Source organism: Aquarana catesbeiana, linkage group LG01 (genome assembly GCF_042186555.1).
Source record: "Aquarana catesbeiana isolate 2022-GZ linkage group LG01, ASM4218655v1, whole genome shotgun sequence".
In the NCBI taxonomy this organism is placed as follows: domain Eukaryota; kingdom Metazoa; phylum Chordata; class Amphibia; order Anura; family Ranidae; genus Aquarana; species Aquarana catesbeiana.
Genome location: NC_133324.1, coordinates 280,862,409 through 281,006,587, shown reverse-complemented (window position 1 = coordinate 281,006,587; position 144,179 = coordinate 280,862,409). Strand labels below are relative to the sequence as shown.

The 144,179-nt window shown below is 38.7% G+C and overlaps 1 protein-coding gene and 3 long non-coding RNA genes across 7 annotated transcripts; all 4 read left to right on the top strand.

Annotated features, from left to right (window-relative positions):
• Positions 1 to 33,268: 33,268 nt before the first annotated feature.
• LOC141107641 (immunoglobulin gamma-1 heavy chain-like) lies at positions 33,269 to 98,187 on the top strand. The gene is made up of 8 exons (XM_073598558.1): positions 33,269 to 33,388; positions 33,493 to 33,821; positions 68,899 to 68,932; positions 70,394 to 70,711; positions 75,098 to 75,373; positions 79,779 to 79,961; positions 95,804 to 95,857; positions 97,654 to 98,187. Exons 1-8 carry the CDS (start codon positions 33,343 to 33,345, stop codon positions 97,971 to 97,973), a joined length of 1,560 nt encoding a protein of 519 aa, XP_073454659.1. The 5' UTR covers positions 33,269 to 33,342; the 3' UTR covers positions 97,974 to 98,187.
• Positions 98,188 to 102,168: 3,981 nt separating this feature from the next.
• On the top strand, positions 102,169 to 106,921 carry LOC141141620 (uncharacterized). 2 transcript variants are annotated; one of them, XR_012244174.1, is made up of 2 exons: positions 102,169 to 102,231; positions 106,388 to 106,921. It is a non-coding gene; the product is annotated as an uncharacterized lncRNA (long non-coding RNA). The 2 variants fall into 2 exon arrangements; XR_012244172.1 differs by lacking the exon at positions 102,169 to 102,231 and adding an exon at positions 102,314 to 103,557.
• Positions 106,922 to 107,980: 1,059 nt separating this feature from the next.
• LOC141141606 (uncharacterized) lies at positions 107,981 to 111,908 on the top strand. Of its 2 annotated transcripts, none has more exons than XR_012244166.1 (2): positions 107,981 to 108,070; positions 111,375 to 111,908. It is a non-coding gene; the product is annotated as an uncharacterized lncRNA (long non-coding RNA). The 2 variants fall into 2 exon arrangements; XR_012244161.1 differs by lacking the exon at positions 107,981 to 108,070 and adding an exon at positions 108,139 to 108,542.
• Positions 111,909 to 113,069: 1,161 nt separating this feature from the next.
• On the top strand, positions 113,070 to 116,856 carry LOC141141595 (uncharacterized). Of its 2 annotated transcripts, none has more exons than XR_012244155.1 (2): positions 113,070 to 113,530; positions 116,323 to 116,856. It is a non-coding gene; the product is annotated as an uncharacterized lncRNA (long non-coding RNA). The 2 variants fall into 2 exon arrangements; XR_012244152.1 differs by lacking the exon at positions 113,070 to 113,530 and adding an exon at positions 113,542 to 114,292.
• The last annotated feature ends 27,323 nt before the right edge of the window (positions 116,857 to 144,179 follow it).

Sequence of the window (144,179 nt, the reverse complement as noted above, 5' to 3'; positions counted from 1 at the left end):
TATGTGTTTACTAAAAAGTCCGCCGATAAATACCTTATTTTATAGCGCCGCTCGGCAGTCACAGGACCGGCCGTCTCTCTCCAACTCTCCACCTCCCTGCTGACATCAGCGGGGGTTTCTCGGCTCCGCCCGCTTTCCTGTCAGCTCAAGAGAGGAGACAGACTGCCGGTCACATGAGTGCCGATCGGTGCTATAAAAACAGTGGGGCACAGCGTTTATTATAACAGAGAGGATTGTAAAAACAACAATATGTGGGTTAACAACCACTTTAATTTACAGCTCCTGGTAGTTAACTAAAGCTGGCCATAGACAAGTAGAAAACCCAAACATTTTTTCAATCAAAAAAGAAAATGGACCATACAATGGTGCCATAATTTGTTTAGTTTTTCCAGCATAGTGGGTCAGGCACTATCTGCAAGTGTTACGTGCTGCATTTTGCCAGTCACTCCTGATATGTAATCTATCGTAATTCCTTGTTGTCATTTTGACAAGTGGTCATTTCTGGTAAACACATCAGGAGATTTACAACAGAGTTAGAGTAGCATACTTCCTCTGTAAAGGTTTCCTTTAAAGTGATTCTAAAGTCTTGTTTTTTTACATTTAAAATAACAAACATATACTTACCTGCTCTGTAGAGAAAAAGAGGGGTTCCCCTTGGGGTAGGACTTTAACGGCACTTATATAGAGTCACAAAATAATATAGTAGAAAAAGGTCAAAATTTATTGAAAATACATAAGTAAAAACATGAATCATGGAGTGTACATGTCAACCATAACTGATACTGCAAGAAGTAGAGGTAGACGGTAGTACAATTGATCCTTCACCCAATGCGTTTCGGAGTCTACAAGAGACACTCCTTCCTCAGGGGTAACTAGGATACAATAGCTAATTGCAGCAATCAGGCGCTTGCGGCACACTCCATATAATTAAAAACAGTAACAAATGCAGAATTTTGGCCACCAGAGATCGGCATTATCCTGGGCATATGTATAAGTATTAGGGGGGCTGTTGCACAAGGTTTTTTATCTTAATGCAGAGAATGCATTAAGATAAAAAAAAACCTTCACCCATTCATTTTTGTCTTTGTGACTATTGTCATCATGACAGAAAGTTAGTGGGAATCCTAATTTTTAGATTGGTAATGAAAGCAAGAGGTGATGGGGAGATGTTTGTAAAAAAATTCACAAGAACAGCCTAGATTGACAATGCTGCTACTCCAGCCTGGAGTAATAATGTTGCTCCTCCATAGGTACAATATAGTGAGTGTTGTCACCCTAGGGCAGGCAGTATGTTATGGACGGGTTCACCAGGTGAAAATAAACAAAAAAGCCTAGAAAAAAAACGAATGCAGCCACCATATCTAAGGACCGGTAAATCTTCTGGTCTGGGATCATTGGTGTGTGCAACCTATTGCATTAGGATGTGCACACCAAAGCACAAACACACATGTGTGTATATGAGCAGAGCAGTGGACGGTGTCAGTAGAGCAGAGATTGGTGTCAGTAGGGCAGTGGATGATGTCAGTAGTTTTTACATTTTTTTATTTTTGCACTATTATTCTTTATTATTTTATTTACAATTTTTTTAGCAGCCCTGTTGGGGGCTTTGGTGAAATATCAAAAGCCTAAAGAGACCCCTGATGTCTCACTTTTGAGACAGAGAAAGGGACTGAGAACAGAGATTTCCTAGTTCCTTTCTCTGCAGCCTCAGCTGCACTGGACAGTGAATGAATGGTAAGTGTTGTACTGAGCGATTCCGCTTCATTCACAAACTGAAGCATAGTAAACACATAGTTGCCAACAGTCCCGATTTTCCCGGGACAATCCCGATTTTGGGACCTTGTCCCGAATTGGAGAGTGTCCCGAATCGGGATTTTCCATAAGGAAAATCGGGAATGTTGTTTTTTTTTTTTTTTTTTTTTTTTTTTGGAGCAGCGGGCTCCAGAAAAATGGCGGCCGGCGCCGCCGCTCTAGCTGCCTCTAGTGTTGAGTGGAGAGGGGAAGGGGGCTCGATCCGTGCAGCCAATGAAGCGGCTTCTTTGGCTGCACGGCCCCTCCTCTCTCCACTGAAGCGAGCGGCGCCGTGTCTTCCTGAAAGTTCCCCAGCCCCGTACTGCGCAAGCGCTGCGCCTGCGCAGTACAGGGGGTCCACCATTGCCGAGGGGAACTTTCTCGGCAGAACACCGGCCGCTCCTCCACTGAGCGGGGGCCGGGCTGCATTGAGGGGGGGAGGCTGCACTAACTGAGGGGGGGGCTGCACTGAGGGGGGGGGGGGAGGCTGCACTAACTGAGGGGGGGGAGGCTGCACTGAGGGGGGGGGCTGCACTAACTGAGGGGGGGGAGCTGCACTAACTGAGGGGGGGAGGCTGCACTAACTGAGGTGGGGAGGCTGCACTAACTGGGGGGAGGCTGCACTAACTGAGGGGGCTGCACTGAGGGGAGGCTGCACTAACTGAAGGGGGGCTGCACTGAGGGGGGGGCTGCACTAACTGAGGGGGGGGCTGCAATAACTGAGGGGGGGCTGCACTAACTGAGGGGGGGCTGCACTAACTGAAGGGGGGCTGCACTGAGGGGGGGGCTGCACTAACTGAGGGGGGGGCTGCACTAACTGAGGGGGGGCTGCACTAACTGAGGGGGGGCTGCACTAACTGAAGGGGGGCTGCATTAACTGAGGGGGGGGGCTGCACTAACTGAGGGGGGGCTGCACTAACTGAAGGGGGGCTGCATTAACTGAGGGGGGCTGCACTGAGGGGGGCTGCACTAACTGAGGGGGGGCTGCACTGAGGGGGGGCTGCACTAACTGAGGGGGGGCTGCACTAACTGAGGGGGGGCTGCACTGAGGGGGGGCTGCACTAACTGAGGGGGGGCTGCACTGGCGGGGGCACCTGATGCAAGGACAGACTCTGCTGGTGGCAGGCGACGTGGCTAGTGACACGCTCAGGGATCCCACTGATTCGGCATTATGGTGAGTTGAATGATTTAATTTTATATTACAATGTAATAATAGAAATAATGCGCTTCAATCATCCTGACACCATAACAATCATGGTGCCGGGATGATTGAAGCGTTAACACCAGGTGTTTGGAGTATCTTTATCTGCTGATTGTTAAACTTTCTAGAATACACATATTTCTATTGTTGTGTAGGACCTGGGGCTGCTGTCCCGTCATTCCTCTCTCCCCCTTTCCCTCTCCCTCTCCATCCCTCATTCATCTCAGACTTTAACCACACCCTCTTGAGCCACGCCAATTTAAGCCACGCCCACTTTCCACGCAAGACACGCCCACTTTCCACGCAAGACACGCCCACTTTCCACGTAAGACACGCCCATTTTTCGCCGCGGGCCGCAGCTATTAATTTTTGCTAGGCCACGCCCACAAACGAATGCCCCGCCTCCTAATTATTGATCGGCTCCGCCTACAGCCAAAAAAGTGTCCCACATATTTTTTTTTCAATGTTGGCAACTATGTAAACATAGTTTACTATGCTTCAGTTAAGAATGAACACCAGAGCAATTAATACAGATCACTCACTGTATTTACTCAAAAAAGGAAGAGGATGATAAATTAAATATTTACTGGGCCCTTTCCCCGCTCGCTATCCTCCATCCCCCGCAGCCGCCGAAAGAGAAGAGGAGGGAAGTTGGTAGCACTGCAGGGAGGAGACAGGGGGCGCCAGGAAGTGGACCCGCATGGGGTGATTAGGGTGTGCGCAGGCCTATGTCTGGGGTATTCTTGTTGGCTTTAGCTCAGGGCTCAGTAACATTGGTAGAGCTAGGCATCTGACAGCTCACAGGTAGCTAGAGGTTCAGTTACATGGCAGATCAGAAGACTGTTAGGGACTGAGATGCTGACATAGAGTGCCAGTGTCACACCACTGACTTTGTCAGTAAGAAACTGCAATCTTGGCTGGTCCAGTGCTGGTTGGAGGATCCTGGCATCACCACTGACCCAGTATTTAGCTTTTCAGAACCAGAACAGGTTGCACCTGAGATCTTCCACAGCGGCCCTACAACTGGACTTTGCTGCAGCTTTCATCCAGAAGTATCTTTGCTAAACTGTATATGCTGTACCTAGGTATATGTGATGTGCACAACTTCACCACGACTCCTGTTGGGTTCATGTGGTCATGTTATTATTTGATTTTATAATATAAAGTTTGCATTATTTCTTTACTGGTCTATCTATATACTTATAGTAATTATTTTATATTGGGTACAGTAATTCCCAATTACTTTGCTTACATTACTGGTTTATTTCCCCAAAAAATAATCCCATTTGCTGAGAAGGCCCTGCCCTGGGTAGAGGCATTGACAAATTTACTATCAAACCCAATCTTCCACTTGGCAGAGGCTCTGGTTCCTTTAGTTATCTACAGGCTTGACCTGACAGCAATGATTGGCAAAGGGTGTAAACATTGCCTAATTTACCATTAGATACAGAAGGCCAATAGGTGACATAGCCAAAGGAGCAGCTTTTTCTATAACCAGAGGGCAGTATAAATATAATTATCTTTTATCAGGTCAAATGTACAATGTCACCACATAATAGGTCAGGTTAGGTCTAGTAAAATAGATAATGTTCTGTGTAAGGCTTAAGTGTTACTAAACCCACAACAGTAAAATCTGTATATGCAGCATAGCATGCTTGTTATACTCACTGTGGAACTTAAGGGGTTAATCCTCTGCATTGTGTAAAAAGCCTGTTTTATCCTGTATGCACAGATCCTTCCCTCCTACACTGTCTATCTGGGGAAGGCCAGCTAACACAGGCAGGGTAGCCAACCTGCACATGCTCAGTTGTGTCTTTTATGCTGGAGAAAACAGTTCCTTATTCTCAGAGATAGCCAGGTCACATGATATTGACATCACACATGTGGGCGTGTATACAGGCTGAAGTGGAAATCTCCTCCTTCCTGAACCCTCAGCACTGGAGAAACTGTGCAGTTTATCAGGTGGCCGTGGCATACAGATCATCCAAAAAGGTATATACTGGCAATATTTTAATGTAAAAAGAAGATTTATAAGCTGTGGGCACTGTGGGAGGGCATATGAACTCTTTTCATATTACTGGGTTAAGTAACACCTTAATGTACACTGGACATTTTAAAACCTCTCCTGAATGATTTAACGTGACAGATAGTAACCGACGTTTAACCACTTCAGCCCCGGAAGGATTTACCCCCTTCCTGACCAGAGCACTTTTTGCGATTCGGCACTGCGTCGCTTTAACTGACAATTGCGTGGTCGTGCGACGTGGCTCCAAAACAAAATAGACGTCCTTTTTTTCCCACAAATAGAGCTTTCTTTTGGTGGTATTTGTTCATCTCTGCAATTCTTATTTTTTGTGCTATAAACAAAATAAGAGCGACAATTTTGAAAAAAATGCACTATTTTTTTACATTTTGCTATAATAAATATCCCCCAAAAAAATATAAACATTTTTTTTTTTCCTCAGTGTAGGCTGATACATATTCTTCTACATATTTTTGGTAAAAAAAAAAATCGCAATAAGCGTTTATTGATTTGTTTGCGCAAAAGTTATAGCGTTTACAAAATAGGGGATAGTTCTATGGCATTTTTATTAATAATTTTTTTTTACTAGTAATGGCGGCGATCAGCGATTTTTATTGTGACTGCAACGTTATGGCGGACATGTCGGACATTTTTGACACATTTTGGGACCATTGTCATTTATACAGCAATCAGTGCTATAAAAATGCATTGATTCCTGTATAAATGACACTGGCAGTGAAGGGGTTAACCACTAGGGGGCGGGGAAGGGTTAAATCAGTACTAGGGAGTGATTACTAACTGTAGGGAGGATGGGCTGTGTGTGTGACGTCACTGATCTCTGCTCCTTGAGGCGATTCAGTTCGCATTTGCTGCGCTTTACAAAGCATTCATTCATTCATTCACACTGTCACTAGGCATAACGGGCGGATGCTGTTTACATCCTCTTCGTTCGTCCTCTCCGTGAGGTGATCGCGGGTATGCCCGCGGAGATCGAGTCCGAGGGACCCGCAACCCGACTCACGAAGCTCGCGGCAGGCGCGCGCTGCCACAGACGCGCGCGCACACGGCGGCAAATTCAAAGTAACGTACGGTACGTTACTTTGCGCAGCCGTGCCATTCTGCCGACGTAAATGTACAGGAGCCAGTAGGGAACCGGTTAAAAGCGCATTTTTTGCCATATTTACATGCCGCGACCCATGTTTGCGTTTAAAAGCGTTGTTTTTTATTTTGCAAATTGTCAAAAATGAAAAACGCCGTAAACGAAACGCAGCTAAATGTGAGTTACCGTGTTTACACACGTTTACAAGCTGTTATAGGCATTTGGCGTTTCAAATGCCTCTGAACATTCGTCCTGAATGCATATTTTTGCTTTCCAAAAAATGCTTCTAATCTCAACTTCCTAGAAATGACTATAAACAAACCTGTGTAAATGTACTGATAAGATAACATAGAGGAGAGTTGAAAAAAATGTCCAACTGCTCTGTCTGTTTACCAGCAGCAGTGTACATGAGCACTAAAAGTAATGATCCCAGCAGAGGGGTTTTGCTTGGGACACTAAAAGTTGTGTGTAATGAAGTAAACTGTGATAAACTCTGACTATGGGTATAAATGACATGATATCTGTTCACTTAGGATTTGTTTTATGCTTAATAATACAGAAAGGAGTAGAGGAGGAACCTGCATTGTCCAATCAGATCTGATCACATTTACATTGATGTCTGCTCTCTGTATTTAATACACAGGGGAGATAGAATACAATCCAGAGATCTGTGGCTGAGTCACCTGCACCATGTCGTGGTCTGTCCTATTCATCACCTCTCTATTATTCTACACAAGTAAGAGGGGAATGGGTTTAGTAATGTATAAACTATACTATAAAATCTGATATTTTGTACAAATGTTACATGATCCTCACTGACATTTATTTCTGTATTTCAGATTGTTCTGCTCAGTACTCTGTGACCCAGCCAGCCGCTCAATCCGTCTCTCCTGGGAACACGGTGACATTGTCTTGTACAGTTACTGGGTTCAGTGTAGGTGATCGCTCGGTGCACTGGTATCAGCAGAAAACAGGGGACAGACCCCGATATCTGTTATGGTATAACAGAGACAGCAGCAAAAACCAAGGAGCCGGGGTCCCTGATCGGTTCTCTGGATCCAAAGACACCCCAAAGAACACAGGATATTTAACCATTAAGTCAGTGATGTTAGAAGATGAAGCAGATTATTATTGTGGTATGTGGCATCCTACTATTAGCAATCTGTTCCACACTGATACACTGCTAGGAGGAACTAACACATAATACTTTGCAATGCAGGAGAGGCTGAGTTTCCAGTTTCATAAGAAAGTTTGTGCATGACGGTCATATGACTTTGAGTTCATTTTTCTGGAATAAAAAAATCATGATTTTTTTTTACTTTTTTATCATTTTGGAGGTGAAGTGTGGAAAGAACCACAGCACCACAGCGCAAACATCGAGCATACGGGCATATATCATAAAAGCATAAAAGCACACTTACATATGGGTAAGCGAAGGGTTACAAAACTGTGCAGATGGTGAAAAGCAGCACAGCCGGCCGGCACAAACAGCTGTCATGCACAGACTCAGGACCACCAGAGGGGGGCAGCGTCTGATACTTAAAAAAGGAGGCAGGTCCTCTGAAACGCATTGTACACACCCCCTTTCACCCTCAATGGTTGGCACTTTGATCCAGTTAGTCTGCAGACGCTGCCTACCCCCTCTGTGATGCACCACAATCTGAGAAGTCATCCATCCCCACTCACATCTTCTCCTGTGATATATTCCACATTGACTTTCACTAAGGCTGCTGATTAATATATTCCACCCTGATCCATCCCACAGGAACCAAGACTCCATAGGTACTGGACTTGGAGCCCCTCTGGTATATCTTAACCACATGCCGACCGGGCCATAGCCGAAAGACGGCCACAGCGCGGTCGGCTTATCCTGGGAGGGCGTCCATGGACGTCCTCCCAGAATACTGCTCTCGCGCGCCCCCTGGGGCGTGCACCCGAGAACTTCCGTGACCGCCGGCTAATCGCGGCCGTTTACCATGTGATCGCTCCGTCAAATGACGGAGCGATCACATGTAAACAAACCGGCGTCATGTCATGACGCCGGTTCCTCCCTCCCCTCTGTGTACCGATCGGTACAGAGGGGGAGGAGCGGGGGAGGGATCGGATGGTAGCAGCGTTGTGGGCTGCATCTGTAGTGCCCACAACGCTGCTCTGTGACAAATACAGTCACATCCAGCCATCCATCTCTCCATGCTCAGCCATCCCTCCATACTATAATACCCCGTAATACTCTGCACTACTCCGCAACACCCCACAATGCTCTGCAATACCCCACAATGCTCTGCAATACTCTGCACTACTCCGCAATACCCCGCAATACCCTGCACTACTCTGCAACACCTCACAATACCCCGCAATACCCCACAATACTCCGCAACACCCCACAATACCCCGCACTACTCTGCAAAACCCCACAATACCCCGCAATACCCCACAATACCCCACAATACTCCGCAACACCCCACAATACCCAGCAATACCCCACAATACCCTGCAATACTCTGCACTACTCTGCAACACCCCACAATACCCCGCAATACCCCACAATACCCCACAATACCACACACTACTCTGCACTACTCTGCAACACCCCACAATACTCTGCAATACCCCACAATACTCCGCAACACCCCACAATACTCCGCAACACCCCACAATACTCTGCAACACCCCACAATACTCCGCAACACCCTGCAATACCCCGCAATACTCTTCAATACTCTGCACTACTCCGCAACACCCCGCAATACTCTGCACTACTCCGCAACACCCCACAATACTCTGCAACACCCCACAATACTCCGCAACACCCTGCAATACCCCGCAATACTCTTCAATACTCTGTACTACTCCGCAACACCCCGCAATACTCTGCAACACCCCGCAATACTCTGCAACACCCCGCAATACTCTGCAACACCCCGCAATACTCTGTCATACTCTGCAATACCCAGCCATACCCAGTCATACTCGGCGATACCCTGCCATGCGCAGCCATACCCAGCCATGCGCAGCCATACCCAGCCATGCGCAGCCATACCCTGCCATGCGCAGCCATACCCTGCCATGCGCAGCCATACCCTGCCATGCGCAGCCATGCTTAGCCATGCTCGGCCATATTCAGTTGTACTCAGCCTCTGTATGTGGCCAGGCTGTGGAAGTCTCACACATGAGGTATCGCCGTACTCAGGAGGAGCAGGAGAATCTATTTTGGGGTGTCATTTTAGGTATGTACATGCTATGTGTTAGAAATATTGTATAAATGGACAACTTTGTGTTAAAAATAAAATGTGTTTTAACCACCGCCCGCCGGCCATTATACGACGTTTTAACGCCCGCCGGCCATCATACTACGTCCTTGACTTTGTGCGGGGATATCTGAATGATGCCTGCAGCTACAGGCATCATTCAGATATCAGCTTTTTCAGCCGGCGATTCCCTACACCATAGGAATGATCATAGCGGCTGTTCCACTGCTTGATCGTTCTTATGGGAGGCGAGAGGGGACCTCCCCCCCTTCCCGCCGCCCTCCGGTGCTTCTACCGTCTCACAGCTTCGATCGAAGCCAGGATCGTTTTTTTTTTTTATTTATTTCAGGCTTCCCAGCCTAGAGGTGAGATGTGGGGTCTTATTGACCCCATATCTCACTGTAAAGAGGACCTGTCATGCCATATTCCTATTACAAGGGATGTTTACATTCCTTGTAATAGGAATAAAAGTGATCAAAAAATTTTTTTTTGGAAAAAAGTGTCAAACCAAAATAAATAAAGTAAAATGAACAATAAAAAAAAAAAAAAAAAAATTTAAGCGCCCCTGTGTGTGTGCTTGCATGCAGAAGCGAACGCATATGTAAGTCCCGCCCACATATGAAAACGGTGTTCAAACCACACATGTGAGGTATCGGTGCGAACGTTAGAGCGAGAGAAATCATTTTGGCCCTAGACCTCCTCTGTAACTCAAAACATGTAACCAGTAAAAAATGTTAAAGCGTCGCCTATAGGGATTTTTAAGTAGCAAAGTTTGGCGCCATTCCACGAGCGTATGCGATTTTGAAGGGTGACATGTTAGGTATCTATTTACTCGGTGTAACTTCACATTATGCAAAAACATTGGGCCAACTTTACTGTTTTTGTTTTTTTTTTTTAAAAAGCGTTCAAAAAAAAGCGTTCAAAAAATTGCTGCGCAAATACCGTGCAAGATAAAAAGTTGCAACAACCGCCATTGTATTCTCTAGGGTCTTTGCTAAAAAAAAACATATATAATGTTTTGGGGTTCTGTGTAAACTTCTAGCAAATAAGTGATGATTTTTACATGTAGGAGAGAAATGTCAGAATTGGCCTGGGTGCTCCAGAACGCCTGGAGGTGCTCCGTGCATGTTGGGCCTCTGTATGTGGCCACGCTGTGTAAAAGTCTCACACATGTGGTATCCCCATACTTGGGAGTAATAGCAGAATGTGTTTTGGGGTGTAATTTGTGGTATGCATATGCAGTGTGTGAGAAATAACCTGCTAATATGACATTTTTTTGGAAAAAAAAAAAAGAAAAAAAATCTTGATTCTGCAAAGAATCGTGGGAAAAAATGACAACTTCAAAAAACTCACCATGCCTCTTACTAAATACCTTTGAATGTCTTCTTTCCAGAAAGGGGTCATTTGGGGGGTATTTGTACTTTTCTGGCATGTTAGGGTCTCAAGAATATAGATAGGCCCTCAGTAATTTAGGTATGATCAATTTTCAAATTACTAAATTTGCTAAATTTTATAACAGAAACAAAGAAAATTTCATTTTTTTACCGAATTTTCAGTCTTTTTTCTTTTATAGCGCAAAAAATAATAAACCCAACGGTGATTAAATACCACCAAAAGAAAGCTCTATTTGTGTGAAAAAATGGACAAAAATTTCATATGGGTACAGTGTTGCATGACTGAGTAATTGTCATTCAAAATGTGAGAGCACTGAAAGCTGAAAATTGGTCTGGTTAGGAAGGGGGTTTAAGTGCCCAGTGGTCAAGTGGTTAAAGTCCCTTCTGGCCATGGATCCCTATTCCCGGATTTGATGGGCACAATGAGACTCTTTTTTTTTTCTTTTTAGCATTTGAATAATCATACTTCATTTTTTTCTAGACATGTGCATGACAAAAAAATTAGTTTTGTATCAATTCGTTAATCTAGTTATTTCGTTTTATTAAATTTGGTTGATTCATTTAATTCGTATTCAGGATTCGTATTCAGGATTTGTATTCGGAATTCAGATTCGGAATTCATATTCGGAATTTCTTCAATTTTCTTCGAATTTACAGATTTTTTTGGGTTCGAAACGTTCAAATCAATAAATTTTGAATCGGTCAAAATCGAAAACTTTTTTTTTTATTAATTCAAATGTGGCAAAGTGAACAAACAAAAGAAAAATCTTCATCAAATGATTACAATGAATCTTTAAATCACCTTGGGCTGAACAAAAACAGCATTATTTAAAAATGGTATTCTAATAACACACACAGTCTTTGATTTCAGCAATATGTGTACAGTTAGAATTCGACTGGACTTCGATGTAAAATTTGATTCTAATTTCAGTCCAAATTCCCGAAATTTGGGCAAATTTTGTTTCGTTATTCGGAGCATTCTGTGAAATTTGTTTATATTGTAATTTGGTTATTCGGATATATCCGACTCTCCGAATAATGAAAAATTTGTCCGAATATTAATTGGGACTGAAACAAATCACACATATCTAATTTTTTCCTTCCTACCCTCACTATCTAATTTTTGGTAGTGAACAGCAGTGTATGGAAAAGGTCCTTCATAAGGTGAGGAAGCCAAAGTATGACCTCCCATTGAGCTGAGACAGAGGGAGCTTGTACATCCAGTGACCGGCGGTGGGACAGAAATAACAGCAGCAGTACAGCCAACTTAAAGTGGATGTAAACCTGACTCATGAAATTTGAGCTGGGCACATATACCTGTAATGTTTTGTTATCTCTGTCCAAAGCCCTGTGTCTGGTGGATTTCTCCTGCTCGTTCTTCTGTAATCAGCCTGAAAACTTCTGTTCTGAAAAATTTTTTGACACATGAGATAAAAGCAGCCAGAGTTTTGTGTTGGGGAGGGAGCTATAAATAGATTAGCAGGCAGCTTGCCGTGTCACAGAACATCTCTGAGAGTCTTTGCCTATGAGGAGAGGAGGTGTGTGCCTTTCCTCCAATCAGCTGTCTTGGCTGTATGCTCAGACTTCACACTTCGTGTTAAACAGGAAGAGAAAATCTCCTTATACAAGCTGAACATTCTAAACAGTATATAAAGCGGAAGACAGCAGATATGGATGTAAAATTTATGTAGGGAGATTTGTTTCATCTCTGTGTATCATCTGAGGATGTTCACTTCACCGGGTAGAGGAGAGGGTTTACATCCACTTTAAAGATTGACTCTAGACACAATTAAAAGATACAATTGAATGCAGCTCTGTATTCATCAATACATCATCAATACATCCATGAGTGTTATTAACCCCTTAGATTTGGCGCTTGCTGGCCCTTTAAGGGGTTTAGTATGCTGGGAGGAGAGGCTTATGGTCATGTGACCGCTGTGATTGGCTGTCACGGTGGTCACATGATTGGAAAGCTCCAGATCACAAGCTGCAAACGGGAGCTTTCAGTTAGCCGCCGGTAACTGTTGCGGGAGTACACAGGGCGTAGACTCTCGCATCAGCTCTATTGGCGCTATTGGACGCAAAAATGTGGGCGCTTTGTGTAAAAGCCCAGACACCAAGAGGCCACATATTTGCGTACGCTCGGCATCAAGGAGTTAGGCTACATTTTTTCAATTAGTTATCACATAGCCACACTTACATGTTCTCTTGTCTCTTCATTTTATTTTTGTACGCCCTGAATTTTGTTTCTGCAGTGGCTCCTATCACTAGCTGGCTCTTTTTGGAGCCACTGCAGTGTCAGCGCACCCAGTCCTGGAAATACATGGATGCTTGCAGACACTCAGTTCACCATCACACATAGCCCTCCTCCCTGCCCATTTGCCTTTAATGGAGCACTCAGAAAAGCTAGCTGTATAAACATAAAGAATTTTTGAAAAGTAATGGGATTATTGAGGATATTATATGTATTTAAAGTGATTGTGAAGGAAAAATAAAAACAAAACAAAAAAAAACAACTTGTTATACTTACCTGCTCTGTGTAATGGTTTTGCACAGAGCAGCCCAGATGTTCCGCCCAGTACCCCACCGGTACTCTGGGCTCCTATCCCTTGCCGAGTGCCCCCATAGCAAGCTGCTTGCCAAGGGACCTCTCGTGCATGCTCGCTCCTGAACCAGCTCTCTGTGTCCATAAGACTGGTAAATCTGAAGACAAAAATAAGCAGAAAATCTGATAGTGTGTATGGGGCTTACACATACACAAAAGTGGTATGTACCAGTATGTCCCATGTATGATGCAAGAGACATGTATGGAAACAACAACAAAATGACTGTACCAAGCCTTACTTCAAGTGGTATTAAACTGAAAGCCAAAAATGTAAAATATTGCAGCTTACCAATCATATGTGGTGGCTGCATTTTTTTATTTTTAGGCTTTTTTCCTCTGCTTTCACCTGGTAATCTGACCAGTAACACACCTCCTGTATTAGAGTGCCTCCAATATGGATTCAGGAGCACAGCGATAGCTTTGGACAGCAGCATTGTCAGTCTGGGGGGAGGGAAGTGTTAGATGTACTAGAAGATTTAAATACACTAACAGATTAAAGCCAAGCACCAGCTCATACTGCAGTTTCACAAGCTGTTACAGCAACGTTTTTTCTCTTTTGGGATAAGGGTTTTACATGAATAAGACTGCATTCACACCTGAGCGTATCGTTTTTAGTGCATTTTTCTGGCGTTTTTTCTGGCTTTTTTTGGTCCAAAGGACACCAAAACGCTTCAGGCATTTTGCTTCCGGGGACAGAACACTCAGATGTGAACAGGGCTATTTAAATTAATGGGATTTTGCTTGTTGGGTGTTTTGGAACTTTTGACATGAGCGTTTTACGAGCTGAAAACGCTCAGGTGTGAATGCAGCCAAAATTAAAGCTGATCATTGTAAATGATTTGTCTCAACACTCTTAACCACTTGATTACCGGAAGGATTTACCCCCTTAATGACCAGGCCATTCTTTGCGATACGGCACTGCGTTATTTTAACTGACAATTGCGCAGGCATGCGACGCTGCACCCAACTACAAATTAGCAAAAAAATGTATTTCACCATGTCAGATCAGTGTGTTGTTGCCACATCCCTAGTTTGCAGGGATTTCGTCTCACTTCCTGTTTGGCTATGGGACAGGAAGTGAAGGGAAATCTCTGCAATGGGACACAGAAGGCAAAAACATATGACAGGGGTTATAACCTTCCTTTTATCTATCCAAAAAATAAAAAGTTTTGCCTATAGTTCTACTTTAAGGATAGATTAAAAATACCCTTATCCTTGAAAAATCAGTACACAGGGGCGGTTATAGGCACCGTGGCTGGACACTCCTATACTTAGCCCGTGTGAACTTGTTCAGTTGCGGCTCGTGCAGTGTCCAAGCAGAACAGATTAGGCCAAACTAAGTGTGCTAAAAAAACACATTGGAGGCTGTGTATATGTAATATGGTTTCATGAGGTACATTTTATATATGAGCATCTGGAATGTATATATATATATATGTGCTGTAATTCTGTGAGTTTACAAATGCATCGTTTTCCTTGTGATATATACAGGTTGTTATCTATGGATGACTGCCACTGACATATATCTGTATCTGTTATTGGTTGTTTTCAGTTCAATTAAGAACTTGTTTGATACAAAAAAAGGATAGATCAATAAATACAAAACTGCATTAATTTGCATTTTTAAGATGAAATGCTGGTAAAAAGCATTGCATAGATATTTGCTAATTAAAAAAAGGCTTTTTGTTGCCTAGTTTTCATATTTATTATGTGACACTGAAAAACGAATGAAAACAAAAAAAAAACCATTAATGGTAAAAAATAATTAATAAAATAGAAATTAAAAATTGCCAGCAGAAAAATAAAAGCTAGGTAGAGAAGGAACAGATGGTGTTAAAGTGTTTGTTAACCTAAAAAAAAAAAAAATGGATCTTGTTCCTTTAAAGCATGTTATACAGCACAGTGCTTGTGCTGTGTAATTTGGCCCCCTGTATCACCTGAAAAACCTGGCTGATCCTGCCTGGCTATACCCTCCCCCCCTGTAAACTGACCACGGTTCATCATGGCTGCTGAGTCCTGACACCGTGGTCAGTTTACATGCCTCCGTCATCCGCAACCCTGCTCTCTGCTTTCCCCTGTGCTCCTGTATCCTCCTCCCCCTCCCCTCCCTGCCTGTCACCTCATACCAGCCCCCCCCCTGCTGGTATCATAAGATAGTGTTGTTTTTACAATCCCCTCTGTTATAATAAATGCTGTGCCCCACTGTATGTGTTTACTAAAAAGTCCACCGATAAATACCTTATTTTATAGCGCCGCTCGGCAGTCACAGGACCGGCCGTCTCTCTCCATCTCTCTCCTCCCTGCTGACATCAGCGGGGGTTTCTCGGCTCCGCCCGCTTTCCTGTCAGCTCAAGAGAGGAGACAGACTGTCGGTCACATGAGCGCCGATCGGTGCTATAAAATAAGGTATTTATGGGCTGATTGTACAAAACACATACAGTGGGGCACAGCGTTTATTATAACAGAGAGGATTGTAAAAACAACAATATGTGGGTTAACAACCACTTTAATTTACAGCTCCTGGTAGTTAACTAAAGCTGGCAATAGACAAGTAGAAAACCCAAACATTTTTTCAATCAAAAAAGAAAATGGACCATACAATGGTGCCATAATTTGTTTAGTTTTTCCAGCATAGTGGGTCAGGCACTATCTGCAAGTGTTACGTGCTGCATTTTGCCAGTCACTCCTGATATGTAATCCATCGTAATTCCTTGCTGTCATTTTGACAAGTGGTCATTTCTGGTAAACACATCAGGAGATTTATAAGAGTTAGAGTAGCATACTTCCTCTGTAAAGGTTTCCTTTAAAGTGATTCTAAAGTCTTGTTTTTTTACATTTAAAATAACAAACATGTCATACTTACCTGCTCTGTAGAGAAAAAGAGGGGTTCCACTTGGGGTAGGACTTTAATTTAACGGCACTTATATAGAGTCACAAAATAATATAGTAGAAAAAGGTCAAAATTTATTGAAAATACATAAGTAAAAACATGAATCATGGAGTGTAAATGTCAACCATAACTGATACTGCAAGAAGTAGAGGTAGACGGTAGTACAATTGATCCTTCACCCAATGCGTTTCGGAGTCTACAAGAGACACTCCTTCCTCAGGGGTAACTAGGATACAATAGCTAATTGCAGCAATCAGGCGCTTGCGGCACACTCCATATAATTAAAAACAGCATCAAATTCAGAATTTTGGCCACCAGAGATCGGCATTATCCTGGGCATATGTACAGGGATAGGCTCAGAGGTTGATGTCTTTCATCCAATTGGTATACAAGGGGACACTTAAACGTAGATGTATTCAGCGTGTGTCACTCTCCTGATGGTCTCCTGTGAACACGGAGCCACGGCCAGGCCCCGCTCCCTCTCTCCCCTCATTGGCTCACGGACTTTGATTGACATCAGCTTTAGCCAATGGTGCTCCGCTGCTGTCTCAGCCAATCAGGAGGGAGAGTTTGGGCAGCTGAGTCTCTCCTGTAACATCACTGATTAGACATGGGCACAGGAAAGTATTGGGGGGGCTGATGCACACAGAAGGTTTTTTTATCTTAATGCAGAAAATGCATTAAGATAAAAAAACCTTTTGCCTTTACAACTACTTTAATGTGTTTGTAAAGGCAAAAATTTTTGCTGGAGAAAGCATGAAAGGAGTAGGCATTCTGTCAAGTTTTTATTGCGGTTTGTGTCCTCAACAAGGAGCTTCACCCATTCATTTTTGTCTTTGTGACTATTGTCATCATGACAGAAAGTTAGTGGGAATCCTAATTTTTAGATTGGTAATGAAAGCAAGAGGTGATGGGGAGATGTTTGTAAAAAAATTCACAAGAACAGCCTAGATTGACAATGCTGCTACTCCAGCCTGGAGTAATAATGTTGCTCCTCCATAGGTACAATACAGTGAGTGTTGTCACCCTAGGGCAGGCAGTATGTTATGGACGGGTTCACCAGGTGAAAATAAACAAAAAAAGCCTAGAAAAAAAACGAATGCAGCCACCATATCTAAGGACCGGTAAATCTTCTGGTCTGGGATCCTTGGTGTGTGCAACCTATTGCATTAGGGTGTGCACCCCAAAGCACAAATACACATGTGTGTATATGAGCAGAGCAGTGGACGGTGTCAGTAGAGCAGAGATTGGTGTCAGTAGGGCAGTGGATGATGTCAGTAGTTTTTACATTTTTTTATTTTTTGCACTATTATTCTTTATTATTTTATTTACAATTTTTATAGCAGCCCTGTTGGGGGCTTTGGTGAAATATCAAAAGTCTAAAGAGACCCCTGACTGAGAACAGAGATTTCCCAGTTCCTTTCTCTGCAGCCTCAGCTGCACTGGACAGTGAATGAATGGTAAGTGTTGTACTGAGCGATTCCGCTTCATTCACAAACTGAAGCATAGTAAACATAGTTTACTATGCTTCAGTTAAGAATGAACACCAGAGCAATTAATACAGATCACTCACTGTATTTACTCAAAAAAGGAAGAGGATGATAAATTAAATATTTACTGGGCCCTTTCCCCGCTCGCTATCCTCCATCCCCTGCAGCCGCCGAAAGAGAAGAGGAGGGAAGTTGGTAGCACTGCAGGGAGGAGACAGGGGGCGCCAGGAAGTGGACCCGCATGGGGTGATTAGGGTGTGCCCAGGCCTATGTCTGGGGTATTCTTGTTGGCTTTAGCTCAGGGCTCAGTAACATTGGTAGAGCTAGGCATCTGACAGCTCACAGGTAGCTAGAGGTTCAGTTACATGGCAGATCAGAAGACTGTTAGGGACTGAGATGCTGACATAGAGTGCCAGTGTCACACCACTGACTTTGTCAGTAAGAAACTGCAATCTTGGCTGGTCCAGTGCTGGTTGGAGGATCCTGGCATCACCACTGACCCAGTATTTAGCTTTTCAGAACCAGAACAGGTTGCACCTGAGATCTTCCACAGCGGCCCTACAACTGGACTTTGCTGCAGCTTTCATCCAGAGGTATCTATGCTAAACTGTATATGCTGTACCTAGGTATATGTGATGAGCACAACTTCACCACGACTCCTGTTGGGTTCATGTGGTCATGTTATTATATGATTTTATAATATAAAGTTTGCATTATTTCTTTACTGGTCTATCTATTTACTTATAGTAATTATTTTATATTGGGTACCAATTACTTTACTTACATGACTGGTTTATTTCCCCAAAAAATAATCCCATTTGCTGAGAAGGCCCTGCCCTGGGTAGAGACATTGACAAATTTACTATCAAACCCAATCTTCCACTTGGCAGAGGCTCTGGTTCCTTTAGTTATCTACAGGCTTGACCTGACAGCAATGATTGACAAAGGGTGTAAACATTGCCTAATTTACCATTAGATACAGAAGGCCTATAGGTGACTTAGCCAAAGGGGCAGCTTTTTCTATAACCAGAGGGCAGTATAAATATAGTTATCTTTTATCAGGTCAAATGTACAATGTCACCACATAATAGGTCAGGTTAGGTCTAGTAAAATAGATAATGTTCTGTGTAAGGCTTAAGTGTTACTAAACCCACAACAGTAAAATCAGTCTGTATATGCAGTAAAGCATGCTTGTTATACTCACTGTGGAACTTAAGGGGTTAATCCTCTGCATTGTGTAAAAAGGTTGTTTTATCCTGTATGCACAGATCCTTCCCTCCTACACTGTCTATCTGGGGAAGGCCAGCTAACACAGGCAGGGTAGCCAACCTGCACATGCTCAGTTGTGTCTTTTATGCTGGAGAAAACAGTTCCTTATTCTCAGAGCTAGCCAGGTCACATGATATTGACATCACACATGTGGGCGTGTATACAGGCTGAAGTGGAAATCTCCTCCTTTCTGAACCCTCAACACTGGAGAAACTGTGCAGTTTATCAGGTGGCCGTGGCATACAGATCATCCAAAAAGGTATATAGTGGCAATATTTTAATGTAAAAAGAAGATTTATAAGCTGTGGGCTCTGTGGGAGGGCATATGAACTCTTTTCATATTACTGGGTTAAGTAACACCTTAATGTACACTGGACGTTTTAAAACCTCTCCTGAATGATTTAACGTGACAGATAGTAACCGACGTTTAACCACTTCAGCCCCGGAAGGATTTACCCCCTTCCTGACCAGAGCACTTTTTGCGATTCGGCACTGTGTCGCTTTAACTGACAATTGCGTGGTCGTGCGACGTGGCTCCGGAACAAAATTGACGTCCTTTTTTTCCCACAAATAGAGCTTTCTTTTGGTGGTATTTGATCATCTCTGCGATTTTTATTTTTTGTGCTATTAACAAAATAAGAGCCACAATTTTGAAAAAAATGCACTATTTAAATATCCCCCAAAAAAATATAAAAAATTTTTTTTTTCCTCAGTGTAGGCTGATACATATTCTTCTACATATTTTTGGTAAAAAAAAAAATCGCAATAAGCGTTTATTGATTTGTTTGCGCAAAAGTTATAGCTTTTACAAAATAGGGGATAGTTCTATGGCATTTTTATTAATAATTTTTTTTTACTAGTAATGGCGGCGATCAGCGATTTTTATTGTGACTGCAACGTTATGGCGGACATGTCGGACATTTTTGACACATTTTGGGACCATTGTCATTTATACAGCAATCAGTGCTATAAAAATGCATTGATTCCTGTATAAATGACACTGGCAGTGAAGGGTTAAATCAGTACTAGGGAGTGATTACTAACTGTAGGGAGGATGGGCTGTGTGTGTGACGTCACTGATCTCTGCTCCTTGAGGCGATTCAGTTCGCATTTGCTGCGCTTTACAAATCATTCATTCATTCATTCACACTGTCACTAGGCATAACGGGCGGATGCTGTTTACATCCTCTTCGTTCGTCCTCTCCGTGAGGTGATCGCGGGTATGCCCGCGGAGATCGAGTCCGAGGGACCCGCGACCCGATTCACGAAGCTCGCGGCAGGCGCGCGCTGCCACAGACGCGCGCGCACACGGCGGCAAATTCAAAGTAACGTACGGTACGTTACTTTGCGCAGCCGTGCCATTCTGCTGACGTAAATGTACAGGAGCCGGTAGGGAACCGGTTAAAAGCGCATTTTTTGCCATATTTACATGCCGCGACCCATGTTTGCGTTTAAAAGCGTTTTTTTTTATTTTGCAAATTGTCAAAAATGAAAAACGCCGTAAACGAAACGCAGCTAAATGTGAGTTACCGTGTTTACACGCGTTTACAAGCTGTTATAGGCATTTGGCGTTTCAAATGCCTCTGAACATTCGTCCTGAATGCATTTTTTTGCTTTCCAAAAAATGCTTCTAATCTCAACTTCCTAGAAATGACTATAAACAAACCTGTGTAAATGTACTGATAAGATAACATAGAGGAGAGTTGAAAAAAATGCCCAACTGCTCTGTCCGTTTACCAGCAGCAGTGTACATGAGCACTAAAAGTAATGATCCCAGCAGAGGGGTTTTGCTTGGGACACTAAAAGTTGTGTGTAATGAAGAAAACTGTGATAAACTCTGACTATGGGTATAAATGACATGATATCTGTTCACTTAGGATTTGTTTTATGCTTAATAATATAGAAAAGAGTGGAGGAGGAACCTGCATTGTCCAATCAGATCTCATCACATTTACATGTCTGCTCTCTGTATTTAATACACAGGGGAGATAGAATACAATCCAGAGATCTGTGGCTGAGTCACCTGCACCATGTTGTGGTCTGTCCTATTCATCACCTCTCTATTATTCTACACAAGTAAGAGGGGAATGGGGTTTAATGTATAAACTATATTATAAAATCTGATATTTTATACAAATGTTACATGATCTTCACTGACATTTATTTCTGTATTTCAGATTGTTCTGCTCAGTACTCTGTGACCCAGCCAGCCGCTCAATCCGTCTCTCCTGGGAACACGGTGACATTGTCTTGTACAGTTACTGGGTTCAGTATAGGTGATCGCTGGGTGTACTGGTATCAGCAGAAAACAGGGGACACACCCCGATATCTGTTAGCGTATTATAGTGACAGCAGCAAAAACCAAGGAGCCGGGGTCCCTGATCGGTTCTCTGGATCCAAAGACACCCCAAAGAACACAGGATATTTAACCATTAAGTCAGTAATGTTAGAAGATGAAGCAGATTATTATTGTGGTGTGTATCATGGTACTATTAGCGGTCTGTTCCACACTGATACACTGCTAGGAGGAACTAACACATAATACTTTGCAATGCAGGAGAGGCTGAGTTTCCAGTTTCATAAGAAAGTTTGTGCATGACGGTCATATGACTTTGAGTTCATTTTTCTGGAATAAAAAAATCATGATTTTTTTTTACTTTTTTATCATTTTAGAGGTGAAGTGTGGAAAGAACCACAGCACCACAGCGCAAACATCGAGCATACAGGCATATATCATAAAAGCACACTTACATATGGGTAAGCGAAGGGTTACAAAACTGTGCAGATGGTGAAAAGCAGCACTGCCGGCCGGCACAAACAGCTGTCATGCACAGACTCCAGGACCACCAGAGGGGGGCAGCGTCTGATACTTAAAAAAGGAGGCAGGTCCTCTGAAACGCATTGTACACACCCCCTTTCACCCTCAATGGTTGGCACTTTGATCCAGTTAGCGTGCAGACGCTGCCTACCCCCTCTGTGATGCACCACAATTTGAGAAGTCATCCATCCCCACTCACATCTTCTCCTGTGATATATTCCACATTGACTTTCACTAAGGCTGCTGATTAATGTATTCCACCCTGATCCATCCCACAGGAACCAAGACTCCATAGGTACTGGACTTGGAGCCCCTCTGTTATATCTTAAAGTCCCTTCTGGCCATGGATCCCTATTCCCGGATTTGATGGGCACAATGAGGCTCTTTTTTTTTTTCTTTTTAGCATTTGAATAATCATACTTCATTTTTTTCTAGACATGTGCATGACAAAAAAATTAGTTTTGTTTCAATGTTTTAATCTAGTTATTTCGTTTTATTAAATTTGGTTGATTCATTTAATTCGTATTCAGGATTCAGATTCGGAATTCATATTCGGAATTCAAATTCGGAATTTCTTCAATTTTCTTCGAATTTACAGATTTTTTTGGGGTTCGAAACGTTCAAATCAATAAATTTTGAATCGGTCTAAATCGAAAACTTTTTTTTTTTATTTGAATGTGGCAAAGTGAACAAACAAAAGAAAAATCTTCATCAAATGATTACAATGAATCTTTAAATCACCTTGGGCTGAACAAAAACAGCATTATTTAAAAATGGTACTCTAATAACACACACAGTCTTTGATTTCAGCAATATGTGTACAGTTAGAATTCGACTGGACTTCGATGTAAAATTTGATTCTAATTTCAGTCCGAATTCCCGAAATTTTAGCAAATTTTGTTTCATTATTCGGAGCATTCTGTGAAATTTGTTTATATTGTAATTTGGTTATTCGGATATATCCGACTCTCCGAATAACGAAAAATTTGTCCGAATATTAATTGGGACTGAAACAAATCACACATATCTAATTTTTTCCTTCCTACCTTCACTATCTAATTTTTGGTAGTGAACAGCAGTGTATGGAAAAGGTCCTTCATAAGGTGAGGAAGCCAAAGTATGACCTCCCATTGAGCTGAGACAGAGGGAGCTTGTACATCCAGTGACCGGCGGTGGGACAGAAATAACAGCAGCATTACAGCCAACTTAAAGTGGTTGTAAACCCAACTCATGTAATTTCAGCTGGGCACATATACCTGTAGTGTTTTGTTATCTCTGTCCAAAGCCCTGTGTCTGGTGGATTTCTCCTGCTCGTTCTTCTGTTATCAGCCTGATAACTTCAGTTCTGACAAATTCTCTCACACATGAGATAAAAGCAGCCAGAGTTTTGTGTCGGGGAGGGAGCTATAAATAGATTAGCAGGCAGCTTGCCATGTCACAGAACATCTCTGAGAGTCTTTGCCTATGAGGAGAGGGGGTGTGTGCCTTTCCTCCAATCAGCTGTCTTGGCTGTATGCCCAGACTTCACACTTCGTGTTAAACAGGAAGAGAAAATCTCCTTATACAAGCTGAACTTTCTAAACAGTATATAAAGCTGAAGACAGCAGATATGGATGTAAAATTTATGTAGGGAGATTTGTTTCATCTCTGTGTATCATCTGAGGATGTTCACTTCACTGGGTAGAGGAGAGGGTTTACATCCACTTTAAAGATTTACTCTAGACAGAATTAAAAGATACAAATGAATGCAGCTCTGTCTTCATCAATACATCATCAATACATCCATGAGTGTTATTAACCCCTTAGATTTGGCGCTTGCTGGCCCTTTAAGGGGTTTAGTATGCTGGGAGGCGAGGCTTATGGTCATGTGACCGCTGTTATTGGCTGTTACGGTGGTCACATGATTGGAAAGCTCCAGATCACAAGCTGCAAACGGGAGCTTTCAGTTAGCCGCCGGTAACTGTTGCGGGAGTACACAGGGCGTAGACTCTCGGATCAGTTCTATTGGCGCTATTGGATGCAAAAATGTGGGCGCTTTGTGCCAAGGCCCAGCCACCAAGAGGCCACATATTTGCGTACAGTCGGCATCAAGGAGTTAAGCTACATTTTTTCAATTAGTTATCACATAGCCACACTTACATGTTCTCGTCTCTTCCTCTTATTTTTGTACGCCCTGAAATTGTTTCTGCAGTGGCTCCTATCACTAGCTGGCTCTTTTTGGAGCCACTGCAGTGTCAGCGCACCCAGTCCTGGAAATACATGGATGCTTGCAGACACTCAGTTCACCATCACACATAGGCATCACAGAGGGGCTGGAGATGGATGGAATTTGTGATCAGCCCTCCTCCCTGCCCATTTGCCTTTAATGGAGCACTCAGAAAAGCTAGCTGTATAAACATAAAGAATTTTTGAAAAGTAATGGGATTATTGAGGATATTATATGTATTTAAAGTAATAGTGAAGAAAAAATAAAAACAAAACAAAAAAAAACAACCTGTTATACTTACCTGCTCTGTGTAATGGTTTTGCACAGAGCAGCCCAGATGTTCCGCCCAGTACCCCACCGATGCTCTGGGCTCCTACCCCTTGGCGAGTGCCCCCATAGCAAGCTGCTTGCCAAGGGGCCTCTCGTGCATGCTCGCTCCTGAACCAGCTCTCTGTGTCCATAAGACTGGTAAATCTGAAGACAAAAATCAGCAGAAAATCTGATAGTGTGTATGGGGCTTACACATACACAAAAGTGGTATGTACCAGTATGTCCCATGTATGATGCAAGAGACATGTATGGAAACAACAACAAAATGAATGTACCAAGCCTTACTTCAAGTGGTATTAAACTGAAAGCCAAAAATGTAAAATATTGCAGCTTACCAATCATATGTGGTGGCTGCAATTTTTTATTTTTAGGCTTTTTTCCTCTGCTTTCACCTGGTGATCTGACCAGTAACACACCTCCTGTATTAGAGTGCCTCCAATATGGATTCAGGAGCACAGCGATAGCTTTGGACAGCAGCATTGTCAGTCTGGGGGGAGGGAAGTGTTAGATGTACTAGAAGATTTAAATACACTAACAGATTAAAGCCAAGCACCAGCTCATACTGTAGTTTCACAAGCTGTTACAGCAACGTTTTTTCTCTTTTGGGATAAGGGTTTTACATGAATAAGACTGCATTCACACCTGAGCGTATCGTTTTTAGTGCATTTTTCTGGCGTTTTTTCTGGCTTTTTTTGGTCCAAAGGACACCAAAACGCTTCAGGCATTTTGCTTCAGGCGACAGAACACTCAGTTGTGAACAGGGGCTATTTAAATGAATGGGATTTTGCTTGTTGGGTGTTTTGGAACTTTTGACATGAGCGTTTTACGAGCTGAAAACGCTCAGGTGTGAATGCAGCAAAAATTAAAGCTGATCATTGTAAATGATTTGTTTCAACACTCTTAACCACTTGAGGACCGGAAGGATTTACCCCCTTAATAACCAGGCCATTCTTTGCGATACGGCACTGCGTTATTTTAACTGACAATTGCGCAGGCATGCGATGCTGCACCCAACTACAAATTAGCAAAAAAGTGGATTTCACCATGTCAGATCAGTGTGTTGTTGCCACATCCCTAGTTTGCAGGGATTTACTCTCACTTCCTGTTTGGCTATGGGACAGGAAGTGAAGGGAAATCTCTGCAATGGGACACAGAAGGCAAAAAAATATGACAGGGGTTATAACCTTCCTTTTATCTATCCAAAAAATAAAAAGTTTTGCCTATAGTTCTACTTTAAGGATAGATTAAAAATACCCTTATTCTTGAAAAATCAGTACACAGGGGAGGTTATGGGCACCGTGGCTGGACACTCCTAGACTTAGCCCATGTGAACTTGTTCAGTTGCGGCTCGTGCAGTGTCCAAGCAGGACAGATTAGGCCAAACTAAGTGTGCTAAAAAAACACATTGGAGGCTGTATATATGTAATATGGTTTCATGAGGTACATTTTATATATGAGCATCTGGAATGTATATATATATATATGTGCTGTAATTCTGTGAGTTTACAAATGCATCGTTTTCCTTGTGATATATACAGGTTGTTATCTATGGATGACTGCCACTGACATATATCTGTATCTGTTATTGGTTGTTTTCAGTTTAATTAAGAACTTGTTTGATACAAAAAAAGGATAGATCAATAAATACAAAACTGCATTAATTTGCATTTTTAAGATGAAATGCTGGTAAAAAGCATTGCATAGATATTTGCTAATTAAAAAAAGGCTTTTTGTTGCCTAGTTTTCATATTTATTATGTGACACTGAAAAATGAATGAAAACAAAAAAAAAACATTAATGGTAAAAAATAATTAATAAAATAGAAATTAAAAATTGTCAGCAGAAAAATAAAAGCTAGGTAGAGAAGGGACAGATGGTGTTAAAGTGTTTGTTAACCTAAAAAAAAAAAATGGATCTTGTTCCTTTAAAGCATGTTATACGGCACAGTGCTTGTGCTGTGTAATTTGGCCCCCTGTATCACCTGAAAAACCTGGCTGATCCTGCCTGGCTATACCCTCCCACCCTGTAAACTGACCATGGTTTATCATGGCTGCTGAGTCCTGACACTGTGGTCAGTTTACATGCCTTCGTCATCCGCAACCCTGCTCTCTGCTTTCCCCTGTGCTCTTGTATCCTCCTCCTCCCTCCCCTCCCTGCCTGTCACCTCATACCAGCCCCCCCCCCTGCTGGTATCATAAGATAGTGTTGTTTTTACAATCCCCTCTGTTATAATAAATGCTGTGCCCCACTGTATGTGTTTACTAAAAAGTCCGCCGATAAATACCTTATTTTATAGCGCCGCTCGGCAGTCACAGGACCGGCCGTCTCTCTCCAACTCTCCACCTCCCTGCTGACATCAGCGGGGGTTTCTCGGCTCCGCCCGCTTTCCTGTCAGCTCAAGAGAGGAGACAGACTGCCAGTCACATGAGTGCCGATCGGTGCTATAAAATAAGGTATTTATGGGCTGATTGTACAAAACACTTACAGTGGGGCACAGCGTTAATTATAACAGAGAGGATTGTAAAAACAACAATATGTGGGTTAACAACCACTTTAATTTACAGCTCCTGGTAGTTAACTAAAACTGGCCATAGACAAGTAGAAACCCAAACATTTTTACAATCAAAAAAGAAAATGGACCATACAATGGTGCCATAATTTGTTTAGTTTTTCCAGCATAGTGGGTCAGGCACTATCTGCAAGTGTTACGTGCTGCATTTTGCCAGTCACTCCTGATATGTAATCTATCGTAATTCCTTGCTGTCATTTTGACAAGTGGTCATTTCTGGTAAACACATCAAGAGATTTACAACAGAGTTAGAGTAGCATACTTCCTCTGTAAAGGTTTCCTTTAAAGTGATTCTAAAGTCTTGTTTTTTTTCATTTAAAATAACAAACATGTCATACTTACCTGCTCTGTAGAGAAAAAGAGGGGTTCCCCTTGGGGTAGGACTTTAACGGCACTTATATAGAGTCACAAAATAATATAGTAGAAAAAGGTCAAAATTTATTGAAAATACATAAGTAAAAACATGAATCATGGAGTGTAAATGTCAACCATAACTGATACTGCAAGAAGTAGAGGTAGACGGTAGTACAATTGATCCTTCACCCAATGCGTTTCCTTTTTGTCCTCAAGAAGGAGCTTCACCCATTCATTTTTGTCTTTGTGACTATTGTCATCATGACAGAAAGTTAGTGGGAATCCTAATTTTTAGATTAGTAATGAAAGCAAGAGGTGATGGGGAGATGTTTGTAAAAAAATTCACAAGAACAGCCTAGATTGACAATGCTGCTACTCCAGCCTGGAGTAATAATGTTGCTCCTCCATAGGTACAATACAGTGAGTGTTGTCACCCTAGGGCAGGCAGTATGTTATGGACGGGTTCACCAGGTGAAAATAAACAAAAAAAGCCTAGAAAAAAAACCGAATGCAGCCACCATATCTAAGGACCGGTAAATCTTCTGGTCTGGGATCCTTGGTGTGTGCAACCTATTGCATTAGGGTGTGCACCCCAAAGCACAAATACACATGTGTGTATATGAGCAGAGCAGTGGACGGTGTCAGTAGAGCAGAGATTGGTGTCAGTAGGGCAGTGGATGATGTCAGTAGTTTTTACATTTTTTTATTTTTTGCACTATTATTCTTTATTATTTTATTTACAATTTTTTTAGCAGCCCTGTTGGGGGCTTTGGTGAAATATCAAAAGTCTAAAGAGACCCCTGATGTCTCACTTTTGAGACAGAGAAAGGTACTGAGAACAGATATTTCCCAGTTCCTTTCTCTGCAGCCTCAACTGCACTGGACAGTGAATGAATGGTAAGTGTTGTACTGAGCGATTCCGCTTCATTCACAAACTGAAGCATAGTTAACATAGTTTACTATGCTTCAGTTAAGAATGAACACCCGAGCAATTAATACAGATCACTCACTGTATTTACTCAAAAAAGGAAGAGGATGATAAATTAAATATTTACTGGGCACTTTCCCCGCTCGCTATCCTCCATCCCCCGCAGCCGCCGAAATAGAAGAGAAGGGAAGTTGGTAGCACTGCAGGGAGGAGACAGGGGGCGCCAGGAAGTGGACCCGCATGGGGTAATTAGGGTGTGCGCAGGCCTATGTCTGGGGTATTCTTGTTGGCTTTAGCTCAGGGCTCAGTAACATTGGTAGAGCTAGGCATCTGACAGCTCACAGGTAGCTAGGGGTTCAGTTACATGGCAGATCAGAAGACTGTTAGGGACTGAGATGCTGACATAGAGTGCCAGTGTCACACCACTGACTTTGTCAGTAAGAAACTGCAATCTTGGCTGGTCCAGTGCTGATTGGAGGATCCTGGCATCACCACTGACCCAGTATTTAGCTTTTCAGAACCAGAACAGGTTGCACCTGAGATCTTCCACAGCGGCCCTACAACTGGACTTTGCTGCAGCTTTCATAAAGAAGTATCTTTGCTAAACTGTATATGCTGTACCTAGGTATATGTGATGTGCACAACTTCACCACGACTCCTGCTGGGTTCATGTGGTCATGTTATTATATGATTTTATAATATAAAGTTTGCATTATTTCTTTACTAGTCTATCTATTTACTTAATTATTTTATATTGGGTACAGTAATTCCCAATTACTTTGCTTACATTACTGGTTTATTTCCCCCAAACATAATCCCCTTTGCTGAGAAGGCCCTGCCCTGGGTAGAGGCATTGCATAGTTGCCAATAGTCCCCAATTTCCCGGGACATTCACAAATTTTGGAGCCTCGTCCCGATTTTAATTGTTTCCCGCTATTTGTCCCGAATTTTGCCGCTTGTCCCGAGCATCGGAAAAAAAAATTGGGCAATAAAGAGTTAATTATTATTCAGCCACAGCCTCGTATCCTCCCCTACTCCAGAGCGTCCCCCCTTGCCTCATTTTGTCCTCCTTGTCTTCTATTGGACAAGGAGGACACATGCTCTTTCTGCCTGCCTTGATTTGCCAAGTATGGCATGCAGGGGTGTGGCTACTTTGCAGTCGGAGCACATGGATGGATGGGGGAGGAGGTGCGCACCGCTGTGTTGACTGCTGCTGCTGTGTCAGTGCCAGGACGCCAGGACTCTCACTCGGAGGAGGAAGTTTGCCTCCTCCTGTTTACACAGCACCTGAGGTTCAGCCTGGGAGGGACCCCAAGGAGGAGAACGTGAAAGGTCCGGGGGAGCCCGAGGCTGGGACCACCAGGGAACAGTCGGCGCCACGTGGGGGGAGCTAGTCTGTGTCACTCGGTAAGTCAAAGTGCTCCCAGCTTCTGTTTGAGGGGGGAAAAAAATTCTCCCTCCCCTCCGCTGTAATGTCTGATGTAAGGGGGGCTTTGCTGGCAATGTCTGCTGTAAGGGGGGACTCCGCCGCAATGTCTGATGTAAGGGGGGACTCTGCCGCAATGTCTGCTGTAAGGGGAGACTCCCCTGCAATGTCTGATGTAAGGGGGGACTCCGCCGCAATGTCTGATGTAAGGGGGGACTCCGCCGCAATGTCTGATGTAAGGGGGGACTCCGCTGCAATGTCTGATGTAAGGGGGGACTCCGCTGCAATGTCTGATGTAAGGGGGGACTCCGCTGCAATGTCTGATGTAAGGGGGGACTCCGCCGCAATGTCTGATGTAAGGGGGGACTCCGCAGCAATGTCTGATGTAAGGGGGGACTCCGCCGCAATGTCTGATGTAAGGGGGGACTCCGCTGCAATGTCTGATGTAAGGGGGGGCTCCACTGCAATGTCTGATGTAAGGGGGGACTCCGCTGCAATGTCTGATGTAAGGGGGGACTCCGTTGCAATGTTTGATGTAAGGGGGGACTCCGCTGCAATGTCTGCTGTAAGGGGGGACTCCGCTGCAATGTCTAATGTAAGGGGGGACTCTGCTGGCAATGTCTGATGTAAGGGGGAACTCCGCTGCAATGTCTGATGTAAGGGGGGACTCCGCTGCAATGTCTAATGTAAGGGGGGACTCCGCTGCAATGTCTAATGTAAGGGGGGACTCCGCTGCAATGTCTGCTGTAAGGGGGGACTCCGCTGCAATGTCTGATGTAAGGGGGGACTCTGCTGGCAATGTCTGATGTAAGGGGACACTCCGCTGCAATGTCTGATGTAAGGGGGGACTCTGCTGGCAATGTCTAATGTAAGGGGGGACTCCTCTGCAATGTCTGATGTAAGAGGGGACTCTGCTGCAATGTCTGATGTAAGGGGGGACTCCGCTGCAATGTCTGATGTAAGAGGGGACTCTGCTGCAATGTCTGATGTAAGGGGGGACTCTGCTGGCAATGTCTGATGTAAGGGGGGACTCCGCTGCAACATCTGATGTAAGGGGGACTCCGCTGCAATGTCTGATGTAAGGGGGGACTCCGCTGCAATGTCTGATGTAAGGGGGGACTTTGCTGCAATATCTGCTGTAAGGGGGGACTCCGCTGCAATGTCTGAAGTAAGGGGGGACTCCGCTGCAATGTCTGATGTAAGGGGGGGACTCCGCTGCAATGTCTGATGTAAGGGGGGACTTTGCTGCAATATCTGCTGTAAGGGGGGACTCCGCTGCAATGTCTGAAGTAAGGGGGGACTCCGCTGCAATGTCTGATGTAAGGGGGGACTCCGCTGCAATGTCTGATGTAAGGGGGGACTCCGCCGCAATGTCTGATGTAAGGGGGGACTCCGTCGCAATGTCTGATGTAAGGGGGGACTCCGCTGCAATGTCTGATGTAAGGGGGGGCTCCACTGCAATGTCTGATGTAAGGGGGGACTCTGCCGCAATGTCTGATGTAAGGGGGGACTCCGCAGCAATGTCTGATGTAAGGGGGGACTCCGTCGCAATGTCTGATGTAAGGGGGGACTCCGCTGCAATGTCTGATGTAAGGGGGGACTCCGCTGCAATGTCTGATGTAAGGGGGGGGCTCCACTGCAATGTCTGATGTAAGGGAGGACTCAACTGGGGACACCTGATGGCATCTGGTGGTAAGCGACGTGGCAGGTGACACGCTCAGGGATCCCACTGATTCTGCATTATGGTGAGTTAAATAATTTCATTTTATATTACAATGTAATAATAGAAATAATGCACTTCAATCATCCTGACACCATAACAACCATGGTGCCGGGATGATTGAAGTGCTAACACCATGTGTTTGGAGTATCTTTATCTGCTGATTGTTAAACTTTCTAGAATACACATATTTTTATTGTGTAGGATCTGGGGCTGCTGTTCTGTCATTCCTCTCTCCCCCTTTCCCCCTCTCCCCCTTTCCCTCTCCATCCCTCATTCATCTCAGACTCTAACCACACCCTCTTGAGCCACGCCCATTTAAGCCACGCCCACTATTCCGCTAAACTACGCCCATTTTTGGCGCGGCACGCATTGCGCACCGCACTTGTATTTTTTCTAAACCACGCCTACAAATGAATGCCCCCCCTAATTATTGTACGGCTCCGCCCACAGCCAGAAAAGTGTCCCACTTTTTTTTTGCAATGTTGGCAACTATGGCATTGACAAATTTACTATCAAACCCAATCTTCCACTTGGCAGAGGCTCTGGTTCCTTTAGTTATCTACAGGCTTGACCAGACAGCAATGATTGACAAAGGGTGTAAACATTGCCTAATTTACCATTAGATACAGAAGGCCAATAGGTGACATAGCCAAAGGGGCAGCTTTTTCTATAACCAGAGGGCAGTATAAATATAATTATCTTTTATCAGGTCAAATGTACAATGTCACCACATAATAGGTCAGGTTAGGTCTAGTAAAATAGATAATGTTCTGTGTAAGGCTTACGTGTTACTAAATCTACAACAGTAAAATCAGTCTGTATATGCAGCATAGCATGCTTGTTATACTCACTGTGGAACTTAAGGGGTTAATCCTCTGCATTGTGTAAAAAGGTTGTTTTATCCTGTATGCACAGATCCTTCCCTCCTACACTGTCTATCTGGGGAAGGCCAGCTAACACAGGCAGGGTAGCCAACCTGCACATGCTCAGTTGTGTCTTTTATGCTGGAGAAAACAGTTCCTTATTCTCAGAGATAGCCAGGTCACATGATATTGACATCACTCATGTGGGCGTGTATACAGGCTGAAGTGGAAATCTCCTCCTTCCTGAACCCTCAGCACTGGAGAAACTGTGCAGTTTATCAGGTGACCGTGGCATACAGATCATCCAAAAAGGTATATAGTGGCAATATTTTAATGTAAAAAGAAGATTTATAAGCTGTGGGCACTGTGGGGGGCATATGAACTCTTTTCATATTACTGGGTTAAGTAACACCTTAATGTACACTGGACGTTTTAAAACCTCTCCTGAACGATTTAACGTGACAGATAGTAACCGACGTTTAAAAACGCATTCTTTGCCATATTTACATGCTGCGATTATTCGTGTTTGCGTTTAAAAGCGTTTGTTTTTTTTTGCAAATTGTCAAAAATAAAAAACGCCGTAATTGAAATGCAGCTAAATGCGAGTTACCGCGTTTACACACGTTTACAAGCTGTTATAGGCATTTGACGTTTCAAATGCCTCTGAACATTCGTCCTGAATGCATTTTTTTGCTTTCCAAAAAATGCTTCTAATCTCAACTTCCTAGAAATGACCATAAACAAACCTGTGTAAATGTACTGATAAGATAACATAGAGGAGAGTTGAAAAAAATGCCCAACTGCTCTGTCTGTTTACCAGCAGCAGTGTACATGAGGCCTAAAAGTAATGATCCCAGCAGAGGGGTTTTGCTTGGGACACTAAAAGTTGTGTGTAATGAAGAAAACTGTAAAAAAACACTGACTATGGGTATAAATGACATGATATCTGTTCACTTAGGATTTGTTTTATGCTTAATATTACAGAAAGGAGTAGAGGAGGAACCTGCATTGTCCAATCAGATCTGATCACATTTACATTGATGTCTGCTCTCTGTATTTAATACACTGGGGAGATAGAATACAATCCAGAGATCTCTGGCTGAGTCACCTGCACCATGTCGTGGTCTGTCCTATTCATCACCTCTCTATTATTCTACACAAGTAAGAGGGGGATGGGGTTTAGTAATGTATAAACTATATTATAAAATCTGATATTTTGTACAAATGTTACATGATCTTCACTGACATTTATTTCTGTATTTCAGATTGTTCTGCTCAGTACTCTGTGACCCAGCCAGCCGCTCAATCCGTCTCTCCTGGGAACACGGTGACATTGACTTGTACAGTTACTGGGTTCAGTGTAGGTGATCGCTATGTGTACTGGTATCAGCAGAAAACAGGGGACAGACCCCGGTATCTGTTACGGTATAAGAGTGACAGTGACAAACACCAAGGAGCCGGGGTCCCTGATCGGTTCTCTGGATCCAAAGACACCCCAAAGAACACAGGATATTTAACCATTAAGTCAGTGATGTTAGAAGATGAAGCAGATTATTATTGTGGTGTGTGGCATCCTACTATTAGCGGTCTGTTCCACACTGATACACTGCTAGGAGGAACTAACACATAATACTTTGCAATGCAGAACAGGCTGATTTTCCAGTTTTATAAGAAAGTTTGTGCATGACGGTCATATGACTTTGAGTTCATATTTCTGGGGAAAAAAAAATCATGATTTTTTTTTTTACTATCATTTTAAAGGTGAAGTGTGGAAAGAACTCCAAATTTCATCTAGTATTTGAATAATCATGTAGAAAACAAAAGTAGCCACAGGGCAAACATCGGGCATACAGGCATACTGTATATCATTTATTAATAGCATTATAGCACACTTACATATGGGTAAGCGAAGGGTTACAAAACTGTGCAGATGGTGAAAAGCAGCACCGCCGGCCGGCACAAACAGCTGTCATGCACAGACTCCAGGACCACCAGAGGGGGGCAGCGTCTGATACTTAAAAAAGGAGGCAGGTCCTCTGAAACGCATTGTACACACCCCCTTTCACCCTCAATGGTTGGCACTTTGATCCAGTTAGCCTGCAGACGCTGCCTACCCCCTCTGTGATGCACCACAATCTGAGAAGTCATCCATCCCCACTCACATCTTCTCCTGTGATATATTCCACATTGACTTTCACTAAGGCTGCTGATTAATGTATTCCACCCTGATCTATCCCACAGGAACCAAGACTCCATAGGTACTGGACTTGGAGCCCCTCTGTTATATCTTAAAGTCCTTTCTGACCATGGATCCCTATTCCCGGATTTGATGGGCACAATGAGACTCTTTGTTTTTCTTTTTAGCATTTGAATAATCATACATTTTTTTCTAGACATGTGCATGATGAAAAAAATTTGTTTTGTTTCAATTCGTTAATCTAGTTATTTTGTTTTATTAACCTCCCTGGCAGTATGATTATTTCGGATTTTAGGTGCTGAAAGCAGTACAATTATTTTGCATGGAAATTTGGCGTTTTATATTGTAGGTCTGTAATTCTTAACAATAACTCACTTAAATCTGTCCAAACAAGAGTCTAGTAGATATCCCGGGTATGATAAAGTTTGAAACACAAAAACATAAATTATAATATAATAAATAAATATAAATAATTAAAAAAAATAATAATATAATAATAATAAAAAAATAAATTTCCCCACGATTCACTATCGCTCAATTCTGCAAGTGTTCTAATTTACTATCGCTGTTTTCTAGTTGGTCTAAAGCCACTTTTGACATAAAGGGACACTTTTTGGTTGCTATGGACAAGTTCCAGTTTCCAGGCAGAAAGAACAGTATATATAATCTAAAACTGCATGCAGGGCACTGGGCAAAGCACTGGGGACAAAAGAGATGTGAAATAATTTCATACAGTACTGTAATCTGTAAGATTACAGTACTGTATGTGTTATGATTTTTACTATTTTTTGAATTTGCCGCCATGCTCCGCCCCCGTGCGTCGCAATGCTCGCAGGGAATGGAGCCTGGCACGGAGAGGCTTCGGAGGAGACAGAGCCCGCAGACACAGCGGGGGACATCACAGGATCCTGGGGACAAGGTAAGTAACGCTGCACCAGGATCCTGCAATGTAATCCGAGTGTGGCTCAGGGTTACCGCTGATGGGACTGAATTTTAACCCCAAGCCACACTCGGGAATACCGTCAGGGAGGCTACATTTGGTTGATTCATTCAATTCGTATTCAGGATTCATATTCGGAATTCGCATTCGGAATTCATATTCGGAAATTTTTTGAATTTTCTTCAAATTTACAGATTTTTTTGGGTTCGAAACGTTCAAAACAAAAACTTTTTTTTTAATTTGAGTGTGGCAAAGTGAAGAAACAAAAGATAAATCTTCATCAAATTATTAAAATGACTCTTTAAATCACCTTGGGCTTAAGAAAAACAGCATTATTTGAAAATGGTACTCTAATAACACACACAGTCTTTGATTTCAGCAATATGTTTACAGTTAGAATTCGACTGGACTTCGATGTAAAATTTGATTCTAATTTCAGTCCAAATTCCTGAAATTTGGGCAAATTTTGTTTCGTTATTCGGAGCATTCTGTAAAATTTGTTTATATTGTAATTCTGGTATTCGGATATATCCGACTCTCCGAATAACGAAAAATTTGTCCGAATATTAATTGGGAAAGAAACAAATCACACATATCTAATTTTTTCCTTCCTACCTTCACTATCTAATTTTTGGTAGTGAACAGCAGTGTATGGAAAAGGTCCTTCATAAGGTGAGGAAGCCAAAGTATGACCTCCCATTGAGCTGAGACAGAGGGAGCTTGTACATCCAGTGACCGGCGGTGGGACAGAAATGACAGCAGCAGTACAGCCAACTTAAAGTGGTTGTAAACCCGACTAATGAAATTTGAGCTGGGCACATATATCTGTAGTGTTTTGTTATCTCTGTCCAAAGCCCTGCTTCTGGTGGATTTCTCCTGCTCCGTTCTTCTGTTACCAGCCTGATAACTTCTGACAAATTCTCTCACACATGGGATAAAAGCAGCCATAGTTTTGTGTCGGGGAGGGAGCTATAAATAGATTAGCAGGCAGCTTGCTATGTCACAGAACACCTCTGAGAGTCTTTGCCTATAAGGAGAGGGGGTGTGTGCCTTTCCTCCAATCAGCTGTCTTGGCTATATGCCCAGACTTCACACTCCGTGTTAAACAGGAAGAGAAAATCTCCTTACACGAGCTGAACTTTCTAAACAGTATATAAAGCTGAAGACAGCAGATATGGATGTAAAACTTATGTAGGGAGATTTGTTTCATCTGGGGCTGTTCACTTCACTGGGTAGAGGAGAGGGTTTACATCCACTTTAACCATTTCAGCCCCGGAAGGATTTACCCCCTTCCTGACCAGAGCACTTTTTGCGATTCGGCACTGCGTCGCTTTAACTGACAATTGTGCGGTCGTGCGACGTGGCTCCGAAACAAAATTGACGTCCTTTTTTTCCCACAAATAGAGCTTTCTTTTGGTGGTATTTGATCATCTCTGCGATTTTTATTTTTTGCGCTATAAACAAAATAAGAGCGACAACTTAAAAAAAACGCATTATTTTTTTACATTTTGCTACAATAAATATCCCCCAAAAATATATAAAAAAACATTTTTTTCCTCAGTTTAGGCCAATACGTATTCTTCTACATATTTTTGGTAAAAGAAATCGCAATAAGCGTTTATTGATTTGTTTGCGCAAAAGTTATAGCGTTTACAAAATAGGGGATAGTTTTATGACATTTTTATTAATAATTTTTTTTTACAAGTAATGGCGGCGATCAGCGATTTTTATTGTGACTGCGACGTTATGGCAGACATGTTGGACATTTTTGACACATTTTTGAGACCATTGTCATTTACACAGCAATCAGTGCTATAAAAATGCATTGATTCCTGTATAAATGACACTGGCAGTGACGGGGTTAACCACTAGGAGGCGGGGAGGGGTTAAATCAGTACTAGGGAGTGTTTTCTAACTGTAGGGGGGAGGAGCTGTGTGTGTCACTACACTGATCTCTGCTCGGATGACAGGGAGCAGAGATCCAATGACACTGTCACTAGGCAAAACGGGGAGATGCTGTTTACATCAGCATCTCCCCGTTCGTCCTCTCCGTGAGGTGAACGCGGATATCCCCGCGGCGATCGAGTCCGCGGGACCCGCGACCCGACTCAAGGAGCTTGTGGCAGGCGCGCGCGCACACAGCGGCAAATTCAAAGTAACGTGCGGGTACGTTACTTTGCGCAGCCGTGCCATTCTGCCGACGTTAATGTACAGGACCCGGTCGGGAACCGGTTAAAGATTGACTCTAGACAGAGTTAAAAGATACAAATGAATGCAGCTCTATATTCAATAATACATCCATAGAGTTTTATTAACACCGGCGCTTGCTGGCCCTTTAAGGGGTTTAGTATGCTGGGAGGCGGGGTTTATGGTCATGTGACCGCTGTGATTGGCTGTCACAGTGGTCACATGATTGGAAAGCTCCAGATCACAGGCTGCAAACGGGAGCTTTCAGTTAGCCGCCGGTAACTGTTGTGGGAGCACACAGGGCGTAGACTCTCGGATCAGCTCTATTGGCGCTATTGCACGCAAAAATGTGGGCGCTCTGTGCCAAGGCCCAGCCACCAAGAGGCCACATATTTGCGTACGCTCTGCATCAAGGAGTTAAGCTACATTTTTGCAATTAGTTATCACATAGCCACACTTACATGTTCTCTTGTCTCTTCCTTTTATTTTTGTACCCCCTGAATTTTGTTTTTATGGGTGTAAAACTTATGTAGGGAGATTTGTTTCATCTCTGTGTATCATCTGAGGCTGTTCACTTCACTTGGTATATGTGAGGGTTTACATCCACTTTAAAGATTGACTCTAGACATATATAAAAGATACAAATAAATACAGCTCTGTATTCATTAATACATCCATAGAGTGTTATTAACCCTTTAGAGCCGGCGCTTGCTGGCCCTGTAAGGGGTTTAGTATGCTGGAAGGCGGGGCTTATGGTCATGTGACCGCTGTGATTTGCTGTCATAGTGGTCACATGATTGAAAAGCTCCAGATCGCAAGCTGCGAATGGGAGCTTTCAGTTAGCCACTGGTAACTGTGCCAGGAGCGTGCAGAGCAAAATATTACAGCGCACACATGCAAAACAGACATTTACCTCCAGCAGGGCTAGTTTAAAACACCTAGACATTTTAAAGAAAATATTATCAAAAAATTTGGGGATTTGGTCACACCATATTGCTATATGGTGCTAAGCCCACTTACTGCGACAAAGTACCCCATGATTAGTGGGTCCTACACTATCCATGGTTTGGGAGATCCTGCTTCTCTGAACCATGAGAGCAATACACTCTTCTATATGGGAGAACTTTGAGGTCTCCACCCATGACACAAGTGGACACTAATGAGAAGTACCTACTGAAAGGTACAGAACAGCTCTGTGCCAAGGCCCAGCCACTGAGAGGCCACATATTTGTGTACGCTCGGCATCAAGGAGTTAAGCTACATTTTTTCAATTAGTTATCACATAGCCACACTTACATGTTCTCTTGTCTCTTCCTTTTATTTTTGTACCCCCTGACTTTTGTTTCTGCAGTGGCTCCTATGCCTAGCTGGCTCTTTTTGGAGCCACTGCAGTGTCAGCGCACCCAGTCCTGGAAATACATGGATGTTTGCAGACACTTAGTTCACCATCACACATAGGCATCACAGAGGGGCTGGAGATGGATGGAATTTGTGATCAGCACTCCTCCCTGCCCATTTGCCTTTAATGGACAGTTCACGAACAGCAAAACTCTCTGAAAAATTCATCACGCAAGAGTGCTCATGGCACATATAGTTCTGCCGTTGGGCATGGAGGAGACACAGCGTGCACCAGAATTTAGGGAGCACTGCACTCAGAAAAGCTAGCTGTATAAATATAAAGAATTTTTGAAAAGTAATGGGATTATTGAGGATATTATATTTATTTAAAGTGATTGTGAAGGAAAAATAAAAACAAAACAAAAAACCAACCTGTTATACTTATTTGCTCTGTGTAATGGTTTTGCACAGAGCAGCCCAGATGTTAGACCCAGCCCCCCTGTTTTCAGGTCCCCCACTGGTGCTCTGCACTCCTACTCCTTGCCGAGTGCCCCCATAGCAAGCCACTTGCCAAGGGGCCTCTCGTGCATGCTCGCTCCCGAACCAGCTCTCTGTGTCCATAAAACACAGAGAGTGTCGCTCCGACCTGCCCCCCGTTCCCGCCTTACAGGCTGTGATTGATAGCAGTGAAGCCAGTGGCTTCTTCTTCTGCATCTCAGTCAATGAGGAGGGAGAGACCCGGGAGAGCCTCGGCTCTCGTGCAGATCGTTGGATCGAGATTGGACTTAGGTAAGTGTTAAGAGGGGCTGAGGGGGCAGCTGCACCCTGGAGGTTTTTTACCTTCATGCATAGAGTGCATGAAGGTAAAAAACCTTCAGCCTTTACAACAATTTTAAATTGAAATTCTTTAAATGCAAAAAGTGTAAGACTGTAAGTACTGTTAATAAAGAACTTACCCTCACCTCCTGTCCCAGTGACTTCTATGAAAAACACTGGGGGTTATTTAAGAAAGAAAAATCCACTTTGCACCACAAGTGCAAAGTGCATTTGAAATTGCACTGAAAGTGCACTTGGAAGTGCAGTCGCTGTAGATCCGAGGGGGACATGCAAGGAAAACAAAAAACGGCATTTTGGTTTGCACATGATTGGATAATAAAATCAGCAGAGCTTCCCCTCATTTCAGATCTACTTCCAAGTGCACTTTTAGTGCAATTTCAAGTGCACTTTGCACTTGTAGTTCAAAGTGGATTTGCCTTTTGTAAAGAAGCCCCATTATGTCTTACTGCTGTCTGTGTTCCTGTTTCGTAGAGACTTACTCACACCTCCTGTTTCAGTCACCACAGACACTTGGAGAAGGTGTAATAAAAACTCACAGTGAGGAAAAAAAACACTAATTTTAAAACATATAATACACAACACTTTACACATAAACAAAAGTGGTATGTACCAGTATGTCCCATGTATGATGCAAGAGACATGTATGGAAACAACAACAAAATGATTGTACCAAGCCTTACTTCAAGTGGTATTAAACTGGAAGTCAAAAATGTAAAACATTGCAGCTTACCAATCATATGTGGTGGCTGCAATTTTTTTTCTTTTTTTTAGGCTTTTTTCCTCTGCTTTTACCTGGTGATCTGACCAGTAACACACCTCTTGTATTAGAGTGCCTCCAATATGGATTCAGGAGCACAGCGATAGCTTTGGACAGCAGCATTGTCAGTCTGGGGGGAGGGAAGTAATAAACGCAAACACCGTTAAAGTCTATGGAACACGAACATGAAAAATCAAAAGCTAATTTTAAAGGCTTATATGCATGGTATTGTCTTAAAAAGTGTTTTCGTGGACCTGGGTCCTGCCCCAGGGGACATGTATCAATGCAAAAAAAGTTTTAAAAACTGACGTTTTTTCAGGAGCAGTGATTTTAATAATGCTTAAAGTGAAACAATAAAAGTTTAATATTTTTTTAAATTTCGTACCTGGGGGGTGTCTATAGTGTGCCTGTAAAGTGGTGCATATTTCCCGTGTTTAGAACAGTCTGACAGCAAAATGATATTTCTAAAAGAAAAAAAGTAATTTAAAACTACTCGTGGCTATATTCTTCTTTGCCCGCTTCTTCTTTCATCTTCTTCTGGTCTTCCTTCGGTGTTCTTATTCTTCCTCCATCTTGTTCTTCCCCCGCTTCTTCCTCTATCTTCCTCCACTTCTTCCTCCGTTCTTCTCGTCCGGCATCTTCCTCCGGCTCCTTCTTCTCCGCTTAATCCACCGATCCGCCTCAATAGGAGTCTCCCGCTGTGTGATGCTTCTGCTCAGGTGACAGCAGCCCCCCTCTGATGCACGGGGACTTCCCTATGGCTTTCCCTGTGCGCCAGAGGGGGGCGTCACACAGCGGGAGACTCCCATTGAGGCAGATCGGGGGACGAAGCGGAGAAGAAGGAGCTGGAGGAAGATGCCAGACAAGAAGACCAGAGGAAGAATCGGAGGAAGATAGAGGAAGAAGCGGGGGAAGAACAACATGGAGGAAGAAGAAGAACACCAAAGGAAGACCAGAAGAGGATGGAAGAAGAAGCTGGGAAAGGAGAAGACATTAATAAAGGAATAGTCAAAACCCGTCTATTGTCTTTTTTTTAACATTTTTGACACTTTTTTTGTGAAATGGTAGGGGTACGTTTGTACCCCATTACCAATTCATACAGGGGGGGCCGGGATCTGGGGGTCCCCTTGTTGAAGGGGGCTTCCGGATTCTGATAAGCCCCCCGCCTGCAGACCCCCACAACCACCGGGCAAGGGTTGTGGGGATAAGGCCCTACTCCCCATCAACATGGGGACAAGGTGCTTTGGGGGGGCTACCCCAAAGCACCCTCCCAATGTTGAGGGCATGTGGCCTGGTACGGTTCAGGGGGGCACTCTCTTGTCCCCCTCTTTTCCTGTGGCCTGCCAGGTTGCGTGCTCAGATAAGGGTCTGGTATGGATTTTTGGGGGGACCCCAAGCCATTTTTTCTTAAATTTTGGCGCAGGGTTCCACTTAAAATCCATACCAGACCTGAAGGGTCTGGTATGGATTTTGAGGGGGACCCCCACGCCATTTCTTTTTAAAATTTTGGCGTGGGGTTCCCCTTAATATCCATACCAGACCTGAAGGGCCTGGTATGGAATTTGGGGGGACCCCACACATTTTTTTTTTTTATTTTGGTTCGGGGTTCCCCTGTGGGGGAATCCCATGCCATTATTATCAATGAACTTTTATGTGTATTGCCGGACCGACAATTCATTATAGCCGCGAGTAGTTTTAAATGACTTTTTTTCCTTTAGAAATGTCATTTTGTGATCTGCGATTTTTATCGGGACTGCGACCATGCAGTGGACAAATCTGACCCCAAATGACACTTTTTGGGGACCAGTTATTACATTGATCAGTACTTAAAAAATCACTGATCAGTGTATAAATGACACTGGCAGGGAAGGGGTTAACACGGAAGGGGTTAACACTAGGGGGCGATCAAGGGGTTAAATGTGTTTCCTCAGCGTGTTCTAACTGTGGGGGGGGGCTGCCTGGGACATGACAGAGATAGCTGTTCCCGATCACTGGGAACAGTAGATCTCTGAGCTGTCCCCTGTCAGAACAGGGATCCGCCTTGTTTACAATGGCGGATCCCCGTTCTGCCTCTGTGCACAGCGGTCGCGGGCGGCCGGCAGGTATCGAGTCCGCCGGACCCGCGGGCACCCTCAATCTCACATGCACGGACCGATGTACGGGTACATCGGTTCGTGCAGGAGTGCCGACCTGCCGCAGTATAAGTGCGGCTGCTGGTTGGCAAGTGGTTAACTGACTTACAGACTTACTAGCTGGATAATCAGATGAAAATAGAAGAAAGCAAGCCTAAAAAAGAAAACGAATGTAGCCATCACATCTAAGAATTGGTAAGCTGCAATATAATAAATGTTTGCTTTTGTGTTTAATACAGAGATGCCGACATGTCAATCCAGCCTAATGCCCCGTACACACGAGCGAAAATTGCGCCGGTAAAAGTCCGATGAGAGCTTTTGTCCAAAAATGCGACCGTGTGTATGCTCCATCGGACTTTTGCTAGCGGAATTCCAGCCAGCAAAAGATTGAGAGCATGTTCTCAATTTTTGGGTCAGAAAAAGTTCAGATCGGAAATTCTGATCGTCTGTACCAATTCCGGCACGCAAAATTCCTACGCATGCTCGGAAACAATTCGACGCATGCTCGGAAGCATTGAACTTCATTTTCTCGGCTCGTCGTAGTGTTGTAGGTAACCGTGTTCTTGACGGTCGAAAGGTCAGCGAACTTTTGTGTGACCGCATGTATGCAAGCCAAGCTTGAGCGGAATTTCCGTCGGAAAAATCTTGGATGGTTTTTCTGACGGAAATTTCGCTCGTGTGTACGCGGCATTAGGCTCCTTGCACTAGACATTCCTGTTAAAGCATCTACTTTATCAGACTTTTTTTATGTATTTGCCCGTATTTTTATGCGTTCACGCAATTTCACGCGAATACGCGCAATTGTGTGCATTTTCGTGCTAACTTATTTTCACGTTCTTTTTCTGCTGATTGAAGATAATGGCAATTGGAGCACATTTGTGTGCATTTGCCCGTATATAGAAGTAATTTACTGACCAAAAGTGCAGATTTTTCTACTTTTTTTTTATTTTAACTGAAGAATACACAGCACTTGTTTACACGCCTGTGTGCATAGGCACATTACAATGAATGGGCTATATTTTAACTCAGTAAAAAAATAAGCTGTACTGAGCTTTTTCAAGCTGCAGTGTGCAAGAGGCCTAATTGTTAATGACACCCCAGTAGCGGTTAGCATGCCATAATGGCAACACAAACAGGATGCGCGTTTGCAGTTCATTTCCAAAACCCACGACAAAGTGCACTTTTTCTGTGCAGCTTGTTGCTCATTCAGAAACACTCAGTTGTGAATGCAGCTAACACCAAATCGCCATCATAGTTCAGGCAACATGATGTTTGACTTTATGCATATATGAAACATTCACATAAATGCAGCTCTATATTCATTCATACATCCATAGAGGGGACGTACTAAACTGCATATTGGGATGATGGGATGATTGGATTATTGGCTGCAATACTGAGAACTCTCACTAGATGTCAGTGTACCATATACACATATATATGGTAATGACTCTGTTGTTTCTCAAAATATGTTATTCTTTACTGCAGTGCTTGATACAATGTTGCAAGAAGCAGTTGCTAATGTTTAACTCTTCACTTGCTGATATATATGCAGCTGTACAACAGTTGCTGATATATATGCAGCTGTACAACAGGATACAGAAGTAATATAAAAATTACATTTGACCTGTTTTTAATGGGAATATGGGTAGAATTATTATTGCTCATGGGGATTATTGGAGGAACATCATGTTAACACCCGACAATGAACACAATTAACAATAATAATATGCATATACTTTTTCTACATAGGTATTATGGGTGAAATATTGTAGTTAGACATACATAGGAATATATTAAACCTATTTCTGATATAAATATGTATATAATTATTTTTCTACATGGGGATTATTGGTGGAATATTGTTAATAAATATACATAGCAACATATTAAACCCATTTCTGATGAGAAAATGAATATAATTATTTTTCTACATGGTGATTATTGGTGGAATATTGTTTAAAAATATACATAGCAACATATTAAACCCATTTCTGATGAGAATATGCATATAATTATATTTCTACATGTGGATTATTGGTGGAATATTGTTTATAAATATACATAGCAAAATATTAAACCCATTTCTGATGAGAAAATGCTTATAATTATTTTTCTACATGGGGATTATTGGTGGAATATTGTTTAAAAATATACATAACAACATATTACACCCATTTCGAATGAGAATATGCATATAATTATATTTCTACATGTGGATTATTGGTGGAATATTGTTTATAAATATACATAGCAACATATTAAACCCATTTCTGATGAGAATATGCATATAATTATTTTTCTACATGGGGATTATTGGTGGAATATTGTTTAAAAATATACATAGAAACATATTAAACCCATTTCCAATGAGAATATGCATATAATTATATTTCTACATGTGGATTATTGGTGGAATATTGCTTATAAATATACATAGCAACATATTAAACCCATTTCTGATGAGAATATGCATATAATGATTTTTCTACATGGGGATTATTGGTGGAATATTGTTTATAAATATACATAGCAACATATTAACCACTAGGCGTCCGCGCTATAGCCGAAAGACGGCTACAGCGCGGACTCCAATTGCCGGGAGGGCGTCCCTGGACGTCCTCCTGTTTACTTCCGCATTGCGCGCTCCCACGAGCGCGCATCGCGGAAGTTTTGTGCTGGCCGTGTCCCTCGGACACAACCAGTCACAGATCACCGTAAACGGCCAATGACAGCGGCCGTTTACGGTGCGATCGACGGTGCCAATGAGAGAGGATCTCATATGTAAACATATGAGATCCTCTCTCATCGCCGGCTCTCCCTCCTCACACAGAGACAGCGTGTGAGGAGGGAGAGCGAACCGCTGCGGCGGTAAGTGTAAAAAAAAAAAAAAAAAGGTGTCCCGCTGTTAACAGTCCCTGCCATCTGCCCTGCTATCTGCCCTGTCATCTGCCCTGTCATCTGCCCTGTCATCTGCCCTGTCATCTGCCCCTGCCATCTGCCCCTGCCATCTGCCCTGTCATCTGCCCCTGCCATCTGCCCCTGCCATCTGTCCCCACTGCCACGTATAAGTGCCATCTGTCATCAGTGCCACATAGTGCCATCTGTCATCAGTGCCACATAGTGCCATCTGTCATCAGTGCCACATAGTGCCATCTGTCATCAGTGCCATCTGTCATCAGTGCCACCTGTCAGTGTCACGTGCCATCTGTCATCAGTGTCACGTGTCATCAGTGCCACGTATTAGTGCCACCTGTCATCAGTGTCATCAGTGCCACGTATCAGTGCCACCTGTCATCAGTGTCATCAGTGCCACGTATTAGTGCCATCTGTCATCAGTGCCACGTATTAGTGCCATCTGTCATCAGTGCCATGTATTAGTGCCATCTGTCATCAGTGCCATGTATTAGTGCCATCTTTCATCAGTGCCACATGTCATCAGTGCCACATATCAGTGCCATTTGTCATCAGCGCCACATGTCGTCAGTGCCACATATTAGTGCCATGTGTCATCAGTGCCACGTATTAGTGCCATCTGTCAGTGCCACGTATTAGTGCCATCTGTCAGTGCCACATATTAGTGCCATCTGTCATCAGTGCCATGTATTAGTGCCATCTGTCATCAGTGCCACGTCAGTGCCACGTATCAGTGCCATCTGTCATCAGTGCCACGTATCAGTGCCATTTGTCATCAGTGCCACGTCAGTGTCACGTGTCATTGTCCTGGTGCTCCAGGGCCTTCAAAAGTGTAATAGGTAGTCAACAAATTAGATGTGTAATTTTTGCTCCTAGAACACGTGATGGTGCTCCATGCATGTTGGGCCTCTCTATGTGGCCAGGCTGTGAAAAAGTCCCACACATGTGGTATCGTAATACTCAGGAGGAGTAGCAGAATGTATTTTGGGGTGTCATTTGTGGTATATACATGCCATGTGAGAGAAATAACCTATTACAATGACAATTTTGTGGGGGGAAAAAAAAAAATCTTCATTTTGCAAAGAATTGTGGGAAAAAATGACAACATCAAAAACCTCACCATGCATCTTACTAAATACCTTGGAATGTCTACTTTCAAAAAAGGGGTCATTTGGGGGGTATTTGTACTGTCCTGACTTGTTCGGGTCACAAGAAATGAGATAGGCCGTCAGTGCATCAGATGTGATCAATTTTTATGATTTGCACCATAACTTGTAGACTCTCTAACTTTCAGAAAGACCAAATAATATCCACTAATTTGGGTTATTTTTACCAAAGATATGTAGCAGTATAAATTGTGGCCAAAATTTATGAAGAAAAATTACTAATTTGAAAAATTTTATCACAGAAACTAAGAAAAATGCGTTTTTTTTCAAAATTTGCGGTCTTTTTTCATTTATAGCGCAAAAAATAAAAAACCCAGAGGTGATCAAATACCACCAAAAGAAAGCTCTATTTGTATGAAAAAAAGGACAAAAAATTCATTTGGGTACAGTATTGCATGACTGAGTAATTGTCATTCAAAGTGTGAGAGCACTGAAAGCTGAAAATTGGTCTGGTCACGAAGGGGGTTTAAGTGCCCAGTTGTCAGGTGGTTAAACCAATTTCTGATGAGAATATGCATATAATTATAATTCTACATGGGGATTATTGGTGGAATATTGCTTATAAATATACATAGCAACATATTAAACCCATTTCTGATGAGAATATGCATATAATGATTTTTCTACATGGGGATTATTGGTGGAATATTGTTTATAAATATACATAGCAACATATTAAACCAATTTCTGATGAGAATATGCATATAATTATAATTCTACATGGGGATTATTGGTGGAATATTGCTTATAAATATACATAGCAACATATTAAACCCATTTCTGATGAGAATATGCATATAATGATTTTTCTACATGGGGATTATTGGTGGAATATTGTTTAAAAATATACATAGCAACATATTAAACCCATTTCTGATGAGAATATGCATATAATTATATTTCTACATGGGGATTATTGGTGGAATATTGTTTATAAATATACATAGCAACATATTAAACCCATTTCTAAAGAGAATATGCATATAATTATTTTTCTACATGGGGATTATTGGTGGAATATTGTTTGAAAATATACATAGCAACATATTAAACCCATTTCTAAAGAGAATATGCATATAATGATTTTTCTACATGGGGATTATTGATGGAATATTGTTTATAAATATACATAGCAACATATTAAACCCATTTCTGATGAGAATATGCATATAATTATAATTCTACATGGGGATTATTGGTGGAATATTGCTTATAAATATACATAGCAACATATTAAACCCATTTCTGATGAGAAAATGCATATAATTATTTTTCTACATGGATATTATTGGTGGAATATTGTTTATAAGTATACATAGCAACATATTAAACCCATTTCTGATGAGAAGATGCATATAATTATATTTCTACATGGGGATTATTGGTGGAATATTGTTCATAAATTTACATATCAACATATTAAACCCATTTCTAATGAGAATATGCATATAATTATAATTCTACATGGGGATTATTGGTGGAATATTGCTTATAAATATAGATAACAACATATTAAACCCATTTCTGATGAGAATATGCATATAATGATTTTTCTACATGGGGATTATTGGTGGAATATTGTTTATAAATATACATAGCAACATATTAAACCAATTTCTGATGAGAATATGCATATAATTATAATTCTACATGGGGATTATTGGTGGAATATTGCTTATAAATATACATAGCAACATATTAAACCCATTTCTGATGAGAATATGCATATAATTATTTTTCTACATGGGGATTATTGGTGGAATATTGTTTAAAAATATACATAGCAACATATTAAACCCATTTCCAATGAGAATATGCATATAATTATATTTCTACATGGGGATTATTGGTGGAATATTGTTTATAAATATACATAGCAACATATTAAACCCATTTCTAAAGAGAATATGCATATAATTATTTTTCTACATGGGGATTATTGGTGGAATATTGTTTGAAAATATACATAGCAACATATTAAACCCATTTCTAAAGAGAATATGCATATAATGATTTTTCTACATGGGGATTATTGATGGAATATTGTTTATAAATATACAAAGCAACATATTAAACCCATTTCTGATGAGAATATGCATATAATTATAATTCTACATGGGGATTATTGGTGGAATATTGTTTATAAATATACATAGCAACATATTAAACCCATTTCTGATGAGAAAATGCATATAATTATTTTTCTACATGGATATTATTGGTGGAATATTGTTTATAAGTATACATAGCAACATATTAAACCCATTTCTGATGAGAATATGCATATAATTATATTTCTACATGGGGATTATTGGTGGAATATTGTTCATAAATTTACATAGCAACATATTAAACCCATTTCTAATGAGAATATGCATATAATTATAATTCTACATGGGGATTATTGGTGGAATATTGCTTATAAATATAGATAACAACATATTTAACCCATTTATGATATGAAGATGCATGTAATTATTTTTCTACATGGGGATTATTGGTGGAATATTGTTTATAAATATACATAGCAACATATTAAACCCATTTCTAAAGAGAATATGCATATAATTATTTTTCTACATGGGGATTATTGGTGGAATATTGTTTAAAAATATACATAGCAACATATTAAACCCATTTCCAATGAGAATATGCATGTAATTATATTTCTACATGTGGATTATTGGTGGAATATTGTTTATAAATATACATAGCAACATATTAAACCCATTTCTAAAGAGAATATGCATATAATGATTTTTCTACATGGGGATTATTGGTGGAATATTGTTTAAAAATATACATAGCAACATATTAAACCCATTTCCAATGAGAATATGCATATAATTATATTTCTACATGTGGATTATTGGTGGAATATTGCTTATAAATATACATAGCAACATATTAAACCCATTTCTGATGAGAATATGCATATAATGATTTTTCTACATGGGGATTATTGGTGGAATATTGTTTATAAATATACATAGCAACATATTAAACCAATTTCTGATGAGAATATGCATATAATTATAATTCTACATGGGGATTATTGGTGGAATATTGCTTATAAATATACATAGCAACATATTAAACCCATTTCTGATGAGAATATGCATATAATTATTTTTCTACATGGGGATTATTGGTGGAATATTGTTTAAAAATATACATAGCAACATATTAAACCCATTTCCAATGAGAATATGCATATAATTATATTTCTACATGGGGATTATTGGTGGAATATTGTTTATAAATATACATAGCAACATATTAAACCCATTTCTAAAGAGAATATGCATATAATTATTTTTCTACATGGGGATTATTGGTGGAATATTGTTTGAAAATATACATAGAAACATATTAAACCCATTTCTAAAGAGAATATGCATATAATGATTTTTCTACATGGGGATTATTGATGGAATATTGTTTATAAATATACATAGCAACATATTAAACCCATTTCTGATGAGAATATGCATATAATTATAATTCTACATGGGGATTATTGGTGGAATATTGCTTATAAATATACATAGCAACATATTAAACCCATTTCTGATGAGAAAATGCATATAATTATTTTTCTACATGGAGATTATTGGTGGAATATTGTTTATAAGTATACATAGCAACATATTAAACCCATTTCTGATGAGAATATGCATATAATTATATTTCTACATGTGGATTATTGGTGGAATATTGTTTAAAAATATACGTAGCAACATATTAAACCCATTTCTAAAGAGAATATGCATATAATTATTTTTCTACATGGGGATTATTGATGGAATATTGTTTAAAAATATACATAGCAACATATTAAACCAATTTCTAATGAGAATATGCATATAATTATATTTCTACATGGGGATTATTGGTGGAATATTGCTCATAAATTAACATAGCAACATATTAAACCCATTTCTAATGAGAATATGCATATAATTATAATTCTACATGGGGATTATTGGTGGAATATTGCTTATAAATATAGATAGCAACATATTTAACCCATTTATGATATGAAGATGCATGTAATTATTTTTCTACATGGGGATTATTGGTGGAATATTGTTTATATATATACATAGCAACATATTAAACCCATTTCTAAAGAAAATATGCATATAATTATTTTTCTACATGGGGATTATTGGTGGAATATTGTTTAAAAATATACATAGCAACATATTAAACCCATTTCCAATGAGAATATGCATATAATTATATTTCTACATGTGGATTATTGGTGGAATATTGTTTATAAATATACATAGCAACATATTAAACCCATTTCTAAAGAGAATATGCATATAATGATTTTTCTACATGGGGATTATTGGTGGAATATTGTTTAAAAATATACATAGCAACATATTAAACCCATTTCCAATGAGAATATGCATATAATTATATTTCTACATGTGGATTATTGGTGGAATTTTGCTTATAAATATACATAGCAACATATTAAACCCATTTCTGATGAGAATATGCATATAATGATTTTTCTACATGGGGATTATTGGTGGAATAATGTTTATATATATACATAGCAACATATTAAACCAATTTCTGATGAGAATATGTATATAATTATAATTCTACATGGGGATTATTGGTGGAATATTGCTTATAAATATACATAGCAACATATTAAACCCATTTCTGATGAGAATATGCATATAATTATTTTTCTACATGGGGATTATTGGTGGAATATTGTTTAAAAATATACATAGCAACATATTAAACCCATTTCCAATGAGAATATGCATATAATTATATTTCTACATGTGGATTATTGGTGGAATATTGTTCATAAATTTACATAGCAACATATTAAACCCATTTCTAATGAGAATATGCATATAATTATAATTCTACATGGGGATTATTGGTGGAATATTGCTTATAAATATAGATAGCAACATATTTAACCCATTTATGATATGAAGATGCATGTAATTATTTTTCTACATGGGGATTATTGGTGGATTATTGTTTAAAAATATACATAGCAACGTATTAAACACATTTCTAATTAGAAACACATTTCTAATGTTTAATTTCTAATGAAACGGGGGCATAGGATGGGACCAACTCATTGGTCCCATCCTATGCCCCCGTGCTGCAGCCTTACACATCAACTGGTGCAGTGCATGCCCCCCCTCTCCCCCACCACTTGGGGGTTATTGATTGTGTGATCCCTCGTAAGGTATGTGTGCGCGATTTCTGCCCTCTTGGGGGACCGACCCACCTGCCTGGGAAATTGGAGACACGTGAGAGGGCAACTCCCTTACACTTTGGCCGTCTACAACCATTTACGAGCAATTTTGACTGTTGTTAAACCACCTATCCTCTGAAGATGACCCACTGGGGTCGAAACGCGTCAGGATCTCACGACTTCACAATTTATGCTGTTTTACTTCTGTTGCCCATGGTTGACTGTACTGTACATTGCCTCTTGACCCATGTTACATTCTAGTTTATGTCCTGACTTGTACATGTCAGAATGTATTAAGTAAAACCCGCTCTATATCAACATAACCTTTTGTCCATCTACTTTATTTGGAATTGGATTATACTACAATATTGGCTGCAGTAAAGCCCCGTTAGGGGGTCTTCTGTTTTCCTTCTACATGGGGATTATTGGTGGAATATTGTTTATAAATATACATAGCAACATATTAAACCCATTTCTAAAGAGAATATGCATATAATTATTTTTCTACATGGGGATTATTGGTGGAATATTGTTTAAAAATATACATAGCAACATTTTAAACCCATTTCCAATGAGAATATGCATATAATTATATTTCTACATGTGGATTATTGGTGGAATATTGTTTATAAATATACATAGCAACATATTAAACCCATTTCTAAAGAGAATATGCATATAATGATTTTTCTACATGGGGATTATTGGTGGAATATTGTTTAAAAATATACATAGCAACATATTAAACCCATTTCCAATGAGAATATGCATATAATTATATTTCTACATGTGGATTATTGGTGGAATATTGTTTATAAATATACATAGCAACATATTAAACCCATTTCTAAAGAGAATATGCATATAATTATTTTTCTACATGGGGATTATTGGTGGAATATTGTTTGAAAATATACATAGCAACATATTAAACCCATTTCTAAAGAGAATATGCATATAATGATTTTTCTACATAGGGATTATTGATGGAATATTGTTTATAAATATACATAGCAACATATTAAACCCATTTCTGATGAGAATATGCATATAATTATAATTCTACATGGGGATTATTGGTGGAATATTGCTTATAAATATACATAGCAACATATTAAACCCATTTCTGATGAGAAAATGCATATAATTATTTTTCTACATGGAGATTATTGGTGGAATATTGTTTATAAGTATACATGCTATGTATATTTATAAACAATATTCCACCAATAATCTCCATGTAGAAAAATAATTACATGCATATTCATATCATAAATGGGTTTAATATGTTGCTATGTATATTTATAAACAATATTCCACCAATAATCCCCATATACAAATATAATTATATGCATATTCTCATTAGAAATGTGTTTAATACGTTGCTATGTATATTTTTAAACAATAATCCACCAATATTCTCCATGTAGAAAAATAATTACATGCATATTCTCATCAGAAATGGGTTTAATATGTTGCTTTGTATATTTATAAGCAATATTCCACCAATAATCCCCATGTAGAATTATAATTATATGCATATTCTCATTAGAAATGGGTTTAATATGTTGCTACGTATATTTATAAACAATATTCCACCAATAATCCCCATGTAGAAAAATAATTACATGCATCTTCAAATCATAAATGGGTTAAATATGTTGCTATGTATATTTATAAGCAATATTCCACCAATAATCCCCATGTAGAATTATAAATATATGCATATTCTCATTAGAAATGGGTTTATTATGTTGCTATGTACATTTTTAAACAATATTCCACCAATAATCCCCATGTAGAAAAATAATTGTATGCATATTCTCTTTAGAAATGGGTTTAATATGTTGCTATGTATATTTATAAACAATATTCCACCAATAATCCACATGTAGAAATATAATTATATGCATATTCTCATTGGAAATGGGTTTAATATGTTGCTATGTATATTTTTAAACAATATTCCACCAATAATCCCCATGTAGAAAAATAATTATATGCATATTCTCATCAGAAATTGGTTTAATATGTTGCTATGTATATTTATAAACAATATTCCACCAATAATCCCCATGTAGAAAAATCATTATATGCATATTCTCTCTAGAAAAATGGTTTAATATGTTGCTATGTATATTTATAAGCAAAATTCCACCAATAATCCACATGTAGAAATATAATTATATGCATATTCTCATTGGAAATGGGTTTAATAGGTTGCTATGTATATTTTTAAACAATATTCCACCAATAATCCCCATGTAGAAAAATAATTATATGCATATTCTCATCAGAAATGGGTTTAATATGCTGCTATGTATATTTATAAACAATATTCCACCAATAATCCCCATGTAGAAAAATAATTACATGCATCTTCATATCATAAATGGGTTAAATATGTTGCTATGTATATTTATAAGCAATATTCCACCAATAATCCCCATGTAGAATTATAATTATATGCATATTCTCATTAGAAATGGGTTTATTATGTTGCTATGTACATTTTTAAACAATATTCCACCAATAATCCCCATGTAGAAAAATAATTATATGCATATTCTCATCAGAAATGGGTTTAATATGTTGCTAAGTATATTTATAAACAATATTTCACCAATAATCCCCATGTAGAAAAATAATTACATGTATATTCTCATCAGAAATGGGTTTAATATGTTGCTATGTATACTTATAAACAATATTCCACCAATAATCTCCATGTAGAAAAATAATTATATGCATTTTCTCATCAGAAATGGGTTTAATATGTTGCTATGTATATTTATAAGCAATATTTCACCAATAATCCCCATGCAGAATTATAATTATATGCATATTCTCATCAGAAATGGGTTTAATATGTTGCTATGTATATTTATAAACAATATTCCACCAATAATCCCCATGTAGATAAATCATTATATGCATATTCTCTTTAGAAATGGGTTTAATATGTTGCTATGTATATTTATAAACAATATTCCACCAATAATCCCCATGTAGAAAAATAATTATATGCATATTCTCATCAGAAATGGGTTTAATATGTTGCGATGTATATTTATAAACAATATTCCACCAATAATCCACATGTAGAAATATAATTATATGCATATTCTCATTAGAAATGGGTTTAATATGTTGCTATGTATATTTTTAAACAATATTCCACCAATAATCCCCATGTAGAAAAATAATTATATGTATTTTCTCATCAGAAATGGGTTTGATATGTTGCTATGTATATTTTTAAACAATATTCCACCAATAATCCCCATGTAGAAAAATAATTATATGCATTTTCTCATCAGAAATGGGTTTAATATGTTGCTATGTATATTTTTAAACAATATTCCACCAATAATCCCCATGTAGAAAAATAATTATATGCATTTTCTCATCAGAAATGGGTTTAATATGTTGCTATGTATATTTATAAACAATATTCCACCAATAATCCCCATGTAGAAAAATCATTATATGCATATTCTCTTTAGAAATGGGTTTAATATGTTGCTATGTATATTTATAAGCAATATTCCACCAATAATCCACATGTAGAAATATAATTATATGCATATTCTCATCAGAAATGGGTTTAATATGTTGCGATGTATATTTATAAACAATATTCCACCAATAATCCACATGTAGAAATATATTTATATGCATATTCTCATTAGAAATGGGTTTAATATGTTGCTATGTATATTTTTAAACAATATTCCACCAATAATCCCCATGTAGAAAAATATTTATATGCATTTTCTCATCAGAAATGGGTTTAATATGTTGATATGTATATTTATAAACAATATTCCACCAATAATCCACATGTACAAATAAAATCATATGCATATTCTCATTAGAAATAGGTTTAATATGTTGCTATGTATATTTTGTATAATAAGTTTTTATTTTTAGAACAAGACATTACATGACATGTCCAACAGTGCAAATCCTGTAATCAATGGCCTCGCAGGGTCATTTCAGTAACAATGTTCGATATGAGGGTTGAACAAACACATACATTACTAATAATCTAATGTAAAGTGCTCTTCTAGGGATAACTCTGTAGGACCCGCCAAGGGGGTAATCAGGAGCTCTGGAAGCCCCATGTTTTCATGAAGTATGTAGATGAAGCGGGGCCCACCTAAGGGCTTGTGAGGGTGTGTATAAGTTGGGGGACTCTCTGGAATGTACGGGGTACACAGCCCGGTGGCCCACGCCCGGAGCAGGAAGGGGGGGCTCTAAACCTCCATCAATCCACCTCCCACTCCCATGCGGGCCATCGCGACCCCGCAACAGTGGTCTACTCATGTAAAATTTATCCAGCTCTTGGAAATCCAGAGATCTCCCCCAGCGGATTTTAGTTCTATATTGAAAAACCCATACTTAGCTATTTCGCATGAGTATCCCTAATATGCTCTAGAATAACAATAGAGAGACATTAAAATATAAAGTGAATAATAAAAAAAAAGATGGAGGTGGGGGGGTACAGTAAGAATGAGAAGAGGGAGTAGGAGAGGGAAGGGGGGGGAAGGGAAAGGGAGAGGGAACGGGTCAGGTTACCTGCAAATACTGGTAGGCTTCCTCTGCCTCCGTGACGGACCCCTCGGAGCTGGATTCGTTATTCCTGGGATGGATCAAGTTTAAGGGTCTTGCCTGCAGGGTTGAGTTTTTGTTAGCCTAAGTACTCTGAGAGTAGGGTCTGCCAGTTCCAGTAGTGCAACGTCTAGACTAGACGGCACTGCGGTGGAGTCAGAGGTGTATTCAGCCCATGGCATCCATATTGTATGGAATCGGTCTTTGTAGCCTTTATTGGTCGCCACCCAGTCCTTGGCCTCCCGGATCTCACTAACCTTTCCGATCCACTCAGCGCGTGTAGGAGTCGTATGTTTTTTCCAATGGATTGGGATCAGGCGCCTAGCCGCATTTAATAAGTGCGGCAGCACACTTTTCTTGTATTTTCGTAGTGAGACCGGGGGGACCTGCAGGAGAAAGTGGGTCGGAAGGAAGGGGATTGCTATCTCTGTCACTATTTTAATTTGGTCTTCCCAAAAGGGTTTAATTTGAGGGCAATCCCACCATATGTGTTTCAATGTACCTTTCTGACCACATCCTCTCCAGCACAGCTCGGATGTGGAAGGGTAAAAGCGGGCCAAATCCGCAGGTACTCTGTACCAACGGGATATCAGCTTAAAGTTTGTTTCCTGGGTCTTAGACTCTATTGAGGATGAATGAGTAAGCTGGTACAAGTGAGTTAAATCTGTTTTTGCAAATACGATGCCCAGGTCCTTTTCCCAACGTCTGATAAATGCGGGTGTGGTGTTAGGGAATGAGGAACCTAGTAATTTATAAAGTTCCGAGACTAAGTGTGGTGTAGGTTCTTCTGCAATAAAGAGTTTTTCGAGGTGGGTGAGGGAAGAAGGGTCTCTAATCTTATGGCCTTGTAATTGAAAGAAGTGATGTAGTTGTCTGTATTTCCAGAAATTCATTGGGGTGCCCTGTCTGCCTGTAGGCAGAGATTCGTAGCCCAGGAGTTTACCGTCTTTCATGAGTTTACCACAGCTGGCGTCTCCACCCTCCAACCACGATTCAAAAAACCCTATTTGTTCTCCCGGAGGGAACCAAAGGAAACCTCCTAATGGGGCCAGTGGGGACACCGAGGGAGCCAAATTTAGCAGCGGGTTAATCTTATCCCAGGTTGACAGTACCTGGGTCGTCAGGGGGGACGTTGTCTCCGACAGTCCTCTATGCTCTCGAGATAGCCAGGGAGCATATGATAAGTTCCTACCCGCTAAACATTTCTCTAGTGGTACCCATATCTTAGAGCCAGAGTGGAAACGCCAGTTGAGCATCCTCTGTATCGCTATGGCCCAATAGTATCTTCTGACGTCTGGAAGGCCTAGGCCTCCATTTTGTTTCGAGCGTCGTAGGACTCGTAGAGCTATCCTAGGTTTGCGCGCGTTCCATATGAATTCGGACAGTATGCTAGATATTTTATCAAAAAAAGATCGGGGTAATCGAATTGGTAGCATCTGTAAAAAGAACAGTATGCGTGGTAAAATATTCATTTTTATTATGTTCACCCTTCCTAGCCATGTGAAGGCCGTCTGTGTCCATTGGGTTAGGTCTTTCTTAATGGTAGTTATCAATAGGAGGTAATTTGCGTTATATAGGCTATTAAAATTATCTGTGAGTTGTATACCGAGGTATCGAATAGCCGACGTGGCCCAGGTGAACGGAAAGGCAGATTTAAGGCTCATTGATAATTGGGGTGACATGTAAATAGGGAGTATTTCTGACTTTGAAAAATTAATTTTAAAATTTGATAGAAATCCAAATAGCTTCAGTTCCTTCATCAGGTTGGGCAATGAGATCAGGGGGTTTGAAACGTGGAACAGGACATCATCAGCATATGCCGATAGTTTATGCTCCGTGTTACCAACCATGAGACCCCTAATGTCGGGGTTAGCGCGTATTGTGCAGAGCAGAGGCTCTAGCACTAAGGCGAACAAGAGAGGTGATAGGGGGCACCCCTGTCTCGTGCCATTTCTGATGGGGAAGCAAGCCGAGAGGGTTCCATTTACCTTGACCTGTGCGCAAGGTGTCGAGTATAGTGCTAAGATAGAGGACAACATTCTCGGGCCTATTCGCAGTGATCGAAGCACCTCCGTCAGGTAAGACCAGTCGACGCGATCGAACGCTTTTTCAGCGTCTGTTGACAATATGAGGTACGGCTGTGGCTCGGGGCGGGTACGGGCCCAGTGAGTAAGGAGTACCGCTCTGATAGAGTTGTCCCTGGCTTCTCTGCCCGTTATGAATCCCGTTTGGTCTGGGTGGATAATGTCGGGTATAAGGTATTTAAGTCTGTTTGCTAATATTTTCGCTAAAATTTTTATATCCAGGTTAAGGAGCGATATTGGCCTATAGCTCGGGGGTGCGGTGGGATCCTTGCCCTCTTTCGGGATTACCGTAATGTGTGCCAGAAGTGCCTCTGAGGGAATGGTTCTTCCTTCTGCAATAGAGTTAAAATATTTGCACATGGGTGTCTCTAAGTGAGACAGAAAGGCTTTATAGTATGCCTTAGTGAACCCGTCAGGTCCAGGACTCTTTCCGTTGGGCAAGGAGTTCACCGTGGCCCAAAGCTCATTTAGGGTGATTGGGGCGTCTAGGTCTGAGGATTGCTCTTCTGTAAGTGTCGGGAGTTTGGCTGCAGTCAGGTAGTCTCGGATCGCATTTTGTCTAATGTCCCGTGATGTAGGGGAGGGGTCAGAGTCTATGTTGTACAGTTTAGCGTAGTAAGCTCGAAATTCAGCAGCAATTTTAGATGGGTGTAGAATCGGTGTTCCCGAGGCGCTATGTAGTTTATGTATATATGTCTGGGCTTGACGTTTCCGGAGGGCCCGGGCCAACATGCGGCCGCATTTGTTTCCGTGTTCGTAGTACCTATGTGCCACGAATCGGAATTGTTTGCGTGTTTGACGGTCGAGTAAGCGTAAGAACAGTTTGCGTAATTCTGTCAGCTTTCCCAGGTCTTCAGGGCGTCCGTTGGCTTTGTGCCTGAGTTCTGCTTTTTGGAGTTCGGTGTGTACTCGTAAAAAGTCTGCCTGTCGTATCTTTTTAAGTCTACTGCCCTGGGAAATCAGAGCCCCCCGAACCACAGCCTTGTGGGCCTCCCAAACCGTCCCCTCGCTCAGCTCGCCTACAGGGTTCTCTGCAAAATAATGGGCTAGGGTATCCGCGACCTCAGCCATCACCACCGCATCGTCCAATAGGTTCTCGTTAAGTCTCCAGGTCCGAACCCCCCGTGCACCCGACGGCAAAGAAAAGGTCATCGTCACTGGGGCGTGGTCGGAAATGGAAATGGAACCAATGTCTGTGGACTGTAAAAGTTCAAGAATATTTCAATCCACATAGATGTGGTCAATTCTTGTGTATACGTTATGTATTGTAGAGTAATAGCTGAAGTCGCGGTCCAGTGGTCTAAGCGCTCGCCAGCTGACGGTGAGCAGGTGGGACTGAATAGTCCTGCGGAAGTGCTTTAAGAATGCATAGGAGTGGGAGGGTCTTGCATGGGAGGTGTCTAGCGTTGGGTCAGGACTCACGTTAAAATCGCCTCCTAAGATTAGGAAGCCTTCTCTGAATTCGGCCAAGAGGTCTAATGTAGTGTCTATGAAAGTAAGTTGGTCTGTATTCGGGGCGTAAATAGTGGCGAATGTATATTTTTAGCCTGCAATGTTGCCCTTTAGAAAAACATATCTCCCCAAGGGGTCCGTGTTGTGCTCTGTCGGTTGAAAAGGGCATGTCTTATGTATGGCGATAGCTGTCCCTTTAGATTTAGGGGTCGGGGATGTGCTAATAAACCATTGGTTGAAAAGGTGAGTAGGCAATTTGGGGAGAGACTTTGGTGTAAAGTGGGTTTCTTGAAGGAAAACCACTTGGGTTTTTAGGCGTTTTAACTCTCCCCAAAGCTTACTACATTTGTGGGGGGAACATAGCCCCCGTACATTATATGTACTTACCCGTAGGGTAGCCATGGAAAGGAGCGTGGGTGTTCAGTGTGCGCAATTTGCGAGGGGTCCGTCACAGACAGCATGGTGGAGCAACCTGCAATAAGGAGGGAGGGGGTAGGAAAGAAACGAGAGGAAGAGGAAGAGAAGACAAAACATGTGTGAGAAGGAGAACATAAAAACATGGTCATAACCATCAAAACAGTATGGATGCCAACATCCACGTATGTGAAACAACTACTAAGGGTCGTGTCGAGGGCCCCCCCCTGGGAAAGGGAGGGACCCCAGGCCACGACCCCTCATCCCAAAGGGGATTAGTGCCCAAAAAAAAAAGCAGGGCGGCCTACTAGGGGGTTAGTGTGCCGTCTATAAGAGAGGGCAGGAGGTCCTCCGTCTCCGTCCACCACGTCTGATATGGTGCGGTTAGACATGGAGAAAATGGTGGTGCTTCCGGAAACTCAAAAATGTGCAAACCATCAGGCAGCCTTTCGGCTAATGTTAAGGGGATAATCAAGTGCAATATGTATAAAAAGAAAAAACACTTTGATATTGGCAGTTCGTACGCCCCAGAATGGGATGTGTGCTAGTTTCCAGGCAGGGATGTTCCCATCGAGGATTCAGAAAGATGTCGTCTGCGATTCCTCCTGCGATTCTGGTTTCTGGCTGGTTGCCACGTTTGGTGGGTAGGTAATTTGTCGTTTCCCAGTTCTGAGGAACATCTCCAGTCGGGAAAGTCCACCGGATCTAGATCCAAGGAGGTCAAAAAGTGCGGGAGGTCATCTTTATTGCGAAGAGTTATGGTTCTGCCATCTTTGGTGACTTGAAGACTGAAGGGGAACCCCCAGCGATACCCCAGGCCTGCGTCTTGGACAGCTGTTAGGAGAGGGCGAAGTGCTCTTCGTTGCATAAGAGTGCGCCTCGAGATGTCCTGATAAAAGGCCGGGTGTGCACCATCAAAATCAAAATATGGTTTCCCCCTCATTTTTTGCATGATGCGGTCTTTGAGCGTATATTTGTGTAATTTACAGATGATATCTCTTGGATTGTTCGCGTCCTGGGATGGGGGTTTCAGGGCCCTGTGTGCACGGTCTATTTCGATCGTAGCAGTGGCAGGCAGTCCTAGTATTTCCCTAAAGACTCCTTCCAGGGTGGGGATTATGTCCCTGGAGCCAGTAGCTTCAGGTAGGCCTCTTATCCTGATGTTTGCCCGTCTGCTGCGGTTCTCTGTGTCATCCAGCTGACATAGCAGGGCCTCAATCTGTTGGCCCTGTATGTTACACTTGTCTTGTAGTTTAGAAATGACAGGGAGAGTTTCCTCAAATTTCTGTTCCAGAGTTTCAAGTCTGCTTCCTAAGTGGTTTGTGTCAGCTTTAAGCTGAGCAATATCTTCCTTTAAAGCTTTTTCCACTCTGTCAGCAAAGCGTTCAAGATCAGCTTTCGTGGGTAGGGACATGATATGGCGCCTGATGTCTGCATCTGCCAGGGGATCCAGGTCAGTGGAGTCACCGTCTTGGGAAGTGGGGGAGCCTGGAGAGATCAGGGGGACTGAGTCACTCACCGACCCTGGAGATGGAGCGGGAGAGTCATCCAGTTGCTGTGGCTGGTCAGCGGAGGTCTTTGCGGCCTTGTTAGCACGCTGTGTCTTCCCGGTCGGCGCCATCTTGGCAGGCTCGCGGCCTTTCCCGGTCTGCCCCGTGTAGAAGGAATCCAGCTGGGATTGCCGCGATCGGTCAGTCCGTTGTGGCTGGGAGGACGCCCGGTGTCTCAGGGACATAATTTGCTGCGGGTGCGGGTGTTACCTCCGCTGTGGAGCTGGTGATGTGCTGCGGTGGAACGGAGCTGAGAAGGCACACGTCCTCACTCCTCCATAGTCCGGACACGCCCCCCGCTATGTATATTTTTAAACAATATTCCACCAATAATCCCTATGTAGAAAAATAATTATATGCATTTTCTCATCAGAAATGGGTTTAATATGTTGCTATGTATATTTATAAACAATATTCCACCAATAATCCCCATGTAGAAAAATAAGTATATGCATATTCTCTTTAGAAATGGGTTTAATATGTTGCTATGTATATTTATAAACAATATTCCACCAATAATCCACATGTAGAAATATAATTATATGCATATTCTCATTGGAAATGCGTTTAATATGTTGCTATGTATATTTTTAAACAATATTCCACCAATAATCCCCATGTAGAAAAATAATTATATGCATTTTCTCATCAGAAATGGGTTTAATATGTTGCTATGTATATTTATAAACAATATTCCACCAATAAGCCCCATGTAGAAAAATAATTATATACATATTTATATCAGAAATAGGTTTAATATATTCCTATGTATGTCTAACTACAATATTCCACCCATAATCCCTATGTAGAAAAAGTATATGCATATTATTATTGTTAATTAAATATGTTCATTGTCGGGTGTTAACATGATATTCCTCCAATAATCCCCATGAGCAATAATAATTCTACCCATATTCCCATTAAAAACAGGTCAAATGTAATTTTTATATTACTTCTGTATCCTGTTGTACAGCTGCATATATATCAGCAACTGTTGTACAGCTGCATATATATCAGCAAGTGAAGAGTTAAACATTAGCAACTGCTTCTTGCAACATTGTATCAAGCACTGCAGTAAAGAATAACATATTTTGAGAAACAACAGAGTCATTACCATATATATGTGTATATGGTACACTGACATCTAGTGAGAGTTCTCAGTATTGCAGCCAATAATCCAATCATCCCATCATCCCAATATGCAGTTTAGTACGTCCCTCCATAGAGTGTCATTTAACTTATTTCAATAAATTAGTTGTCCAATAGCCACACTTACATTTTCTCTTCTCTTCATTCATTTTGTACACTGTCGTTTCCTTGCAGCAATCAAATTTTTTATTTTTATACCGTCTGACTTCAATATCCAATCATTTAGAATCTCTTTGTGTCTGGGGACTAACATTTTTCTAAATTCATTTTTACCCTATAAGTAAATAAGAAACCTCAAAAATATCTTTGCAAGTTTTTCCCTATCTTTCGAAGTCCAACGAAATTGGTGTGTGATCTGAGTCTTAATCCCTTTCACACTGAGGCAGTTTTCAGGCGTTTTATCGATAGAAATAGCGCCTGTAAAGTGCCTGAAACCTACCTCCCATTCATTGCAATGGGTGCTTTCACACCTGGGCCGGTGTACTTGGGGGACTTCTGAAGCGCCTTAAGATCGCTTTGGAAGCGCCACGACACGGGAGTATTTAACCCCTTTTTTTGGGTGCAAAAGCGCCGCTTAAGCAGCGGTAAATCGCCGCTAAAACGAGCTGCGCTTTACCGCGAACGCACAGGTGGCCCCAGTGTGGAAGGGGTCTTTTCCCTCAAAGCCTAACAAAATTGGTGTATGATCTCAATATAAAATACAGTTTTTTTTCCCACCCCTAGTAAGCCACCAGGGATTTAAAAAAAAGTTCAATTTATATGTTGTAGTCACCATTAGAGATGGGCGAACGGTTCGGCCCGAGCATAAGTTCGGGCCGAACTTTGGTTGTTCGGATATTCTGCGAACACCGAACAATGTGCGGTGTTCGGGGAAGATTAAAGTCTATGGGACTTTAACATGAAAACTCAAAAGTGTTCATTTTAAAGGCTTATATGCAAGTTATTGTCATAAAAAGTGTTTGGGGACCCAGGTCCTGCCCCAGGGGACATGGATCAATCAATCAATTTTTTTTTTTTTTTAAATGGCTGTTTTTTTCGGGAGCAGTGATTTTAATAATGCTTATAGTGAAACAATAAAAGTGAAATTTTCCTTTAAATTTCATACCTGGGGGGTGTCTATAGTATGCCTGTAAAGTGGCGCATTTTTCCCATGTTTAGAACAGACCCTGCACAAAATGACATTTCTAAAGGAAAAAAAAGTCCATTAAAAGTACTAGTGGCTATAATGAATTGTCGGTCCTGGCAATACAGATAAAAGTCATTGAAAAAAACGGCATGGGATCCTCCACAGTCCATTACCAGGCCCTTTGGATCTGGTATAAATATTAAGGGGAACCCTGAACCAAAATTAAAAAAGAAAAACAATTGTGTGGGGGTCCCCTCAAATTCCATAGCAGGCCCTTCAGGTCTGGTATGGATATTAAGGGGAACCATGCACCAATTTTTTTTTAAATGGCGTAGGGGTCCCCCTCAAAATCCAAAGGTAACCCCATGCCAAGATTAAAAAAAATGTAAATAGGTGGCCCCACCCCCCTCTGACCCCCCGGGAAAGCCATGGGGAAGCCCCTGTGCTTCAGAGGGGGGGCAGGGTCACCCAGGTACGTCACCGTGTGGCCCCACTCTCAGTTATAAAAGAACTGTCACCTGCGAGGACGCATCATACGGCGGGTGCCTCCTATGGAGGCAGATCGGTGGCAGCTTGTTTTTTTTTTTCCGGTCCATCGGTGTAGCGAGAGAAGAAAATGAATGGACTTCGAGGGACGGTTTTATTTTTTTATTTTTTAATAAAGGACTTGTCCCAAAGTGCATCTTGTGGTTTTTTTAATTTAGACACTTTTTTGTGAAATGGTATGGGTACAATTTGGGGGTCTGGGGGTCCCCTTGTAAAGGGGGCTCCCAGATTATGATAAGCCCCCCGCCCGCAGACCCCCACAACCACCGGGCAAGGGTTGTGGGGATGAGGCCCTTATCCCCATCAACATAGGGACAAGGTGCTTTGGGGGGCATGTGGCCTGGTATGGTTCAGGGGGGGGCACTCTCTCGTCCCCCTCTTTTCCTGCTGCCTGCCAGGTTGTGTGCTCGGATAAATGTCTGGTATGGATTTTTGGGGGACTCCCACGCCATTTTTTTTAAATTTTGCCGCGAGGTTCCCCTTAAAATCCATACCAGACCTAAAGGGTCTGGTATGGATTTTGAGGGGGACCCCACGCAATTTTTTTTTAAATTTTGGTTCAGGGTTCCGCTTAATATCCATACCAGACCCAAAGGGCCTAGTAATGGACTGTGGGGGATCCCATGCCATTTTTTTCAATGAGTCAATTTATCTGTATTGCCGGGACCGACAATTCATTATAGCCACTAGTACTTTTAAATGACTTTTTTTCCTTTAGAAATGTCATTTTGTGCAGGGACTGTTCTAAACACGGGAAAAATGCGCCACTTTACAGGCATACTATAGACACCCCCCAGGTATGAAATTTAAAGGAATATTTCACTTTTATTGATTCACTTTAGGCATTATTAAAATCCCTGCTCCCGAAAAAACGTCAGTTTTTTTTAAATGTATTTTTGCATTGATACATGTCCCCTGGGGCAGGACCCAGGTCCCTAAACACTTTTTTATGACAATAAATTGCATATAAGCCTTTAAAATTATCACTTTTGATTATTCATGTTCATGTCCCATAGACTTTAACGGTGTTCTGCCGAATTTTTAGCCTGTTCGGTATGTTCTGGTGCGAACCAAATCGAGGGGGTGTTCGGCCCATCCCTAGTCACCATAAGTCATAAATATCAAATTGGATACTGAGATTGAAGATCAGGTAAGTGAATATTCATAACACTGAAGAAATCTTTCTACATGTGCCATGCATGTGACTCATCATCCTCACTCCTCGCCAATGTTTTGTGTGAGATCTAAAAAAATTCCCTATAACATCCAAATTGTAGCGCAACAATACAAAAATAAAAATAAATTCACTCTATTGAACTGCTTACAATAAATAGGCATAAAATATACACTATATTACCAAAAGTATTGTGCCTCCTGCCTTTACATGCACATGAACTTTAATGGCATCCCAATCTAAAGCCTCGCGCACACGATCTGATTTTCCGCAGACAAAACCTTGGACTTTTGTCCGAAGGCGTGTGCCTGGATTTTGCCTTGCATGCAAGGAATTGTCAGCCAACAAACACGAACGTAGTGACGTATTACATGGTTTTTCAGCTCTTTAGTGTCACCCTTTGGGCTCTTTCTGCTAATGTCGTGTTAGTAGAAGTTCGCGCTTTTCAGTTCACGCTTTTCATTTCTCGCTTTTCATTTCATGCCTTTCAGTTCGTTTCTGAACGTCAGTTCGTCAACCAGATATGTTGCGGAATCGGAGGAGATAACGTGTTATTTATTATTGGCCTCGGAGTTATTGCTTTGACCCAAGTCCAGTCCAGGAACAGGAGGAGAAGGATTTCTTGGACCAAAAATTGGTTGCTTTATTAATCGTGACCAATTATGTCATATGCCTTTGCTGCGGGAGCTCCAGGCGAATAATCCAGATGTTTTTCGGAATTATCTCCGGATGACGGACCCCTGCTTTCACCAACTCTTGGCATTGTTGAGCCCCTATATTAAGAAGCAGGACACATGCATGAGGCTTTTATTTTAGAAAAAAAAAGCCTTTGAAAATTTGTTTGCAATAACTCCATCAGTATCACCAGCAAAGCAGCTTCATTATTATCCCATTAAAGAAGAAGAGAATTGTGCGCTGCGTTTCAAGATTTCATAATTTGCCACATCACGAGTGTTAATTCTCCACGACGAACGCTAGTTTACAAGACCGACCGCTTCTGGCTCATCCTTGCTTCTGAGCATGCGTGTTTCTATTTTGGACTTTTGTCCGATGGACTTGTGTACGCACACTCGGAAAATCCAACAACAAACATTTGTCTGCGAAAAATTTTAAAACCTGCCATCCAACATTTGTCCACGGAAAATCCGACAACAATTGTCTGATGCAGCGGTCGGATTTTCCGCCAACAACCTGTCATCACACAATTCCCATGGGAAAATCTGATCGCGTGTACGCGGCTTTAGTCTGTAGGGTTCAATATTGAGTTGGCCTACCCTTTGCAAATATAACAGCTTCAAATCTTCTTGGAAGGCTGTCCACAAGGTTTAGGAGTGTATCTATGGGAATGTTTGACCATTCTTCAAGAAGTGCATTTGTGAGGTCAGGCACTGATGTCATATGAGAAGGCCTGGCTCGCAGTCTCTGGTCTAATTCATGCCAAAGGTGTTCTATTGGATTGAGGTCAGGACTCCGTGCAGGCCAGTCAAGTTCCTCCACCCCAAACTCACTCATCCATGTCTTTATGGACCTTGCCTTCCAAATTATTTGGTGGAGGGGGGATTATGGTGTGGGGTTGTTTTTCAGGGTTTCAAGCTTGGCCCCTTAGTTCCAGTATAGGGGAACTCTTGAGGCATCAGCATACCAAGACATTTTGGAAAATGTCATGATCCCAACATTGTGGGAACAGTTTGGGGATGGCCCTTTCCTGTTCCAACATGACTGCGCACCAGTGCACAAAGCAAGGTCCATAAACACATGGATGAGCGAGTTTGGGGTGGAGGAATTTGACTGGCCTGCACAGAGTCCTTACCTCAACCCGATAGAACACTTTTGGGATGAATTAGAGCAGAGACTGCGAGCCAAGCCTTCTCGTCCACATCTGTGTGTGGCCTCACAAATGCACTTTTGGAAGAATGGTTAAACATTCCCATAGACACACTCCTAAATCTTGTAGACAGCTTTCCCAGAAGAGTTGATGCTGTTATAGCTGCAAAGGGTGGGCCAACTCAATATTGAACTGTACGGACCAAGACTGGGATGCCATTAAAGTTCATGTGCTTGTAAAGACTTTTGGTAATATAGTGTATTTGCGAATTGGATGTGTTTTGAACCGCATCTGATTCACACAACTTGTGAAATAACAGTGATTTACATTGAAGCTGTTCTCATATATGCAGTGCATCCGCAGTGCGAATTTAAAGAGTCCTGTGCATTTTCTGAGCACTCCAGTGTTATCCTTTTATCTCTCCTAACCCACTGTCCTCTTCATATAGCACATATCCTCTTCATGTTATATAAATGAATCCTTATCATGCGTGCCTGCTGTGCATATTCCACAAAAAATGTTCATGCTCCACCAAAGTGTACCACCACCTTTCAATTACGCCGCTTACCTCAATATTAGACCCACACTGAGGTAAGGTCAATATAAACTTTGCCCTGTGGGCCTACCGAGCCAGAGGGAGCTGCAAGAAGACGAAGAAAGTGAAGTTTCCATGTAATTTCATTACACAGGGCACGTAAGTTTTACCATTTTTTTTTTTTTAACGTTAACTTTTTAAAAACGCAAAGGTGTGAATGTAGACTCACCAGAAAGCAAGTTTTATTTACTGTTATGTACTGTGGTGAAATGAATATTAAAATGATATTATGTTTTTATCATCCTTGGGTAGTTTGTGTCCTTGTACCGTGAAATATGATGGTGGGTACTTAACGAGCACAAACCTAACAGCAATAGCAATACTTAAGAGTACAGAAAGGACACCTGCAGGTATGTCACTGTGTATCATCAGTATATGTTATTGTTCTGGACATGGTTTTTGAACGAGGTTGTATTACAGTGCGTATATCTTTGGCTCCGGGACCTCACTGGCTGTCAACAGTAAGTAGCAATATTTTCTTTTTTTTTTCAGATTGTCATTTTATTTAATTTTATAGACAAGAAAATGTGCTATAGCGATGTTTTGGGAGTGTTATGGATGGTTTCATCTCACATATGATTTGGATAGTTGTTTTTTCAAAGTATTTTAGACTTGTATTGAAATACTTTAATTTAAATTTGTACTTCAAACACAAGAAAATTGCAAGTGATACATACTAAACAATTATTTATAACTGGCTTAGCTACATAAGTGTCATTCTTCAAATGTGTCTCAGCTCTCAATGTAAAACTTTTTTTTTTTAGTAATTTTTTTTTTTTGGTAATTTATGCCAGAGAGGAACTAAACTCTGCAGCACAAACCTTCATTACGTTCAGCTGAATTGTATGAAAGATGCAAACCAGATAATTCTGGGTTCTATGTAACAATTTAAAATGCTGTTCTTGATTCTTGATTCAAGATTTAAGCTTCATGGGGCTTTAACAGTAAACTGTATTTTTGAAAGCAACCAACATATGTAAAATATGTTTAGCTCAAATAACAATGATTATATACTTTCACTTGAAATATGTTGTACTCATAAGATGTACAGGAATTGATTTACCAAATGCAAAAAAGCTATTCACTTTACAAGGAGATTTTCCTTTAGATTATTGTTTGAGGTAAAGCTCTGCTGATGTCCATCTTTCAATCATGTGCAAAAATACTGTTTCTCTCTTTTATTTCCCTTTTACTTGATTGGGTAATTCATTTGGCAAGTGCATTTTCACCACATACATAAAGCTAAAGGAAAATTCCCTTGCAAAGTGAAAATTGCCTTGTAAGGTTAACAGCCTATTTTTATTTGGTAAATCAACCCCACAGCACATTATTTTCACTACATATTAATTTTCAGTTTGTTGAAAACTTTGCTACAGGCTGGATTTATTCATAAAACATAAGTAGAGACTACATATAGAAAATATTCAAACCTAGCTAAATATATAATTTATTGGCAGTGTAATTATTAAATATTTATCAAAAAGGATATTAGATATACCACAAATTTTCTGCTGTCTCATCTAGATACAGATTGTTAGTTGTGCAGTTGTGCATGGTAGCCAATCAATTTCTAACTTCAAGTTGTTCAATAAAGCTTTGACCAAAAAAAAAAAAAATCTGGAAGCTGATTGGTTTCTATGTGGAGCTGCACCAGATTTTGCACTCTCCATTTTTAGTAAATCAACTGTGTGTCCAGCCATCTGTATCCTTCAGCATTAAATAAAACCAAAATGAATTATGTAAGATTTAATATAATCAACAACAAATGGTTGAAATAAGTAAAACATTAAATTGTAATTTAAGGTGTAATTTTTACTTGTGTGTGTTTTTTTTCCCATTATCTTCCATTTCTGTGACTTAATAATTTGTAAATCGTCTGTTATTAGTACATTTTTTACCCTGTTTTTTTTATGTTTCAATAGCTGGTGAAGTGAAGGCACCATCGGTGTTTATATATCCTCCATCTGCAGAGGAATTAGAGGCAACATCAGCCACCTTAGTCTGTACTGCCAGTGATTACAAACCCAAGACTGCAACAACAGAGTGGCTGGTGGATGGAAGAGCTTGGACAGCTGGAGTCTACACATCACAAATCGTCAAACAGAGTGACAACTCATACATGGGAAGCACTTTCCTCACCATGACCTCCTCTGTTTATAATACACATCACGAATACTCTTGCAAAGTGAAACATGAGGGCCAAGAATATGTCAAGACACTGAAGAGATCAGAGAGCCATTAACAGTATATTACCCAATTATGGGTATTATTCTAATTAGCTTAAGCCATTGAAAAAAGTCCACTTTAATACTTTTTTTTTTAACCACTGTAACTGTTTCTAATTAATCATTTGCCCATATTTTTCTCTATTCTTCAAAACATAGTAACACAAATAAGGGCCATGTTCTGTTTTCTGTCTTTTGTCTGCATGAAACATTCAATAAAAAATTTATCTTTATAAAGTTTTGTCATCATTGAGATTTCATGTCAAACACTTTTGTATAACAGTGACGATGCTGCAACATGAAAGGTTTTATCACTTGGTGCAATTAAAAATGTATAAAGAGGTAAACTAAATATCAGTTTACCTTTTCCAATTCTATAAAGTTATTGAGGGTGTAGAGGGTGTTTACTTAACAAAATAACAAAGAAAAAAACATTAATCTTGATAAGAGTGTAAATCAAACTAATAGATTTCACCTTCTTGGGTAAAGCTAATGTCATGACAGAACCACTCAATGGCGTTGATTTACTAAAACTGGAGCATGCAAAATCTGGTGCAGCTTTGCGTCAGCTTTCAGGTTTTATTGTCAAAGATAAATTGCACAAGCTGAAATTAGAAGCTGATTGGCTAACATGCACAGCTGCATCAGATTTTGCACTCTACAGGTTTAGTAAATCAATCCCAATATAGCAGTTCTTTAGATGTCCTATAACTTAGTGAGACATATGTATACATATGTAAAATTTCTATGCAACAAAAATGTGACCTGGATTCCTGTTACCTTTAGGATACAACAAATATCAGAAATGTAGGGAGTGGAAGATGACCACAAAAAAAAAGTCCAATAAACTGTAGTCTCATCTTCTTGGTATTGGTTTTAACCCTAAGAAAATGATCAGTAAGATATGTAACGCAGTTAACAGTGAAATAGGTAGGACAATGTAAATGATGATAGCAAATTGGATGCGATAAAATGGAAAATTAAAAAAAAAACACTTGACGACAAACTAAAGAAACAATCTTTTCCTATACAACACTGCTAAAATAAATCTTGTAAAACCTGCGTAAGAATAATTGTGAAAGCTAATATGAAAAGCCAATATATAATCTCACCAGGTAGAATTTGACTCTATTACTGTACTAATAAATAAAGGACTGACAAAATTTAATGTGGCGTGAAGAGATAAAATTGTTATTATCATCATTATCCTTGTCATGGCATAATACACTGATCAGATATATGAGGGGGGATGTTGGAGGTCCTTTAAAACATTAGCACTTGACCTGTGGGCTTCCCTAATAATTCACCTAAGTTGCATAGTGAACTACTGTTTTATGGTCCCAGATCAATAACACTGATATTATGCATCATTAACATCTTCATTATCCTTATCCATACATCAAATACTTTTTTTAGAGTGAAAATGTTAGAGGTCTTTTAAAACATTACAACTTACATCTGCAGGCTATTCTTCTTCATATTAATGTGAACTGCTATTTTATGGCGTCAGAACAATAGCGCTCTAATACTTGGGGTTACAGTTAAAAAACATTGTGGGTGACTGTGAAGGCAACCTGTATGATACAATAGATGTCCTTGGAGATATCTCAAGATCACAAGAAGTGTGGACATTTCAACTGTTCTTCATTATTAAAGCCACCTTGGAGCCATATGTCTCTTCAGTTATGGTGTTAGCTGATCTATGGGCCCCATTACAGAAGGTATTCTACTGAAGGTTTTTGTACAGCTCTAAATCACTGTGGTGGATTTTCGGTGGTGGAACTTCACTCAGCGTCACAAGTAAGTACTATGTAATAATGCCAACACTTATACTATATGCTGATTATTTTGTCTATTTTCTGTTCTATCACACTCTTATGCTTCTAAAATTCTTTTTCAAATATTTATTTTGACATTTATTGCATTCTACAGTCATTTCTATGTCTGTGTTTGGTTTTATCTGCAATGTGTGTCTTTCTAAGCCTATAAAATGATATATGCACAATACAAATAACTTACTGCCTAAAAATAGAATTGTTTTAATGTACTTTGATTGATTTGCTATAATTTTCCACATTTCATTTGTTCTCATTAATGTGTCTTTGTTTTATCTTTCTACACTTTTTACAAATCTATTCTTATATTAATTCGGACATTGACTATATTTTACACTATTTTCCTATTTTTGTGTGAAATTATATTTATATTTTTTTTTTATCTGAGTGCAGAAGTAGTGTAAGATGTCTTTTAAAGATCAGGTCATAAGCTCCATGTGCACATTGCAATCTGACTCTTTAATCTTTTATACAATCTCCTTTAAAGCAGCCCATAGATGATTCAGTTTTTGCATTCAACCAGTGAGTTGAATGCAGAAAAATGACATGATTCCTCCATCCACACATTTGAGAGGGATGGGGTAATCACTCCCACCGAGCTATTGAGTTCTGACAGCAGGGAGACTTCCCCACAGTCAGAATACACTGTTCAGGGCTACCAGCTAAAAATGCAAACAAACTCAGGTAAAGGCAAGTACATCATAAGGCAGGAGAACCTGGTCTGGGAGGGATACAGTTCAAACTTACCAGAATACTAACCTAAATGCAGGTGTAGCCTTAGACTTATCAAAATATCTAATATAAGGACTTACAGGAACTATCCAAATTATTTATATTTAATCAAGTAGGAGCTTGTACTGCATAATTATTGGTAGATCTAAAGGAGATTGTGCAGTCAAATTCTAATGTGTGTGGTGAGCAATAAACTTGTGTACCTGTCTAATGATTTCTTTATGCAGTGTAGTATTAAGAACAGTTTTTTACATGGTGTCAAGATAAAAGCACTTTGCTTCTTGGGGTTACAAATTAAAAACCGAACCCTGTTGTTGACTACTTGAAGGCTAACTGTATAATAAAATGGAATGGCTTGATGATACTTTAACATCTTAATAAATGTAGACATTTCTACACAAGTTCTACATAGGTTCTGCCTCTGTCTCATTAATCATAGTGTTCTGAGGGCTCCATCAAGGTATTGTAGTTTTTGTACAACTTTAAATTACTGTGGGATCTTCTCGGTGGTGGTGGAACCTAACTTACTGTCCCGAGTAAGTTCTAACTTTTTTTTCTTTATTCTTTCACTATTTACAGTATGCACCTGGAAACAGCTGTCAATGTCAAACTTTTTTTTCTTTAGTAATTTTTTTTTTGGTAATGTATGCCAGAGAGGAACTAAACTCTGCAGCGCAAACCTTCATTATGTTCAGCTGAATTGTATGAAAGATGCAACCCAGATAATTCTGGGTTCTATGTAACAATTTAAAATGCTGTTCTTAAATCAAGATTTAAGCTTTATGGGGTGCATAGCTGCCATAATAAATAATACTAACAGCAAACTATATTTTTGAAAGCAACCAACATATGTAAAAATATGTTTAGCTCAAATAACAATGATATTATACTTTCACTTGAAATATGTTGTACTCATAAGATGTACATGAGTTGATTTACCAAATGCAAAAAGGCTGTTCACTTTACAAGGGGATTTTCCTTTAGATTATTGTTTGAAGTAAAGCTCTACTGATGTCCATCTTTCAATCATGTGCAAGCATACTGTTTCTTTCTTTTTTTTTCCTTTTACTTGATTGGGTAATTCGTTTGTCAAGTGCATTTTCACCCCATACATAAAGCTAAGGGAAAATCCCTTTGCAAAGTGAAAATTACCTTGTAAGGAGAACAGCCTATTTTTATTTGGTAAATAAACCCCACAGCACATTATTTTCACTACATATTAATTTTCAGCTTATTGAAAACATTGCTACAGGCTGGATTTATTCATAAAACATAAGTAGAGACTACATATGGAAAATATTCAAACCCAGCTAAATATATAATTTATTGGCAGTGCGATTATTAAATATTTATTAAACAGGATATTAGATATAACACAATTTTTCTGCTGTCTCATCTAGATACAGATTGTTAGTTAGGGTTTGATTTACTAAAACTGGAAAGTGCTAAATCTGGAGCAGTTGTGCATGATAGCCAATCAATTTCTAACTTCAACTTGTTCAATAAAGCTTTGACCAAAAAAAAAAAAAAATCTGGAAGCTGATTGGTTTCTATGTGGAGCTGCACCAGATTTTGCACTCCCCATTTTTAGTAAATCAACTGTGTGTCCAGCCATCTGTATCCTTTAGCATTAAATACAACCAAAATGGATTATGTAAGATTTAATATAATCAACAACAAATGGTTGAAATAAGTAAAACATTAAATTGTAATTTAAGATGTAATTTGTACTTGTGTGTGTTTTTTTCCATTATCTTCCATTTCAGTGACTTAATAATTTGTAAATCATCTGTTATTAGTACATTTTTTACCCTTTTTTTTCATGTTTCAATAGCTGGTGAAGTGAAGGCACCATCGGTGTTTATATATCCTCCATCTGCACAGGAAATAGAGGCAAAATCAGCCACCTTAGTCTGTACTGCCAGTGATTACAAACCCAAGACTGCAACAACAGAGTGGCTGGTGGATGGAAGAGCTTGGACAGCTGGAGTCTACACATCACAAATCGTCAAACAGAGTGACAACTCATACATGGGAAGCACTTTCCTCACCATGACCTCCTCTGTTTATAATACACATGATGAATACTCTTGCAAAGTGAAACATGAGGGCAAAGAATATGTCCAGACACTGAGGAGATCAGAGAGCCATTAATAGTATATTCCCAATTATGGGTATTATTCTAATTAGCTTAAGCCATTGAAAAAAGTCCACTTTAATACTTTTTTTTTAACCACTGTAACTGTTTCTAATTAATCATTTGCCCATATTTTTCTCTATTCTTTAAAACATAGTAACACAAATAAGGGCCATGTTCTGTTTTCTGTCTTTTGTCTGCATGAAACATTCAATAAAAAATTTATCTTTATAAAGTTTTGTCATCATTGAGATTTCATGTCAAACACTTTTGTATAACAGTGACGATGCTGCAACATGAAAGGTTTTATCACTTGGTGCAATTAAAAATGTATAAAAAGGTAAACTAAATATCAGTTTACCTTTTCCAATTCTACAAAGTTATTGAGGGTGTAGAGGGTGTTTACTTAACAAAATAACAAAGAAAAAAACATTAATCTTGATAAGAGTTTTAGTAAATCAAACTAATAGATTTCACCTTCTTGGGTAAAGCTAATGTCATGACAGAACCACTCAATGGCGTTGATTTACTAAAACTGGAACATGCAAAATCTGGTGCAGCTTTGCGTCAGCTTTCAGGTTTTATTGTCAAAGATTAATTGCAGAAGCTGATTGGCTAACATGCACAGCTGCATCAGATTTTGCACTCTACAAGTTTAGTAAATCAACCCCAATATTGCAGTTCTTTAGATGCCCTATAACTTAGTGAGACATATGTATACATATGTAACATTTCTATGCATCAAAAATGTGACCTGGATTCCTGTAACTATAGGATACAACAAATATCAGAAATGTAGGGAGTGGAAGATGACCACAAAACAAATAGTCCAATAAAATGTAGTCTCATCTTCTTGGTATTGGTTTTAACCCTAAGAAAATGATCAGTAAGATATGTAACGCAGTTAACAGTGAAATAGGTAGGATAATGTAATTTATGATAGCAAATTGGATGCGATAAAAGGGAAAAAAAAAAAAAAAAACACTTGGCAACAAACTAAAGAAATAATCTTTTCCTATACAACACTGCTAAAATAAATCTTGTAAAACCTGTGTAAGAATAAATGTGAAAGCTAATATGAAAAGCCAATATATAATCTCACCAGGTAGAATTTGACTCTTTTACTGTACTAATAAATAAAGGACTGACAAAATTTAATGTGGTGTGAAGAGATATAATAGTTATTATCATCATTATCCTTGTCATGGCATAATACACTGATCAGATATATAAGGGGGGATGTTGGAGGTCCTTTAAAACATTAGCACTTGACCCGTGGGCTTCCCTAATAATTCACCAAAGTTGCATAGTGAACTACTGTTTTATGGTCCCAGATCAATAACACTGACATTATGCATCATTAACATCTTCATTATCCTTATCCATACATAAAATACTTTTTTTAGAGCGAAGATGTTAGAGGTCTTTTAAAACATTACAACTTACATCTGCAGGCTATTCTTCTTCATATTAATGTTAACTGCTATTTTATGGCGTCAGAACAGTAGCACTCTAATACTTGGGGTTACAGTTAAAAAACATTGTGGGTGACTGTGAAGGCAACCTGTATGATACAATCGATGTCCTTGGAGATATCTCAAGATCACAAGAAGTGTGGACATTTCAACTGTTCTTCATTATTAAAGCCACCTTGGAGCCATATGTCTCTTCAGTTATGGTGTTAGCTGATCTATGGGCCCCATTACAGAAGGTATTCTACTGAAGGTTTTTGTACAGCTCTAAATCACTGTGGTGGATTTTCGGTGGTGGAACTTCACTCAGCGTCACAAGTAAGTACTGTGTAATAATGCCAACACTTATACTATATGCTGATAATTTTGTCTATTTTCTGTTCTATCACACTATTATGCTTCTAAAATTCTTTTTCAAATATTTATTTTGACATTTACTGCATTCTACAGTCATTTCTATGTCTGTGTTTGGTTTTATCTGCAATGTGTGTCTTTCTAAGCCTATAAAATGATATATACACAATACAAATAACTTACTGCCTAATAATAGAATTGTTTTAATGTACTTTGATTGAATTGCTATAATTTTCCACATTTCATATGTTCTCATTAATTTTTTTTGTTTTATCTTTCTACACTTTTTACAAATCTATTCTTATATTAATTCTGACATTGATTATATTTTACACTATTTTCCTATTTTTGTGTGAAATTATATTTATATTTTTTTATCTGAGTGCAGAAGTAGTGTAAGATGTCTTTTAAAGATCAGGTCATAAGCTCCATGAGCAAATCACAATCTGACTCTTTAATCTTTTATACAATCTCCTTTAAAGCAGCCCATAGATGATTCAGTTTTTGCATTTAGCCAGTGAGTTGAATGCAGAAAAATGACATGATTCCTCCATCCACACATTTGAGAGGGATAAGGTAATCACTTTCACCGAGCTATTGTGTTCTGACAGCAGGGAGACTTCCCCACAGTCAGAATACACTGTTCAGGGCTACCAGCTAAAAATGCAAACAAACTCAGGTAAAGGCAAGTACATCTTAAGGCAGGAGAACCTGGTCTGGGAGGGATACAGTTCAAACTTACCAGATTACTAACCTAAATGCAGGTGTAGCCTTAGACTTACCAAAATATCTAATATAAGGACTTACAAGAACTAGCCAAATTATTTATATTTAATCAAGCAGGAGCTTGTACTGCATAATTATTGGTAGATCTAAAGGAGATTGTGCAGTCAAATTCTAATGTGTGTGGTGAGCAATAAACTTGTGTACCTGTCTAATGATTTCTTTATGCAGTGTAGTATTAGGAACAGTTTTTTACATGGTGTCAAGATAAAAGCACTTTGCTTCTTGGGGTTACAAATTAAAAACCGAACCCTGTTGTTGACTACTTGAAGGCTAACTGTATAATAAAATGGAATGGCTTGATGATACTTTAACATCGTAATAAATGTAGACATTTCTACAAAAGTTCTACACAGGTTCTGCCTCTGTCTCATTAATCATAGTGTTCTGAGGGCTCCATCAAGGTATTGTAGTTTTTGTACAACTTTAAATTACTGTGGGGTCTTTTCGGTGGTGGTGGAACCTAACTTACTGTCCCGAGTAAGTTCTAACTTTTTTTTCTTTATTATTTCACTATTTACAGTATGCATCTGGAAACTGCTGTCAATGTCAAACTTTTTTTTCTTTTGTAATTTTTTTTTTTGGTAATTTATGCCAGAGAGGAACTAAACTCTGCAGCACAAACCTTCATTATGTTCAGCTGAATTGTATGAAAGATGCAACCCAGATAATTCTGGGTTCTATGTAACAATTTAAAATGCTGTTCTTAAATCAAGATTTAAGCTTTATGGGGTGCATAGCTGCTATAACAAATAATACTAACAGCAAACTATATTTTTGAAAGCAACCAAAAAATATGTTTAGCTCAAATAACAATGATATTATACTTTCACTTAAAATATGTTGTACTCATAAGATGTACATGAGTTGATTTACCAAATGCAAAAAGGCTGTTCACTTTACAAGGGGATTTTCCTTTAGATTATTGTTTGAGGTAAAGCTCTACTGATGTCCATCTTTCAATCATGTGCAAGCATACTGTTTCTTTCTTTTTTTTCCTTTTACTTGATTGGGTAATTCGTTTGCCAAGTGCATTTTCACCATATACATAAAGCTAAGGGAAAATCCCCTTGCAAAGTGAAAATTACCTTGTAAGGAGAACAGCCTATTTTTATTTGGTAAATCAACCCCATAGCACATTATTTTCACTACATATTAATTTTCAGCTTATTGAAAACATTGCTACAGGCTGGATTTATTCATAAAACATAAGTAGAGACTACATATGGAAAATATTCAAACCCAGCTAAATATATAATTTATTGGCAGTGCGATTATTAAATATTTATTAAACAGGATATTAGATATAACACAATTTTTCTGCTGTCTCATCTAGATACAGATTGTTAGTTAGGGTTTGATTTACTAAAACTGGAAAGTGCTAAATCTGGAGCAGTTGTGCATGATAGCCAATCAATTTCTAACTTCAACTTGTTCAATAAAGCTTTGACCAAAAAAAAAAAAAATCTGGAAGCTGATTGGTTTCTATGTGGAGCTGCACCAGATTTTGCACTCTCCATTTTTAGTAAATCAACAGTGTGTCCAGCCATCTGTATCCTTTAGCATTAAATACAACCAAAATGGATTATGTAAGATTTAATATAATCAACAACAAATGGTTGAAATAAGTAAAACATTAAATTGTAATTTAAGGTGTAATTTGTACTTGTGTGTGTTATTTTCCATTATCTTCCATTTAAGTGACTTAATAATTTGTAAATCATCTGTTATTAGTACATTTTTTACCCTTTTTTTTCATGTTTCAATAGCTGGTGAAGTGAAGGCACCATCGGTGTTTATATATCCTCCATCTGCGCAGGAATTAGAGGCAAAATCAGCCACCTTAGTCTGTACTGTCAGTGATTACAAACCCAAGACTGCAACAACAGAGTGGCTGGTGGATGGAAGAGCTTGGACAGCTGGAGTCTACACATCACAAATCGTCAAACAGAGTGACAACTCATACATGGGAAGCACTTTCCTCACCATGACCTCCTCTGTTTATAATACACATGACGAATACTCTTGCAAAGTGAAACATGAGGGCCAAGAATATGTCCAGACACTGAGGAGATCAGAGAGCCATTAACAGTATTTTCCCAATTATGGGTATTATTCTAATTAGCTTAAGCCATTGAAAAAAGTCCACTTTAATACTTTTTTTCTTAACCACTGTAACTGTTTCTAATTAATCATTTGCCCATATTTTTCTCTATTCTTCAAAACATAGTAACACAAATAAGGGCCATGTTCTGTTTTCTGTCTTTTGTCTGCATGAAACATTCAATAAAAAATTTATCTTTATAAAGTTTTGTCATCATTGAGATTTCATGTCAAACACTTTTGTATAACAGTGACGATGCTGCAACATGAAAGGTTTTATCACTTGGTGCAATTAAAAATGTATAAAGAGGTAAACTAAATATCAGTTTACCTTTTCCAATTCTACAAAGTTATTGAGGGTGTAGAGGGTGTTTACTTAACAAAATAACAAAGAAAAAAACATTAAACTTGATAAGAGTTTTAGTAAATCAAACTAATAGATTTCACCTTCTTGGGTAAAGCTAATGTCATGACAGAACCACTCAATGGCGTTGATTTACTAAAACTGGAGCATGCAAAATCTGGTGCAGCTTTGCGTCAGCTTTCAGGTTTTATTGTCAAAGATAAATTGCACAAGCTGAAATTAGAAGCTGATTGGCTAACATCCACAGCTGCATCAGATTTTGCACTCTACAGGTTTAGTAAATCAATCCCAATATAGCAGTTCTTTAGATGCCCTATAACTTAGTGAGACATATGTATACATAGGTAAAATTTCTATGCAACAAAAATGTGACCTGGATTCCTGTAACTATAGGATACAACAAATATCAGAAATGTAGGGAGTGGAAGATGACCACAAAACAAATAGTCCAACAAACTGTAGTCTCATCTACTTGGTATTGGTTTTAACCCTAAGAAAATGATCGGTAAGATATGTAACGCAGTTAACAGTGAAATAGGTAGGACAATGTAATTTATGATAGCAAATAGGATGCGATAAAAGGGAAAATTAAAAAAAAACACTTGGCGACAAACTAAAGAAACAATCTTTTCCTATACAACACTGAAAAATACATCTTGTAATACCTGTGTAAGAATAAATGTGAAAGCTAATATGAAAAGCCAACATATAATCTCACCAGGTAGAATTTGACTCTATTACTGTACTAATAAATAAAGGACTGACAAAATTTAATGTGGCGTGAAGAGATATAATAGTTATTATCATCATTATCCTTGTCATGGCATAATACACTGATCAGATATATGAGGGGGGATGTTGGAGGTCCTTTAAAACATTAGCACTTGACCCGTGGGCTTCCTTAATAATTCACCTAAGTTGCATAGTGAACTACTGTTTTATGGTCCCAGATCAATAACACTGATATTATGCATCATTAACATCTTAATTATCCTTATCCATACATCAAATACTTTTTTTAGAGCGAAGATGTTAGAGGTCTTTTAAAACATTACAACTTACATCTGTAGGCTATTCTTCTTCATATTAATGTTAACTGCTATTTTATGGCGTCAGAACAATAGCGCTCTAATACTTGGGGTTACAGTTAAAAAACATTGTGGGTGACTGTGAAGGCAACCTGTATGATACAATCGATGTCCTTGGAGATATCTCAAGATCACAAGAAGTGTGGACATTTCAACTGTTCTTCATTATTAAAGCCACCTTGGAGCCATATGTCTCTTCAGTTATGGTGTTAGCTGATCTATGGGCCCCATTACAGAAGGTATTCTACTGAAGGTTTTTGTACAGCTCTAAATCACTGTGGTGGATTTTCGGTGGTGGAACTTCACTCAGCGTCAAAAGTAAGTACTGTGTAATAATGCCAACACTTATACTATATGCTGATTATTTTGTCTATTTTCTGTTCTATCACACTATTATGCTTCTAAAATTCTTTTTTAAATATTTATTTTGACATTTATTGCATTCTACAGTCCTTTCTATGTCTGTGTTTGGTTTTACCTGCAATGTGTGTCTTTCTAAGCCTATAAAATGATATATACACAATACAAATAACTTACTGCCTAATAATAGATTTGTTTTAATGTACTTTGATAGATTTGCTATAATTTTCCACATTTCATATGTTCTTATTAATGTGTCTTTGTTTTATCTTTCTACACTTTTTACAAACCTCTTCTTATATTAATTTGGACATTGATTATATTTTACACTATTTTTCTATTTTTATGTGAAATAATATTTATATTTTTTTATCTGAGTGCAGAAGTAGTGTAAGATGTCTTTTAAAGATCAGGTCATAAGCTCCATGTGCACATCACAATCTGACTCTTTAATCTTTTATACAATCTCCTTTAAAGCAGCCCATAGATGATTCAGTTTTTGCATTCAACCAGTGAGTTGAATGCAGAAAAATGACATGATTCCTCCATCCACACATTTGAGATGGATGGGGGAATCACTTCCACCGAGCTATTGTGTTCTGACAGCAGGGACAGAATACACTGTTCAGGGCTACCAGCTAAGAATGCAAACAAACTCAGGTAAAGGCAAGTACATCTTAAGGCAGGAGAACCTGGTCTGGGAGGGATACAGTTCAAACTTACCAGATTACTAACCTAAATGCAGGTGTAGCCTTAGACTTACCAAAATATCTAATATAAGGACTTACAGGAACTATCCAAATTATTTATATCTAATCAAGCAGGAGCTTGTACTGCATAATTATTGGTAGATCTAAAGGAGATTGTGCAGTCAAATTCTAATATGTGTGGTAAGCAATAAACGTGTGTACCTGCCTAATGATTTCTTTATGCAGTGTAGTATTGAGAACAGTTTTTTACATGGTGTCAAGATAAAAGCACTTTGCTTCTTGGGGTCACAAATAAAAAAACTGAACCCTGTTGTTGACTACTTGAAGGCTAACTGTATAATAAAATGGAATGGCTTGATGATACTTTAACATCGTAATAAATGTAGACATTTCTACAAAAGTTCTAAATAGGTTCTGCCTCTGTCTTGTTAATCATAGTGTTCTGAGGGCTCCATCGAGGTATTGTAGTTTTTGTACAACTTTAAATTACTGTGGTGGTCTTTTCGGTGATGGTGGAACCTAACTTACTGTCCTGAGTAAGTTCTAACATTTATTTCTTTATTCTTTCGCTATTTACTGTATGCATCTGGAAACTTTTTTCTAATATCGTTTGACATGTTATTCTACAATATTTTTCAATAATTGTCCATAGTTTTACATACTTTTTCAAGTGTTTAATGTTTTTTTTGTGCTTTATACAAATCTCTTTATACCTAATAGGGACAATTCAACTGTAATTCTTGTTAACATAATTATGAGTCTACTTAATCTAATATTCTCACAAAGAATGTTATACAGACTTTGTTAATGAAGCAATGATGTGAGAAGTTCAGTATGCCATAGCAGTTGAATTGATATAGTTTGCTAGTCAGTTCACTGAAAGATGAAGTTTGAATGATGAATTACTTGAATGATGTACTTTGTTGTATCTCTTTATCATTAACATTATGCTATTCATTAGTGAATTTGTACAAGACTGCAGAATATCTTTTTAACAAGAACTCTCATTTTAATAGTTACCTTTGTTAGCTTAATCGCTTGCCAACCAGCCACCGTCATTTTACGGTGGCAGGTCGGCACGATCCCGCGAGCCGTCATAGCTATACGTCGGCTTGTGGGTTCGGGATAGCAGGCGCGCGCAGTGACAGTGTGAGCAATGACAGATCATGTGTTCCTAATAGCTAGGAACCACGATCTGTCATTTCCTCTAGTCAGTCCCCTCCCCCTTCAGTTAGAAACACATAGCAGGAACACAGTTAACCCCTTGATCGCCCCTAGTGTTAACCCCTTCCCTTCCAGTGACATTTTTACAGTAATCAGTGCATTTTTTTTAGCACTGATCGCTGTATAAATGCCAATGGTCCCAAAAATGTGTCAAAAGTGTCCGATGTGTCCACCATAATGTCGCAGTCCTGATAAAAATGGCAGATCGCTGCCATTACTAGTAAAAAAAATAATAATAAAAATGCTATAAATCTATCCCCTAATTTGTAGGCGCTATAACTTTTGGGCAAACCAATCAATATACGCTTATTGCGATTTTTCTTACCAAAAATATGTAGAAGAATACATATCGGCCTAAACCAAAAGAAAGCTCTATTTGTGGGAAAAAAAGGACGTCAATTTTGTTTGGGTGCAGCATCGCACAACTGCGCAATTGTCAGTTAAAGCAACAAAGTGCCGAATCGCAAAAAATGGCCAGGTCATTCAGCAGCCAAATCTTCCGGGGGCTGAAGTGGTTAAGGTAATATGATTTTTTTTTTAAATTTACTTTAAAAGTTTGATATTTCAGTCCTTTTCCTTTACTTATCTAGACTAAATTACCTAGGTCCCTGTGCATAGAGTTAAAAATTGCTAAAAATTCATATATGGAAACAAAACTGAAGTAGACTCATAGGGGTTGATTTAAAAAAAAAAGTACTGTTTGCTTTGAAAGTGAAGTTGCTCTTTGCAAGAGAACTTAGTAAATGTAGTGAAATAATCACTTTGCAAACAATACCTAATCACATGAAAGGAAAATTAAAAAAAAAAAAAAAAACATAATTTTTGCTTGCACAAAGTGCAACTGCACTTGCAAAGTGAACAGCCTATTTGTCTTTAGTGAATTATCTCCACGGTGCAGTAATTCATTGCAACAAAAAGTAATTCCAGGAAAAAGAAATGTTGAAAAGAGATGATGATTGCTTGCTTTGTGGTACTACACTTTGCACTTTGATTTTTTTCCCAGTGGGGATGATTTACTGAAGGAGTGTATAAACTTCACTTTACAAAGTAAATGTTCGCTTTAATTAGTGAAAAAGATGAAACTGTGTTTACTTCAATCATTCAATTATTTTCAAATGTAGAAAACCTTTTTATTTTTCCCGTACACATGATTAGATACTTAAAGGGAACTTAGATTAAACTTACCCCCCATGTTAAAGGGGTTATAAACCTTTGTGTTTTTTCACCTTAATGCATCCTATGCATTAAGGTAAAAAAACACCTGGCAGTAACCAGCCCCCCAGCCCCCCGTTTTATTTACTTGAGCCCTGGAACTTGACCCGGCGGGGACGCGCTGTCTCTCTGCAGAGGGTTCTCGGCTCTTGATTGGATAGATTGATAGCAGCGTAGTCATTGGATACAGCTGCTGTCAATCAAATTCAATGATGCGGGAGCCGAGGGGCGGGGCCGAGTGATACATTCTGGATGCTGGAGTCAGGAGCGCACCCGCAAGGTAATCCCCTCTGGAGAGAGCTTCTCTTAGGGGGTTATCTGATGTGGGGAGGAGCCGCGAGAGCCGTCGGGGGACCCCAGAAGACGAGGATCGGGGCCACTCTGTGCAAAACGAGCTGCACAGTGGAGGTAAATATGATATGTTTGTTATTTTAAAAAAAATGAAACCTTACAATCACTTTAACCACTTCCCACCCGGCCCATAACAGAATGACGTCCGGGAAGTGGTTCTGTTATCCTGACTGGGCGTCATATGACGTTCAGCAGGATAACATGCCGGTGCACGCCCGTCTGACACACTGCATTCCTGATCGTGATAAGAAGCCTCTGACAGAGGCTTCTTACCACGTGATCAGCTTTGACCAATCACAGCTGATCATCCCGAGAACCAGGAAGTGCGGTAAACGGCATTCCTCGTTTCGTGCTGACAGGGAGAGCTGATCGGTGGCTCTCCCTGTCAGAGGGGGGGTCTGTGCTGAAAATCATCACACTGATTATCAGCACAGCCCCCATCAAATGTACCCATAAGCTGTCAATCGGTGCCCAGTCAGTGCCCCATCGTAACCCCCTGCCAGTGCCCAATAAAGTGCCAATCAGTGCCCACCACAGTGCAAATCAGTGTCCACCATAGTGCCAATCAGTGTCCATCACAGTGCCAATCAGTTCCCAGTATTAACACCTGTTAGTAGCTGCCCAATCAGTGCTGCCCATCAGTGCCATCTATTAGTGTCCATCAATGCCACCTATCAGTGCCAATCAATGCCGCCTATCAGTGACAACCAGTGCCGCCGGTCAGTGCCCATCAATGCCACCTGTCAGTGCCGCCTGCCAGTGCCCATCAGTGCCACCTGTCAGTGCCCATAAAACCTAGAAGCTGATTACTATTCAGAGCTGCACCAGATTCTGTGTGCACCAGTTTTAGTAAATCTCCCTCACTATTGGTAAAAGATTTTTACAAGAGGGACATTTCAGACCTTGTTTACTTATATTCTTTTCAAAAAGGTAGTGTCATAATAGTTATAATATTCTTTCGTTCAAAGCAATTGGTCATTTTCTGGTACAAATATATTTTATTACATTTTAAAAGAATACCAAAAAGCATCCAAACTGCCCACGCAGGGGCTTGGAGTGACAACATTGCTCAAAGTAGTGCTTCACATACTGTCAATCAGATAAAAGGAAGCAGAAGCAGTGGTTATATGTAAAAAGAAACCACAGTTGGTCATTTTCAACAGTTATCTTTTAGGATTTGAAGAACTATAACGTGAATTTTTACACAAATCCAATACTACATATACTGATATAATCAGTCAATTTCCATAATATCTGTAATAAAGCATTGGGGACTGTAAAATTCAATTGGTACTTGTTTATAATATAAAAAAAAATCCAAAAACCATGGCCAACAGATAATAATTTTGAGGACAATAATTTATAATGGCCATTTGGGTACTCAATTACTTATTCTCCTAGATGAATTTACTAGTATCCTAAATAGATATGTTACATTACAAGTAGAACAAATTGTTTAACTTCTTACCGACCGCCCCATGCACCTTTACTGCGGGGCAGCGGCTCCCCTGTGCAAAATCACGTACAGATACATGATTTTGCACTTCCAGTTCTGCGGTGCGCCACCAGTGACCCACTCCCGCTGTGATTGTCCGCCGGAACTCACTGATCGATGCACTCACTGTAAACAAGGCAGATCGCTGTTCTGTTAGTAACAAAGACAGAGAGCCTGTGTTTCTGCTAAGCAGGAACACAGATCTTTGTCTTCCCACAGTTAAAGCATCCCACACACAGTTAGAAAGCACTCCCTAGGACCACATTTAACCCTTTGATCACCCCTGATGTTAACCCCTTCCCTACCAGTGTCATTAGTACAGTGACAGTGCATATTTTTTTAGCACTGATCAATGTATTGGTGTCACTGTTTTTTTTTATCTGCGCACATCGTTACCTGACCACGCAATTTTCAGTTCAAGTAGAGCAGTGCCTTATCACAAAAAATGGCCTGGTCATGAAGGGGGGTAAACCTTCCAGAAGGCAAGTGGTTAAATGTGTTAGTCAATGTCATATTTGATTTTTCATTCTCAGCAGTCTTTTTAGTAATGTTCTAGGTTGCCATGTAAGTCATGCAGTTTTTGTACAGCTTTAAAGCACTGTGGTACATTCTCTGAGGTGAGTCCTGATCCACTGTCCTCAGTAAGTCCTATATTTGATCACCACCAGTATAAAATCTAATATTTGTTACTTTGTGTTCACTTGTCAGCTTTTTTCTTAATGAAAGAAAATAAAACGATAACAAAATGAATAATAATTTAATCCCTTTACAGTATTAATTATTTCATTAGATGTTTTCTCTTTTAAAATTTAAGTATACTAAAACTCATTTATCATGGACAATGTGTTTAATGTTAGTTTTACATGTTGTTGTTTTTTTCATTTTATTAATTTTTTCCTCTGCATATTACAAGACATTTTACTTTTTAACAATCCATGATTACCACTTATGATTGTCTATCTATCTATCTATCTATCTATCTATCTATCTATCTATCTATCTATCTATCTATCTATCTATCTATCTACAGTATCTAAATAACGTATCACAGCAAGCATTTTTGAAAGTCTTAACTTTAAGATATTACAAGTTAAATATATTGGTCAGTGCTGATTTGAGCCAGTTAAACATTTGTGATAACAAGACTGCATATAGAATAAAGGGATCATTAACAATGTAATGCTTTCCTCTAATTTGTAACCATTAACAACAGCAGGTAAACTTTAGAGCACAGAAGGCATTTGGTCATCACCATAACATTTTATGATTGTATGTCTATATCCACTTGAGTGCTGTGCTAAGCATTTTTAGAGGATCTCCTACACCAGTATATTTGGGTGGATGTTAGCAGCAATCTGGATTCTGATGTGTGGTGACCAGCCTGTGATTTTTAGGAAATACCCAATTTATGTTTTTTGACTCCCTACAATAGAGGTCAACAGAGTCTGGTGAGTGCGCTGCACATCCATATGTTGGTAGAAAGGACAACACTTTGTCTTCACTTTTGGTGAACATTACATTTCAGTTGGATCTCATTTGGACTTTGTTTACTTTATGGATTACCATAATCCATAATGGTCTTCTTTCATCTTACCTAGATTACTTTATTATAGTTGTTTTGGTCAGTGAAATAGAAATATGTCCCTATACTGAAAATGGACACCTGTTGTTCCAGCAAACTTGAAGAATATGCTTAGCTGTGTCTTGAGTCACTGAACTGTTAAATATAGTATGTATCTAGCCATCTGTACAAAATACAGCACTTTCTGCTATCATAGAAGTACAGGGAATCACAAAAACAGATAATATTCTTGTGTAAAAGAAATGTTTCCTGGCAGTATAATTTTTCTGGTGAAGTGAAGATTCCATCTTTGTTCATTTTTGGCACATCTGAAAAAGAATTAATTAGTCCAGAAGTCTGGACTAAGATACAGATTCGACTTTGAGCATCCCCTGCAACAAAAATAGCATTTTTGGTGAGATATTCCCAAAGGAAATAATGTCTAAAGGGATGCAGACCCTGCAATTTACCAATTGGAGCCGTGCAGGTTCAGCAGCTGGTTGATAATTAAGAAACCATTCCCACACATGGACACAGAAAAACAAACAGCTATTTCTCCAAAATAAAAAAATATAGGAATCTGCAACAAATTTGCTAAAATCCTTGCAATGTACATTGATCACCCAGAGGGGAATATTTTTTTTTTCAGCAAAAGTGAAGACACTCTAAGTATAATACATATACGAAATTCTCATGCAAAGTGACAGCCCTAGACAAAAAGTTTGTGTAGATACTGAGAAGATTAGACTTTTAACCACTTCAGCTCCTATACCTTTAGGCCCTTTATGGACCAGAATTTTTTTTATATTTCTACTATGGGCCAGTATATTTGATGATAACATTGCGATTACCTGAAATGATAAACGATCTCCTTGTAAAACAATCCATTCAGTTTAAAATAAATAAGTATTTAGAAAAAAAATATTTAGAAATAAAATGCAAAACATTTGTGTATAGATAGAAAAAAAACATTATAAATACCTTTTTTTTCCCTTTTTTAAAAGCGATCACATTCCCTCTGTTCTCAGCTGCATAATAGCTGGGGGAGGAGAAGCAGCAGAACACCAAGCTTTCCAGTAAATGACTGTGCAGTGGGGGCGTGTCAGAACAAGTCTGATCAGGAGAGCACACTAAGTTCCCAGCATAGCTAGAGAACTGACCACAGTGTGCTCTCCTGCTTAGTGTGGTCAGTTTTTATTGGAAGGCAGAGGGACTAGCAGGAACACCAGGGATTTCACATAAAGGAAGCAATACAAAGAGATCTGGATACTTTCTCATACAAGTACATGGTACAACAGGCTCATATAAGGAATATTAAGTTTTGGGGTAACAAACGCTTTAGAATAAGAGAAAAATACATACATTTTGGAAATATTATCTTGCAAAAAGTATTTTATTTTCCAAATAATCGATACGCAAAATTATATGAAAAAAAAACACTTTTTTTCTAGTGTTATGTCTAAAAAAAATGTTTTTAAATAAAAAGTATACATTTTATTCTAACATTTGTCCTATTTAAAATGATCCTAAAATCATGTTTCTGATACAAAGTGACAAAGTTATTTTTTGCATTTTTATGTAACAAACCAACAAGAAGCATTAAAATGGGGAATCTATTTCAATGCAAAATGCAAAAAAGGGTTCTAGCCTGGAACAATTGTTATTCCAGGTCAGTAATGTACATGTAATTTGCTAGGGTAGCATTTAGCAAAGTGAAGATTTACTTAGATTGGTAAATACATGGAAACTGTGGGGTTTCAAAATAGGCTTTGGCAAAAAAACACATGGAATCTGATTGGCTACCATGTGCAGCTGCACCAGATTTTACACTCTCAAGTTTTAGTAAATCAACCCCTGTGTGTTTTATTTTATTTATCCATTCATGCAAGCAAAACCTTGCTTTTTGTTTTGTCTTGTTTGTTTTTTAGTTCAATTGCATGATTGGGTATATGCGACCACTCCAATTTATAACTAGGCTTTGAAGTAATGCATATGTAAGTGCATTACACAGTACAAACAAAAAGTAGATTTCAGCGCACACTTACCAGCTAGCCTGCAAAACACAAATTGGCACATCTAACAATTTTCATTAAAACAGGAGTTTTAGTTAGACACAAAATTTGCAAATTTAGCACCCTCTAGTATGTGCTACTAGAAGAGTAGTGTAGGTAAAAGCGTTTGTCTGGCTTTAAGATTAAAACTTGAGTGACTGAATCTGGGTCAGGGTTACTAGAGGCCAGGTCTGAATGACTAATCCTGGCAACTCTCTGGTGCCTCCCTGTGGTATCTGGAATTTTGGAGAATGTTCTTGAACTAGTGGGTGGAGGTGAGGAGGAGCTGCCATGAATATTTTTGGAATATTTTTGGCCAGTCCCCAGAAGTGGGCTGGCAGGGGGCTGAGAAAATCCTATAAATAGTCATTGGCCATGCCAGTAAGGGAGTCGGTGGAAACTGGAGATGCAGTGCTAAGGAGAGGCTGCCGGTGGCCCTTGAAGGACCCCTGCTGGGAGGGGTTTTACCTTGGGATGGAGCTTAGAATAGCTGGTCTGGAAGGATCCCACTGTAGGATGCAACTGGAGGGGTCCATTCTGGAAGAGGCAGCGGGAAAGAGCAAGCAAAGACAGTGAGTAATATCAGCACAGTGCAGGGACAACACAAGGGGGAGGAACTGTCAACTGTAACAGTGCTCTCTGAAGACAGCGGTGTGCTTAAGTCTTCATCCTTGCCCTGGGGAATCTCCATGGAAGTGTGCCAGTCAGGAAGGACTGGGGAAGTGTGCCAGTCAGGAAGGAAGGACTAGGAAAGTGTGTGCCAGGCAGGAGGACGGAAGAAGCAAGCAGACAGGTGGGCTGACATCTTCTGCAGTAGAAATGGGCTTAGGGTCTACAGGAAGGCAGATGGAGATGCTGTTCACTCCATATTGTACTACCTTATCCACAAAGGGACAAGATGTTCCCAGCCTATAATGGGCAGTTGATGAATTAACACTAAAGACTGTTCCCCTGAAGTGATCAGCAGGAGCTGTACATGTGAACCAAGTTTGTGCAGGAGGAAGGAAGACAAGGCCTTTGTGTGAATAGGGAGGAAGTTGTCCCCTTTTGTTCTGGACATTTTTTAAGTTGGGCATCCCATAAATTCCCTACCCATCCAAGTTATCAACCCCTAAAAAAACAACAAAAACAACAAAAACAAGCCAAGGATTGTTTTTTCTGTTGGAATGCATGAAGGAAGCTGTGTGCCTGGTTGTGTATCAGTGGGGAATCCTAACTATGCAGGTCCTACGTGGAGTGCACTACACAAATATATGTGGAAGTTGCACTGCCTAACCTACTTGTATTGATTTTTGTATTCCATACATTGCGGAAATGAGCTGTGCTTAAGATACCGTATTTATCGGCGTATAACACGCACAGGTGTATAACACGCACATTCATTTTAAGAGGGAAGTTTCAGGAAAAAACTTATAAATAAGGAACTTTGAAGCAAAATAAGGGTCAGTGTCCATCTGCAGCCTCACCATTGCCATCAATGCAGCCTGATCAATGCCCATCTGCAGCCTCACAAGTGCCATCAATGCAGCCTCATCAGTCCACATCAATGCAGCTTCACCATTGCCATCAATGAAACAGCCTCACCATTGCCATCAATGCAGCAGCCTCAGCTTTGCCATCAGTGCAGCCTAATCGATGCCCATCTGCAGCCTAGAGGGGACAGGGAGGGGGGGCGGAACAAGCGCCAACAGATTGCATACAGTGAGAATCTCCTATGATAGACAGAACAGTGGTCCAATGGCGGCCCAGGAGACGGGACTTCCTATTATAGAAGCCGCCAAGTAAACAGGAGATTCTCACTGAATATAATCTGATGGCGCTCGTCTCGCCCCCCTCCCTGTCCCCTCCGAAGCAGCTAACATTAAAGTATTGGCGTATAACACGCACGCGCTATTTGCACCCGATTTTCATGGTGAAAAAGTGAGTGTTATACGCCAATAAATACAGTATATTTCAATATATGACAAATATAAAAATAATAATAATATACGTGTACTAATGCATATCTTAATGTAGCAAACTATAGATGGTCACTTTGCATTATTTTTATTACATATTAGGTATATTGTTTAAAAGCTGAGGATTTTGGAGGCTAGTAAAACATTCTTCTGTGTCTATAGCCCATAAAAGTTTACTAATGCACCTTTTAAATATATATATATATGCACCATTACCCAATTAACCATATCAAAAAATGAACAAACACAAAAAAAATGCATATTTAGAGGGATACACAAGCAATGAAACATAACTTTTATGACAAGGGACACTGGCAGTGTAAGATTACCATGAGTAAATGAGGCCACTTTAGGTTATTTAATTTGAGCAAAAAAAAATACACTAATGCCGCGTACACATGGTCGGACTTGCCAACGGGACAAGCTCCTTCTGCATTTCCGACGGAAAAATTTAGAGCATGTTCTCTATCTAAGTCCGTCGGAAATGCCGACAGAAAAAGTCTGATGGGGCATACACAAGATCGGATTATCTGACCAAAAGCTCTCATCCGACTTTTTCTGTCAGAAATTCCGACTGTGTGTACGCGGAATAAGAGACCACAAACATTTTCTTGTACTGCAAAGACGAGCAAAGTTTAGGTATCGCAGGCATAAACATAAATGTGTACTACTGAGCTGGAAATATTTACAGTGTAACATATAGTTTTGGTAAGGCTCTACATCACTGTGGTATGTTTTTGGAGATGGAACCCAACTCATTGTCAACAGTAAGTACTATGATTCTGTGCCCACTTATAGTGTACTCTTCAATTTTCATGCCTGCATTTATCATACAGTCCTTTAATTTCTCTCCCTATATAAATCCCACCAGAATTCAGAGGGATGTGACTAAGTGACTAACAAAAACATGCATTTATTCTACTTTAATAATGACCACATTGATCTACTTGTATTGCATTGATGTGTATTTAGCAGGGCTTTTAACTATTTTGAAGGACTCTGAAATGTTATATCTCATTATGCATTAACAATCCATTGGCCATAGGTATATAGAGTGTTGTAGATTAATACAACAAGAAAAACTGGAGAAACTCTAGATATACTCTGCATCCCCATAGCTGCAACTGGTTGCTAAAGTCTCAGCAATGTTCTTGTTGTTCCTGTACAAGGCAGTTTTTGTACTGTACTAAAACATTGTGGTTGATTTTTGGACCAGGAACTCAGCTCATCGTACAAAGTAAGATCTCTTCTCACTAAATTTCTTCATGTTTTAATTATGTTATTTCACATTGTTACCCTCAGTAATTAGCCAAAATCATAATTTCCAGAAATTATGTCTATACATATATTTCAACTATATATATATTAATTTATAACATATGAGCCCAACCTGCATATATGTATCTGTGTTGTAACCTATATTTTGTAGAATAATAGAAAAAAACTATTATTTTCATTTTGAATGCATACTACATCTCCTTATTTTTACTCCCTACTTACAGTAAATAAGTAGATCCTTTCTCACTTAATATGCTCATACTCTGAATATATCACATTGTCACCCTCATTGTTCAATCAAAATTATATCTTTTTTGGTGATGTAGTGTGTATATATATGTATATATTACATTGCCAGAAAATATATCAGCAAAATATATAGCAACGAAACATAACTTTTATGACAAGGGACACTGGCAGTGTAAGATTACCATTAGTAAATTAAGCCACTTTAGGTTGAGCAAATAAAAATACACTAATGCCGCGTACACACGGTCAGGCTTGCCAATGGGAAAAGCTCCGCCGGCATTTCCGACAGAAAAAGTTAGAGCATGTTCTCTATCTAAGTCCGTCGGAAATGCCGACAGAAAAAGTCAGATGGGGCATACACAAGGTCGGATTATCTGACCAAAGCTCCCATCAGACCTTTTCTGTCGGAAATTCCGACCATGTGTACGCGGCATAAGAGACCACAAACATTTTTTTGTACTGCAAAGACGAGCAAAGTTTAGGTATCGCCGACATAAACATAAATGTGTGCTACTGGGCTGGAAATATTTACAGTGTAACATATAGTTTTGGTAAGGCTCTCCATCACTGTGGTATGTTTTTGGAGATGGAACCCAACTCATTGTCAACAGTAAGTACTATGATTCTGTGCCCACTTATGGTGTACTCTTCAATTTTCATGCCTGCATTAATCATACAGTCCTTTAATTTTTCTCCTTATATAAATGCCACCAGAATTCAGAGAGATGTGACTAAATGACTAACAGAAACATATGCATTTATTCTTCTTTAATAATGACCACATTGATCTACTTGTATTGCATTGATGTGTATTTAGCAGGGCTTTTAACTATTTTGCAGGAATCTGAAATGTTATTTCTCATTATGCATTAACAATCCATTGGCCATGGGTATATAGAGTATTGTAGATTAATACAACAAGAAAAACTGGAGAAACTCTAGATATACTCTGCATCCCTATAGCTGCAACTGGTTGCTCAAGTCTCAGCAATGTTCTTGTTGTTCCTGTACAAGGCAGTTTTTGTACAGCACTAAAACATTGTGGTGGATTTTTGGACCAGGAACTCAGTTGATCGTACAAAGTAAGATCTCTTCTCACTAAATTTCTTCATGTTTTAATTATGTTGTTTCACATTGTTACCCTCAGTAATTAGCCAAAATAATAATTTCCAGAAATTATATCTACACATATATTTTAATTATATAAATTTTAATTTATAACATATAACATAGGAGCCCAACCTGTATATATACATCTGTGTTGTAACCTATATTTTGTAGAATAATAGAAAAAAGCTATTATTTTCATTTTAAATGCATACTACATCTCCTTATTTTTACTCCCTACTTATAGTAAATAAGTAGATCTTTTCTCACTTAATATGCTCATACTTTGATTATATCACATTGTCACCCTCATTGTACAATCAAAATGATATATTTTTTTGGCGATGTAGTGTGCACATATATGCCAGTACCAGATTAACCATAGCAAAAAATTAAGAAGCAAATAAAAATGGTCATGGCCATCCATAAAAATGCATATTTAGAGGGATGGACAAGCAACAAAACATAACTTTTATAATAAGGGACACTGGCAGTGTAAGATTACAATTAGTAAATGAGGTCACTTTTGGTTATTTAAATTGAGCAAATAAAAAATACACTAAGACACCACATACATTTTCTTGTACTGCAAAGATGAGCAAAGTTTAGATATCGCAGACACAAACATAAATATGTGCTACTGGGCTGTAAACATTTACAGTGTAACACCTAGTTTTGGTAAGGCTCTCCATCACTGTGGTTTGTTTTTGGAGGTGGAACCCAACTCATTGTCAACAGTAAGTACTGTCATTCTGTGTCAACTTATGTTGTACTCTTCAATTTTCAACATATGCATTTATTTTTCTTTAATAATGGCCACATTATTCTACTTGTATTGCAGTGATGTGTAATTAGCAGGGCTTTCAACAATTTTGAAGTACTTTGTTCTATCTCATTGGGCATCAGTGATCCATTGGCCATAGGTATATAGAATAATATAGACTAATACAACAAGAAAAACTGGAGAAACTCTAGATATACTCTGGATAAAAGTAATATTTGAGGTTGGAGATTTCACTATATACACCACCTCCTTTAAACTAGTTCAAATATTACCAATGACAAAATTGGAGTTTAAAGGTGCAAACAATCAATGAAAATTGATATTACAAAAATATATAATTTTTATTAAGCAGACATAGTTTAGAAAAAGAAAAACAATTTAATATATAAAAAAGAGCACAATAGAGCTCAGTGGTCACAATACAAAAGAATGGTTGCCTCTACATGTTTCACCACAATCGTGTCTTCTTCTGAAGCTTTTGTAGGACCTTAAAACTCGTGTATTAAGGTCCTACCTCAGTGACCACTGAGCTTTATTGTGCTCTTTTTTATATATTAAAATGATTTTATTTTTCCAAATTTTGTCTGCTTAACAAAAATTATATATTTTTGTAATATCAGTTTTCATTGATTGTTTGCACCTTTAAACTCCAATTTTGTCCTTGGTAATATTTTATCTAGATATACTCTGCATCACCATAGCTACAGCTGGTTGTTCTAGTGTCAGCAATATTCTTGTTCCTGTACAAAGTTGTTTTTGTACAGCACTAAAACATTGTGGTGGATATTTGGACCTGGAACTCAGCTAATCGTACAAAGTAAGATATCTTCTCACTAATATTTGTTTTATACATTGTTACCCTCAGTAATTGGCCAAAATAATAATTTTCGGAAAATATATCTATAAATATATTTTAACTATATATATTTTAATTTAGAACGATATAACATAGGAGCCCAACTTGTATATATGTATCTTTGTTGTAACCTATATTTTGTAGAATAATAGATAAAAACTATTATTTTAATTTTGAATGTATAATACATATACTTTCTTTTACTCCCTACTTACAGTAAATCTTATTGTTCATTTTTCCATAGTTATCTGTGTATATTCAGCTCTATGAAAACATTAGTAAAGGGCAAATAGATAGATAGAAAGGTAGATAGATAGATAGATAGATAGATAGATAGATAGATAGATAGATAGATAGATAGATAGATAGATAGATAGATATAGATAGATGTATCCTTTATAGAACTGAACTATGTTTCATTTTTAATCTTCTGCTAACACATACTTTTTGGAGGTTTAGCCTTTTACTAGGCAGGTAATAAAAAATCTATGTAGAAATCATATTTAGATTATTTCCTTAGATAATACATTCATTTTTTAATCTGTGAACTCTGTCATGAGAAATGTATGGGGGCTGCCACTTTTCTGACACTTTTCTAACAATCATTTACTTGTTCCTGGTCTGTGATGCAGACTTAAAAGAGCCACAGCCAGGCAACGCGTAATATTAAAAGAGGGAAAGCAATGGCACCCCCATAATTTGCTCAGTACACAGCGACTTTAATAATAATATATGTTTATGATAGTGAATGCAAAAAAAAAAGAAAACCTAGTATGCTTACTATGTAGCCAGCAGCAAAATAAAAGTGCATAACTTGATAAAAAGTGACCTTGTTATTATCTTCTTAATTTTATGTCTCATTTCTAATGGCATATTTTTTTTTATTTCTACAGCCGGTGAAGTGAAGGCACCAGTTGTGCTTTTCTTTGGTCCATCTAAAGAAGAGTTGGAGAATGCAACAGCCACCTTAGTCTGTACTGCCAGTGATTACAAGCCAAGGACTGCAACAATGGAGTTTCTAGTGGATGGTCAAACTTGGAAGAATGGGGTCTCCACATCACCAATCACCAAACAGAGTGACAGTTCATATATGGAAAGCAGTTTCCTCACCATGACCTCTGATGATTATTGTAAATATAAGGAATATGGCTGCAAAGTGAGGCATCAGGGCAAAGAGTTTATCCAGACACTGACGAGATCAGAGTGTTTCTAATATTCAGCTCATCTCTTTGTATCATCAAGTAGTAGAGTCAGTTGTTTATTATGAATTGATACTATGTGAAATGTAAATGGTTCTTTCTCCTTTATGCTTGGCTTTCAAATCCCTTAGATGTTCCATTTGCAATGTGAAATGCATGGAATATGTAATGTTTCTTTTGTTTTTCCCATGAAGCAATCAATAAATGACTGTTTATGTGTTTATGAAATCTGTGGTATTTCTTCACCTATGTGTATTGATAAGTATACTGATTCTAAAAATGTGGTACACACACATTGGCTAATCACATAACATTATTCAAGTCAAAGGTCTCTTAGTAACATAGTTATAGAACAGGGGGTAAAACACATTCAGGAAGATTCTCCTGCAGCAAATTTTTGGTGAATGTCAGCTTCAAGGCTTTAAAAATACACCTTAGTGTTGAATTAAAGTATATACAATATTGCCACATGGTACTAGGTATTATACTACAACACATAATTATCTCTCTATGTTAGTTAAGCTAAGTCCTACCAAATAAATAAAATTAACATGGTAATAAACATTAGTTAAAGCTATGTGGAGCTTAAAGCTCACAGACATATGAGGTTATGTCATGTACCCAAATATTGGTGTCACTGTGTGGGTGTCTGCATAACTTTTGCAGAGAAATTAGACTATACGCTGTTTGGGATTCGGGATTATGTGTAATCTTTAAAATGTTGCAGATCTCTGTTGTGTTTAATGAATAGTCAGCATTTAATATCCAGTAAAATGGCTGGAGTAACCCTAAGAGTATTTTAAAGATATCTATCTCTTCAAGGAACAATACCTCGTCAATCATCAATCAAATGTCTATAAAAACCTGTACCAAATATTGGTGCTAATGTGGGTGTATCTATGTGAATATTTTTAGAGAAATTAGACTGGTACAGAACTGTTTTTTTTAACTGGATTAGCAGTATTAATTATCCAGTAAACTGGCTAGGGGAAACCCTAAGAGGACACACAAGCATATAAAAGGACAATGATTTAGATATATAGTAATAATCCAAACTTTGTATTCTTCTGTTGAATTTCTTAAAGCTGCCATGTCTGTCATGCCATTTAAAAATGTACATATGTCTTCAAAGAACTATACATAGACTATTCAATACTTTTCTAAACCTCAATAAGTGTAAAAATTAAAAAAAAAAACACATATTAAACAGAGCCCTTCTTAATATTTATTTTGACTACATGCATGTACATACATGCCATCAACCACCAATACATGACTATTTTCCGTGCCCCAATAATCACCATTAAGTTCCAGAGATAATCCACTGACCTTAATCATAGCATCACATAGGTAATCTTTGCCCAGTAAGGCTAAGTACATTTTTTTTAGCCTCAACCATAAACTTCAGCTTGGCCTCTTGCAAGCATTTATGGTGTCCTATGTAGTATTTGTACAGCTCTCAGTCACTGTGGTTACTTTTTGGTGATGGAACCAAGCTTATAGTTAACAGTAAGTATTGTCATTCTGTGTCCACTTGTATGGTGGTTTTCAATTAGCTGTCTGCATTAATCATATAGTCCTTCTCTTTTTCTCCCTATACAATTCCCACCAGAATTCAGGGGGACACGAGTAAAAGAAATAGATGCATTTACTATTCCTGAATAACGTTTAAATTATTCCACATGTAATATATTGATGTGTATTTAGTAAGGCATTCAACAATTTAAAGCACTTTGAAATAGTGGATGTTCTATCTCATTGGGCATTAGTGGTCCACTGACCGCAGGTATATAGACTAGTACAACAATAAAAAACTAGAAAAAATATATATACTTTGCATCCGCATAGCTACAGCTTGCTATTCCAGTCTCAGCAATATCCTTGTTGCTCCTGTACAACACAGTTTTTGTACAGTACTAAAACATTGTGGTGGATATTCGGACCTGGAACTCAGCTCATCGTACAAAGTAAGATCTCTTCACGCTTAATATGCCTATTCTTTGATCATATCACATCACATTGTCACTCTCAGTGTTCAACCAAAATTATATATTTTTGGCAATGTATTTTTGTACTGTATATATTTGCATATGTAATATATATGCTTGTCATCCCTAAATTTCCCATTTTCAGAAGGCGTTGGATGCATATATGGATATCTTAGCTGTCGTTAACAGATCAGGCATAGTGAAATGAATCCCATATGTTTTAGGGTCATTAACCTCCCTGGCGGTTTTCCCGAGTGTGGCTCGGGGTTAAAATTCAGTACCATTAGCGGTAACCCCGAGCCACACTCGGGATCGCATTGCAGGATCCTGGGGCGGCGTTACTTACCTTGTCCCCGGGATCCTGCGATGTCACCCGCAGTGTCCGAGGGCTCCGTCCTCCTCCGAAGCCTCTCCGTGCCAGGCTCCGTTCCCTGCGAGCGTCGCGACGCACGGGGGCGGAGCCTGGCGGCAAATTAAAAAAAAAGTAAAAACCATAACACATACAGTACTGTAATCTTACAGATTACAGTACTGTATGAAATGATTTTACATCCCTTTTGTCCCCAGTGCTTTGGCCCATGCCCTGCATGCAGTTTTACATGATATACACTGTTCTTTCTGCCTGGAAACTGGAGATTGTCCATAGCAACCAAAAAGTGTCCCTTTACGTCAAAAGTGGCTTTAGACCAGCTAGAAAACAGCGATAGTAAATTAGAACACTTGCAGAATTGAGCGATAGTGAATTGTGGGGAAATTTATTTTTTTACTATTTTTTTTTATTTTTTTTTATTATTTATTTTTATTTATTATATTATAATTTATGTTTTTGTGTTTCAAACTTTATCATACCCGGGATATCTACTAGACTCTGGTTTGGACAGATTTAAGTGTGTTATTGTTAAGATTTACAGACCTACAATATAAAACGCCAAATTTCCATGCAAAATAATGGTACCGCTTTCAGCACCTAAAATCCAAAATAATCATACCGCCAGGGAGGTTAAGGAATACACACACAACGAAACCTAACTTTTATGACAAGGGACACTGGCAGTGTAAGATTACAATTAGTAAATGAGGTCATATTTGGTGATTTAAATTGAGCAAAAAAATACACTAAGAGACCACAAACATTTAACATCTATGTAGTATTTGTACAGCACTCAATCACATTGGTTCATTTTTGGTGATGGAACCAAGCTTATAGTCAACAGTAGGTACTATTATTCTGTGTCCATGTATGTCCTACTCTTCAATTTTCATGCCTGCATTAATCATACAATCCTTCTCATTTTCTCCCTATACAAATCCCACTAGAATTCAGAGGGACGTGACTAAATGACTAAAAGCAACATATGCATTTATTTTTTTTAATCATGACCACATTGATCTACTTGTATTGCATTGATGTGTATTTAGCAGGGCTTTCAACAATTTTGAAGGACTCTGAATTGTTCTATCTCATTATGCATGAACGATCCATTGGCCATAGGTATATAGAGTATTATAGACTAACACAACAAGAAAAACTGGAGAAACTCTAGATATACTCTGCATTCCCATAGCTGCAACTGGTTGCTCAAGTTTCAGCAATGTTCTTGTTGTTCCTGTACAAGGCAGTTTTTGTACAGCACTAAAACATTGTGGTGGATTTTTGGACCAGGAACTCAGTTGATCGTACAAAGTAAGATCTCTTCTCACTAAATTTCTTCATGTTTTAATTATGTTATTTCACATTGTTACCCTCAGTAATTAGCCAAAATCATAATTTCCAGAAATTATATTTATACATATATTTCAACTATATATATTTTAATTTATAACATATGAGCCCAACCTGCATATATGTATCTGTGTTGTAACCTATATTTTGTAGAATAATAGAAAAAAAAATATTATTTTCATTTTGAATGCATACTACATCTCCTTATCTTTACTCCCTACTTACAGTAAATAAGTAGATCCTTTCTCACTTAATATGCTCATACTGTACTTTGATTATATCACATTGTCACCCTCAATGTTCAATCAAAATTATATCTTTTTTGGCGATGTAGTGCGATGTACTATATATATATATATATATATATATATATATACATACATATACATATATATATATATATATATATACATATATATACATACAAGTTTAGGTATCGCAAACATAAACATAAGTATGTGCTACTGGGCTGTAAACATTTACAGTGTAACACCTAGTTTTAGTAAGGCTCTCCATCACTGTGGTTTGTTTTTGGAGATGGAACCCAACTCATTGTCAACAGTAAGTACTGTCATTCTGTGTCAACTTATGTTGTACTCTTCTCACTAAATTTCTTCATGTTTTAATTATGTTATTTCACATTGTTACCCTCAGTAATTAGCCAAAATAATAATTTCCAGAAATTATATCAATACATATATTTCAACTATATATATATTAATTTATAACATATGAGCCCAACCTGCATATATGTATCTGTGTTGTAACCTATATTTTGTAGAATAATAGAAAAAAACTATTATTTTCATTTTGAATGCATACTACATCTCCTTATTTTTACTCCCTACTTACAGTAAATAAGTAGATCCTTTCTCACTTAATATGCTCATACTCTGATTATATCACATTGTCACCCTCATTGTTCAATCAAAATTATATCTTTTTTGGCGATGTAGTGTATATATATATATATATTACATCGCCAGAAAATATATCAGCAAAATATATAGCAATGAAACATAACTTTTATGACAAGGGACACTGGCAGTGTAAGATTACCATTAGTAAATTAAGCTACTTTAGGTTATTTAGGTTGAGCAAAAAAAAATACACTAATGCCGCGTACACACGGTCGGACTTGCCAATGGGACAAGCTCCGTCGGCATTTCCGACAGAAAAATTTAGAGCATGTTCTCTATCTAAGTCCGTCAGAAATGCCGACAGAAAAAGTCAGATGGGGCATACACAAGGTCGGATTATCTGACCAAAAGCTCCCATCAGACTTTTTCTGTCGGAAATTCTGACCATGTGTACGCTGCATAAGAGACCACAAACATTTTTTATTTGTACTGCAAGGACGAGCAAAGTTTAGGTATCGCCGACATAAAACATAAATGTGTGCTACTGGGCTGGAAATATTTGATTCTGTGCCCACTTATGGTGTACTCTTCAATTCAATTTTCATGCCTGCATTAATCATACAGTCCTTTAATTTTTCTCCTTATATAAATGCCACCAGAATTCAGAGGGATGTGACTAAATGACTAACAGAAACATATGCATTTATTCTTCTTTAATAATGACCACATTGATCTAATTGTATTGCCGTGATGTGTATTTAGCAGGGCTTTTAACTATTTTGCAGGACTCTGAAATGTTATATCTCATTATGCATTAACAATCCATTGGCCATAGGTATATAGGGTATTGTAGATTAATACAACAAGAAAAACTGGAGAAACTCTAGATATACTCTGCATCCCCATAGCTGCAACTGGTTTCTCAAGTCTCAGCAATGTTCTTGTTGTTCCTGTACAAGGCAGTTTTTGTACAGCACTAAAACATTGTGGTGGATTTTTGGACCAGGAACTCAGTTGATCGTACAAAGTAAGATCTCTTCTCACTAAATTTCTTCATGTTTTAATTATGTTGTTTCACATTGTTACCCTCAGTAGTTAGCCAAAATAATAATTTCCAGAAATTATATCTACACATATATTTTAATTATATACATTTTAATTTTTAACATATAGCATAGGAGCCCAACCTGTATATATACATCTGTGTTGTAACCTATATTTTGTAGAATAATAGAAAAAAGCTATTATTTTCATTTTGAATGCATACTACATCTCCTTATATTTACTCCCTACTTATAGTAAATAAGTAGATCTTTTCTCACTTAATATGCTCATACTTTGATTATATCACATTGTCACCCTCATTGTACAATCAAAATGATATATTTTTTTGGCGATGTAGTGTGCACATATATGCCAGTACCAGATTAACCATAGCAAAAAATTAAGAAGCAAATAAAAATGGTCATGGCCATCCATAAAAATGCATATTTAGAGGGATGCACAAGCAACAAAACATAACTTTTATAATAAGGGACACTGGCAGTGTAAGATTACAATTAGTAAATGAGGTCACTTTTGGTTATTTAAATTGAGCAAATAAAATATACACTAAGACACCACAAACATTTTCTTGTACTGCAAAGATGAGCAAAGTTTAGATATCGCAGACACAAACATAAATATGTGCTACTGGGCTGTAAACATTTACAGTGTAACACCTAGTTTTGGTAAGGCTCTCCATCACTGTGGTTTGTTTTTGGAGGTGGAACCCAACTCATTGTCAACAGTAAGTACTGTCATTCTGTGTCAACTTATGTTGTACTCTTCAATTTTCAACATATGCATTTATTTTTCTTTAATAATGGCCACATTATTCTACTTGTATTGCAGTGATGTGTAATTAGCAGGGCTTTCAACAATTTTGAAGTACTTTGTTCTATCTCATTGGGCATCAGTGATCCATTGGCCATAGGTATATAGAATAATATAGACTAATACAACAAGAAAAACTGGAGAAACTCTAGATATACTCTGGATAAAAGTAATATTTGAGGTTGGAGATTTCACTATATACACCACCTCCTTTAAACTAGTTCAAATATTACCAATGACAAAATTGGAGTTTAAAGGTGCAAACAATCAATGAAAATTAATATTACAAAAATATATAATTTTTATTAAGCAGACATAGTTTAGAAAAAGAAAAACAATTTAATATATAAAAAAGAGCACAATAGAGCTCAGTGGTCACAATACAAAAGAATGGTTGCCTCTACATGTTTCACCACAATCGTGTCTTCTTCTGAAGCTTTTGTAGGACCTTAAAACTCGTGTATTAAGGTCCTACAAAAGCTCCATTCTTTTGTATTGTGACCACTGAGCTTTATTGTGCTCTTTTTTATATATTAAAATGTTTTTCTTTTTCTAAATTATGTCTGCTTAACAAAAAATATATATTTTTGTAATATCAGTTTTCATTGATTGTTTGCACCTTTAAACTCCAATTTTGTCCTTGGTAATATTTTATCTAGATATACTCTGCATCACCATAGCTACAGCTGGTTGTTCTAGTGTCAGCAATATTCTTGTTCCTATGCAAAGTTGTTTTTGTACAGCACTAAAACATTGTGGTGGATATTCGGACCTGGAACTCAGCTAATCGTACAAAGTAAGATATCTTCTCACTAATTTTTTTCATACATTGTTACCCTCGGTAATTGGCCAAAATAATAATTTTCGGAAAATATATCTCTAAATATATTTTAACAATATATATTTTAATTTAGAACGATATAACATAGGAGCCCAACTTGTATATATCTATCTTTGTTGTAACCTATATTTTGTAGAATAATAGATAAAAACTATTATTTTAATTTTGAATGTATAATACATATACTTTCTTTTACTCCCTACTTACAGTAAATCTTATTGTTCATTTTTCCATAGTTATCTGTGTATATGCAGCTCTATGAAAACATTAGTAAAGGGCAAATAGATAGATAGATAGATAGATAGATAGATAGATAGATAGATAGATAGATAGATAGATAGATAGATATAGATAGATGTATCCTTTATAGAACTGACTCCGGATCACCTGTAGAAGAGAAGATTACATCTAAAGGCAGTAATATAGGGGTCAATATTTTGGCCTAACTTAATAAATGTTCCAATTCCAACTGGTCTGCATCCAAAATTAATACAGGTATAATCTAAAATTGTCCTTTGTTTTGGTATTTTGCATAGGAAATACTGAAGCGGTTTTAATTGCCTGTGAAGGTAAAGAAACAAGAGGGTCAATATGTTTAGCACCTTATCAATGATTTTCTTACTCATATACTTATATACAGTACACCTGCCTCTCCTCTTCTATGTTTCATTTTTAATCTTCTGCTAACACATACTTTTTGGAGGTTTAGCTTTTTACTAGGCAGGTAATAAAAAATCTATGTAGAAATCATATTTAGATTATTTCCTTAGATAATACATTCATTTTTTAATCTGTGAACTCTGTCATGAGAAATGTATGGGGGCTGACACTTTTCTGACACTTTTCTAACAATCATTTACTTGTTCCTGGTCTGTGATGCAGACTTAAAAGAGCCACAGCCAGGCAATGCATAATATTACAAGAGGGAAAGCAATGGCACCCCCATAATTTGCTCAGTACACAGCGACTTTAATAATAATATATGTTTATGATAGTGAATGCAAAAAAAAAAAAAACCTAGTATGCTTACTATGTAGCCAGCAGCAAAATAAAAGTACATAACTTGATAAAAAGTGACCTTGTTATTATCTTCTTAATTTTATGTCTCATTTCTAATGGCATGTTTTTTTTATTTCTACAGCCGGTGAAGTGAAGGCACCAGTTGTGCTTTTCTTTGGTCCATCTAAAGAAGAGTTAGAGAATGCAACAGCCACCTTAGTCTGTACTGCCAGTGATTACAAGCCAAGGACTGCAACGATGGAGTTTCTAGTGGATGGTCAAACTTGGAAGAATGGGGTCTCCACATCACCAATCACCAAACAGAGTGACAGTTCATATATGGAAAGCAGTTTCCTCACCATGACCTCTGATGATTATTGTAAATATAAAGAATATGGCTGCAAAGTGAGGCATCAGGGCAAAGAGTTTATCCAGACACTGACGAGATCAGAGTGTTTCTAATATTCAGCTCATCTCTTTGTATCATCAAGTAGTAGAGTCAGTTGTTTATTATGAATTGATACTATGTGAAATATAAATGGTTCTTTCTCCTTTATGCTTGGCTTTCAAATCCCTTAGATGTTCCATTTGCAATGTGAAATGCATGGAATATGTAATGTTTCTTTTGTTTTTCCCATGAAGCAATCAATAAATGACTGTTTATGTGTTTATGAAATCTGTGGTATTTCTTCACCTATGTGTATTGATAAGTATACTGATTCTAAAAATGTGGTACACACACATTGGCTAATCACATAACATTGATCAAGTCAAAGGTCTCTTAGTAACATAGTTATAGAACAGGGGGTAAAACACATTCAGGAAGATTCTCCTGCAGCAAATTTTTGGTGAATGTCAGCTTCAAGGCTTTAAAAATACACCTTAGTGTTGAATTAAAGTATATACAATATTGCCACATGGTACTAGGTATTATACTACAACACATAATTATCTCTCTATGTTAGTTAAGCTAAGTCCTACCAAATAAATAAAATTAACATGGTAATAAACATTAGTTAAAGCTATGTGGAGCTTAAAGCTCACAGACATATGAGGTTATGTCATGTACCCAAATATTGGTGTCACTGTGTGGGTATCTGCATAACTATTGCAGAGAAATTAGACTATACGCTGTTTGGGATTCGGGATTATGTGTAATCTTTAAAATGTTGCAGATCTCTGTTGTGTTTAATGAATAGTCAGCATTTAATATCCAGTAAAATGGCTGGAGTAACCCTAAGAGTATTTTAAAGATATCTATCTCTTCAAGGAACAATACTTAGTCAATCATCAATCAAATGTCTATAAAAACCTGTACCAAATATTGGTGCTAATGTGGGTGTATCTATGTGAATATTTTTAGAGAAATTAGACTGGTACAGAACTGTTTTTTTTAAACTGGATTAGCAGTATTAATTATCCAGTAAACTGGCTAGGGGAAACCCTAAGAGGACACACAAGCATATAAAAGGACAATGATTCAGATATATAGTACTAATCCAAACTTTGTATTCTTCTGTTGAATTTCTTTGTCCGTCAGAAATGCCGACAGAAAAAGTCAGATGGGGCATACACAAGGTCGGATTATCTGACCAAAAGCTCCCATCAGACTTTTTCTGTCGGAAATTCCGACCATGTGTACGCTGAATAAGAGACCACAAACATTTTTTTAACTGCAAAGATGAGCAAAGTTTAGGTATCGCCGACATAAAACATAAATGTGTGCTACTGGGCTGGAAATATTTACAGTGTAACATATAGTTTTGGTAAGGCTCTACATCACTGTGGTATGTTTTTGGAGATGGAACCCAACTCATTGTCAACAGTAAGTACTATGATTCTGTGCCCACTTATGGTGTACTCTTCAATTTTCATGCCTGCATTAATCATACAGTCCTTTAATTTTTCTCCTTATACAAATACCACCAGAATTCAGAGGGATGTGACTAAATGACTAACAGAAACATATGCATTTATTCTTCTTTAATAATGACCACATTGATCTAATTGTATTGCATTGATGTGCATTTAGCAGGGCTTTTAACTATTTTGCAGGAATCTGAAATGTTATATCTCATTATGCATTAACAATCCATTGGCCATAGGTATATAGGGTATTGTAGATTAATACAACAAGAAAAACTGGAGAAATTCTAGATATACTCTGCATCCCCATAGCTGCAACTGGTTGCTCAAGTCTCAGCAATGTTCTTGTTGTTCCTGTACAAGGCAGTTTTTGTACAGCACTAAAACATTGTGGTGGATTTTTGGACCAGGAACTCAGTTGATCGTACAAAGTAAGATCTCTTCTCACTAAATTTCTTCATGTTTTAATTATGTTGTTTCACATTGTTACCCTCAGTAATTAGCCAAAATAATAATTTCCAGAAATTATATCTACACATATATTTTAATTATATACATTTTAATTTATAACATATAGCATAGGAGCCCAACCTGTATATATACATCTGTGTTTCAACCTATATTTTGTAGAATAATAGAAAAAAACTATTATTTTCATTTTGAATGCATACTACATCTCCTTATTTTTACTCCCTACTTATAGTGAATAAGTAGATCTTTTCTCACTTAATATGCTCATACTTTGATTATATCACATTGTTACCCTCATTGTACAATCAAAATGATATATTTTTTTGGCGATGTAGTGTGCACATATATGCCAGTACCAGATTAACCATAGCAAAAAATTAAGAAGCAAATAAAAATGGTCATGGCCATCCATAAAAATGCATATTTAGAGGGATGGACAAGCAACAAAACATAACTTTTATAATAAGGGACACTGGCAGTGTAAGATTACAATTAGTAAATGAGGTCACTTTTGGTTATTTAAATTGAGCAAATAAAATATACACTAAGACACCACAAACATTTTCTTGTACTGCAAAGATGAGCAAAGTTTAGATATCGCAGACACAAACATAAATATGTGCTACTGGGCTGTAAACATTTACAGTGTAACACCTAGTTTTGGTAAGGCTCTCCATCACTGTGGTTTGTTTTTGGAGGTGGAACCCAACTCATTGTCAACAGTAAGTACTGTCATTCTGTGTCAACTTATGTTGTACTCTTCAATTTTCAACATATGCATTTATTTTTCTTTAATAATGGCCACATTATTCTACTTGTATTGCAGTGGTGTGTAATTAGCAGGGCTTTCAACAATTTTGAAGTACTTTGTTCTATCTCATTGGGCATCAGTGATCCATTGGCCATAGGTATATAGAATAATATAGACTAATACAACAAGAAAAACTGGAGAAACTCTAGATATACTCTGGATAAAAGTAATATTTGAGGTTGGAGATTTCACTATATACACCACCTCCTTTAAACTAGTTCAAATATTACCAATGACAAAATTGGAGTTTAAAGGTGCAAACAATCAATGAAAATTAATATTACAAAAATATATAATTTTTATTAAGCAGACATAGTTTAGAAAAAGAAAAACAATTTAATATATAAAAAAGAGCACAATAGAGCTCAGTGGTCACAATACAAAAGAATGGTTGCCTCTACATGTTTCACCACAATCGTGTCTTCTTCTGAAGCTTTTGTAGGACCCTAAAACTCGTGTATTAAGGTCCTACAAAAGCTCCATTCTTTTGTATTGTGACCACTGAGCTTTATTGTGCTCTTTTTTATATATTAAAATGTTTTTCTTTTTCTAAATTATGTCTGCTTAACAAAAAATATATATTTTTGTAATATCAGTTTTCATTGATTGTTTGCACCTTTAAACTCCAATTTTGTCCTTGGTAATATTTTATCTAGATATACTCTGCATCACCATAGCTACAGCTGGTTGTTCTAGTGTCAGCAATATTCTTGTTCCTATGCAAAGTTGTTTTTGTACAGCACTAAAACATTGTGGTGGATATTCGGACCTGGAACTCAGCTAATCGTACAAAGTAAGATATCTTCTCACTAATTTTTTTCATACATTGTTACCCTCGGTAATTGGCCAAAATAATAATTTTCGGAAAATATATCTATAAATATATTTTAACAATATATATTTTAATTTAGAACGATATAACATAGGAGCCCAACTTGTATATATCTATCTTTGTTGTAACCTATATTTTGTAGAATAATAGATAAAAACTATTATTTTAATTTTGAATGTATAATACATATACTTTCTTTTACTCCCTACTTACAGTAAATCTTATTGTTCATTTTTCCATAGTTATCTGTGTATATGCAGCTCTATGAAAACATTAGTAAAGGGCAAATAGATAGATAGATAGATAGATAGATAGATAGATAGATAGATAGATAGATAGATAGATAGATAGATAGATAGATAGATAGATCCTTTATAGAACTGACTCCGGATCACCTGTAGAAGAGAAGATTACATCTAAAAGCAGTAATATAGGGGTCAATATTTTGGCCTAACCTAATAAATGTTCCAATTCCAACTGGTCTGCATCCAAAATTAATACAGGTATAATCTAAAATTGTCCTTTGTTTTGGTATTTTGCATAGGAAATACTGAAGCGGTTTTAATTGCCTGTGAAGGTAAAGAAACAAGAGGGTCAATATGTTTAGCACCTTATCAATGATTTTCTTACTCATATACTTATATACAGTACACCTGCCTCTCCTCTTCTATGTTTCATTTTTAATCTTCTGCTAACACATACTTTTTGGAGGTTTAGCTTTTTACTAGGCAGGTAATAAAAAATCTATGTAGAAATCATATTTAGATTATTTCCTTGGATAATACATTCATTTTTTAATCTGTGAACTCTGTCATGAGAAATGTATGGGGGCTGACACTTTTCTGACACTTTTCTAACAATCATTTACTTGTTCCTGGTCTGTGATGCAGACTTAAAAGAGCCACAGCCAGGCAATGCATAATATTACAAGAGGGAAAGCAATGGCACCCCCATAATTTGCTCAGTACACAGCGACTTTAATAATAATATATGTTTATGATAGTGAATGCAAAAAAAAAAAAAACCTAGTATGCTTACTATGTAGCCAGCAGCAAAATAAAAGTACATAACTTGATAAAAAGTGACCTTGTTATTATCTTCTTAATTTTATGTCTCATTTCTAATGGCATGTTTTTTTTATTTCTACAGCCGGTGAAGTGAAGGCACCAGTTGTGCTTTTCTTTGGTCCATCTAAAGAAGAGTTAGAGAATGCAACAGCCACCTTAGTCTGTACTGCCAGTGATTACAAGCCAAGGACTGCAACGATGGAGTTTCTAGTGGATGGTCAAACTTGGAAGAATGGGGTCTCCACATCACCAATCACCAAACAGAGTGACAGTTCATATATGGAAAGCAGTTTCCTCACCATGACCTCTGATGATTATTGTAAATATAAAGAATATGGCTGCAAAGTGAGGCATCAGGGCAAAGAGTTTATCCAGACACTGACGAGATCAGAGTGTTTCTAATATTCAGCTCATCTCTTTGTATCATCAAGTAGTAGAGTCAGTTGTTTATTATGAATTGATACTATGTGAAATATAAATGGTTCTTTCTCCTTTATGCTTGGCTTTCAAATCCCTTAGATGTTCCATTTGCAATGTGAAATGCATGGAATATGTAATGTTTCTTTTGTTTTTCCCATGAAGCAATCAATAAATGACTGTTTATGTGTTTATGAAATCTGTGGTATTTCTTCACCTATGTGTATTGATAAGTATACTGATTCTAAAAATGTGGTACACACACATTGGCTAATCACATAACATTGATCAAGTCAAAGGTCTCTTAGTAACATAGTTATAGAACAGGGGGTAAAACACATTCAGGAAGATTCTCCTGCAGCAAATTTTTGGTGAATGTCAGCTTCAAGGCTTTAAAAATACACCTTAGTGTTGAATTAAAGTATATACAATATTGCCACATGGTACTAGGTATTATACTACAACACATAATTATCTCTCTATGTTAGTTAAGCTAAGTCCTACCAAATAAATAAAATTAACATGGTAATAAACATTAGTTAAAGCTATGTGGAGCTTAAAGCTCACAGACATATGAGGTTATGTCATGTACCCAAATATTGGTGTCACTGTGTGGGTATCTGCATAACTATTGCAGAGAAATTAGACTATACGCTGTTTGGGATTCGGGATTATGTGTAATCTTTAAAATGTTGCAGATCTCTGTTGTGTTTAATGAATAGTCAGCATTTAATATCCAGTAAAATGGCTGGAGTAACCCTAAGAGTATTTTAAAGATATCTATCTCTTCAAGGAACAATACTTAGTCAATCATCAATCAAATGTCTATAAAAACCTGTACCAAATATTGGTGCTAATGTGGGTGTATCTATGTGAATATTTTTAGAGAAATTAGACTGGTACAGAACTGTTTTTTTTTTAACTGGATTAGCAGTATTAATTATCCAGTAAACTGGCTAGGGGAAACCCTAAGAGGACACACAAGCATATAAAAGGACAATGATTCAGATATATAGTACTAATCCAAACTTTGTATTCTTCTGTTGAATTTCTTTGTCCGTCAGAAATGCCGACAGAAAAAGTCAGATGGGGCATACACAAGGTCGGATTATCTGACCAAAAGCTCCCATCAGACTTTTTCTGTCGGAAATTCCGACCTTGTGTACGCTGAATAAGAGACCACAAACATTTTTTTAACTGCAAAGACGAGCAAAGTTTAGGTATCGCCGACATAAAACATAAATGTGTGCTACTGGGCTGGAAATATTTACAGTGTAACATATAGTTTTGGTAAGGCTCTCCATCACTGTGGTATGTTTTTGGAGATGGAACCCAACTCATTGTCAACAGTAAGTACTATGATTCTGTGCCCACTTATGGTGTACTCTTCAATTTTCATGCCTGCATTAATCATACAGTCCTTTAATTTTTCTCCTTATACAAATACCACCAGAATTCAGAGGGATGTGACTAAATGACTAACAGAAACATATGCATTTATTCTTCTTTAATAATGACCACATTGATCTAATTGTATTGCATTGATGTGCATTTAGCAGGGCTTTTAACTATTTTGCAGGAATCTGAAATGTTATATCTCATTATGCATTAACAATCCATTGGCCATAGGTATATAGGGTATTGTAGATTAATACAACAAGAAAAACTGGAGAAACTCTAGATATACTCTGCATCCCCATAGCTGCAACTGGTTGCTCAAGTCTCAGCAATGTTCTTGTTGTTCCTGTACAAGGCAGTTTTTGTACAGCACTAAAACATTGTGGTGGATTTTTGGACCAGGAACTCAGTTGATCGTACAAAGTAAGATCTCTTCTCACTAAATTTCTTCATGTTTTAATTATGTTGTTTCACATTGTTACCCTCAGTAATTAGCCAAAATAATAATTTCCAGAAATTATATCTACACATATATTTTAATTATATACATTTTAATTTATAACATATAGCATAGGAGCCCAACCTGTATATATACATCTGTGTTTCAACCTATATTTTGTAGAATAATAGAAAAAAACTATTATTTTCATTTTGAATGCATACTACATCTCCTTATTTTTACTCCCTACTTATAGTGAATAAGTAGATCTTTTCTCACTTAATATGCTCATACTTTGATTATATCACATTGTTACCCTCATTGTACAATCAAAATGATATATTTTTTTGGCGATGTAGTGTGCACATATATGCCAGTACCAGATTAACCATAGCAAAAAATTAAGAAGCAAATAAAAATGGTCATGGCCATCCATAAAAATACATATTTAGAGGGATGGACAAGCAACAAAACATAACTTTTATAATAAGGGACACTGGCAGTGTAAGATTACAATTAGTAAATGAGGTCACTTTTGGTTATTTAAATTGAGCAAATAAAATATACACTAAGACACCACATACATTTTCTTGTACTGCAAAGATGAGCAAAGTTTAGATATCGCAGACACAAACATAAATATGTGCTACTGGGCTGTAAACATTTACAGTGTAACACCTAGTTTTGGTAAGGCTCTCCATCACTGTGGTTTGTTTTTGGAGGTGGAACCCAACTCATTGTCAACAGTAAGTACAGTCATTCTGTGTCAACTTATGTTGTACTCTTCAATTTTCAACATATGCATTTATTTTTCTTTAATAATGGCCACATTATTCTACTTGTATTGCAGTGATGTGTAATTAGCAGGGCTTTCAACAATTTTGAAGTACTTTGTTCTATCTCATTGGGCATCAGTGATCCATTGGCCATAGGTATATAGAATAATATAGACTAATACAACAAGAAAAACTGGAGAAACTCTAGATATACTCTGGATAAAAGTAATATTTGAGGTTGGAGATTTCACTATATACACCACCTCCTTTAAACTAGTTCAAATATTACCAATGACAAAATTGGAGTTTAAAGGTGCAAACAATCAATGAAAATTAATATTACAAAAATATATAATTTTTATTAAGCAGACATAGTTTAGAAAAAGAAAAACAATTTAATATATAAAAAAGAGCACAATAGAGCTCAGTGGTCACAATACAAAAGAATGGTTGCCTCTACATGTTTCACCACAATCGTGTCTTCTTCTGAAGCTTTTGTAGGACCCTAAAACTCGTGTATTAAGGTCCTACAAAAGCTCCATTCTTTTGTATTGTGACCACTGAGCTTTATTGTGCTCTTTTTTATATATTAAAATGTTTTTCTTTTTCTAAATTTTGTCTGCTTAACAAAAAATATATATTTTTGTAATATCAGTTTTCATTGATTGTTTGCACCTTTAAACTCCAATTTTGTCCTTGGTAATATTTTATCTAGATATACTCTGCATCACCATAGCTACAGCTGGTTGTTCTAGTGTCAGCAATATTCTTGTTCCTATGCAAAGTTGTTTTTGTACAGCACTAAAACATCTTCTCACTAATTTTTTTCATACATTGTTACCCTCGGTAATTGGCCAAAATAATAATTTTCGGAAAATATATCTATAAATATATTTTAACAATATATATTTTAATTTAGAACGATATAACATAGGAGCCCAACTTGTATATATCTATCTTTGTTGTAACCTATATTTTGTAGAATAATAGATAAAAACTATTATTTTAATTTTGAATGTATAATACATATACTTTCTTTTACTCCCTACTTACAGTAAATCTTATTGTTCATTTTTCCATAGTTATCTGTGTATATGCAGCTCTATGAAAACATTAGTAAAGGGCAAATAGATAGATAGATAGATAGATAGATAGATAGATAGATAGATAGATAGATAGATAGATAGATAGATAGATAGATAGATAGATATAGATGTATCCTTTATAGAACTGACTCCGGATCACCTGTAGAAGAGAAGATTACATCTAAAAGCAGTAATATAGGGGTCAATATTTTGGCCTAACTTAATAAATGTTCCAATTCCAACTGGTCTGCATCCAAAATTAATACAGGTATAATCTAAAATTGTCCTTTGTTTTGGTATTTTGCATAGGAAATACTCAAGCGGTTTTAATTGCCTGTGAAGGTAAAGAAACAAGAGGGTCAATATGTTTAGCACCTTATCAATGATTTTCTTACTCATATACTTATATACAGTACACCTGCCTCTCCTCTTCTATGTTTCATTTTTAATCTTCTGCTAACACATACTTTTTGGAGGTTTAGCTTTTTACTAGGCAGGTAATAAAAAATCTATGTAGAAATCATATTTAGATTATTTCCTTAGATAATACATTCATTTTTTAATCTGTGAACACTGTCATGAGAAATGTATGGGGGCTGACACTTTTCTGACACTTTTCTAACAATCATTTACTTGTTCCTGGTCTGTGATGCAGACTTAAAAGAGCCACAGCCAGGCAATGCATAATATTACAAGAGGGAAAGCAATGGCACCCCCATAATTTGCTCAGTACACAGCGACTTTAATAATAATATATGTTTATGATAGTGAATGCAAAAAAAAAAAAAAACCTAGTATGCTTACTATGTAGCCAGCAGCAAAATAAAAGTACATAACTTGATAAAAAGTGACCTTGTTATTATCTTCTTAATTTTATGTCTCATTTCTAATGGCATGTTTTTTTTATTTCTACAGCCGGTGAAGTGAAGGCACCAGTTGTGCTTTTCTTTGGTCCATCTAAAGAAGAGTTAGAGAATGCAACAGCCACCTTAGTCTGTACTGCCAGTGATTACAAGCCAAGGACTGCAACGATGGAGTTTCTAGTGGATGGTCAAACTTGGAAGAATGGGGTCTCCACATCACCAATCACCAAACAGAGTGACAGTTCATATATGGAAAGCAGTTTCCTCACCATGACCTCTGATGATTATTGTAAATATAAGGAATATGGCTGCAAAGTGAGGCATCAGGGCAAAGAGTTTATCCAGACACTGACGAGATCAGAGTGTTTCTAATATTCAGCTCATCTCTTTGTATCATCAAGTAGTAGAGTCAGTTGTTTATTATGAATTGATACTATGTGAAATATAAATGGTTCTTTCTCCTTTATGCTTGGCTTTCAAATCCCTTAGATGTTCCATTTGCAATGTGAAATGCATGGAATATGTAATGTTTCTTTTGTTTTTCCCATGAAGCAATCAATAAATGACTGTTTATGTGTTTATGAAATCTGTGGTATTTCTTCACCTATGTGTATTGATAAGTATACTGATTCTAAAAATGTGGTACACACACATTGGCTAATCACATAACATTGATCAAGTCAAAGGTCTCTTAGTAACATAGTTATAGAACAGGGGGTAAAACACATTCAGGAAGATTCTCCTGCAGCAAATTTTTGGTGAATGTCAGCTTCAAGGCTTTAAAAATACACCTTAGTGTTGAATTAAAGTATATACAATATTGCCACATGGTACTAGGTATTATACTACAACACATAATTATCTCTCTATGTTAGTTAAGCTAAGTCCTACCAAATAAATAAAATTAACATGGTAATAAACATTAGTTAAAGCTATGTGGAGCTTAAAGCTCACAGACATATGAGGTTATGTCATGTACCCAAATATTGGTGTCACTGTGTGGGTATCTGCATAACTATTGCAGAGAAATTAGACTATACGCTGTTTGGGATTCGGGATTATGTGTAATCTTTAAAATGTTGCAGATCTCTGTTGTGTTTAATGAATAGTCAGCATTTAATATCCAGTAAAATGGCTGGAGTAACCCTAAGAGTATTTTAAAGATATCTATCTCTTCAAGGAACAATACCTAGTTCAATCAACAATCAAATGTCTATAAAAATCTGTACCAAATATTGGTGCTAATGTGGGTGTATCTATGTGAATATTTTAAGAGAAATTAGACTGGTACAGAACTGTTTTTTTAACTGGATTAGCAGTAATAATTATCCAGTAAACTGGCTAGGAGAAACCATAAGAGGACACACAAACATATAAAAGGACAATAATCCAGATATATAGTGATAATCCAAACTTTGCATTCTTATGTTGAATTTCTTAAAGCTGCCATGTCTGTCATGCCATTTAAAAACGTACATATGTCTTCAAAGAACCATACATAGACTATTCAATACTTTTCTAAACCTCAATAAGTGTAAAAATGAAAAAAAAACCGCATAATAAACAGAGCCCTTCTTAATATTTATTTTGACTACATGCATGTACATACATGCCATCAACCACCAATACATGACCATTTTCCGTATCCCAATAATCACCATTAAGTCCCAGAGATAATCCACTGACCTTAATCATAGCATCACATAGGTAATCTTTGCACAGTAAGGCTAAGTACATTTTTTTTAGCCTCAACCATAAACTTCAGCTTGGCCTCTTGCAAGCATTTATGGTGTCCTATGTAGTATTTGTACAGCTCTCAGTCACTGTGGTTACTTTTTGGTGATGGAACCAAGCTTATAGTTAACAGTAAGTATTATCATTCTGTGTCCACTTGTATGGCTGTTTTCAATTTGCTGTCTGCATTAATCATATAGTCCTTTTCTTTTTCTCCCTATACAATTCATACCAGAATTCAGGGGGGCATGAGCAAAAGAAAAAGATGCATTTATTATTCCTGAATAACGATTACATTATTCTACATGTAATATATTGATGTGTATTTAGTAAGGCATTCAATAGTTTAAAGCACTTTGAAATAGTGAATGTTCTATTTCATTGGGCATTAGTGGTCCACTGGCTGCAGGTATATAGACTAGTAGAACAACAAAAAACTGGAAAAACTCTATATATACTTTGCATCCCAATAGCTGCAGCTTGCTATTTCAGTCTCAGCAATATCCTTGTTGTTCCTGTACAACACCTTTTTTGTACAGTACTAAAACATTGTGGTGTATGCTCGGACCTGGAACTCAGCTCATCGTACAAAGTAAGATCTCTTCTCGCTTAATATGCCTATACATTGATCATATCACATTACATTGTCACTCTCAGTGTTCAACCAAAATTATATATTTTTGGCAATGTATTTTTATACTGTATATATTTGCATATGCAACATATATGCTTGTCATCCCTAAACTTCCCATTTTCAGAAGGCATTGGATGCATATATGGATATCTTAGCTGACATTAACAGATCAGGCATAGTGAAATGAATCCCATATGTTTTAGGGTCATTAATGGACTTTTACAGTAAGAAAATTTGTTTTACTATGCATAATAATGGCTGTTCTACCTTACTGATCATCATTAGTGAGTCACTAGGGTAGTTTAACTGATGGAGTAGAGGTGTGTACCTAATAAAATAAATGTTATCACTACAATAAGTATGTTCACTATGCAAAGTAAATGTTAGTGAAGAAGGTGAAGTTCTGCTGTCTTTAAATACCTTTTTTGAAAAGGCGAAAAGTAGGGACTTTGAGTGAGAAGCGAGTCTCCATCCCTATGCATACAGGAAACAGGAGGGTTGGGACTTTGAGGTGGGCAAATGAGGCCAGCGGGTCAGTCACCATAAAAAACAAGCCATTTTATTCGTACATAGTAACATAATGACATAAAAATTATCCCAATATGGGTTGACTGTCAATTCATATACAAATACACCCTGATTGGTACTTTGTAAACATTAATGACAAGCCCCTAAAACGGGTACAGGGCGAATGGTATAAAAAGTGAAACATCCATAAAATGCATAACATCACAAGGTAAATAAGTAAAAAACTTTTAATTTGTGGAGCCAGTGAAAAGGGAAGGTAATTATTGGGTGCATGTCGTAAGCCCGATGCGCTTTGTGTATCAGAACACTCTTCAGGGGCGGTTGAGCACCAATATCTAAAGACAAAAGAACAAGGAGGGGTATTCTAGGTGGATAAAATACAATTACATGGTGAAAAAAAAAACAAGGTAAATAATGCATATAGGGGAGGCAGAAACTACCCTAAATGTATACTCACATGCTGACAGGGTGTGAACTCCATGAGGTGCGCAGTCACAGGGCCACCAACTAGGTCAGGTCTGGGAGCTGAGGGAGGAGCTCAAGAGAGGGAGGGAAAAGAGCCAAGCACACACAGGAATCCCCATGGGATGGTATGTCCATACTGTTGATGGCTGCGGGTCGAGGTTCTGTAGTAATGAAAGTGTTGTATGTAAGGTGAGGCCCCAAATGCTAGAGCCCCCATCCCCGGCACACACATGGAATCCCATATGTTGTCCTCCTTACCTATAGGTGATTAGTGATGACCAACTGTGTCAAGCCCAGTGATGGATGTGCTGTCCGGAAACAGGCTAGCAAAAGGTCTGTGCCTTATATGTGTCTGGCCACCCCCCCCAAGAGAGAAGCTCCCCCCAACGTCACACAGTGCAGACACTGGGGCGAATGGATGCCCCCTCCAGCGCAGCGGCAAATCACCACCCACAGCTGCTGGAGGCGCCGCCGTCCACATGTCTGCATAGAATGGAAAAACAACACCAACGCCGGGACGGCCAGACGGACGTCACGTGCATGACGTGAGGGCGTGACGCCGACGCACGGAGGGAAGCCCGCCCCAATCCCCCACACCCACCAAAGCGGACGATAAGGGGAAAAGGGGAGGGATCCTGCCATGCCTCACAGCTCCTAGACACTGCATGAAGGAGGCAGCTGATCAGACGCGACATCCCCAGGGGCACCCCACACAGCTGCACCAATAAGGGAAAAGAAATTCCGAACTAAAATAAAAAACAGATCAATGTAAAAACAAGGATGAATATGAACCATGAAGGGACATGTTAATGCCATACTACACAACCCTAAAAAAAAAGGGGGGGGGAGGGGGGGAGGCAAGTAATACAGGGCAAGTGCCCTATGGAAAAAATATCCATAATGGTGAATACTTCCCAAAGGCCTCACAGCCCACCTCCATCCCTATATCGAGTTTGAAGAGACGAAAAGTTGGGACTTTGAGTGAGACACGAGTCTCCATCCCTATGCATACAGGAAACAGGAGGGTTGGGACTTTGAGTGAGGTGGGCAAATGAGGCCAGCGGGTCAGTCACCATAAAAAAACAAGCCATTTTATTCATACATAGTAACATAGTGACATAATAATGATCCCAATATGGGTTGACTGTCAAATCATATACAGATACACCCTGATTGGTACATTGTAAACATTAATGACAAGCCCCTAAAACAAGTACAGGGCGAATGGTATAAAAAGTGAAACATCCATAAAATGCATAACATCATAAGGTAAATACGTGAAAAACTTTTGATTTGTGGACCCAGTGAAAAGGGAAGGTAATTATTGGGTGCATGTCGTAAATCTGACGCGTTTCGTGTATCAGAACACTGGAGGGGTATTCCCTTAATCAAGTGTGAGGGAAATTAAAATCATTGATTTTTACTAACACGTTATTGGGTGCTTTAGGAGAACACTGCTTCAACTTATTTTTTTAAGACAGCGCAAAATTATTTGTTACACCAGCTTCAACTTGTTAACTAACATTCATTGTGCAAAGTGGACAGCCATTTCTCCTTTAGTAAATCAATTGCAATGACTACAGGTTTATAGATCATGACTACAATAAAAATTGCTCCAGTCTCATCAATGTTATTGTTGTTCCTGTACAAAGTTGTTTTTGTACAGAACTAAAACATTGTAGTGGATGTTTGGACTTGGAACTCAGATAATCGTACAAAGATCTCTTCTCACTAAATATCTTCATACTTCATTTATGTCATATCAAATTGTTACCATCAATCAAAATGACCATTTTTGAGAAATGTAGCTATGTACATATACATATATTTTTGACTTGTTAGAACAGTTCAGAACACGCTGCATACAAGCTAAATATCCTTGTACTTTAATGATGTCATATCACAGTATTACCTTCAGTAAGTAACCACATTTATATTTTTTAGAAATTATAAAAATATACACATATTTGAATCCTATTATATCAATTTATAAATGGAGACTAACCTGCATATATGTATATGTTTTGTAACCTAAATTTGGAAAATAATACAAAACCAGTCATTATGTTAATATGTGTATCATGCATATTACAGCTCCTTATTTTTACTACCTCCTTGCAGTAAATCTTATTGTGCCTTTTTCCATAGTCATCTGTGTCCTTTCCCAGTCGAAGCCTTGTATGGGGAAACGCGTCGGGTGGAGCTACAGATCTTGACGTCACTGCACACCAGCCAGCTGGCATGCGCCGCGGCTGTTTTTAAATACACTGAATACCATTTTATTTGGATGTCAGTGCCTACGATTTTTTAAAGAATAAATATCTTTTAAATTGGAGTACTGCACCATGAAGCCTCTTCTTTTCATTTGATAAACACATCCAGTGGAGGAATCTCTGGTACTAGAAGGCTCTGAGAGGAGTGTTTAGGCAGGAAACAAAACCGCTACAGGAGGAGGGATCCCGCGTTTGGAAAAGTCAGTGGATATCATGCCCGTGGCCAAGTGATCCTTCCTTCCATCACATCTGGTAAGCTGCGCTGTTTTTACTTTTGTTTGATGAACAGAAAAATCATTTTGTCTTGCTGAGAAGTTCGTCCTGATTGTCTGTATTGATTTCTGCATTTTGGACTACACATTCACATCATATTATATATTTTTTTGTTTTAGTTATTTTGCATCTTTGCACCCTTTTTTGCGCTCATTGGTTTATTTGAGCGCATGCTGGCTTCGCTTTTTTGTTTGAACTTTTAGGTTTACGCATCTTTATTGGATATACACGTTTATGGAATGAATACTGTATTTATTGGCGTATAACACTCACTTTTTCACCATGAAAATCGGGTGCAAATAGCGCGTGCGTGTTATACGCCAATACTTTAATGTTAGCTGCTTCGGAGGGGACAGGGAGGGGGGCGAGACGAGCGCCATCACATTATATTCAGTGAGAATCTCCTGTTTACTTGGCGGCTTCTATAATAGGAAGTCCCGTCTCCTGGGCCGCCATTGGACCACTGTTCTGTCTATCATAGGAGATTCTCACTGTATGCAATCTGTTGGCGCTTGTTCCGCCCCCCCTCCCTGTCCCCTCTAGGCTGCAGATGGGCATCGATCAGGCTGCACTGATGGCAAAGCTGAGGCTGCTGCATTGATGGCAATGGTGAGGCTGTTTCATTGATGGCAATGGTGAAGCTGCATTGATGTGGACTGATGAGGCTGCATTGATGGCACTTGTGAGGCTGCAGATGGGCATTGATCAGGCTGCATTGATGGCAATGGTGAGGCTGCAGATGGACACTGACCCTTATTTTGCTTCAAAGTTCCTTATTTATAAGTTTTTTCCTGAAACTTCCCTCTTAAAATGAATGTGCGTGTTATACACCTGTGCGTGTTATACGCCGATAAATACGGTATTTAAGTTTTTTTAGATGCAGCACCTTTTTTGTACTCATGTATCTGATATTATTATATATATATATACACAGGTTTGTTTGTTTATTGCGTTTAGCGCAGTTATATCTGTGTATAAATGGCTCTATGAAAACATTAGTACAGGGCAGATAGATAGATAGATAGATAGATAGATAGATAGATAGATAGATAGATAGATAGATAGATAGATAGATAGATAGATACTGTAGATAGAGAGATCATCTTCATTTATCCTTTATAGGGCTGACACCAGATCACCTGTAGGAGAGAAGATAACATCTAAAAATTAGTAATAAAGGGGTAAATACTTTTTGTCTAACCTAATAAGTGTTCCAGTTCCAACTGGTCTGCATCCAACATTAATGCAAGTAATATCTAAAATTGCCTTTCATTTTTGTAATTTTTATAGTAAACACTGAGGCTAAGTCAGGGCCATTTTTTCAATTGGGCACGCTGGGCAGTTGCCCGGGGGCCCCACTTTCCTGGAGGGCCCCACCCAGGGCCGATCCTCAGCGCTGCAATCTGCTTCAGAAGACTTGAAGTTTTGACTGACTGCACTTGTTGCTCACTTGCTAGAATCGCCGGCCACCCGGCGTCTAGCTAGCAACCAGTGATGTCGGTCAGAGGCCGCGGCTGCCCCAGCAGTCATAGCGCACCGTGGCCGCAGCTAGTGAACAAGCTCCACCCACCTCTGCCATGTTCTTCAGACAGCGTGGCTCAGAGGGAGCGGAGCGGACTCAGCAGAGCGAAACTTACGGTTTCTGAAGACCTCAAGTACGTCTAACTGTCTAACTGTAAGTCAGACTTAAGTAAGTTCAAGTGAAGTTGTGCCCATTAAAAGCAGCCTCTGTGCCCATCAAGTACAGCAACTGTGCCCACTGCCCATCAAAGCTGCCACCACTGTGCTGATCAAAAGCTGCCACTGTGCTGATCAAAAGCTGCCACTGTGCTGATCAAAAGCTGCCACTGTGCCCATCAAACACAGCCACTGTGCTCACTGCCCACCAAACACAGCCACTGTGCGCATCAAAAGCTGCCACTGTGCCCATCAAAGCTGCCACTGTGCCCATCAAAGCTGCCACTGTACCCATCAAATGCAGCCACTGTGCCATTGAATGCAGCCACTGTGCCCTTATTGATAATTTGCATTTTTATTCTCGTGCGTGATTGTGTAGACAGGGCCCCAGTGCACTGTATTGCCCGGGGGCCTATAATGCTCTTAAGATGGCCCTGGGCTAAGTGCCTATAAAAGTAAAGACAAAAGGACCAATATGTTTAGCACCTTATCAATATTTACCTTACTCTTTTATACAGTATACCTGCCTCTCCTCTTCCATATTTTATTTGTATTCTTCTGTTAACACATATTAGGAGGGGGTTTAGCATTTTCCTAAGTAGGTTTTGGACAACCTGTCTAGAAATCACATTATTCCTCTAACTAACATATTATTATTTTTAATCTGTGAACTTCAAAGTGATTCTGTCATGAGAAATGGGGGGGGCTGCTATTGCTGACTTAGAAAATGTTGCTTCCCTGGCTGATGCTTTGGCTTCATTGCTTACCTAAATTTCTGACCTGGAACATATATGAAACTGGCTGCAAAAAAATTCTAAGAACGCAGCAAAATATAAGTGCATAATGTGATAAAAAGTGACCTTGTTATTATCTTCTTAATTTTATGTCTCATTTCTAATTGCGAATTTTGTCTTTATCCAACAGCCGGTGAAATGAAGGCACCAGTTGTGGTTCTCTTTGGCGATCTAAAGAAGAGTTGGAGAAAGACACAGCCACCTTAGTCTGTACTGCCAGCGAATACAAGCCAAGGACTGCAACAATGGAGTTTCTGGTGGATGGTCAAACTTGGAAGAATGGGGTCTCCTCATCACCAATCACCAAACAGAGTGACAGTTCATATATGGAAAGCAGTTTCCTCACCATGACCTCATCTGATTATTGTAAATATAGGGAATATGGCTGCAAAGTGACACATCAGGGCAAAGAGTTTAAACAGACACTGACCAGATAAATGTATGCATGATGTAATGTTTCTTTTGCTTGCCCCCATTAAATACTCAATAAATGACTGTATACGTATTCATGAAATTTGCAGTATTTATTCATCTATGTGCAAATATGTATTGATAACAATAATGATTCTAAAGATTTTCGAAAAAATTGATACACGCAGGTGGGGGATTTACTAAAACTGGCGCGCACAGAATCTGGTGCAGCTGTGCATAGTAACCAATCAGCTTCTAACTTCAGCTTGTTCAATTAAGCTTTATTAATAAACCCTAGAAGCTGATTGGTTACTAGGCACAGCTGTATCAGATACTGTGTGCACCAGTTTTAGTAAATTTACATCATAGTGTATGGCTAATTGAATAAATATAATCAAGTCAAAGGTCTTTTAGGGGTATATTTTAAAGCAGCGAATGTGATTTTCACAAAACATTCACTGATGGTAAAATAATCACTGTAATTTAAAACACAAGCACTAGGAATATTCACCCGCAGTGAATGCTTGGTAAATGTCAGCTTCACTGCTTTTTAAATTTACCCTTAGTTGAATTATAATATAGGCAGTATTGCCACACAGAATTATGTACCACCAGCTAAATTAAATGAACATAAGATAAAAAAAAAAACTTGAATTCAAGCTATGTGGAGCTTAAAGCCCACAGGCACATAGTGATATGTGATGAACCCAAATATTGGTGTCATCGTGTGTGTATCTGTATGACTGTGTTGCAGGAAAATTAAACTGTAAGCTCTCTTGGGTCAGTGACTAAAGTAAGTCCTCTATGTACTCTTAAAAGTGCTACTCTACCAGCATTATATTTCTCTTGAACCAATCTGAGTAACCATAATTTAGCTCTGACTGGTTCAGAAGTGAGCTAAGTGTATCTCCAGCTAAAATGTTTCTTGGATAAAATATAGGTTTTTAGATAAAATATAGAATTTTCTTTATAAAGTGAAAATTGAAGCGCTTTACTCAATGATCAGTAAATCCACATTGGTTTGGGTATTGATGTGCGGGATGCACAGCAGTGCATTTTTTTTATACTTTATATTTTTTTTATACTTTATATTTTTTTTATACTTTATAGTTTACTGATCATTGAGTAAAGCGCTTCAATTTTCACTTTATATATTTTACATGTAGGGATATTGAGCACCTTATATTGATAGCAGCCTTGCTCCTCTATGTGATTAGTTCATTTTTTGGATTTTGTTTTTTTTTAATCACCATCACAGCGCTTTGTTTTTCACATTCACTATAGCATTTTCTTTCACTCCCTGCCCTAGACACTGCAGGAAATCCCTCAAGGGGAGAATGCCCTCTTAGACAGATATCACAGGGACAGGTGCATTCTTTGGACGATATACCCTCACCTCTTCGTCTGTGGCAGCAGTAAAATTTTGGATCTTACCAAATAATCAAATTAAAACCGCCAATCATTCCATTCCAGGTAGGTCAGTGGATCCATCACCCTTGGCGTTCCTCCTCTCGGTATAACTCAAAAGAAAATTACTCAAAATAGTGTTATGCTGCAAAGATTAACACTGCAAACTACATGAATAAATAAATCATACTCATATTTCAATCAATAATAAAGTGTAGACCTTTGATTTCCACACCACATGCCAGCTTAATGTGCACTAACCCCTTTACCAGGTAAGGTAGGTCCTTTAAGGCACAAAATCTGGCAATCCTAAATCTCTCTTCCACTTTTCTTAGTGCTCAACAATAATACCAGCCATAAAGTGCAAATCCATGATTCCCACATGCCTGCCACCTTTGTATGCGCTTAATTCTCTTGAATTTTTGAACTGAGTATGCCGGGGGGTAATGGTGGTCTGTTCAGCTGCTTGGGAGACTCTCCCTGGGAGGCACTTTTGCGCTGATGGACTCTTTCAATGTTGTAGGTCTGACACAATTATTATTTCATACTGGGCTTGTTGCTGTTGTTTGTTGTTTATTTGTGTTTTTTCCATTTAATTGGCTTCACACTTATGGCAAAAGCCTTTATCTTTATTCTATTTTTTTTTTATACAGTTATGTTTAGTATATTTAACCTTTTTAATAGTGTATGGCAGTGTAAGAATTTATTTGCTGAGCTTTGTAGTCCCTTTGGGGTCAGCCTTTAAAAGAGCTCTTGATTTTGGAAAAAACGGCCCATCTAAAAAGTATTACAAACATAGCAGCAGATCTGTACATTTTTTTCTTTATTTAGTTTGTGGAAAAAAAGAAGCCATTTTGTGTTTGCTAATGCATTCTGCTTATTCTTTCCCTTAGATATTGCAGTCTATTCTAATGGAGACTCGAAAAGTGTGGTAAAATTCTGATAAATGGGGGTTTTTTATTGCATTTTAGTGTAAATATGGGATCTGAGGTCTTTTTGACCCCCAGATCTCATATTTCAGAGGTCCTGTCATGCTTTTTTCTATTACAAGGGATGTTTACATTCCTTGTAACAGGAATAAAAGTGACACCATTTTTTTAAAAGAACAGTGTAATAATGAAAAATAAAAGGTAAAATAAATAATAAAAAAGAAAAAATTTTAAACACGCTCCGTCCCGAAGAGCTCGCGTGCAGAAGCGAACGCATACATGTGTAGCTCCCTCCATATGAAAACAGTGTTCAAACCACACATGTGAGGTATCGCCGCAATCGGTAGAGCGAGAGCAATAATTCTAGCCCTAGACCTCCTCTGTAACTCAAAACGTAGAATTTTTTAAACGTCGCCCATGGAGATTTTTAAGGGTAAAAGTTTGTCGCCATTCCACGAGCGGGCGCAATTTTGAAGCGTGACATGTTGGGTAACAATTTACTCGGTGTAACATTATCTTTCACAATATAAAAAAAAATTGGGCTAACTTTCCTGTTGTCTTATTTTTTAATTCAAAAAAGTGTATTTTTTCCAAAAAAAGTGTGCTTGTAAGACCGCTGCGCAAGTATGGTGTGACAGAAAGTATTGCAATGACCGCCATTTTATTCTCTAGGGTGTTAGAAAAAAAATGTATAATGTTTGGGGGTTCTAAGTCATTTTCTAGCAAAAAAAAAATTTTTTAACTTGTAAACAACAAATCTCAAAAAGAGGCTCGGTCCTTAAGTGGTTAAAATACAGTTAAAAAAAGTGTCAGCTCATTCAAGTTAACATCGTAGCTGATTTTGTATGATGTGGATATGTTGTTATGGTGATTACATTTGCTTGAACACATGTTTATTCTTAATCATACAGCAACATGTGATAAGTCTTTTTTAAGTCTTTTTTATTTTTATATACTGTATATAATCTCTTTTTTTATAAAATGCGGGGGCATATGTACAAATGCTATTCAAACGTATAAGTCTTGTATTTATTAATCCACCTGTTTTAGAACATTACCATGTACTTTATGATCTCACATGGGACACAGGTTTTTTAGACTATCTCGTAATGATATGCTCACTAAGAAAGGTAAAAAAAAAAAAAACAATATAAAGCATCAGAGACCCATACCTTCACCATTATATTGTACTGCACATACATCCAGATTTGTTTAAGAAATCAGTGAAATAAGTGCCAAGGTATAGAAAATAACCACACTGGCTGCCATGTTTAACACAGAGGGGGTTATTTACTAAAGGAAAATCCACTTTGCACTGAAAGTGCACTTGGAAGTAAAGTCGCTGTAGATCTGAGGGGGACATGCATGGAAAATAAAAAACACAATTTTAGGTTGCACATGATTGGATGATAAAAACAGCAGAGCTTGACCTCATTTCATATCTGCCCCTTAGATTTAGAGTGACTGCACTTCCAAGTGCACTTGCAGTGCAAAGTGGATTTGCCTTTCGTAAATAACCCCCATAATCTCCAAGATGGGTTTCCCTGACGTAATGGTTTCTGGCTTTCAATGTGTTCTGAGACACACAAAGGGGTTTATTTCCTAAAGGCAAATCCACTTTGCACTACAAGTGCAAACTACAAGTGCACTTGAAATTGCACTGAAAGTGCACTTGGAAGTGCAGTCGCTGTAGATCCAAGGGGGACATGCAAGGAAAATAAAAAACAGCATTTTAGTTTGCACGTGATTGGAAGATAAAATCAGCAGAGCTTCTCCTCATTTCAGATCTAGCCCTCAGATTTACAGCGACTGAACTTCCAAGTGCACTTTCAGTGCAATTTCAAGTGCACTTTGCACTTGTAGTTTGCACTTGTAGCGCAAAGTGGATTTGCCTTTCGTAAATAACCCCCAAAATGTATCAATATAGGGTAATGAGAGATTCATATATGAGCTAGAACTTAGCCAATATGCCTATAATCTCAAATGCATCAGCATACAGGCATACCCCACATTTAAGTACACAATGGGGTTTATTTACTAAAGCTGGAAAGTGCAAAATCAGGCTCACTTCTGCATAGAAACCAATAAGCTTCCAGGTTTTATTACCAAAGCTTAACTGAACAAGCTGGGGTTAAAAGCTCATTGGTTTCTATGCAGAAGTGAGCCTGATTTTGCACTTTTCAGCTTTAGTAAATAAACTCCATTGTGTACTTAAAAATGGGGTATGCCTGTATATTTGGGTACAGACTGGTAGTCCTAAATGTCAAGATGGTAAATTTGTCAGGCATTTTATATCTATGCCGAGCACCCTCTATTGCCAGGAGATTGTCACTAAGGTAAGCGTAGAACACAGTTCTACACATTTATCAAGCTTTATGTAATTTTCTGTTGTTACAACATGCAACTCAGGAGGGCCCTGACAACGTGTGCTGCATGTGCTAAATCAGCACCCAAAGTCCATGGACACAAAGTCATATATTTAGAAATGAAATAATGCCTTCCGGTGTCATTATTAGATGCAATCCCTTGACAACTGGGGTTGTTCTTTTTGATTGATTGGACATTTTTACAGAATCTTTTACTAGATGATCTGTAGAAGCCCTCCAATTACATTTCTAATCTAATAATAATAGTAGGGATCTCTGCAATCATATTGATAAGCTAATACACATAATTGTATATTACAAAAATGTGAAGACTAAAAGCTTTATGAGGTTTGTATATTAAACTTTTATCCCTGTTGATGTTGATGACTGTATAAGTATTATTAGCATTATTATAAGTTGGATGATAATATTGAAAACTGGTTGGGTAGAACAGTTACATGAAAAAGCATAACTGTTAACAAGTTATGTAAGGTACACGTAGTGAAAACGTACAGTAACCCCCAGAGACCTTTGGGGCGATGACTGTACTGGAACTGCAGGTGGACCCATAGCCATGTCACAGGTGCCGTAAGAGTTTCATTTTCTTGATGTGGCTGTCCCTCCTCTGGCCTTTCGTCAACCGACTTTCTTGGTTGCTAGTTCTATGGAAATGAAAACCGTTATTTCGATTCTGTCACCTTGTAATGTACCTGGTCACACAGAAACACAGATGGGGTTTTTAGGCATTTTTCTGTTGTGTTTCTTGATGCGGAAAAATGACACGTTATGCTTTAATTCCTGAAAGAACTGCAAAAAAGACAAGTTATGAATACACAGTCCTAATTTTTGCCTCATGTGATTTTTTTTCTGTCTATGATTTATTGAAAGCATTACTGCTGTTTATATTAGGTATTGTTAGTCAGAAAAGTAAATTACCCATTTTGTGACATGTTTTCCAATATTATAAAATAACTGTTCATATTTTGTTGGTGGCCAAGTTTCCCATCTAAAGGCCTCTACATTTATTAAAAAATGACGATACAATACATGGAAACCTCAAGGTACCTCACTTTTTTTTAAAGTGTATGAAATAAGAACGATTTGAGCAGTTCTCAAAAATGAATGATTCAACGAGCACTGGAAAATGACAGCTCAAATCAATGGACCTTACAAATAAGAGTTTGTTCTTGTTGCCCACAGCAAACAATTAGAATTCCCTCAATGCTCCTATTTTTCACCATAAACTCAATACTTTCTATGGTTACCAAGATTGGCTCTTCTTTCAGACACTTTAATACATAAAGGCCACTTGGACTTGTTCAGTAAGGCAGTGTAATGTGCTAGACTATGTGCAAAGTACATTTATGTATAGCTAATTAGAATGAATATCTTTACTGAGCTGGCTACCTTAAACTGTGATCTGGCTGGATTTTATGGGCTGCTGTATACACTGCATGATTGAAATTGTCCACACAGTCAGGATTAAGATTTTCCTGTTCTGACTACATTGAGTTAAAATTTGATTGGTCACTGCATTTTGCACACAGTATCATTGCACTTTGTAGTGCATTATTAATTAAACCCAAAAGTGTCTACTATCCAGTCCACTTTTTGCACTCTCCCTACAACACCAGCTGCTATATACATAGTTTAAAGAGTAGGCCCATGAAATTATTGATGTTTTAGTTAAATAGTGGTGAAAATAATGTTATTGTAGTAATATATTTCTGAAGTACACTCTGTAAATGCCAATGCACTCCAGAAATGCTAAATACATTTATTAAACCAAACAACTAAAGGGAAAGTCTCACCTACCATAAGGACTCACGCACACTGGTTTCTTGTATTTGTATTGTGAATAAAAAACTATGCGCTTGTAAGGCTTCTTTCACATGTCCGTGTTCCAAAACGCAGGCGGAATCGCCGTGATTCTGCCCACAATTTGCAATAACGGCAAATAGCGGACTCCCGGTGCGTTGCCCGTCAATTTCAATAGCACCCTAAATGTGGCGCGATGTTCCCGCAATTCGTCCGGCGACATTTGGGTAATGTTCCTTTTTAGAATAGGGACACTTTTGAGTTTGTTTTATCTCTGGGTAGTAGCAGTAAGGATATGCTCACAAAACATATTGACTAGCGGGGAAACAAGAAGTAGTATGTCTTCTGTCCCTGGGGCTCCTCTGCAAGTCACTGAAAGTTCTGGTTTTCTGCTATAAATGTGATAGACATGACACCGCGGGCTGACCTCCAATCCCAGTAGACGCCTTCTGAGGGGAAACGCATCGGGCGGAGTCAGCCTTGACGTCAGCGCGCATGGACCGCACTGCAGACGGCAGTGCCAACACGATAACTCAGGCTAATAGTCTGTAAGTGCAATCTTTTTAAATACTGAATGTCAGCACCAATATTCAGTATTTGGGACTATTTTTCTGATTGGTCTTTAATCCAGTCACTAACACTTTTTACTTTGGGACTTTGTGCTCAAGCTCTCACTTACTGTATTATCATTTGTTGTTGTTCACTTTACATCTGATCTTTATAGGCATGAATCATTGGCATTTTGTTATATATGCTTTTTTTGAGTTGTTCACAATTGTAAATATTTATTGTTTATATTTTTTGTATCTTCTTTCCTCAATTATTGTTTTTGGTTTGCTTGTTAGTATACAATACAATACTACAATACTGCCCGAGACCCGTTCCCGCTGTGATTGGACACAGCAGGAGTCAATCAGCAGGTCTGGCGGCCGCAATGGCCACCGGCCACCCACAAATCGTTCAGAGGAATGACAGAATGGCGGTCTGCCTATGTAAACAAGGCAAACCGTCGTTCTGTCAGACAGGGAGAGATAGATCTTTCCTGTGTTCCTGCTAACCAGGAACACAGATGTCTCTCTTCCTGCAGTCAGTTCATCCCCCACACAGGTGTCCGTTTATGAAGCAGTGATCAGCGGTGATCCCGAGGATCACCGCTGATCACAGTCCATAAACAGTTTATGAAACAGTGATAATCGGGGGAGAACATGTTTGAACTTGTTCTCCCGCCGATTATCTCTACACACGGAGAATTCTCATGAATGACACAGTAATGGCCAGTTTATGAAGCGGTGATCTCACTGCTTCACTGGCGATCTGTGTCAGAATTCACACTCTCAGGTTCACCAGCTCAGAGGTGGTGAATCGGGGAGTGAAGAGGAAATCCCGGGGGATCTAAGGGGGAAGGAGGAAGATTTTTAACTTCCTTATGCCTCGTTCAGACCCCCCAACACTGTTAGCATGTCCCCCTGTCATATTTATGTGTATACATATATATACATATATACATATAATGTGTATATGTATATATATATAATGTGTGTGTATATACATGTATATATAATGTGTGTGTGTGTGTGTACATATGTATATAATGTAGGGGGACTCATTATTTTATTAACATTAATCGTCCATGTATTGAGTGGTGATAATTTATCACCGCTTAATAAACTGACATCTCTGTATTTCTGGTGCTGTAATCTCGTAAAGTCTCACGAGATTCCAGTATCAGGGGCCGTTCTCCACTGTTTGAAGCATTTGTAGATCTCTTCACTCCGCCAAAGGTGAAGCGATCTACAAAGCTTCATAAACAGGCACACAGAGGAGAAAAATCTTCACTGTGAATGCTGGAGAACGAAGCAGTGAATAGATTTCACTGCTTCATAAACGGACACCACAGTAAGAAAGCACACCCAGAAAACACATTTAACCCTTTGATTGCCCCTAATTTTAACCCCATCCCTGCCAGTGTCATTTATACAGGAACATTGCATTTTTTTAGCACTGATCACAGTATTGGTGTCACTGGTCCCCAAAAAGTGTCACTTAGTGTCCGATTTGTCCACCGCAATATCGCAGTCCCGCTAAAAATCGCTGCTCGCCGCTATTACTAGTAAAAATAAAAGTGAAAATACCATAAATCTATCCCATAGTTGTCCTAAAATGATGAAGAAATATGAGTTTTTACATATTTATATTGGGTATGTTTTATGGCAGAAAGTAAAAAAATATTAGTTTTTTTTTTCAGATTTGTCGATTATTTTTTGTTTATAGCACAAAAAATAAAAAGTACAGAGGTGATCAAATACCACCAAAAGAAAGCTCTATTTGTGGGGGGGGGGGGAATGACTTCAACTTTGTTTGGATACAATGTCGCGCGACCGCGCAATCGCCAGTTAAAGTAACGCAATGCCGTATCACAAAAAATGGTCTGGTCATTAAGGGGGTAAAACCTTTACGGGGCTGAAGTGGTTAAGATTAGTTTTGATCTTTCCTCCAGTTAGTTGGAGGTCATTTCCACATTTTTGATTTTGGTTTCATTTTGAAAAAAAAACTGCCTACCTGAACCTTATTCACACACTTAATGTATTTACAGGTTTCAATCATGTCTCCCCTTTCCCCTCTTTCCTCCAGACTGTACATATTAAGTTCCTGAAGTCGCCCTTGAAATGTTTTATCCCCCAAACCTTTCACCACTTTTGTTACCCGTCTTTAGACTCGTTCAATCCTATCAATATCTTTGTGTAAGTGAGGTGAACTGGACACAGTATTCTAAATGAGATCTCACTAAAAATCCATATAGTGAAATCAGGACCTCCTTCCTTCTGCTGGTGATCCCTGTAGTGATGCATCCTAGAATTACATTCGCGTTTCCCACTGCCTGGTCACACAGTTTGCTCATTTTGTGATCATCTGAAATAAGTACCCCCAAGTCTTTTTCTTCTGTAGCGCTGGTCAATACTGTACCCCCAATGTTGTACCCTCTAAGGGGATTCTTTTTCCCTAGGTGCATTATTTTATGCTTTACATGTAAAGGGGAGGGTGGGTCTAATTCAGCCAAGGGGCTAGGGTAAAAACGATTAAACGTGGTTTAAAAGTACACTTATCCTTGAAACAACCCTCTCACATTAACATAATGATACTAAAGCAGACCATAGACAAGTCGAAAAACAAATTTGTGCTGATTGCCGAATCGTTTGTTCTTCATATCATTAGTGTGCCCGCTGCGACACTCGATTTTCGTGGCACAATCGAAAGTGCCTAATCCAACATGGCAGGTTTTCTTTTTTAGAAAACCAAAACAATTGTGGGCACAATCGTATGAGCTATTTTCATTTTTTCATCGACAGAGCTTTCGTTTTCGAATTGTCTATGGGCTGTATAAGATTGAGGTTGTTGTGGTGGTGAAATCATCAAATGTTGCTGGTTTCATAACTGATCACATGTGCGGCACCATGGCAGTTGCAAATCAAACAAAGACCAAGATGGCAGACTCCTTGGCTGAAAAGGATAAGAGGGTTTAGTTCCGCTTTAAAGTAGAACTTTAGTCAGAAAATGAAGTCCTGCTAGATCACTTCAGGCTGTCCGCTTTTGCAGGTATAGCTATGGAGAATATTAATAATAAGTGTCTATACTGTTTATAATCCAGTAATACACTGTCTCACCCTGTTCTGCACATGCTCAGTTGCTCTCCATTTTTAGTGATTTTTAGGCACTGATGGATTTGTAGAGGCCAATCTGCTGACAGCCTTAAAGGGGTTGTAAACCCTTGCGTTTTTTTCTTATGCATTGGAGGTGAAATATCTCCTGTAGTGGACCCCCCAGAGCCCCCCTTTAACTTACCTGAGCCCGAACGTTCCTGCGCCAGGGACGAGCACACCCACGCCATCCGGTGTCTCAGGTCCTGATTGGATAGATTGATAGCAGTGCAGCCATTGGCTCCCGCTGCTGTCACTCAAATCCAATGACGCGGGAGACGGGGGCGAAGACGAGTCCTGCTGTCTGTGTCAATCGACGTAGCAGCAGGACACAGGAGCGCGCCCGCATGGGTGCCCCGAGGTAGAGCCCTTCTCCGACGGGGCACTCGAAAAGAGGAGGAGTGAGGAGCGCCGCTGAGGGACCCCAGAAGAGGAGGATCGGGGCCTCTCTGTGAAAAACCAGCTGCACAGAGGAGGTAAGTATGACATGTTTGTTTTTTTTATAAAAACAAACGTTTACATATCCTTTAAGATGGAATTAAACCATCCTATCCTTTTCAGATAAGGAAGCTGTTTCTATTTGATCTGCAACTATCATGGTGCTGCACATGTGATCAGTTATGACACCAGCCATTTGATAGTTTGACAGTTTGGTTGAGGACACAAGCAAATGTGACAGTTAGCAATCCCAGCATTCCAAGAATGTAACTATTTCTATAAACTGTTAAATTGATAAGTTTAGTTCCACCTTATGATTTACTGCTATTCAGGGGCTCTGGGCTGCAGCAAAATGGCAGCCTCCGGCAAGAAGAAACAGGGGCAAAGCTGGAGGCAATTTACAGCCCACACTCATTTCGGTAGCATAATTATTAATGTGGAATGTACACTTAATGGCCACTTTATTAGGTACACCTTGCTAGTACTGGGTTGGGACACTTTTTGCCTTAAGAACTGCCTTAATTCTTCATGGCATAGATTCAACAAGGTGTTGGAAACATTCCTCAGAGATTTTGGTCTATATTGACATGATAGTATTACACAGTTGCAGCAGATTTGTTGGCTGCACATCCATGATTCAAATCTCCCGTTCCACCACATCCCAAAGGTTCTCTATTGGATTGAGATCTGGTGACTGTGGAGAGACCATTGGAGTCCAGTGATCTCATTGTCATGTTCAACAAACCAGTGGTGAGATGATTTGAGCTTTGTGACATGGTGCATTATCCTGCTGGAAGTAGCCATCAGAAGATGGGTACACTGTAGTCATAAAGGGATAGACATGGTCAGCAACAATACTCAGGTAGGACGTGGTGTTTAAACAATGCTCAATTGGTACTAAGGGGCCCAAAGTGTGCCAAGAAAATATCCCTCACACCATTACACCACCAGCCTGAACTGTTGATATAAGGCAGGATGGATCCATACTTTCATGTTATTTATACCAAATTCTGACCCTACCATCTGAATGTTGCAGCTGAAATTGAGACTCATCAGACCAGGTAAATTTTTTTCCAATCTTCTATTGTCTAATTTTGGTGAGCCTGTGTGAATTGTAGCCTCAGTTTCCTGTTCTTAGCTGACAGGATTGATACCCAGTGTGGTCTTCTGCTGCTGTAGTCCATCTGCTTTAAGGTTCGATGTGTTGTGCGTTCAGGTTCATATTTTCTCTTTTTCGGACCATTCTCTGTAAACCCTAAAGATGGTTGTGCGTGAAAATCTCAGTAGATCTGCAATTTTTTAAATAGTCAGACTAGCCCGTCTGGCACCAACAAACATGCAATGTTCAAAGTCACTTAAATCCCCTTTCTTTTCCATTCTAATGTTTGTCTTCACATTTAGATGCTTAAATGCATTGAGTTGCTGCCATGTGATTGGCTGATTAGCAATTTGTGTTACCAAGCAATTGAACGGGTGTACCTAATGAAGTGGCCGGTGAGTGTATGTTCCTTTCTAAAGAAAATGACTTTTTATCAAGTTGTTATGGATCAAGTTCCACTTGAAGGCCCACTCACACCAATGCACTGTAGCAACAAGCACTGATGCGGTTCATTCAGAATGGCACCCCAACACACCTTAATAACAGATGTGCATTGCAGTTCACCACAATGCATAGTAACTCAGTAGCATTCATTGTAGTGTGTTGCATTACAAAAAAACGGAAACAATGTACTTTTTTTGTGGGTTAGGAAGCCCATTTAAATTAACAGGCTGCCTTAATGCAACACATGTTGTCGTGCTGCATAATGCATGCTACTGCATTAGCAGTAAGACAATGCAGTATTGTGAATGAGCCCTAATAGGAACAAAGTGCGGCTGTTTAGGCAGAGCCCTAAGGCACTCTATGCACATGTAATCCCTATTTTTTAACATGGAACAGAAAATGAATAAATGTATTCAAACTAATAACATTTCTGTATTTAACAACTAAGCTTTACTATCCATATTCAATACAAATTTACAGACTTTTAAATAAAAATACACTTTACAGTTATACATGCACATACATTTTTCAAATATAATGACAGGCAAGCATGAGCTGGATTAATTCCCGTGCCTTGGCCAGTTCTGCTCATAAAAAAAAATAGTAAAATCTGGGTAAAAAAGTTTTTATGACCAGCTAAAACTTTTTTTTTCTAGTTTTGGATAGAGTAAAGAAGAATAAAGCTGATCATGCACTAGTAACTTTCTGAAAGAAAATTCATACAGACATTCATGCGAAAATTCTTAGTACATTTGATGACTTGACGAATGTCATTTGAAAGTGCTGCCTTGTGATGCACTGGAAAAAAAAACAAGTATATATTTTGGAACATGGATGCACATTAAAAGCCTACTGAAAATGAATGGGACACATTTAAACACACCCATAAATGTGAATGGGCCCTAAAATAAAAATTATTATAAGAGAAATAAAGAAGCTGCAACTGACAAGGTTTCTATTTTTGAAAATTCTAGTTGTCTTGGGTTACCTTTGACTTTCATATGTTTCGTAAATGACCCAAAACAAATACGCTATATTGTCAAAAGTATTGGGACCCCTGCCTTTACACGCACATGAATTTTAATGGCATCCCAGTCTCAGTCCGTAGGGTTCAATATTGAGTTGGCCCATCCTTTGCAGCTATAACAGCTTCAACTCTTCTGGGAAGGCTGTCCACAAGGTTTAGGAGTGTGTCTATGGGAGTGTTTGACCATTCTTCCAGAAGAGCATTTGTGAGGTCGGGCACTGATGTTGGACAAGAAGGCCTGGCTCACAGTCTCTGCTCTAATTTATCCCAAAGGTGTTCTATCAAGTTGAATTCAGGGCTCTGTGCAGGCCAGTCAAGTTCCTCCACCCCAAACTTGCTCATCCGTGTCTTTATGGACCTTCCGAGGCATCAGCATACCAAGACATTTTGGACAATTTCCTTGTCAAAAGAAGTTTATTGAGTATACAATGTTATAAAGATACATAAAGTAAGTTTACAAGGATCTATAAAGTAAGCTCATTGTTTTACAGTAGGGTTTATATAGGTAAATATCATGAAATTTCAAATATTAAACATTGGGTTCACGTAAACCTAAATTAAAGATATATATAATTTCCTTAGTTACTTTTGTAGGTATTTAAATGATTTATACCTACTATACATATTGTTTACAAGTAGAGTGTATATAGGTCAAATAAATTCTGATAATGAGCTTTAATCGTAAGGTGGAGAAAAGGAAAGAGAAAGAAGAAAAAGGGTTGAAAGGTAGAGGTATGGTCCACAAGGTTGTCCTGCTCGTCAGTTTATTATTCTTTTTAGTTCTCTTTGAAGCCTTAGAATGATTGGACAATTTCATGCTCTCAACTTTGTGGGAACAGTTTGGAAATGTCCCCTTTCTGTTCCAACCTGACTGTGCACCAGTGCACAAAGCAAGGTCCATAAAGACATGGATGAGCAAACTTGACTGGCCTGCACCTTAACCCGATAGAACACCTTTGGGATGAATTAGAGCGGAGACTGCGGGCCAGGCCTTCTTCTACAACATCAGTACCTGACATCACAAATGCGCTTCTGGAAGAATGGTGATTGCAAAGGTTTGTTTTTTTTTAAATAACAAACATGTTATACCTACCTGCTCTGTGCAAGGGTTTTGCACAGAGTGGCCCCGATCCTTCTTTTCTGGGGTGACCCGCTGGCACTCATGGCCCCTCCTCTTCATTGGGTTCCCCCAAAGAGAGCCGATTTCCATGGGGGGCATCTGTGAGGGCGTGCTCCCAAGTTCTGCTGCTGCGTCCATTGACACAGACAGCAGGACTCGGCCTCGCCCTCGGCTCCTGTGTCACTGGATTTGATTGACAGCAGCGCTCCTGCTGCTATCAATTTATCTAGAGAGGACCCGAGACAGCGGCTGGAACTGCTGGGCTCGTGCTCGTCGCTGGAACGATCGGGTTCAGGTAAGAAAAAGGGACGCTCTGGGGGGGCAGCTGCAGCACAGAAGGTTTTTCACCTTAATGCATATGCATTAAGGTGAAAAATCCTGAGACTTTGCAACTCCTTTAAAGCTGTTATAGCTGCAAAGGATGGGCCGACTCAATATTGAACCCTATGGACTAAGACTGGGATGCCATTAAAGTTCATATGTGTGTAAAGGCAGGTGTCCCAATACTTTTATCAATATAGTGTATGTAGATAATGACTTTTGACTTTTCTGTGACTTTCCCTACCTACTTATTGCAGGTCAGTGAGTCTAGGTCTGGCATTTACAACAATTTTCTGGCGGTAAGTCACTTTAAAACTGCCTGCATCCAATGCAGGAAAGCATTTGCACCAGTAGATCTTAAGAATTAAATTAGCAATTCGATTAGGTAATTATGACCAGTTTCCTGCTAGTGTAAAGTGGTGTGCCAGTGCTCATAGTGGAGCATGCTTGTGATGTCATTACCTAAATATGGCATTGTCCATAATTCAAAATGATGAGTCACGGGGAAGCAGACCTAATGGAAAACTTGTTCCCACGGCCGCAGTGTCTGTTGGGGGGGGGCGAAGCCTGATGAGAAATTGAGAGACTAGTTCCCATCAGGTCTACCTTGCTTCTAATTGACAGCTCATGGCAAGTGGCAGATTTGAAAGCTACTATTGGTTGTGTCTTGTCAATTCAAAGCAAGGTGGAGCTGGCAGTGAACTAGTCTCCCAGTCCTCCATCAAACTATGCCCACTAAACTACCAAATTCCTTGGCCATGCACCTGTCTGTGTGTGAGCGCAGGAAGGAGGGTCCAGTATGGATGTGCCAATCTCAGTGCCAGCCTCAGACAGATTCATATACCTGTTCTGACTGGTACATAAACTTGGTGCAAGCACAAAAAATTTTGACGTGAAGGCTTAAAGCAGAGCTCCAGGCTCCCCCCTAAAAATTAAAAGTCAGCAGCTACAAATACTGTAGCTGCATTTTGGTATAAGGACACTTACCTGGCCATGGATCCAGTGATGTCCTCTTCCAAGCCGATTCTTCAATCCTGGTCAAAACCACGTACCTGCTCCCCCCCCCCCCCAAAATGTTCCAAATGTGGCAGTGGAGGGGGGGGGATGCAAACAAGCAGAGCTTCCCCTTTTGGCTGGAGCTCCACTTTAACTCAATTCTAAAGAGTGGCTATGACACTCTTTATGAATTTCCCCCAGCATGTAGTAAAGCCAAAGCATCAACATGACAGAAAAACAGATACCATTTTCAGTAGGGTTGAGCAATGGAAGCCTTTATAGTTTCTCATGAAAGGTTTCCTTTAATTAATAGTAATATTAAATGGACAATTAAATTTTAATGACTGTAAGGCATAAGAGGTTTTGACAACCAAGGGGTTAATTCATCATGTACAGGTGTTGCCCATTCGGGAAATTCTCTATTCTAAATTTATCAACTGCAAACCTGTGAACCAACAAAGACCTGTCATGCTTGGCTCAAACAGAAGCAAGAATGGGAACTGAAACTCATTACTCTGACTAGAAAGGCAGAATCTAGACTGAAACATGCACCTGCTAGAGGAAATATTCAAATATTCACCCGAATAGATCTCTCAAGGGGCATTCTGAGAAAATCAGGTGTTAATTAAATACGATTAGGTAGATAAAAATCAGATTACATATTTAAGTAATTTTAACACAAAACTATATAGGTCCCCAGATTATTTATCACTACACAATCTACATTAAAGTGTATCTAAAGCCAAAACTTTACAAGGTCTTTATTGTAATCAGTGCCCATTATTTGTCCTGGTTACCACTGTCATTGGGAATTAAAGTGAGGGGAATTCCAACATTTTGAAAACAAAATGGAGGGGAATTCTTCCAACAGCATACAGAAAATGAAGAGCAATTTCCCAACTGGGGCACAGATGGTCAAAGAAAATTGATAGGAGTTTGTATCATTCTATCCAAAATGAAAAAGTTCTGGCTTTGGATATATTTTAACTACACACCATCATTGGTTTAAACATTGATCAGTCAAAGTTTTGTTAAATATTGATCTAATGTGACTAAATATTTTATAGATTAACCAATCTGTTCTCAGAGTCCTGTTTGCTGGGTTCAAATTTGTTAATTCTCTAAAATGTTTTTTAGTTTTTTAATCTGTTTTAATTATGCATTTTAAAAATTACAAAAAAATGCCCCTCTACATGACCAGAGATACAATATGTGCATGGGCCTGTTCAGCAAAGATTTTAAGAGTATGTGGCCTGCTGCAATGTTGATACCAAAATGATATGCCCTTCAGCTTTAGCCTGATGCTGCAAGAGGAAGGGGTCAAAAATGTTGGACTGTTCCCACAGCTCAATGCCGAAGGGCTAAAGGGTGATGGACTCTTCTACACCCTATATGCCCTGACTACATTATTGGCAATACAACATGGAAGCTGATTGGTTTCTATACAAAGCTGCACCAGATTTTGCACTCTCCAATTTTGGTAAATAACACCCTATATATTGTTTTGGCATTTTGTGAGTGGGAGTTTCATCAGTTTTTTCTGTACATTTTGTTAAAAGTTTATTTCATTTAGTGTTCTTTGTATTTGTGTTTTTTTTTCTTTTCTGTGTATATTTTATTTTATTATATTTTATTTTTTATTAACCCTTTTTCTGTCTGTATTTCCTTGGGAAAAAAAACTTGTAAGGCTAATGCAGGATCCTTTTTGGCACAAAAAATGTTCAGTATAGTTAAAAAAAAAAAGATTCTGTAACCCTTAATAGCAATTTGAAACCCATTGCACACTTAAAAAACCATCACAACTACCTTTATTATACCTACCCCATAACCACCAATATTTTATTGAAATCTCATGATTTACGCTGAAATTTCAACGAAATGAAAACTAAATTTTGCTCAACCCTCAAACATCATCCTGAAACTGTGAGGCACTTGTGTTAGCTTCAGCATTCCAGGGATCATATATACAGGCATACCCCACTTTTAAGTACACAATGGGGTTTATTTACTAAAGCTAGAAAGTGCAAAATCAGGCTCACTTCTGCATAGAAACCAATGAGCTTCCAGGTTTTATTACCAAAGCTTAATTGAACAATCTGGGGTTAGAAGCTCATTGGTTTCTATGCAGAAGGGAGCCTGATTTTGCACTTTCTAGCTTTAGTAAATAAACCCCATTGTGTACTTAAAAGTGGGGTATGCCTGTACTCACAGCTTACTTGATATGGCAATACCAGCCACTGTACCAGGTATATTTAGTTAGGAACTCTTTTTTTACTTTAAGAAAACGGAATAAAACATTAAAACCAGTGTAGTGGATTTTCAAGTGAATCAGAAGATGTTTGGGAAACCTGGATTTGATGATCTGCACTGAATTTCAATCCACACAAATATCTTTACTTATATGACCATGTACTTCCTTATCAGCAGCCCTGCTGCCTGTGTAGTGCATTTGCACAGAGCAACCCAGATCCTCCTCTTCTCGGGTCCCTCTTCGGCTCTCCTGTCCCCTCCCTCCTGTTGTGTTCCCCCACAGCAAGCAGCTTGCTATGGGGGCACCCAAGCCAAGTCACAGCTCCCTGTGTTCATTCCGACACGCAGCCGCGGCCAAGCCCGTCCCCGTCCCCTTTCTCTTATCATTGGCTGACTGACTTTGACTGACAGCAGCAGGAGCCAATGGCGCCACACTGCTGTCTCAGCCAATGAGGAGGGGAGTCCCGGGCAGCCGAGACAATCCTGCAATATCCTTGGATCTAGAGCAGGGGTCTCAAACTAGCGGCCCTCCAGCTGTTGCGAAACTACAAGTCCCATCATGCCTCTGTCTGTGGGAGTCGTGCTTGTAACTGTCAGCCTTGCAATGGCTCATGGAACTTGTAGTTTCGCAACAGCTGGAGGGCCGCCAGTTTGAAACCCCTAATCTAGAGGGACCTCAGGTAAGTATTGGGGGGGCTGAGGGGGGCTGCTGCACACAGAAGGCTTTTTATCTTAATGCATAGAATGCATTAGTATACAAAACCTTCTGCCTTTACAATCCCTTTAAAATTGCTGAGTATATAGAATTTACAGAAAATTATATTTAGATAATAAGTAGTGCTTTCGATTATAATTGTTAAAAAAAAAAAGGTCTATTTTTATCAGAATTTTCCCTAAATACATAGGGGTTGATTTACTAAAGGTAACTAGACTGTGCACTTTTGAAAGTGCAGTTGCCTCAGAGCTCAGGGTCCTTTCACACTGGGGCGGTTTGCAGGCGCTATTGCGCTAATAATAGTGCCTGCAAACCGACCCGAAAGTGCCGTTGCTTTAATTCCAGTGTGAAAGCCCCGAGGGCTTTCACACTGTCTCGGTGCGCTAGCAGGACAGGAAAGAAAGTCCTGCTAGCAGCATCTTCGGATCGGTGAAGGAGCGGAGTGTATACCGCTCCTTCACTGCTCCTGCCCATTGAAATCAATGGGACGGCGCG

What these genes read in the sequence shown, in the direction of transcription:
- LOC141107641 (XM_073598558.1), top strand. Translation starts at nt 33,343, where the DNA reads ATGTCGTGGTCTGTCCTATTCATCACCTCTCTATTATTCTACACAA. An exon ending in CTCTCTATTATTCTACACAA is followed by an intron (nt 33,389 to 33,492) that starts GTAAGAGGGGGA and finishes TCTGTATTTCAG; the next exon opens with ATTGTTCTGCTCAGTACTCT. An exon ending in TTGCAAAGTGAAACATGAGG is followed by an intron (nt 75,374 to 79,778) that starts GCAAAGAATATG and finishes ATGTTTCAATAG; the next exon opens with CTGGTGAAGTGAAGGCACCA.